Source organism: Chroicocephalus ridibundus, chromosome 1, assembly GCF_963924245.1.
Source record: "Chroicocephalus ridibundus chromosome 1, bChrRid1.1, whole genome shotgun sequence".
In the NCBI taxonomy this organism is placed as follows: domain Eukaryota; kingdom Metazoa; phylum Chordata; class Aves; order Charadriiformes; family Laridae; genus Chroicocephalus; species Chroicocephalus ridibundus.
In genome coordinates this window covers 34,597,876-34,708,881 of record NC_086284.1, presented here as the reverse complement: position 1 = coordinate 34,708,881, position 111,006 = coordinate 34,597,876, and the positions used below count along the sequence as shown (strand labels likewise).

General features: G+C 42.0%; 2 protein-coding genes across 6 annotated transcripts; both read right to left on the bottom strand.

Moving 5' to 3' along the window:
* Positions 1 to 29,576: 29,576 nt before the first annotated feature.
* Positions 29,577 to 78,882, bottom strand: ZC3H13 (zinc finger CCCH-type containing 13). Of its 5 annotated transcripts, none has more exons than XM_063334645.1 (20): positions 78,619 to 78,882; positions 72,416 to 72,541; positions 71,873 to 71,982; positions 66,508 to 66,619; positions 59,547 to 59,655; positions 56,952 to 57,091; positions 56,048 to 56,208; positions 54,520 to 54,717; positions 53,515 to 53,688; positions 49,538 to 49,848; positions 48,002 to 48,466; positions 46,850 to 47,032; positions 43,196 to 43,739; positions 42,017 to 42,120; positions 40,581 to 41,600; positions 39,000 to 39,509; positions 35,567 to 35,719; positions 34,478 to 34,678; positions 30,694 to 30,857; positions 29,577 to 30,060 (listed from the first exon to the last, which is right to left on the bottom strand). In XM_063334645.1, the coding sequence occupies exons 2-20, from the start codon at positions 72,530 to 72,532 to the stop codon at positions 29,890 to 29,892; spliced, it is 4,947 nt and encodes a 1,648-aa protein (XP_063190715.1). In that variant the 5' UTR covers positions 72,533 to 72,541; positions 78,619 to 78,882; the 3' UTR covers positions 29,577 to 29,889. The 5 variants fall into 5 exon arrangements, with proteins under 5 accessions (XP_063190715.1, XP_063190730.1, XP_063190737.1 ...); XM_063334660.1 differs by having other exon boundaries at positions 35,573 to 35,719; XM_063334667.1 differs by having other exon boundaries at positions 48,023 to 48,466.
* A 4,121-nt stretch (positions 78,883 to 83,003) lies between these two features.
* On the bottom strand, positions 83,004 to 101,238 carry CPB2 (carboxypeptidase B2). The gene is made up of 11 exons (XM_063334633.1): positions 101,089 to 101,238; positions 97,024 to 97,099; positions 94,270 to 94,394; positions 94,067 to 94,175; positions 93,431 to 93,532; positions 92,751 to 92,855; positions 90,064 to 90,180; positions 88,983 to 89,073; positions 85,271 to 85,473; positions 83,392 to 83,476; positions 83,004 to 83,264 (listed from the first exon to the last, which is right to left on the bottom strand). The coding sequence occupies exons 1-11, from the start codon at positions 101,157 to 101,159 to the stop codon at positions 83,080 to 83,082; spliced, it is 1,269 nt and encodes a 422-aa protein (XP_063190703.1). The 5' UTR covers positions 101,160 to 101,238; the 3' UTR covers positions 83,004 to 83,079.
* Positions 101,239 to 111,006: the final 9,768 nt, after the last annotated feature.

The following is a 111,006-nucleotide window of genomic DNA, read 5'->3' as shown; positions in this document are numbered from 1 at the left end:
GGCAGTGCCGTGGTCCAGGCCCCCTGAGACCCCACTGCCTTCCCAGGGGGACAGGAGAGCTGTCCTTGATCCCACAGCTGCAAGGGGATGTCTTCAACCTAAATATACATCCTGGACGCTGGGACAGTATACAAAAAGGGTGGTTGTTCTTACAAAGAAAAGATCACATTCAAGGATGGGCGAGGGACATTTCTAGTGCTCAAATCCCCGTATGCATCTGTGCCCGTCTTGCTTTTTACAAGTGACCTTCTGAGGAGCAGCTTCCCACCAGCAATATTTGTGGAAAAGAACAAAAACCAGTGCTCAATGCATCCGAAGGTAACTCCTGCCCAGACCATGAGTTCACATTAATGGCAATGCTTTGGCAAAATTTTTAATTGCCCGTATTCTTTGTGTCCTGAGACCCACACGCAGCACCTGCTTACTACACTTCAACACAGGACTTAGCCCTGGCTCGCCATGGGACCCTACATCCTCTGAGCTGCGGCAGCCGGCCTTGTGCGCAGCTTTGCTTGCAAGCAAAAACTCAGCAGCCTGGTCTGGTGTGTGGGTGAGAATTCAGTTCTTTCTTCTGCTATTGCACATGGGGGTTCTTGACCAGCATTAATTTGAGTTCGTGGTGGTCTTATCAAAGCTTGGGAATGCAAGATCTGCTGCCCTGCCCAGCCTCAAACCATGGGCGAGGTCCTCAACAGCTTTACTTAGCTGTACCGATGCAGAGAAAGGAGGAACAAGCCCACGTGCAAGGGGCGCTGGATGCATCCCATTTAACTGCTGGTTGCAAATTTCTGATAACTGTAGCCATTATTTCCAAGATAGTTAATTCTGTAACATGCAAGTAGAATGTGGCAAAAGGCCGTAGGCTAAATCATCATGAGGACCTGGATTTTGCCAAATTAGCAGCTCGAGTGGCATCACTGTAGTTCCCATGGGGTTACAATGCTCTCGCAGCTCAGCCGCTGGTGCGGCTGCATCAGGTTAGCACGATAATAGGATCAGCTAGACAAAAAAACTGGCCGCAGCAGTGCTACCTTTCTGGTTTGACCACTTTGCTTGTGGTCGGAGCTGCCAAGGTGAGAGTGAAACACTCATGGGAAACCGTGGGTGTCCAGGCACTGTGCAACTGGGCAGGACAAAAGCCTGTGAGATGCATTGCTCAGTCCGAACCCGACATTAAATTGCAGGGCTTGGGTTTCAGTTGGATTTCTGTATCTTTCTGACCAGGCACATTTGGGGGTGACCTTCCTACATGCTGCTCTCTCTCCCTTCCTCCCCCGTCAGACACTGCAGGTTTCTTCTCACTCCCACCTGTACATCTTGATGACATCCACAAGATGATTCCCATGCAGATGGCATCAGGCTGCCCTCCATTACCGACAGCCATAGGGGAAACCTAACCTGCCTTGGACAACACCAGCAGTAGTCTATCCCAAGGACAGGAGAGGCAGATGCCGTTCAGGGCATCATGAGTATCCATGCAGGCAGCTTACCAGCCTGCCTGTTCAGACATGTTTCTGACTGCTGGTAGGATTTCTGGCAGGGCTGGCTGGCATGGGACGTACTCCGGTTCTACTGTTTATATTTCCTTGGGGAAGGAGCCAGGCCAAGCTAACCTGCAGCTGCCCTCCAGCAGGGACAGCCCACATGGGCGCCTTGAGGCAGGGAAGGACCCTGCCTTTTAGGGGTGGTAGCTGGCTATTTAAGCAGGTCACTGCCCCCGTCTAGCTAAGGTTCAAGTCCATTTTCTACCTGGCCAGGGGCTGGAGGAGCAGGATCCATGCCAACTCGGCACCTCTCCTGTGAGTGTCTACCTCTGAGTGCATCAGCCGAGCTTCCTTTGTAGTTGTGGGGGGAATGGGGTGTGCTAAGGATGTGTTTCCCCTGACCTGGCTAGGACGTCAGGCAGCTTTCTGCATCCTTTAGATGCAAGCTTAATGTATGAAGCTTCATCTGCTCTCCTGGGTCTTGCGGCAGGTTCTGGCCTCTGGAGAGAGGTGTTTGCACTGTAAGTTCGCATTTTCCTTTGTTGTCCACCAGACCTGAGAAATGTCCCACTAGATCAGGGCGCTTGTCCTTCCAACCCCACAGTGACTACAGGAGCTGGTATTTCAAATTGGCTCATAGGCAGGGGCTACCACCTGCTGTCCGTTCTCCTGGTATTCCCTCAGCACCTGGAGCTGTCATATTGGGGCACTGGAGGGCACATCCCTAGGGAAGCAGAGCCAGCAATTTTTAAAACTGAGAGGAGAGTTGTAGCCCTGCAACCTGCCCCCTGTAAAGCATGTATCACTTCATACCGACTGCTTTGTGCTTTGGTTGGAGCCCATCCTTTCCAAAAAGCCTGGGTTTGAGCTTTCCCATGAAGGACACCAACGGGACCACCTGGTAAGTTCTTCAAAAGGTTATTTATCTTCACTGCTAGCATTTTTTATTTTACCTCCACTCTGAGTTATTTTCCTGCAGAATCTTCTGTCTGCAGAAAGTCATTGTGCTTTCCCTTGCTGGGGAAGCCTCTGCCATCACAGACCTTCTCCACTTGAAGACACGGTTTTTGCCTAAAATCTCCTTCAGTGAACTTAATAGACAGACAATGTTTCCCTTGCAAAGCACCTTTCTTCCCCAAGATCAGGTCACTCTTGCAGCTTCTCTATGCATTTTCTTTACCTCCTCGTCATCTCTTCTTGAGCCTGACCTGGTCCTCACCACTGATGAGTACAGAAGCAGAAGGACCCATTTGGCTCACAGCTTCATGGTGCATTGCTTACAGGCGCGACACCTCCACTCCTTGGGAACTGCAAACCTCCCTGGAAAATGCTTGGAGGTACTCCCTCCTCACGTCTTCTCTGGTGTCTACAGTGATAAGAGGCGAGAGCATCAGCAAATCTTTCCCCCTCTTTTAAAAAAATGATCTGTTCTTTCAAAAGCCAAGTTAAAAGTTCTTGGCTTTACCAAAGGATTTTATTAGTGGTGAATTATTTTGACAAATACATTTTCAAAAATCCATTTTGACTCCACGCAAAGATATAAGCAGCAGCTGCACTATAATTGTATGCATGCTGTAAGCAGAATCTAATCTTAAATGTCTCAACAGTTTTCATTTTCTCAAAAGGACAGCTTTTATCGGGCAAAAACTATCAAAAGCAGTCTTTAAAGCAGTTAAATAACATGCCAATTAAGATATCGGTGATAAATGCCACAAGATAATCTTGCAAAACTATGAAGAAAATGGAATTTGCTGAACTGGAACCAATTCACAGTTCTGAGGTTCTTCCCGACATTTCCTCAGTCCTGCCTTCCTCCTCCCTGGGGCCGGCTCGCACTCATGCTCATCGCCCTCAGAGCTCCTTTGCAATGCTGCACATCCAACACCACCGCCGGAATAACCGGGGATGCATGTGGCCGTCGTTTGCACGCTTGGGCCACGTCTACACCATCTGTCACAGGTCAAAAGCCATTTCTGCACCCCATGGCCACCTGCAGAGCATCGTCAATGCGCAGCTGCTGAGCTTGGCTTTTCCTGCTAATCTCCCTTCGGCAGAAACTTACATTTCCCTCTGGTATTGAAGGACACTAGTATGGCAAGAGGTGTTTTTCTTTTATTCCTTTCAAAGCCATACTTCCTACATTATTATTAGCAGTACATGAGTTTTCTAGTCGCTGGGTCAAGAGGGGAACTCTTCATTTCTCCCTGGGGGACATTTGCTGCCTAGGGAAAAAGGTTGCTGTCTCCACCTTCTTAATTTTGTCCCTTCACACGGCTGCGTTTGGTATGCTCTCCCTTCCTCCGCTCGCTTATTAATGGGAGAGTTTATGGCAATATCTCATGCCACTTCTCTCTGCAAATGTTATACCCGAGAGAGCATCTCCTTTAACTCTCACCAGCAAGCCAGCAGCTCAATAAAGACACTTTACATTTTCATGCTGTTATTAGATAAAGTAACTGCCATCATTTCCTATTCATAGTGGCTGCCTGGTGCCCACATTACCATAAGGACATACTGCTTTCTGTTGCGAGCCTCACGCAATGCCCAGGAGAGAGTCCTGCTGCCCCGGGCCATATCGGCATGAGGCTGGGGGTGGATGAACCGTAGCTACCTCGGTTGCCTTGTGTCGGAGAGAAAAAGCACCAGGAGCCAGTAGTGATCGATGGTGGAAGCTCCTTTTCCTGCTGACAGCCCGGAAGTGGCTTATTCAAAGGAGGTCTCTAAGTATAAGCAGGTTTTAAGGGCTGGAGGGTTTCTCATTTGCTGGGGAGCCCGTCGGAGAGGCTGTCTCTGGTCACGCTCTGCAGGCTGGCGTTTCACTCCCGGAGCTGCTCCCCGCCGGGGGAAGTGTCAGTCAGCAACGCAGACCGGCGGCAGTGCCGGTGTCACCCTCTAATCTCCTTAGTGTGCTCTCAGCTCTAGCACTGGATCGCAATCAGGATGCTGGGGGCCTCCCAAGGACCATGCCAGAGTCACAACAGGCTTTATTTTAGTCCGGCTGCTTTAAAACAGACAGAGAGATGCATGCACCGAGGCGTGCGAAGGAGAGACGGGTAACAGGAATGAGACAGACTTGCTGCGCTCACATCAAAGTGTGAGCAGCATCCGGGCCTGCAGACGAGCCTTGCGGAACCAGGTCATGCTGCTCCTGCGTCCCCCGCAGAGGAGGAGGATCTGGGCAATGAAGAGGAGGAGGATCTGGGCAATGAAGAGGCGGAGGACTGTATCCAAACGACCCAGCAAGACAGACTGAAGTCCCTGCTCTTCTGGGTCACGAGAATGATAAATAATTCAGTCTTGCTTCAGAGCTTTGCATCCTACATCCACGTTTTCCTGGTCTTGAACTTTTCTGTCTTCAATATCTGGTGGAGGAAGATTTAGAAGACATTCATCAAGGATATTACAGCTTTTGGAGGTGGCACGCCTCTTCCTCTAGTGGATGCCTATGCCTGAGTTAGCCAGCCGTGCCTCCTGAGACAGTGGGAAGAAGCAGGTCTGGGGCATCTTAGGTTAAAAGAGGTACCTAAAATGGGTTAGATGACTCACCACCTGAAAATACCAAATCGCCTCCACTGATTGTACACCTACATCTCTCACAGATGTAGCACCATGCTCCTCCGTAACCAGGTGAGATGAATCCCAAGCCCAGCAAGCTGGGCATTGCTGCATAAGCAGCAGCTCCAGCACGTGTCATCCTGCAGCCCCACAGGACACCTGGACAGTGGGTGTCACGGCAGGGGCTGCTTCAGTGAGGACCTGCTTGTCACCGACACTGCTTGGCCAGCACTGCAGGAAGGCCAGCCCTGGGCATGACCAGGCAAGTAGTCTCTGCAAGGGGTCCTGCCTGCTGCAGGGGTACGTGCACAGCCCATGCTGCTCTCCCTGGCCACAGCATCCCCCTGGCCTGGCCCTAGTGAAGGTCCCAGAGCTCAGGTGACCCCAAATTAGTCTGGATACAACACAACACAAAAGCATCTGTGTCCCCTCTGCTCCTCATCCTGCTTTGGGTAATGGAGCTCCCCATTGCCAGCCATACCCCTTGCCAACACGGATCAGGGCTGGGGATGACTGGACAAGCACCAACCAAAGTCTAAATTTCTAAACCCTTTTAGTGAGAGCCTCTGGGAGAACCTCTGGGAGAGGGCCCAGCAGTGGCATCCCATGTGGTCCTGGTGAGCTCAGGGGCCACCACCACTATCTGAAGTTCTCACCATCTCCTGCCATCTAAAGGCTCGCAGATCCCACTGATGACCACCAGCCAGGTGGACACGTAGCTGTCGTGGTTTAGCCTCAGATGGCAACAAAGAACCACGTGCCGCTCGCACGTGCCTTCCTAATAGAGGAAGGATCGTAAGAAAAGGCAAGACTCTTGGGTTGGGACAAAGGCAGTTTAACAGAACAGCAAAGGGAACAGGCAAACAACAACAACAACAACACGGGTAGGGGAATACACAAACGCGATTACGGAACCGCCGCTCCCCGCCGCTCCGCTCGCCGACCGGCCGGCCCCGGGACGCCCCAGCCCGCTTTTAAGCAGCAACTTCCTGTCCCCTCCCCCGGCAGCTCAGGGTGGGCGTGGCTCACATGGCATGGAATACCAGGGAAAATTAACCCTATCCCCACCGGAACCAGGACAGTAGCCTTTCTAAATCTGTATTTGCTCATTTGAAAAACGTGCCTGCCAACGCTAGTGTTGCTGAGGTATTGCTGCAAAGCTCAATTAGCTAATGGCACAGAGATTCAGAAAGCGACATGGATGGGAGGCAGTACTCAGTGCCAAGTGCTGTTAAGACGATTACCATGTCCCAGAGTACCACCAGAGGCATGCATCCCTCATGACCTGCACCCTGTAACAGCTTGCCTGGACCTTGTCCTTTCACATCTGTACATGCACCAAAGGCATCCTGGCAGCCGGTGGCATTTTGTGAGACCAAAAATAGCTAAGGTTGAGCCCACCTAAGTCAAAGACGGTGCAGGAACTCATCTGCCCAGAAAGGATGCTGAACAAGAAGGGCCTCACCTGGAGCACTAAGTCCTCTTCCCATGTTCACATGTGGTGCTCCCCTGACACCGACGGCACTTGTAGACAGGTATCTGATGGCAGAATTTCACTCTTAGACCATTTATTTCACCTTCAGGATCTTCTCAGGAGGAAAAAACAGAGGTGGCTAGTCCTCCCTGAATTGAATTAAACTGTCCTTCAGCTTAATATACCCTTGCAATTATGCTGGTGTCAGCAGAGATGAAGCAGACCAATGCCTGCCATCACTAGCTGGTCATAGCGGTGAAAGCCACCCAGCTCCCTCCGGGCTACATCGTGCAGCGACCGTTTCTTTCTCTGCATCTGGACTAGCATCTCATGAGCTGGAGACAGGCTGTGGTGTCCAGGACCCACATCACATCTGTCTTGCCCTGACTGACATGGCAAATAACAAGTTAAGAAACGCTGGGGAAGGTTGTCAAAGTATGACATTTTTTTACCCCCTTCTTGCATGGCAGGTGGAAAAGTGATGCTGTGCCCTGCTTCAGATGTGGCCGGAGTCAGGGATGGGGCAGAGGACGTTGGTAGAGCAGTGGAGAGGGGCAGGAGGTGAGAGTTAGGGGGCCGGAACATGTGCCTATAAATAATCCCTAAAACTATAAATAATGATAGAAGGAGATACAGCTGGAGTTATTAACCCTGGTTATAAAAGCTTAACTCACTATTTCCTTGGAGCAAGACGGCACAACTCCCCTTCATGCTGGTGGGCATATCACCCCACCGGGTCCCTCCGGGCAGGTGGTTTCTCACCCGGATTGGTTTTCAACAGTGCTTGAAATAAATTTAAGATATGTAGCATTGGAAATGACAACAACCAAATAAATACTTGCAGGGACATAGCACTCTTGGTTTCCCTGGGGAACGCAGTTTTAATACTGGCAGTGTTGCCTCTGTTTTGGGGCACAGCCACAGGACAGGCCTTATTGCTTTTCTTCCTGCCTTTGTAAATTTAACTAAATTAATTTGATTTATATAGCCAATAAGCAGGCGCTTCTGTCCCCTGCTCTCAGACTCAACTGTCAAATGCACTGTTCCTGCAGCCACGTCTCCCCCAACAGGAACAACATCTTTCAGTCAAAAATAATCATTTAAAGGGGCACCTGTCCTAATTGCCTAACGTCTTAATTTCGTGTCTGTTTTCCAGCGAATAACTAATGCTTTTCGTAACAAGATCAGTTGTCACCTCTGGGGATACAACCGCCTTCTTCCTGGAATGCTTTTCACACCGGAGGAACGCGCATGGAAACTGAGAGCAATATTGTCGGGGAAAATCCCAGCTGACGCTACGTGTCTCTGGCTGTGATAGAGCCGAGTCCCGAGAGGGGAGCAGAGCCTGACCTCCGCGCAGCCAGCGGGGATCGAGGCTGCGAGGTCCCAGCCTGGGCTTTAGCTCTGCTACTTTACGCTGAAGGGAAAACTCCCGGAGCCTGCTCACCAAGAAGATTTTTCCAGCAAAAAGTGACTATTTTGAGTTAAACGTCTCCGTGTGAATACGTCCCTCTGCTGGCAGTAACAGCAGAGGGAGAGTTCCCAGTGTGATTTGTGTGTAATAGCGCCGGGACTAAAACTGCACGCGTTGCTAATCATGGCACATCAAAGAGTCTGGCAGTAATTTAAGGCTTGATTTCTTTTTTTTTTTTTGGGGGGGGGATGCGGGGGGTGGCGCGGCTCAGCGTTTCAATTTCTATTTGGCATTTCTTACGAAAAAAAATCTGAGCCTTCAGCAAAACCTAAAAGCAGGTCAGCAAGACCATCCTGACTATATCTTGACTCATTATTAGAAAATAAACAACTCCTGAGGACCTTTTGCCGGCAATTAGCTAGCGGGCAGCACATGGCTCCTCCCCAAGCCCTTCCACCACTGCCACTGACCCACCGAGCTACTGCCCTCAATCAAGGAAAGCCCCACAGAGCAGATGAGTCCTGACCCGTGGTCCTGAGGCCATCGTGCTCCGGCTTGGGGAGGTCTCGAGAGGCTTCCTTCCAGAACACGTGCTGGTTTACATTTTAAATGGCAATTTATAAAACCGTGATACAACTAACCCTGAAAATCCAACTTGTTTGAAAGCAATCCCTGTCACGCAGCGTGACAATGGCATGCCTCAGGGTTTGCCTTTTCTTTTTTTTAATGTAAAGATATCAGATGATCAGCTGACTATGCCGGTGTTATTTCACCTCTCTGTATGAAGCAAGACTATCAGAGGCACTTTTCTTAATTACTCAGCAATCCCACCGAGATTCATTTATCTCCAGGATTAAACTATGCCAGGCATTTAAAGTGCAAACCAAATGATTGTATTAAAAGTTTGCCAGAAGGACTATCAGCATTTTATGTGTGTAACATGCCTGTTCGAATGATTTGGAAAGGTGGCTGTGATATATTCCATTTAATTATTTCTTTCGATGGTTTTATAAATGTGCTCTCTGCTATCTACAAGCAGTGTACATCTCGGTTATATATGACATGTTTGTTTTTAACTAAAAGCAAATCAATAAAGAGACTCCACTTTTTATTTAATGTTGCTATTGGATGGCTGCTCACAGTGAAAAACCCACAAATATTAGTTGAATCGTAAAAATCCAAACAGGTTACTTAACAAAGCATAAAGAATAGATGCCAGCCTTTGTTTTGGAATTAGATTATAAACCATGTCCCTGCATCTGAAATGCAAAGCAGCAGAGACGGAGCTTAAGGCATGAAGCAGCATCTTCGCCCCTCTGCCTGCCAGCAGAGCGAATCAGAGGAGCCGTCCTGCCCCAGAGAGCACCTACCGCCCGCCCTGGCCCCACAGCCCGGCACAAGAATGGAGGAGCTGTGACAAACGGCAGTCTCAAAGTCCAGACTTGGAGTTTTCTTGCATTTTTCTGGATGCAACGTGCCTGCCCCTGATCGGACCGTGGTCTGGTGTGCAGCCCAGGCGTTGACACCTCGCCTGCGTTTCTGCCGTGCCTGCTGAGGGTGAGATGCTCCAAAGCACAAGAACAACTGGGATATAGTCATGATGGAGGACCTGTCCCCTCTGGTGATCTTGGGTGACAAACTAATTTCCCTCTAATAAGAAAAAAAAGAAAAGCATATTTTTGTTCCTCTGAAACACTGCTGGAGGAGGCTTGGGCACCCTGTGTCTCTTGGCCCTTTGCTCCCTGGCTGACCTGGAGCCCCTCAGTAGGAGGACAAAGGTGTGGACCTGGGGACAGCAGCAACCAGGACACAAAGGGATCAGGCACAGAGAAGGTCTGGGCATTCCAGGGTGCAGGGCGCCCATGACACCCGAAGCTCAGCTGTAGGGGCACGCACAGCCCGCATGGGTGTCCTCAAACTCCTTGGGAAGTACAGCCTTTCCTAGTCCATGAATTTTCCTGACTTGGTTTTCACTCTTGCAACCCCACTCACCTTCCACCGACAGTCCTGGAGCGGTGATCTCTTGCCCTCTGTGGTGTGTCTGGAAATGGCCACATCAATAGATGAGATGGACTTCTCCACCTTGAAGGTCAGGGGAAGGAGAGTGGTGGAAGAGGAAAACAGCACCCAGATGAATTCACACTTAGCAGTTATTGCTAATATCACTGGTTTTCATCATGAGAAAGCCTGAGCAAAGGAGAGGACTTAAATAGCTTTTGCTTCTTGTACATCTGCCTTTTCCACCATTTGCAGATCCCTTCAATTGACTTCTCCTGGAAAAGAGAAAGCCCTTCTAGATCATTTTCCAAGGCTTTGTAAATAATGTAAGTGGAGCCCTGAGGGGTGTTCGATTTGTGTTAGAGTGTCAGTCTCATTTACGGTTAATTTGGGATGGAACCACTCCACTTTGCTTTGCTGGACCCTAGCATGGAGTCAGATCTGTTTATGAGATGCACTTTATTACCAGCAGAGGTACCCTCAGGGCACTACATCAATTTACAAGTACTTAGTCGCTGCTTTCTCTTAACCCTCTGACTGCCAGCATATTTGCATTTGGTAAGTTAAATAAACAGTAGTCCCTGGCTGACTGGGGTAAATGGCAATTTCTTTAGCTAGTGGTTCCTGACTAGAAAGGAGCAAGGCATCCATCCATATCCTACTAATACTGTCGTTGCAACATGATATTTCAGCTGGGGATCCCTGGGATCTTTATGTCACAGGGCAAGGGACAGAAAGGGCATGGGGGTGGGTCAATAGTAAGTACCTGAGCCTCCCTCTGCAGATGGACATGGGGGTTGAGTGACCCATCACTGCCTGCACAAAAGGTCTGGGCAGTGGCTGGAAGAGCACCTGGAAGAAAGCCCACACGTCCCAAATTTCAGAGCTCTGCTCCCCTCTCCAGCTCCGGCCTCCTCCTGCTTCCTGAAATCAGAAGTCAATGGGGAATCATCCGAGTGGTTTCACTCCAACCCAAAACCACCATGAAATCTCACTGGTCTCCTGGACATTTAAAGGATGCTGTGAGCCCTCCGTGGGGGCTGAGCTGGGGACAGCTAACCCTTCCACCATGGCACCATCCCCACCGGTAGCAGAGAGGGAGAGGGGTGTTTGGGGGGAAGAAGGCAAAGTAAATAGAAATGAAACAGTGTAAAAAAGGAGCTCAGGCTCAGGTGTGACTCGATCTGCTAGAGTGGAGAAAATTGTCCCTGATGTTTTCCAGTGAAAAACAGCTTTTTCACTCAATAAACATTTTCAAGAACAAGATACTTTCAATGATTTTTCATGATCTGAAAAGTTCTCATTGCCGAGAAACTCACAAATATTTCCATTTCTCAAGCTCTGGGTTTCTGATGGAGAAAGCTGAAAAAACACCAGCAGGGACAAAAAAAGTCCCTAAATCCGTGGGGGAAAAAAAAAAAAATCCCTATCAGCTCTGGCTGCAGTATAGAAACAACCTTGCAGATAGGACCCAGGAACAATTTCCATCCTATTTGCTCACTTCATGGGCAAGGAAAACTTTCCCTTTTGTTAGGTCTGCAGAGCAGGCTTCCTCCGACAGCCTCATGAGAGGCAGTAATGGTTACACCTCATAGCGCAAGGCAGAGGTGGTCACTCTGTGTCCTACGTCAAGAACAGCCTTCTTCTAGACTCTTAACAGAAAATAATGTGAGAGGAGAGAAATGGACCCCTGCTGTACCAGCTTTTGGGCCATTTTTCTGCTCCAGTCAGACTTCGATGAAAGTTGGGGCAGAAGAGAGGGGCAGTAAAAACAGGGATCTGTAGGAAATGATAACAGAGAGTGTGTCAAGAGGGTTTAAATGAACAGCTTACATCGGATGGAGAAGTAAACGTGGTTAACACAAAGCATTTTAAAGCCAATGGTAAATGACAACTATGTTCCTTTGCTCCTTATTATTAAATCGTGTTGGATTAATCTGGCTTTAAGTGGTATTTCTGTCTCTCTCCTCTGTCACACAGATGCATCATTCCTGTGAAGAGCTGGCTGTGATACCTTTCACGTGAGCTTCAACCAGCAGCGTGGGATCAGCCTCTGTTTGCAGAGGTTTCTCTACCCTACTGCTCTCACAGATTGTGTTTCTAGATATTACATGGGAAAAAGACATTTGCGAAACTGGGGCATTGACTGTTCAGATTCAGCTTGGCTGATTCTGTTCCTCCTAATCAAAATCTGACTACCTTGGAGAAATGTTCTCCTGGTGAAAATTGCAGCGTACCATCACCAGGCAAAATTGTGTTGGTCGACCTTGGAGAAGACAGTAACGAAGAGGTGACTTTAAGAAAGTCCACTTTTATTATGGCCACCCTGAAGAATGAAAGGAACAGCCCAGAGACCTGTATTGCTTTTGTGGAAGTCGCTCTAAAACTGTAAATGAGAAGTCATTTTCCACCAATCTCTCAGGTCATTTGGACAACTTTCAGTTATTCTCTTCTGGACCTCAAAGATGAACTAAAAAAAAAAAGAAGGACGTTAAAATAGCAGCAATTCCTGGAAATTCTCCTGAGCTTTCTGGCATGGTCCTAGTAACAGAAGCAGAATGCCTGCATTCAGCATTTGGCATCGATTGAATATATGGATTGGTGATGTCTCAGCTTCTGTTTTAATCTTTCCATTACCTATGGTATTTTTTACAGGGAAAGCCTTATTATTTAGAAAACAATTTCTATCAGCCTTCAAACAGAGGAGAAGCTGCAGCGTCTTAATGGAAGGTAAATTACTGGTGCTTTCACAGCCAGAGCCTCTCCCTGGTCGGATGGAAAGGTTAACCATTTAGCACCTCCCCAGCCTGAACACCGTTTTCCAAGTCAATGAGGATTTGTCAAAATTTGTCACCGTAGATTCAACAGTGGGACAAGCTTCTCCACGTCTGCTGTGAGGGATGGTTACTCCAGGCCAAAGGGAGCTAAATTTTTAGCAGTGGGGAAATCCCGTATGGAGAGAGCACCTGGCAGGGGAATGACTTGCAGGGACACATGTGTTGGCCCGCCAACTTATCTACCAGCACCAATGGCCCCAGTCCTGGTGACGGCCACCCCTTGGCTACCAGATGGGGGCTGTTGGCCACGAGGGTAACTCGAGTGATCTGTCTCCATTTCCCTCCCCCAGAGCAAATGAACAATTTCACTTGAGCACTGAAATCAGATTCCAGCCGAGGTGTCTAGGTGGGGAAGGCAATTGCTTTAATCCATTAAGCTACTTTAGCTCCCCGCCTTTATCTGAAACTCACAGACAGAAAGTGTCACTGGGAACTTGACGGACTTAACCGCTTAGTGCAATCAGCGTTCCCATGTGCAAATTGGGGTTTCTTGGTTACATTGCCTAAAAGGGAAAACGGGCAAAAAGAAAAGGCTATATTACAACCTTGGATGCACCATTTTGGAACCAAATCCTCATCAGAAAACCTGTGCCAGCCAAAAAGCGTCTCAAAAGATGATGGGGACAGGAGTGGTGTGGAGTGTTTGATCTGAAAATGGCTGCAAGCCTGAGAGCCTGTCTGTTTTTAAAAGCCAAGAAAATCCACCACAAATGCTAAAAAGCGTGGAGTCAGTTAAATCAGTGGGAGTGCCAGCAGACGCTGGGGTGACATGTTGATTTTCCTGTCTCTCCCTGTTATTTGGTAAACCAGAGGCATCCCACACCTCCAGCTGTCACAGATCCATAATTTAAGGTGTGCATTGGCATCGCAGCATTTGGATGACTGCGAATGGTGCATAATGAAAGTCACTTTTGGCATCAGGCTTTTGAAGCCCCCCCGCCCCCCGCCACCCCCAGCTATTATTGTGCTTAGATTTTTGACAAGAGGGAAGGATAAAACCCACCTCCAGCTCTGCCTGTGGGTGGGCAGCAGACACGAGGCTCAGACAACCCCTCTCCATCCTGCATCCTTGTACTGCCTCAGCCCCAAATTTCCACACAAAAGCCACAGAGGGACAGGGAAGAATTTGGGAAAGGACACAGAGCTGGCACCGAAGGTGGTGGCAGCTCCCCAGGCTCTCAGGTGAAACTGCTCCAGCAGCGGGACCCCCTCCCCAAGGGCTGAGCCTTGGGATGCCTTATCCCCACCCCAGGCCCCTTCTCAAAAGCATCTTGAAACCTTGGCCAGACGTCCCAAAGCCCTCATGTCCCACCCCCACCACACCAGCCAGGTTGACACAAAACCTAAAATGCTTCGTTACCCTTCAAGAGGTTATTAAAGGCAATGAAGTGGGGGACTCTGGGGGCATGAAGGCTACGTCCAGTGTCACTAAATCAGGGAGTGGTGTAACATCTCAACAACATGCCTCCTTAAACATGCCTCCTTACAAGGCCTTGAAAGTCAAAGGCAGAGGCGCCGGGAAGATTTCTTGTTGTACTGACCTTTATAATCCACTTAGGCATTTTCTTCCATAAGGAGTCCCTTCTACGTTTTGCTCTGACGCCCTGACTAGCTGCCAGGGTGCCCAGTTTGCTCCCTTCATTCCCTGGATGAGGAGATGACTGATCTTTGGTAGCTTCACCCTCGCCTGTGTTTTACTGGGGAACAGTGTTCTGCCCCTGTGGCCACCGAGACTATCTCAAAACAGTGGTCATTACCCAGAGTTTCCCTTCATCCATCCCTCCTGACTTCTTTTTCCTTACACACTCAATCCTAGGGCTCTTTTTTGTTACTTTTTTTTTCCCTTCTCATTCTTTTTCCCCTGCAAGTTGCCAAAGGCTGGCATTTCTGGCCCTTCTCTCACTTTAGAGTCAGGGCTTTGTTCTTTCCTTGGGTGACAGTCACCAGCCTAGGACTTAGCAGGCTGGCAGAAGAGACAGAGAAGCAGTGCCCTGGGGGAGAGACCACAGCCACTTTGCAGAACAATGGATTACTGGCGCTGGAGTACTGTGCCCAGCTCTGGAGCCCTCAGCACAAGAAGGACATGGACCTGTTGGAGCGGGTCCAGAGGAGGGCCACAAAGATGACATGAGGGCTGCAGCACCTCTCTTATGAGGACAGGCTGAGAGAGTTGGGGTTGTTCAGCCTGGAGAAGAGAAGGCTCCAGGGAGACCTTATAGCAGCCTTCCAGTACCTGAAGGGGGCCTACAGGAAAGCTGGGGAGGGGCTGTTTGCAACAGCATGTAGCCATAGGACGAGGGCCAATGGTTTTAAACTAGAGCAGGGCAGGTTTAGGTTAGACATTAGAAGTTCTTTACAATGAGGGTGGTGAGACACTGGCACAGGTTGCCCAGAGAGGTGGTGGAGGCCCCATCCCTGGAGACATTCAAGGCCAGGCTTGATGAGGCTCTGAGCAACCTGATCTAGTTGAAGATGTCCCTACTTACTGCAGGGGGGTTGGCCTAGATGACCTTTAAAAGTCCCTTCCAACCCAACACATTCTATGATTCTATGATTCTAATTTCCTCGTTTATATAGCCCTGAGTCCAGCTCCAGGCCTGAGGACAGCACAGCTTTCCTTGTGTTTCTCTCATCACCCGCAAAGAAAGTCTCCAACTGTTTCCTAACCCCATGACTGTTACAATTGTCACCCCAAAACTGAGATGTACCATGATTTGTAGGGTTTTTATTCCACAACACAGCCTCTGTTCCCCAGACCCAGGGCACTGCTGGCTGATGGTTAATGGTAATAGCCGCGTGGATGAGAACCAGGAGTAAATTGAAGGCCCCCTTGAAAACAGGGGAAACAGATGTTCGGAAGGCTCACACTCCTCATCGTTAACTTCAGAATGTAAATGCCTGTTAATTCCTCGTTTTATTGCCCAGCCTTACGCTCAATGTCAGAGAGAACAATCCTGCAGGGATGCTCCATACATCAGCTCTGAAGGTCACAGCAGTGGTGGAAACGTACCTAAAGAAGAGAGGGGAAAAGGGGTGGGGGGGCAGCTGTTGCAGCCAGTGGCCTGTGGTTGGAAACAAACGGGTCTCCAGAGGAATTTTGAGACAAAATGAAGGATCAGGGTCTGACAGCAGAGAGGGGAACGGGGAGCCCTGACCTGGACAAACAGAATTACTCGAGTTGAAGGTTATCATTAGCTGGATTCCTGACTGCTTTTGGCATCCAGATTTTTCTCGGAAAAAAGCCAGGATAATTTTTTGCTTGGGATGAACTTGTAAAAGACAGCTCCCTGAATCCAGCATGACTTTGTTGGGAGCTGGGTGTGTCCTGGAGAGCAAAGGATTTTTCTCTGTGTAGAGTGGAGTTTTACTACCTGATGAACAGAGATTTAACAATATCTGTTCTGTCATTTTCTCACTCTCTTGCTTCTTTTTTCAGACTTCTATTCCAACTCTTTCCCCCTGCTTTTCCATTTCAGCTTTCCTTCCCTCTCTTCCCAAGCACGGTCACTGTTCAGTGCCAGCTGACAGTGCTCAGGACCACAGACGTGGTGGTGAGCAGGGTGGGGATGGAGTTGTCACTTGGACCTCCGTACTGAAGCTCACGCTCCCTCGGGATCCAACTCCTTCTGCACAGAAAGGATCCTACAAGAAGAGCACTCATAAGGAGATTTTCTTATGAGTGAATGAGATGACCAGAGGGCTGGAGCACCTATGCTATGAGGACAGGCTGAGAGAGTTGGGGTTGTTCAGCCTGGAGAGGAGAAGGCTCCGGGGAGACCTTATAGCAGCCTTCCAGTACCTAAAGGGGGCCTACAGGAAGGATGGGGAGGGACTCTTTATCAGGGAGTGTAATGATAGGACAAGGCGTAACTGCTTCAAACTGAAAAAGGGGAGATTTAGACTGGATATTAGGAAGAAATTCTTTACTGTGAAGGTGGTGAGACACTGGAACAGGTTGCCCAGGGAAGCTGTGGATGCCCCATCCCTGGAAGTGTTCGAGGCCAGGCTGGATGGGGCTTTGAGCAGCCTGGTCTAGTGGGAGGTGTCCCTGCCCATGGCAGGGGGTTGGAACTAGATGATCTTTAAGGTCCCTTCCAACCCAAACCATTCTATGATTCTGTGATTTTACTCAGGACAACACATGAACAAGTTAGTGGTGTTGCGCCTAGGAGGTCCCTGCACTTACTGCAGCAGCTCAGCTGGTCCCTGCTGTGGCAAGAGGGACCTGGCGTTGCTCGTGGAAGAAGGTGTAATGGAAAGCAAGAGCCTAAAAGACACAGGACGTGTAATGGGTCCCCTAACCCCCAGCACGGAGGAGTGGTTTACTGGACCTGGATGTACAGCAGGGAGCACTGCTGATAATATTAAAGCCAGATTTACAATGCAAAGGCTTAACTAGTGAGCTGTATTTCCATGCAAATGGATTTCTGTGAATGCATGTATGGAAAAACAGCAGCATGGATGAGTGGAGCAGAGCTGAGGCGGGCAGGTGCATCCAGCGTGAGCAATTTACTGTGTTGTGAGATCAGTGGAAACTCTCTTATGAGGACAGACTGAGAGAGTTGGGGTTGTTCAGTCTGGAGAAAAGAAGGCTCCGAGGAGACCTTATAGTGGCCTACCAGTATCTTAAGGGGGCCTACGAGAAAGCTGGTGAGGGACTTTTTAGGATGTCAGGTAATGGTAGGACTAGAGGGAATGGATTAAAACTAGAGATGGGTTGATTTAGATTGGACGTTAGGAAGAAGATCTTCACTGTGAGGGTGGTGAGACCCTGGAACAGGTTGCCCGGAGAGGTGGTGGAAGCCCCATCCCTGGAAGTGTTCAAGGCCAGGCTGGATGGGCTCTGAGCAACCTGATCTAGTGGGAGGTGTCCCTGCCCATGGCAGGGGGTTGGAACTAGATGATCTTTAAGGTCCCTTCCAACCCGAACCATTCTATGACTCTATGATTCTATGTTCTCTTGATGTCTAGAGTTTCGCTTAATAAGCAGAGAAAACATGCATATTTATCCTAACCCTTAACTGCACGTATGAAGTATAGGCCAAACATATATTTGATGACAGCATGACCACAGCGGTATTCCTTGGGGATCTGAGTAATAAAAAGGCACCTAGAAGTTTTCCACTTAACAGGCCTCTGTATATCATCATGGACACTTGTCCGCACTTGAAATGTGACAGTTAATAACTATGAAGCAACTGGAAATAATAATTGAGGAGATGGTTGACTAGAGCAGTATTAATTATCTGTAACAAATACATCGAGCCAATATGCTGTTGTACACATAAGATTAGCTTTGGCTAGTACATTAAAAGGTCAGCATGAAACGAGGGGTGGGAAAACAGCATCTCTGATTTGTGGACATACGCTGTAGACAGTCAGGAGTGAGGTATTCCAGCCCTCATCCTGGTGTTTATAAAAGCACAGGGGTATGTTGTCCTAATCAATCACTTCCCATTTATGAATTCCAGCTCATACTTGCCAAACACAAATCGCATGCATGCGTACAAAGATTATTTTTGATTAGCAGCTAAGACCCGTTCCTGAAAAGGCCACAGGCGCAGAGGGACTCCGCAGCTGTGCCTACAACCACCATAACATCTTGGCTGGGAACAAACGTCCATTATCCTTGAGGAATAAAAAATGCACAGTAATCAGGCAAGGGAGATGTCCAAAGTACAGTTAATTTTGGTGAGGCATATTGATCATTTTGCAGTAGCAATGAAGTGAGGCAATATTTAGAGGTCTCCGAGGGTATGCTAAGCAAGAAGGTTTTGCCTTGGGGCTTCAATGTGATGCATTAGAGACAACGCGGACAACATAGAGAAACCGGTCAACAGACCACTCAGCGACGATCTGGAGTATGACCACATCCCCTAAGTGCAAGACTCTTATCAATATTCAAGTGTGCGTAGCAAAAGACCATAAAATAAACCTGTAAGATGTCAAAGGCTGGTCACAGAGGAGTCAGGCAAACAAGGACTTCACCTCGCCTAGGCACGCCCAAGCTTTTGGTGAGACAGGGGGTGGGGGTGTGCAGTATATTAAGCCTGAAGCCAGCAAGAATTCAAACAAGATAAAATCCTGACATCAAAAATATGGGTATGCATGAATGCATTTTTGTCATATTGCTACTTTCATGTCATAAATACTTTGCTTAGTCTTTTTTGAGATCATTTCGTACAAAATAAATGTAATCTGCATTGCGTATAATATTCGGATCATGGGATGCAGGCATACATCGAGTCAACACCTCCGAGCTGGGTGTAAGGATGGAATTTGGTCTCATGAGGGACAAGGACTGGCGTGGAAGTGACTGTAGTGACAGACTAATATCCCTTCTGAATTACTAACACAAGACATTCAAGGGCAAATTATTCCTTTCCAACCTTTCTATCTATGGAATCTTTCTCTTCTCCCAAAAGATGTAACATGTATGTTAAAAGGGAGTTGAAGACAGTAGGCAACTTCTCGTGCAGGGAATTATAATGCCTTTCAAAACGAAGATTTATGTTAAGTATAGGCACCTTGCTTCATGGCTAAGACCTGAGCGCTCACTACTAAAAATGCCGTGAAGCACAAGGGCAATCTGGTCACTGCCTTTTACTGATGGCATCAAATTGTATCAAGCAGAAGGTTTATTCAACTCATTAATATGAAGAGACTTTTGATCTTGTTTGTCTTTTTAGGGTAAGCAGATGACATTAGAGTTTGCTTCAGATTCTGCCTTCCCGATCAGCGTAACCTGCTTACTACAGATAAGTGTGACAAGTTTAATTTATGCCGCAACAGAACAGTGATGAAAACCGCTGAATCTAAATAAGATTTTTGATATAGCTTTCTTACCAGAAGAGGAAAGAGCACAGTAATTCATACACGCACATACACTCACTCATACACACACAGCCACTGAATCTTATGACATTATTAATGAAGAGGTTTGGCTTTGTTATTTTTAATGCCTAAAATATCTCCTTTGTTGGATGGCTAACTTTAATGTCATATTGGTCTCAGATTTCTCCCTGAGGGAACTTGCAATCCGTATTAACAACCCAATTCAACAGAGAGGCCCATTTAACACTCTTATTAGCTCAGTACAAAGATTAATTAAGCAATAACCTCTTCCAAACAGCTCCTCATCAGTGGTTAATAACATGTTTGTTAGTTAACTTCCTAAGGCTAGATCTGCGATGGGGAATGTTCTAGTGAGCTGGTTAACTGTTTTAGCAATTGTTAAAGGTTTTATCACCGGTATAAATTGTACTTCATGATTTGTAACAGGGGCAGCGTTCATACAGAGTTATCTGCAGAAAAGCAGATTTAACCATGTAGATAGGAATCCAGTCACGTAACCAGTGGGGGTCTAAGACTCAATTAGAGAGAAGGCCATGCTGAAGATAACTGTATCTCTACAATGGTCTTTACAATATTCTTTACAATGTATTTTTAAATAAACCTCAGACTCCTGTTGGCTTTTTGGATGTTTTTATTTACAACATTTTTCTATTGCCATGTAATAACCCTCCCATGATTCCTCTTCCAGCAAGCCCACATGGATCTGCCAGCCCACAAGCAGCAACACACGCCAGCAGTGGAGGGACGGAGCGGGCTGTGGGCCACAGCGAAGAAATAATTGGCATCTGGCTACGTATTGCCCTGCCCACCAATAATCCAGGCCAAAAGCTGCGTAAAATTTAATTTTTGTAAGGCCGGAAAGAAATTTTCCCAGCTCTTGATCAGTAGTGTGTGATGAATCGCAAAGTTACCGAAGTCTTGCAGAAGGCAGAGGAAAAAAACCCAACAATTCAATTTAATTTAGGGTTACATTGATTTCTCCTCCATCCCTTTATGGGACAGTGTCAGCATTTATCAGATTAAAGCAGGCTACAATGTCTGCAGATAAAATATTTCTTTTGGAGCTGTGGACCTTGTGCTTTTACGCCCTGCTTAAAAACAGTGACATCATGTAAATCCTCCTAAAGACGCAGACTGCAAACATCTAGAACACGCCTGCCCATGGGCTGGGAACAGCTCGCCGAGCCCACGGGCCCCTCCGTGGCACCGAGGCCACCAAAGAGGCACCCGACACACTTCTGCATGACGTTAATGCAAGCCTAAGGCAGGTGGTTGCCCACATTCTGCTCTGTCCTGTGGCCAGACCAGACAAATCACCCCCTGGAAACTGTAGCGAAAACATATATATGTATTTCAGTAACAATCAGGGCCAAAAGCCAGGGAAACTCCTGCTCTTTACCTAATATTCCTTTCTGTTGTTACACAGATCAATACAACAGTGATTAGGTACTTTTAGAGCAACATAAAATATTTCTAAAGAAAAAAAAAAACAAACAACCACCTGATAAATCCTCCTCTGCTGTTCTCGTGTGAAGAGCTGAAAACCAATTTCTACGGTTCAGAAGCAAGGAGGGAAGGAAAACATCTTTCCAGATATTGGATTTATCACTCTGGTAGTGTATCAATTTAATCATGTCATTCTCTTCACAGTTCACATTGGTTTATACAGGTGAAAATTAGAGTTGAATCTCCCATACATAAACGCAATCTTTCCTTTCTACCCAGATGTGCTCGGCTGAGCTGAGGCTGGAACTGATAGATGCCTGTTGCCAGGAAAAAAAAAAAGTCTGACTCTAAAATTCTCTACCCGCTTGCCTTATTTATTAACTACCCAGTACATTTTATTACAGGCTCCAGCAATTTAATGCAAAATCAGGCCATTTTATGCTCCTATGGCATTTGAGCAGTATTAAATTGCTTTTCCTAAAACAGTGCTGAAGTGGGACCCTAAATTGAGCATTTCGCTATGAACGAACCTTGTGGTTATGCAGCACTCCTCTGATGACATTTCCGCATCGATGGCGATGCCATCGGTCCTGCGTTCCAGGAAACGGCTCATGTGCCCATTCAAACACCTACAACGAACGCAGCGGTTCTGTTTTTCACAGGTTTAGAAACGCTCTAAAAGCAGTGTTTATCAGTCTTTTTTTTTTTTTTTTTTTAAGCTTCAGATCTGCTAAGATTCCTTGCTTCCACCTGGGTCAGAGGATGTCGTGATTTACGCTACGCTGTCATCAGACAGCACTCCCCATTTTTTATGTATCGTTATGAATGCGGCGTTAACTAGATCAAACAACAAGATAGAATCGTGCATCACACACCGCACGCGCTTTAGAGTCTCCTGATGAATAGGCGAGGCCATCTTTATAATTTGTGCACCAAGAAAGGCAAAAAAAAAAAAAAAAAAGTGGTTTAGATTATAGCAATAAAAATGGAAATTAAAGGGATGAATACAGCAAATAGATTATGCTATCATTCCAGAGCAGACAGCGGAGAAGTCACAGTTGCCCATTTGTGTTTTGACAGTTCATGCATCAGATGAGATTTGCGAAGAGGGGTACCACGGCTTACGGAAAGTGGAGAGCAGAATAGTTGCTGCTAAGTGTGAATTTTACAGCGCATTTATTATTTGGGCAACTTGCTGTTGGATACGCTGGCAAGAAAGTCTTTTGCATGAAGAAAAAATATTTTAAAAATTCAGATCCTGCAGGAAAAATGCCGCAGTCAGGCGTGTTATCTGTCAATTTATCTCTCTCTTACAGTGGTCCTAACCAGAATCCTCAAAGGATAAATCAAGAGCCATCAAATAGGGTCTCCTAATTTCTACCAGAGTTAGATGCAGGCTGATGTAGCCTTCTCAGCCAGTCTTACTGTCCCCAAGAGGTGAGCAGTTTAAGCCCGCACATACAACACCCTGCAAGATTCAAACATGCCCAGGATGATTCCTGAGCACAGGGACGTGATTGTCTGAGTCTGAACAATTGGGTGACTGATCCTGGCCCGTCCCAACCCGAATTCTCTCCACACAAATCCCCCACATGATTTGGCAGCTGGGTCAGGGGCTTTTCCCACCTGGCAGCCATCCCATTTCAGCAGCCAGGACAGCTTGCTCACACAGAAACAAGCCGCTGGGTACCACGCGCTCACGATGCCTGAGAGCTTTCCCCATTGTCTATAAATTTATATAATATAAGCTGTTATAGACGCAGTCTTGGTTTACCTCCCAGGAACAACTGTATATGCTCATAGCATGCTCAATCCTTTCGGAAATCTTGCTAAGTTTCAACTTCTGCAATGTCCTACAGCTTGAAGTCTAAGCCTAATTAGGCACTGCGAGTAAAACGAGAATTTCACTTTTATTATTCAATTTTGCCACTCTTTAATTTTACTGAATTACGACTGAGCTCTGTCATAAGGAGCAGGAAAAAAGTGTCTTCAGTCCTCCTTTCTCTGGACCACTGTTTCATATATGTTAATCATAACTACTATTACTCCTTTCCTTTCTAAGGACACAGTCCCAAAAATATTAATGACTTTGATATGAGATCTTACGTGCCTTATCACAGAATCATAGAATGGTTTGGGTTGGCAGGGACCTTAAAGATCATCTAGTTCCAACCCCCCTGCCATGGGCAGGGACACCTCCCACTGGACCAGGCTGCTCAAAGCCCCATCCAGCCTGGCCTTGAACACTTCCAGGGATGGGGCATCCACAGCTTCTCTGGGCAACCTGTTCCAGTGCCTCACCACCCTCATAGTGAAGAATTTCTTCCTAATATCTAGCCTAAATCTCCCCTCTTTCAGTCTAAAACTGTTACCCCTCATCCTCTCGCTCCACTCCCTGATTAAGGTTCCCTCCCCATCTCTCCTGTAGGTGTCCCTTAGATACTGGAAGGCTCCTATAAGGTCTCCCAGGAGGGAAACCCAAGTTCTCACTTGCTTGGGAATAAGCTTTCTTGCATTAGGAGCCTACGCATAGCGCAGTATCTACCTTTGCATACATCATCTTTTCTATATATATTCTTCTATTTTTGGCTTTATGCACATCTCTTTACATCAGATGTAAAGTTTTCCGTGAACTTCTGGCACTGATATTGCTAACCTATAAGGTGTAGAAGTTGATTAAATTTCCCCCTTCAGTGATGTGTCAATTTGCACATCTTGATGCTAACTCACAGGAGGACTTGAAATGAGCTAAATGAATGGGCCACAGGGCAGCAAACACATCTCTGTGGGCTTTTTTTCAGTTTTAACTGTGATTTGCAAATTTTCCCATCCTCCTTCTCAGTCAACTCCTTTCCAAATCACAAACGTAGAGGGAGGTCACCCACTGTGAGCTGCTTGTGATGAGACGTGATCATTCAATCCTCTGTTTCGCCTTCTGTTTCCCAGCTAATTTTTAATTCACGCCACTTCTTCATCCTTCACTTGCTACAGCTTAATTTTTTCTAGTAACCTTGTGCGAGACATTTCAGAAGTCCTGTGAAAGCTCTCGCTAACACGTTTTCTGGGAGCATGCAAGAGACAGACACAGGAATGATGTTTGAGACAGAGGCAACCACAGGTTTCATGCTGACACAAAGCACCTTGGCAACTCGGAGAGAAGGTAAATCTCATGTGCACCTATTCAGGTCCCTAGGGCGTTTCAGTATCCATCTTAAAGGTAAGATGAAGCTTGGGCTCACCTGTTCTTTTGCTGACCTTCAGGTTTTTTTGACACTTTTCTCATTTTCCCAGTTTTTTTTCAGGAGACAGCACTCGTACTCCATGCTTCTCTTCACTTTCAGGGCTCCCCGTGCCTGTAGGTTGAATCCAACTTCCACAAGCGTAAGGAAGCAGCCTGGGACAGACCAGGTGAGAATTCACAGGTACTAGAAAGAGTAGTAAATCCTCTCCCTGCTGGAAACACCCGCCTGGAGCCACATTAGGGCTTCACTCCCTGTTTCCAGAGCTCTTCCCCTCTTCCAGTGCATCATGTGCTCACTTAGCACACCTAAGACCTTTCTGTCTCCATCATTCTGATGAGCGAGCTCCTGGCTCATAGACGTCTGAAGTCTCACTCCCAGGCTGACAACTACAACTTAAACTACTCCATTCTGTCCCATTTCTACTACTCGCTTCCCCAAGAACTTTCCACACAGTGCCCCAAGCACCCCTCACACGCATAATATATTCAAACAGAAAATTTAATCATGAAGTGGATGGAAAAGAGCATTTTCTGTTGCACCCGAAAGCTGCAAGCTTTCTTCAAATCCCCATCCACTACCTGTTACTGGAATCATCCCTCTTGTTTAGGAACCGCGCGTTTGCAACCAACACCAACCCTTTCAAACGTGAACACGCACTTCGAGTCTGGCAGCCCATTGCTTTGTAACTCAGCAGTTTGTTCTAGCTCATCTTCTGACACTTCAGTCTTTAACGATAATACCTCGACTTCATTACTAAGGAAAAAGCAAGCCGGTGGTAGGTGCATCGCTGACAGTGAAAGCTGATATCAAGAAATTAAACTTCCCCAGAACGCACAAATCTTCCCTCTTTCACCTATTGATCCCTATGGATGGGCCAGAGGCGATGAAACTGGCTGTTCGTTATAGAATGACTGTCTTCTTCCAAAAAAACTTAAAACTATTTGGTTTTTTTAAAGCTATTTTAGCATTTCTTTCCCTGCACATTTGGACTCCTTTATTGATTATGACGGGACAAAATTCCAAATCCTCAGAAGATCAGCTTGGTTTAAGAAACCCCTCGCATCTTGATGCTTGGTCACATTGTTTTACTTCTGGGTTCAGGGCTTTGTTTAGAGCTTTTTTATTATTATTTTAACAGCACATTTACCATTCTCAATCTGCCTCCTGAGATTGCATCCAAAAAACATTGGATGCCCACAAAACCTTACCTACTATACAATGTGAGTACCAAGACCAAGCATTTGCTACCATCTTCTTGGGTTTTCCCTTAGCATTAAGGTGCAGACCTGTACAGTAGAAACAGCCGTTTTGTACAAAGACCCTTTGAAAAGCAGACTTTCATAGAATTGCCTAGGTTGGAAGGGACCTTTCAGATTGTCTAGTCTCCAACTATCAACCTAACGCTGACAAAACCCATCACTAAACCATATCTCTAAGCACCACGTCTACCCGTCTTTTAAATACCTCCAGGGATGGTGACTCAACCATTCCCCTGGGCAGCCTGTGCCCATGCTTGATAACCCTTTCAGTGTAAAAATGTTTCCTAATATCCAATCTAAACCTCACCTGGTGCAACTTGAGGCCGTTTCCTGTTGTCCTATTGCCTGTTACTTGGGAGAAGAGACCGACCCCCACCTCTCTACACCCTCCTTTCAGGTAGTTGCAGAGAGCGATAAGGTCTCCCCTCAGCCTCCTTTTCTCCAGGCTGAACAACCCCAGTTCCCTCAGCTGCTCCTCTTAAGACTTGTGCTCCAGCACCAGCTTCATTGCCTTTGGCCATTACTGCAAAACAAAGGAGGTTCCTGAACTCCTTAAGCTGGTAGCAACCATCCAAATTGAACACACGACCCCTGCCCTGCCTCATACAGGCAGAGCAGCTCCATGCAGCCTGCTCTCTGCTGAAGAGCATCCCTACAACGGAAAAGAGAGAACACAACTGCCTCACGACAATCCAAACAAAAGCCTTAATTTAGTAAAATTGTCTAAACTCTGTCTTTTGAGTACAGAGTGCAGATGGCCCACCGTCAAAATCTGTATCTCTCTCCGCTAGCTGAAGCGGTAATAGCCTGAAAGTACTGTTTGAGATAATGAACGTGACAATATCCCAAGACACAGGTCGTAACCCCATTTGTGTCTCGAGGCTCTAAAAATCTGCTCTGCCCGTGAATTCGTTACGGCTGCAAGAGCTGGGCACAGTGTTTTACCTGCGTGAAAACCTGCCTCATCCCACCAGCACAGGCGGCAGCTTGTTCTCCTGCAGCTCCACGTTCCATACTGCACCCCGGGGATGCTTAAAACTAATTTATCATCCAAGTAGGCACAGCGTGGGACAGCAGCAGAAGGGGCTGACATCTCTGCTTTGGTGCAGGGACTGCTTTAAAGGAGAAACTGAGCAGCGAGAGAGGCTTCCCCACATTTTCAAACTTGGAGCTGGAGCGCACAAGGGCATCTGAGGCACACATTCAGCTCTGAAAGATTACAGGCTCCCACATACCATTGCTGGAGACTTGCAAGACGAGAACTGGACCAAAATTCTTCCATCTACTCTTTTCTTCCACACAAAAACAAGCTAAGGAGAGAAACGGAGAGGAACGGGTCCAGCAGAGGGCCACGAAGATGATCAGAGGGCTGGAGCACCTCTGCTATGAGGACAGGCTGAGAGAGTTGGGGTTGGTCAGCCTGGAAAGGAGAAGGCTCCAGGGAGACCTTATAGCAGCTTTCCAGTACCTAAAGGGGGCCTGCAGGAAGGATGGGGAGGGACTCTTTTATCAGGGAGTGTAGTGATAGGACGAGGGGTAATGGCTTCAAACTGAAAGAGGGTAGATTTAGATTAGGTACTAGGAAAAAATTCTTCACCATGAGGGTGGTGAGACACTGGAACAGGTTGCCCAGAGAAGCTGTGGACGCCCCATCCCTGGAAGTGTTCAAGGCCAGGCTGGATGGGGCTTTGAGCAGCCTGGTCTAGTGGGAGGTGTCCCTGCCCATGGCAGGGGGGTTGGAACTAGGTGATCTTTAAGGTCCCTTCCAACCCAAACCATTCTGTGATTCTGCATAAGGAACAGGTAGGTTAAAGGAGCTGGCAGACCACATCAGAAGAAGTGATGATCAACACAGGGAAGGGGGTGGAAGGTCCTAAAGCAAGCTCTCCGATTCAGAGAAGTTTCATGTCTTTTTTTGAAATCAGTATGTAGGCAGATCTCCTTTTCCTGAAGTTATTGTAAAATTACCTGTCAGAGAGAACACCTGCGAACTAAACGCTATTTGATGTTGAAGTGATGGAGACCAAAAATATTCATACGCAGCAACTTCACGCTTGCTGGGCTCTACCTGCGCAGTAACTCCTGCCAGGCAAGAGAAGAATTGCTCGAAAAAATCTCAGTGCTTCCCTCAGAAAGAGACATGTTTTCTGCCAGTACCACAAAGTACTTCTGCGCTCATAAGCGCTGCAAATCAAATCAAACCAAATGACGGTGCAGGTCAACACTGGCTTTGACCTTCAATGGGACACTAGCACTTCAACAAGGTACTCACAGTAGCCCATCAAGCCTATTTTATTTGGCATTTTCTAGGGTAACATGAAATATTCTTCTGCAAACTAAGTGCATATATACACCTTGACTGTTTTACAGGAAGAATGTTTAAAGTAAGCACAGTGTAATTAAACGCCACACAGTGAATCTATTTTGTGTACTGCCGTCTTAGACAAGGCTGTTCCCAGCTATCAAACATTTTTATGTCTTTTAGAGACGGACATTAAAATAGGTTTTAACATAATTGGAAGCAATGATCTAATACTTTCAGCTTAAAGGCAGCATTATTGGAGCTATAAAATAGGTGAGAACGCATTTAAATGCTGAATAGAACAGGTTTGTTAACTCATGCTCAGGTTAAAGTACTAGTGTGTTTAAAACACTTTTTTTGTTTTTATAAGTCCATATAAAATCACCAATGACGTTAAAAATAATAGTCACCAATTGCCTTAAAAATGTTCAACAGTGAAAAACTTCGCAAGATAAAGTTTTACCTATGTTGGGCGAGTTTAGTAAGAATCCAACAACTGGTAGAAATTTCTCATGTATTTATACTTGATACAAGTACATATATACTAGCGGGTGGGCACTTACAAAAATATAAATAAAATTTCCTCACGTTGTCTTTAAACGTAGTATAAGGACATCTTACCGAATGCTTAGGTCCTAGGCATTACAGGAAAGCATTACAGTAAGGAAAGCTTTGTATTTTAATTGAATTGCTATTCATGTTTAGGCCTTTGCTTGAAGCCAATACAACTGTCAGTAACCACAAGAGGTGTGAGACAGGCTTGTTGTCAAAGTGCACAGTCAACATCCCACCTCCCGCGTGCCCGTTCCAAGCAGAAAAAACAGGTAAAAAATTAATACAAACCAACTGTTAAAAGATTCAGAGGTTCATAACTCGTTTTCGAGCTGAATGAGACCAGTGAAAACAAGCTGCTTTGCAGCAACCCAGTGTCGAGGTTAAACTATGGATTTCTTTCCCACCCTCTATGAGAAGAATTCAAAGGAACAGTTCAGGTTTAAACCCAGGGGAAGAAGAGAGGTGTACACAGAGACTTAGTCTGGAGTTTTGGAAGTCTCAGTTTCACATGGAAGCCCTCTACAGACAACCTAAACACACCTGACTGGTATAATCCAAAACCACAAGCTATTGACTTCTCAAACTGAAAACAATTCTTACAGAATTGAGCCCAGGCTTGACAAGTTTCTACTCCAGCCCCTGAAATCCCTAACACCCAGCAAAACATCATTGCTCACTGCTTTACTGCTAACATCCGAAAACTCCTGAAACTCATCATGTGTGAAATACCCTCAGGTTGCTGCGTGGGATTGATCTGCCCTGATAGTTAACAGAATGTAAAAGTATACGCACTAGTCCTCACTTGTAAGCAGCAGGCATTTCCAAAATGCTGTTTGTCTCGTGAATATAGGCATCTAAAATTGGTCATAAATCACCTCCTGGTTTTCCATCAACAAGAAGGGGAGCCTTAAGTGACTAGACTAGATTTTTGTGTCCAGAAATTACCAGCTAAAACCTACGCTAAAGATGGAAAAGACCTACAGTTTTGTTCAGATCCAGATCCACACCAGAGGCTGCTGTGATAAGAAAGGGATTTGGAAAGTGAGGTAGACAGACTCCCAGGAAACAAACTATTTAAGAATTTCCAGACACGTATTGAGGGATGAGGGTGGTGGTGGGGAAAAAACCCATTCATAATGAGGAAAAAGATACATAGACTTTTTTCTAAAGTTTAATATCAGATGATATTATAAACCGCTAAAACCAGACATCTTCACATTATTACACTTGATGCACCATAAAACAGGTTTATGTTACAGTGTAAGATTCAATATTATAAAACTTGCAGAGAACTTCACACAAAAGACTTTATTTTTTACCCCTTTTATTCACATCCAAACCCAATAATTCTTATCTGTGTACAAATGGAGTATTTTCTTCCATCTTCCACAGAACCAACCAGTTCTAAACATCAATACCAACGTTGGTAGTGGGAAATCAACTAGAAAGTGCCGTTGCCGTCATTCACTCAAGACACACACACTTCTTGCTGGAGAGCTGGTTGTGGAATTTTATTATCCTCTGTCTTTTCCTGCCCAGGAACTTGGCACACAGTCTTTCGTTTGAATAACCGTAGACTCAACCGTAACAAGTCACTGTCCATTGCTGCAGAATTTGTGTAAGTTTGTTTTGTTGCACCCTGTTGAAATTAAAAATTAAAAAAAAAAGTTAACACAGTGGCTTTTAACATGCAAGCTAAGAAATTAACCTCAAGCATTCTCAATAATTAGAGGTTTAGTCATACGCACTCACTGGAAAAGACTCTGAGAATTAATGATTTTTCTATTAGCATGCAAGATCATAAAATCCTAAAACCTACTGTAGTGCAAGAAATGGCAAAAGTATTTTTCCTTTTAATTTTGAAAAGAAAATTATCTAGATACTTTTAACTTGGAAGAACAGAATTTTATAATTCTTATAAAAGTACACGAAATCTCAAGCAAGAGAATTATTCAACAATTGTCTTTGAAATTGTACTTTAATCAATTCTTTTTATCACGTATTCTCTAAATGTAGAGTGTACCTCCAGAATTTAAACCCCCAAAAGAGAAACAACACCTACGTCCAGTATCAATCTTTAATTAATCGCTCATCTTAAGTAAAAAAATAAACAACCCACAACCTCTTTAACTTAAAGTCTGTTCTCCATTATTTAAAGGACTAGGTGTACTCCAGACCAACAAACACAAAAATTATCTCCCTAGAGAAATGCTTTGCATAGTGGAATCTGCGCTTCCACATTTTGACCAAGCACTGTAAATGAACCACTTGCCTTTTCATTCTTCATTAGCTGCTTACGAATTGCAGAATCCCTTCGAAAGCACAGCGCTTTACAGCAAGGACCCAGATCGCTGAGAAGACCTGCTCTTTCTTCTTTTCGTAGAAGTGCAGCCATGTTCAAGGCCCCCAGTTCATGTTCAAAAAGGTTTTCTGCATCTAGAACGAATTGGAGTTTGCAGAGATCAACATATACATGGTATTTTTGAACCGCGATGTAGAGCAATATGAAATTCCTTAAGGTTTTACTATTTGTATTTCTGCCTTCTAAACAATATCAAGGTTTGGAAAAGAAGGATATTGCAGTTTATAAAAAAACCCAAAAAAACAAACCACTCCCCACAAACAAATCCTTCACCATTTAAAGGGAAGGACACATATCCTCGTACGTAGCTTCAGCACCGGAAAGCAATATTGAGACAGCAATCACTGAGAGGCCTAAAAATCAAGTGACAGCTCTAGGACAGAGGGGATATCATTGATGGTCAGACATGGGTGATGAAAGATGTTCACTACTAGCGTTAATTAGAAAGCGGTCTAAGTTTCACTTCTCTGCAAGACATCACATAACTGTTGCATTGTCAACACTGGGTTTATCTGGTTTATGCGGAAGTGAGATACGACTATGCGGACTCATTCTTTTATCCAAGGTGGATGAAACTGGAGAACAAGTCAACAGATGGCAATGAACTACTCCCCTCCTACCAGCTCATCTAAAGCATTTGATAATAGTACTTAAAGCGGTAGGACTAGTCCTTTAATAGATTTATCGGAAGAAAGAGTGTGCAGCTAGCACAGTCTAACCACTTTAACAAAGGACGGGTCCTGATGTGAGTCTTGTTCTGCGAAAAGTCTGTTCCTATGAAATGCAGACAAAGACAAAAAGAGTGCACAGGTTTGGACCACAGCTCAATGATTTATAACCCTTTTACAATAAATAGGAAGATTATGATATAATTGTGGGGGGGGGGAGGTAAGGTCCAATCCAACCACCTCTTTATAGAAAATCATTTGATGTTTAGCAGAGACTCTACTAGAGACACCAGGAAACCCGGAGAAAATTTAGCAGCTAAAAGCAAAGACTGCCACAGCAGTTCTCTCACAGAAGAGAACAAAGATGCATTTTTAAACCACTCGGAAAACTCGGATGAAGACGAGTAAGACTAGTTTTTAAACAAGGTGAAAAGAAACAAAAAAAATTACATTAAATCAAGAGCACGTTAAATATAACTGCATTGAAGTCAAAACAATCTCAGTGAACAATCAACACCACAAATAAGCGACAAGACACAAAAAGCGCACATCAAAGGCAACACTGGTAGCTTGTGCCAGATGCCGTGCACATCTGGTGATGTCCATATCCTTAGAGCAAACAATTGCATATAATAGATAGAGAGTAAGTCATCCACAAATCTCATTTACATCACATGCTACAGAATTTTGTTTCCAAAGAAAATGATGTTTTTTTAAAAAAATCCCTGAAACAAGATATCATTTCCTTTTTTTCCTGCATTTCAGTGTATTAGCAGGAACTTTTCATCCACAATGAGAACATAGGGAACACCGAACTCAGGAATAAAGCAGGGAAACAAATTATATCACCATTAAGAAGTCGAAAGCGAAAACACTAAGTTTTCACTGTAACACACACTGAATACCTAGCTCAAATTCATTCACTTTTCAGGGCACGACATCCCTGCCTTAGTTTAGAATACACGTGCTGTGGCTGTGGAATCGCAATACGAGGAACCTTCACCTGGCGGATTACAGAGGAAACGCATACACTCGAAAGCCTACTGGCAGTTCCACACGTAGCACCTTTGAAGTGTGAGAGACTGCACACACCAAAGGGAAATCAGTGGAGGATCTTTGATCCCGCAACCTCTCCAGAGCAAAGTTCTGCTGAATCCGAGTGCACTTAAGACAGTCCAGAGGCAGTGCTGGAGAGCCTCCTATTATCACTATGGACTTTCTGCTTATTTCTAGAGAAGCACACAAGGGCTGCTGAGGTTATCTCGGGTATCGTTTTAAATAGCCAGTTGGAGCGATTCTGCACAGCAGTTCCTGTTGCAAGGAATCCCTGGTAAGAGGCGTTGAAGTATACAGCAAAATTAAAGCTTACAGGGAGAGAGACACAGTTCATATCTTTACTGTATCAGACAGTTTGCAAACTCAGGAAGACTCGATATTATATCAATTAAGTCAGTTATATGCATTCTTAAGCATAAGAGCTAAGATTCGTTTTTTTTTTTTTTAAACTAGAAGAAAGCTAATACTGCATAGAAAGCTGCAAATATTGCAGTGGAACATTTACAGTACTTATTACTACCAAGTACACACCTCAAATTATACTATCTATGATGCATCAAAAATGTTAGCATTTAATTTGACTTTAAAAAAATAAGTAGAAGCAGTAGCAACAGCCCATGATTAACAGTTACACAATTTAAATGGCTCAAGCAAGCAGTGACATTCATAGAGATTAACAAGGCAACTGCGTATAGAATAACATTGCAAAGAATTAAGAAGTATTGTTTAAAATTAAGAACTATAATTTACAGAGTAAAAAAAAAAAATCAGAAAAATCTGCTATTCCCTAAAAACAGAGGCTCCACAGATACTGTTATTTATAAACAATAATCTTCTCAGATTTAGATCCTGGAATAATTTCCATACAGATTTTACAGAAAGCAAATGTTTCATAGTCCTAAAACACCAATTCTACTATGTAAGTTGTTACAAGCAGCACAACTGGTTCCTGGGATGCCAAAGAGAAAAATCAGTATTCTCTCTCACGCAAAAAGCCCTGCTTACACTACAGAATTCTAGTAAACAGCGCTGGTATAAATTCATGCCCATCCCATCTATTATGCATCTCTTATGCCACATACTTCATCCAAATCCTAGACCTGTGTATTATTTAATTTCCCACTTCTAGCAGAGACATAATATACAAATTTCACTTAGCTCCTTCACTTGACCGAAAAACTCCTATTTACACTCAGGGGTAAAACTACTCTCCAGGGAGACCTTATAGTGGCCTTCCAGTACCTAAAAGGGGCCTACAGGAAAGATGGGGAGGGACTCTTTATCAGGGAGTGTAATGATAGGATGAGGGGTAACAGTTTTAAACTGAAAGAGGGGAGATTCAGATTGGATATCAGGAAGAAATGCTTTACTGTGAGGGTGGTGAGGCAGTGGAACAGGCTGCTCAGAGAAGCTGTGGATGCCCCATCCCTGGAAGTGTTCAAGGCCAGGCTGGATGGGGCTTTGAGCAGCCTGGTCTAGTGGGAGGTGTCCCTGCCCATGGCAGGGGGGTTGGAACTACATGATCTTTAAGGTCCCTTCCACCCGAACCATTCTGTGATCTATATATTCTTAAGATGATCCTCGGAAGAAAAGTAAGAGGACCTTCAAAGAAAATAAGAAAACTTATTTCTCTCTTGCAATATTACTAGTAATTCATTGCAGAAGATATATAGCTCCCCAAAAAACTGCTGACGCACTTTAGGTCAGGAAAGTATGAATGGTCTCACAAACAAAATACTCCACTAGGATGAAAAATTTTGTTTAGGCTATTATTCAAGACCTCCTCACCACTGCCAGAATTAAAACACTAATTTGACTAACATGCAACTGTATTACATTCCTGAAATTTTCCCACAATACTCACTGTATACTTTCTATGGCCTTGAAATCTAAAATAATGAACTAATGCGCATTTCATAAGGATTTTCATAAAGTACAGAAGACAGTTTAGTGCCTGCAGAAACAATTACCTTTTGGTTTTTCTAACACTCTCTGGCAAGTCTCTTTAATTTTGGTGAAGAGTTCCGGTCCTGCCAATCGCTTGGAAATGCCAACTCTCAACATAACGGCACCTGGCGTGAATTTTAAGAGCGCAGCCCCAGGCTCCCGTGGCTCTTTTGGCTGCTTTGGCATAAGACTGGACCAATCCACATCTATAACATCCACAGGATCTGCAAAAAACATTGACAGAGAATGAGTTATCACATCATCATCCCTTACCACAGTTGATTAATTTCACATGCTGTGTACATCCCTGTCTCCTAAAAGCAATATCTATTAGATGAATAGTGTTCTGCAGTTCTCAAAGCCAGATCCTTGGATGCTTCAGGTAAGAACATCAAAACTCACTTAGATTGGTGGAAAAAAGGAGCATACAAACATAGAGCTTCTTGCATTAAAAAAACAAAACAAAACAAAACAGTATTCCTCTTCATTTTTATTGCAACCCCTTTGTGAAAGGCTGCATTCACAAAAGTCACAGTACAACTAAACATGTTATGACAGATCCAAATGAAATACTTAAAATGCTAGTATTTCAGCTCTGGATACTGATTTATTTGGGGTTTTTCCCCCCAAAGGACAGATATGCTATTTATTGAATAACCATACAACTGTGTTTGTCTAGTATGTTTAGCACAGAAAATACAAACACTGATCATATAGCCCTAATGACCCAACAGAACTTATGACAAGTAGAAGGTTCCATGCTTCCCAGTGCATTTGGGAAGCGTTCAAGCACGGATCAAATCTGTTCATAAAAATATCAGTTCCAAATAATGACCAAAACCAAATGGGATAAATGAAAATACGTTTCTAAAACCAAAAAGCTTACCCCTCTAGCCATATAAAACAAGGTAAATATTACTTCAAGATACAGCTCACAGCTCTCTACTTACCTCTATATTTCTCAGGCTTACCTATTACAGAACAAACGAGAAATACCTAAGAGCATACAAACTGCATTCCTAATTCAGAAATACTGTCAACATCACAACAGCATTATATGCAAAATGATCCAGCCTTTATAGTTAAATAATTATAAAGGGGTTTTGCTATACTTTTACCAGGCATCTTCTCATCCTCCTGTTGATCCTCCCGCTTTTCAGCATCACCTGCCAGAATTTCATCCAGTTCATCATCACTGATTGGCTCGTATTCTCCAGCACCAGACCCCAGTGACTGTACATCGTCAATCTTTGCTTCATCTTCTCCTACAGAGACAGATACATACTGTAGCTTTAAAGCAACCATTCTTGTTTTCTAAACATGCTTTAAGCAGCCTGAAAACAGGAAGGTTCAGAAACTAAACTGTTAGTTTTTGGGGACAAGTATATTCAACATGAAAACAGGTATTAACTCAGAAAGAGATGTTTTTTCTCCCATACACAATGCAGCAGTTTGAATCTTACATATATCGGTCATTTTTTTTGGTGCAGTATTAGTCAGACTGCACATAGAAGGCCATATTCAGAAGAAACATATGCCGATTATCTGGTATATAGTTAATATTACACATCTAAGTTGGCACCACAAAGTCTTTCAGATGCTTTTGCACATGAATCCAAACTCAGGATTCAGTCCAAAAGCTTTAAAAGGGAAAGAAGTAACAAAACTCAAAAAACCAAGATGCAAGATATTCTGAATGAGGCAATTACTTGCAGAGTTTTAGACTCCCTGTGGAAGTCACAAGAAGAGCTTTTAGAAAGCCATGCCAATCTTCTTTAGTTGTTGTTAAGACTCCTATCCATCCACCTACCATACGCATATACAAATACCTATGCTCTGTGTGTAAACGTGTTCCTTAAAATCTGTAAACAAAGACACTCAAAAGTTGCATTTTACAGCTCATGAAAGCAACATCTGAAGGTATTCTCACCCCTCCAAGACTGAAAGATCTGATTCAAGCATTCAGAAAACCCACTGCTCAAAACTCAGGCTTTCTTAGGGTTGTCTGACACAGTACTTGCAATGACTTATGCCAGGCAAACTAGACAGAATTTACAGGGGTCCTCCCCTGGGGCTGACTATTCTAGTATCTTCCATCTCCCTTATCCAGAAGGGAAATTGCCTCCCTTTTAAGGTGTCCCCAATTTTTTTTTTTTTTTTGCTTGCCTTTGTAAAAGCTACAGACAGGGAAGAAAAAAAGTAAATCACCTCAACTAACTTAAAAATCAGCATGGAAAAAGCAAGTAAGAGACATGCCAGCAGAGCATAAATTAACTACTCAACTAAATCAACTAAATTAACTACTACACGGACCACCTGGCCGTGCTTTGGAGGAAGCATATAGCAACTTTGGCATTATTTGAGCCTGCTCCTAGAGCAAACACATTAAGGTTCAAGACATCATAATAATTTAGTAATTATATCCTTACACATTTTATTAGACAATATACTACAGTAATTTGTCTGACTAAATAGCAGATACCTCCTTAACATCATCAGATTCGGAAACTGTATTTAGTTTTCAAAAAAGTTTTTCCTTTTTAAAAGGAAAATAAGGCAATCTGTACTAGATTTCCTTTTGTCTTATGATTTTAACTATTCACTGCCTGTATGATCCATCTTCTGCCTCCACACTCATCTACCAGATACACTAGCTCACCATAACTACGTGCTTGGACAGTGCAAATGAACCATTAAAAAAATTACAGTATGAAGCAATTAAAAATAACAGTCCATAGTTCTGAATACATGATTAAAAAAAAGATTACTTAATGTTGAATTTTAAATCAAAGTTTGATAATTTCTAGATTATAATCCTATCACTACCTTTACTGCTTTTCTGAAGAAATACACTTTTATATTAATTCTGAATTAAAAACACAACACACTAAGCAGCTAAAAAGAGGCAATGTAAACAGGACTAATAAAATAATGAAAGACAATAAAGTACACTAAACCTCAGAAAATCATAAACATGCCGTATATAGTATGCTTTAATCAAATGGAATGCATTTTACAAAAGACATTTCTTTTTGTAAAAAAACAATCCTAAATATACAGTAACCTTCCTACAGACGATAATTTTCAGAGAATTTAGAACACAACCTTTGAAAAATGCACAAAAGAATACACATTAAAACACTTACAAGAAGTCTGCTGAAAGGCTAGACCTAAGAACACATTTAACATCTACAGTCTGTTTAGTTATAGGTGCCCTCTTGGAAACAGATAACGTACCTAGGAAGAGGCTTTCACCACTCTTTCCTGAAGTCACCACACTGTACTGTCAGTTTTATTCCACCATTCCCTCCTCTAGCTTAAAAATGACTGAATTCTGTCCATTGCAGGCAAGACAGACTTCCCCATGCTCACTCCAAACACTATCTTTGACAAGGGCTTCCACTCCAGATAACCTCCGTAAACATAATTTTCTCGTTCGTACCAGTCAACCTTAATGACCACTTTGTAAGGAATGAGGTAGGAGATATAGTAAGTAATAAATATTCCTCATCGTCCTCTCCAGACAACATTCGATTTAACTGCTCAAATTAACAATGTAACATCTACTGATGTTCTTATTAAGCATACAAATATGATAAGACAATGCCCTGTTATCTTGTGTAAAACTACAAGACCTTAATTAATTTGTTTCTCTTTCTGAAGACTACGGAATTCAGGCCTTACCGTCCCAAACATACAAAAATTCCAAATCTTACAATGCCTTTTTTTCCCTCTCAACAGATTTTAGAGACGACAACTCCTGCAATCACCAAAAAAAGCCAACTTACTGAGCATAACCATAACGTACACCAATTACTCTGAATTTACTCTTGCTTCTTGTACCTTGTTGATATAGGTTAAAAAGTACTTTGCAAATTCCCCATCCATGCAAAGCTCAAGCTATCTAATCCACGTGACAAATTCTTAAGAGTTTGTCAGTTTTTGCCCTTTCCTTACTTTATTTATTAATCCTAAGTACGTTTTCCCAGGTACCATAAAGGCCAGCAAATTAAAGCCACATTTAATAAGATTACCTCAGAAAAGCCGTTTTTGGACTGTTGTGCCAAACCATACGTATGTTTCACCTAGTAATCAGACAATCATTTCTGTGGTAATTGGGTTCTGCAGGAAAAACCCCAAAGAACAGTTCCAAATCAACAGTATTCCCCCCAGCCCCTCCCACTCATTACCTGTCACTTCCAAACTAAGAAATAGAACTTACAACAAAGCAATCAAATGTTGGTGCTATTCCTTAGCAATCTGCCTATTCAGAAATGTTACACCTTGGTGAAACTGTACCTTAAATCATTTACATTTCTTTGCCTCAAGAGTTCTTTAGAAATTAACAAATAACACTAACACAATTAACACTAAAGAAGATGCTCAGCAGATTTCTCTTTTACTGTGTCTGCTTCCGCAGTAGAGAAGCTGGAGCAAATAAGCTTTTCAGTAGAAAATTATTCGAATACAGCTCAGTTTAGGACTATGCTAAAAGGGAAAGAATAAAACACCTGTCAGACCAGGTTCTTTCACAGAATATCTCACCTTCTAAACTCTCTACCTTTTCGGCCTCATTTCCATCTTCAAAACCTTGTGAAGGTCCTAAATCTTTGTCTGTTCTTTCCTTCTCTGAAGCTGCTGAATCCCGGCAAACACCATCAAATTCCTTTTCGTGATCTCTGTCCAGTTTCGTTTCACTGTGTTTCGCTGATTCTTTTTGAGAGGAGATGTCAAGAGTTCTGTCTCTCTCTCTTTCAGCAGTATCGGGTAGTTGTCTGTCTCTCTCTCTGTCCAGCTCCCGTCTTTTTTCCCTCTCCCTCTCTCGTTCTCTGAGTCTCTCCCGTTCCCTGCTCCTCGGCCAGTCTTTGTCAACATCTCGGTCCCAGTCTCTCTGTCTTCCCTCTCTCCTCTCTCTCTCTCGTTCTCGATCATGTTCGTGTCGATCTCGCTCCTGAAGCCTTTCCCTGCTATCAAAGGACCCAGATCTGGAATGGACCTGACGATCTGATTCAGGAGAACTTCTTCTTGAACTGTGGCTTCTCGAATCTTGACGATCTGAATAAAATATTTTAAATATAAACGTGACTGCAGCACTTAAATGTAATACCATTTTACTAGACCAAAGTATTTTAAAGATTCAAGTATGAAAATGTACTTCTCAAAAGCATCACCTCCAAATTAATGCCTTCAGATTGCCTACTGATTTAACCATACTCAAGAACATAAGGCATGTCTCCCACTCCCAAAAATGATTTTTAGTGGCTACTTCCTACAATGACAGAAGCTAAACTGAAGGTCCATCATTTTAACTCAGAAATTTAGGGAATCATTTAGAAGTTCAAAATTTTCAAACGATGTCTTCTAAAATCTAGGAATGCCTTGGCTAGCAAATGATATATTCAGGAAAAAACAATTTCAGGTATGTAACCGCAAGGAGAACAGAGACAAAGCGCTTTAGGAGGAAGATATTTTCCTATTGATGCTGTTTAAATTTTAAAACATTTTAACTTTTTTTTTTTTTTTTTACAGGAACTACACAAACAAGTAAACTATGATTATTTTGATTTGCAACAAAGATGATCTCCATATGCGTTAAAAGTTTGCCTAACAGGAACCACGACAGATTTACCTCAGTGAAAACAGCCCCTGAGATGACAATGGATCTCTCTCTGAGAGCAAAACGACATTTTCATTTTGCACAGATTTCAGAATTTCCATATCAAAATACGGGAAATATCAACAAACGTTAATAATGAATTTAAGAACAATATTTGGTGATAAAACTACCTCAGTGTTCTGTTAGCACAAACATTTTCTCTTTCTACAATTTTTTTTTTGTCCTACAAATTACTGTATTCCCCAGACAGCATGAACGGAATCTGACTGCATGTTTTGGAGCAAACAAATGGTAATCCTGCCCACTGAGGATCAGCTTTTCAAATACAGTAATAGCTGCAGGAATCTTAACTCACTCTGGTTTTATGAATATTAGAGAGTACCTCCCTCTCCCTTCACATTAATTACAAATGAAAAGAGTATAGAGCCACACAAGAATGATTTAGGATTCATACCTTCACACTTTCATACAGAACGATAGGCCAGTCTCACTAAAACGTGTCTTATTACCTGAAGATGTGCTGCGACTGGGTTCGCCTCGTTTCAACTGATCAATTCTGGACTTCCGTTCCCCAGTGATTTCTAGGCTTTTCTTCTCTCTGTCCCTGTCCCTATCCCTGTCTCTAGAGCTACTGTGCAGGATCCTCTTCCGTGCAGTCTGGTCATCTCCACTGCGATGAGCTGACTCATTGGAAGGGGATCTAAGCCTGCTGGAGGCATGGCTCCGATTGCTACCAAGGCTGCTGCTGCGTTTCTGATCCACAGGTTTACGGTGTGGTCCATCGTCTATAGTAACATGAGGGGCTTCCACCTTTTCACCCCTCGTCCTGTGACTTTTTCTATGGGAGTCCTCAGTGCTTCTTTCTGGAACAACAATGTCGCCACGTTCGGGAACATCTTCATCTGACCAGTCACTAAATGTTGTATCTTCTCTTTTTTGGGTAACTTCTGCTACAGCTTTCTCAGGTGGTGCTTCAACCAATTCTTCTTTTGTTACAGGGGGAGTTCTTGGTCCCTTCTTCTTTTTATGATGCGGAACAATTTCTTCATCAGAAACTTCAGAATCACCCTTGGATCTCTTCCTCTTTTTCTCTACATTTTTCTTTTTTTGACCTTTCTTGGGTGAAAAGACCTGGCTTTCCTCAGTCGTTGATTCATTAGCGTACCGTTCCACCCCACTGTCATCATCTTTCTTCTTCTTTGTGGCCTTTTTCTGTATCTTAGACTTCCTCTTGCTGTCATCATGCATTCTATCAGAAGCATCTCTTTCTTCAGAGGGACGGTGTCCAAGATTTTCCTGAACCCTGGACCGGGAGCCTTCTGAAGCATCTGGTTGCTCTCTCTGCTTATCTGCTGAAGAAACTCTCTCTTTAAACTCTGGTTCTTCGTAACGCCGGGAACTTTCCTTTCTGTCCGATTTTCGCTCTTCTTCTTTCCAGCGACTCTGCCGCTCTTCTGCAACATGAGAGGGGCTCAGTGACCGGGATTCCTGTGGCCGCACAACCTGGCTCAGAAGTCTGTGCTTTTCATCTACAAAATGGGAAAAAGGATGTACTTCTATTGTTTAGGAAGGAGAACAGGTGAACATTTGGTATCTTGTGCATGCCAAAAAGTGTCAATCAAAACAAATAATCCATTATTTCCGTTACATTTCTTAAGTTTTCCTACTGCTGCAGCAGCAACAGGCTATTTTCATTTTTGTAAACACACATCTTAAACAACAGATGTGGAAGGCACTGTCACTTGGCAGATGTAACGTATAGTGACAAAATGAAGACAAAAAGACAAACATAGATTAAGAAAAATGGTGTTGCTCATAAAAATAAGGGGAGGAGGACACTTATAAAAGGTTGCCGCATGTTTTTTTCTATTTAAGATTGCAAGTTATTTTCCACAGGCACATGGTAAGCTGGATCCTGCTACAGAGAGAGCCAACTCTTACTCACTTTTATCATCTCCACTGTTGTAAGCATCACTATCAGGAGAGTGCTCACGGCGACGTTTGGGTGACTGACGAGGACTTGGACTGCTTTCATTTCTGTGACGCTTCCTGCAGAACAAACACGTACAGTCAAATTTCTTCATGAGTCTTTAAAGAACACATTCAATAATTGAGTTTATGACCAACACAATCCCTGAAGTCTGAGCACTTCATAGAGAAGACAACACATCTAAGGATACCAGGAAATTCTGTAGTTTTCTAAGTTGTTATTCCAAAACTGATCATACTGTAAAATACCATAAACTAAAACTCTAACACTCAAGACAACTATCTTTTTAGCAAGAAGTTATGAAAGACTATTAAGATAATTTTTTTCCTGTGGCAATGATCCTTGCAGTGGGCTGACCCCAGCTGGCAGCTAAGCCCCCACCTAGACGCTTGCTCACTTCTCCTCCAGTGGGATGGGTAGAGCCCGTACTAGATGATTTACAGGAATCCACAATACTCTCATACACAAGATACTAATTACTTCCAAGCAAAGAAACCATTCAGGGCGACACTGGTTTGCTTATTATTGATGGAATAATGAGAATTTTTTCATACTAAATGAAAAAAAAGACAATCAGTGCTACATGCTTAAAGGAAGCACCACACACTTACTCGGGATACTGTTCACATCTTCACTGGTAGTCTTCCACTATTGAAAATTTAGTAGTGCAAAGGGTAATTTACGTACCACAGAAGTTTAACAAACAAAGCCATGAACCCTGACCTAGTTAGCTGCTATCTGACCTGCCAGGCTTCAAAAGTTACCACAGTCTGCTATCATGCTTCCAAGAACACCTGCGTTATTAAAGACAAGGCCATGCAAGGATACTTAAGAGGGAAAATTACATGGTCCGACTCAATTGTTAGTTCCTGAGTAGTTCCACGATTCTGCACTAACAAAGCATCAGATTAACTTCACTACCATAGTGCTGATTTTGGGGCCACCCATACGTGCCACACAGATGCAGGGGAGATATGGCTCAAGACCAGGCGGCCTCTGCATAAACGGGATATCTTCTTCCTTATGATACTCCCCGGCTTACTAACTTACTGAAATCAACAGTAAAAGAATGCTTTTGGGTTTTTTTGTTCATTGTTTGTTTTTTTGACTGAAGTAACATTCAGATCCACTCACTTGGATTTTCTTTCCTCATGGACATCTCTTGAACTTCTTTCTTCTCGGATATCTTCTCTCTTATCCCTGCGGTCTTCCCTTCCTTTTTCTTTGTCATCCCAGTCTCTCTGACGATCTCTTTCTTTATCCCTGTCCCGACCTCTCTCCCTTTCTCGTTCCCGCTCTCGATCTCTTTCGCGCTCTCGCTCCCTTTCTCGTTCCTCCCGCTCTCGCTCTCGTTCCTTCTCCCTCTCCCTTTCTCGTTCCCTTTCCCTGTCATGGTCCCTGTCTCGGTCACGCTCGCGGTCCCTGTCTTTGTCCCGCTCTCTCTCCCTCTCCCGTTCCCGAGCACGATCTCGTTCCAACTCTCTTTCCTTCTCCCTTTCTCTTTCCCGGTCTCTTTCTCTTTCCCTCTCTCGGTCTCTCTCCCTTTCGCGCTCTCTCTCCCGGGCCCTTTCATCTCTCCTGTCATCAGACCGATCTACCCTTCGGTCTTCTCTTCTTTCATCCCGCTCGAGGTCATCACTTCGTCCTTGATGCCGTACCGGTGAGCTTGCTCTCTGATCTGTGAAGAGAGGCAGGTTTGATTACCAAGCGCTGAAGGGACACACATCGCTTCCACTACACTGATAAAACCCAAGAGCTCTTGTTTTGACAATCTAGATATTGGTTTGCATTAAATGAAAAGTGACTCCCCACAGGAATCTGGGGATTCCTTCTGGGGATGAAAAAGACAAAAAACAGTACTATTTTTGACAGACTTTTTCAATATTCAGGGATTGAACGTTCCTTATTTTAGCCAAAAGCTATTAGAAAAAATTTATTTTCTACCAGATTTTTCTGAATGGCTTCAAAAGGGAATTATACACCTCACAGCCCAGCTATTATTATTGCATTACTCAGTGATCCAAAATGTGGTGTAAAATTTTGAAAAGGTCTGAATGACATACACATGAAGTGTTAAGAGTTCTGTATGAAAATTTTACTTCCAAAAACCATTAAGAGTCACAGGCTTTACAAGAACTCACGCTATTTAGATAAACATACTAATAGTTACTGCAAAATAAGAAATACTAGCCTGTTTTGTCACAGAAAAAGAGATCCCTGCACAGAAATACACAACCAAATCCATGAGAAAGGGAGAGGGAAGGATGCAATACAGGAAGCAGAACTGCTGGCAGTTTCCATATGTATTCACTGCAGAGCCTTACAGTTCTAGAAGCTGAGTTTTTCAGTATTTGGACAGTGGATTAGAGTCACAGAGCAAACTAAATTTATGTAGAAAATGACTGATCCAGAAGGGCAGTGAAACTGGATTTATCTAATGGTATGTACTCTCCACAGACTTAGCTGCATTTCATTAGTTAAATTTTTAATATTTTAAAAAATATTTCTATAAATTTTGACCACTTCATAACAACTGCTATGCTGATGTTAGCAGTGTTTGAATCATAAAAAAGCCCAATAAAACTATTTTTCCACAATATATATTAAAAGCACTACACAAAAGAGCAAAAACTGGCATGAGCGGAGGTTGGTATTTTTCAGTCCATTACTCTGAGGCTGAGAGTGCATTTCACTGTAAATTGAGACAATGTCCACCAGGGGCAAGCAGGTAGGGTTTGAACAGGACTAAATCAATAAAACATGCATTTCCATCAGTTTAATCAATTTTCATCTCCGAGTGAATTAACAATGACTTAATGCTCCCCTGTTACCAGGTAAAATTAAAAGCAAACTTGAGTGACATTTCTGCCACGGATATAACACTTCTTTCTTCAAAGAAGCAAATCATCAGTCCATGCAATTGGTTCCATGAAAAGGTTTCACGTTCTTTTAATGGTGTCTATAACATTACAATATGATTTATTGTGTATACTAAATATTAGATTTTATACACAAGTTCTGTAACTCCTGCTTGTTACGTCAGTGTTGGTGATAAAACTTCTACATGAAACTCCTACATAAATCAAGATACTGGAAGTCTATTAGACAATTAAACCTGGAGAGTCAGCCCTTCTTACGCGATTTCATTACTTGAAGCGTTGTTACAGTGGCTGTTCGGAAAACCTACATATTTGCCTCATCTGAACAAAGACAGACCAAATTTGGAAGCTTACATCTTAAAATCATACTAAAAAGATTCCTTACGTACCATAGAACTAAGTACCAACCAAAATTTATCTCCATTTTCTCTAAACAACAAATTTTAAAACGGTGGTCTAATTACGGAAGCTACGTCTTAAATTGTAACTCTGAGGAGGATTTACTATTACAAAAAGCGATCTAAATTTTTAAGGAAGAATACAAGAAATCTTGTTTCCATTCAAGTTCTTAAAATTTTTCCCCACCAAAGCAAAACATAACCCATTCAAAGCGACTTCCCTTCTAGAAACCTATTTTGTTATGATGACACATTTTTACTTCTAAGGGCTTTTTCCCCGTTTTTTTTCAAATGTTTTTCATATTAAATTAAGAACTCCGTATGATATGAAAAGCACTAATTACGTTATAATATATCTAGGACTTATTGGGAGTGGGGAGGTGGAAGAGATGAAAGCCAACCCCTAGGACACATTCATACTGAAGGATTTTTCAGCTGACAAGAAAAAGGAAGCCTGGAGATTAGGCTTGTTGAAATCCTGCCTTGAAGATGAGACAGAATCTAAAGCAGAACCCATCACAAGAACAAGCAATAATAGATACATTTCAGTGGACGAAAAATCCCCTTCGCAAAGTAACATACAAACCATCTCTTTGAAAAACTGAAGTTAAACAACACTTAGAACACATACGTCGCTTCCAAATACAAACTCAAGATAGAGAAAAAAAACCACCGTAATTTTATATTTATTCTTCACAGCTCTTCATTTCATTTCCATGCTATTTTCCTTTGCCTGACTCCTCCTGATCTCTTAATTGGTGAGCAATACAAATATTTTCCAAAGTTAAGGTTGGTACTAAGTTGCTTAGAGACAACACAGTACTCTTTCAGGTGCAGAAGCGTGACATCTTGCATACTGTGTCTAAAAGAACAGTCTTGCACACTCTTTCTATAATCACTGGTATCTGTACTAACACTTACTAGCCAATTATTATTGACCACAACAAAGCATTCATCAATACTGAAAATTCCCCAGTCAATTGAATTAATCATAAATTTAAACTGTCACTGATTTTAGTAGTAAGTCAGTCAGCCAGTCTAGTAGTCAGGCTGTCCCCGAAACACACACAAATAATTCACAGTGCAAAAGTACTGTTTCTATACAGACAAACAGAAACAGTAACGAAACGGGGCCATAACTGCGAGCTTACATGAAGTGGAGGAGAAGGCGAAGAGAAGGAAAAAACATTTTACATTGAAGCTGTACAATGAAATCTCTTGAAGAAGTTTAGTTTGTTTAAAGACTTCTTAGATGAATAAAACCAGAGGGTGCAAAAATCTAGCCACAGGAAAGGAGAAAGGGCATAGCATTCATGCATACACTGCCAATGAGAGATCTTACTACAGAAGTCAACTTACATCAAGGATAGGATTAGTGTCAGTGTGCAACACCAAATGAGTTGCTTATCAATTAGCGTTATGAGGGCAGAACAAGTTAAAAAATAGAAGGGAGAAACATCCACACACACATTTAACACATACGTATATAGTGAAAATATACATTAAAATACCTCTTTCTCTGTTATCACGCCTGTCCCGTTCACCATGTCTTCTTTCAAAGGAGGAATCCCTTGCTTGTTCTCGACTGTCATAGCGATCCCGATCAGGGTAGCTACTCCTTGATTCCCAGCTGTCATGGTAGTTTCCACTACTGCTGTGACCATCAACCTGGGATCCTCTAGTCCCCCGACTTCCTGATAGAGATATACCAATATAAAAGATGAGTTTCCACATGTAAGGAAATCCAATGATATTTTATACCAAAGTAATAATTTTTAGTAAACTTGAATTAACTGTTCACGGGAATAGAAATTGTAGCATCAAGCTCTACTTAACCACCAACTCTCAAACTTCACCTTTTAATTGTAAAGTTATTATTTTCAAACTGCAAACTCAAGACTTTCTAGATCACCATCCCCTGGTCAGAGCATGAGGTCTCTTGACTATAATATAACAGTCCAAAAGTCAGTTCCCATCTATTCTGAGGAGGATGTAAACCTACACACTGTGCAGCAGGAATAAGCAGAGAAAGCAGAGGTAATTTTTCCTGTAAAAAATGTATGTCATTTTCCTAATGAAAACATCACAATAAGCCTGAGAAAGCTAAAATATATTTACTGTAAGTGATTTAAAGGTGGTAAGTGAAGCTGTTCTACAAAGTGCATCAGACTTTCAAAAATACTGCCAAAGGTTAAAAATCTCATTTTTCTTGGTCAATCAAGAAGAGTGGGGTGGGGAGGTGAAAGACAGTTTTCAGGCAGTAAGACATGCAGTTGCTTTTGAGAGAAAACAAAAAAACCTGGTGCCCAGTACTTTAAGACACACTGCCCCATACGAATCTTCCATTATGCGTCAGCCTCTTACTTGTGTTTGTAGCCCATGGGAGAACCTAGGGCTGCAGAAACATTAGAGTGGTGCAAGGGTTAGGGTTTGTTTTAAAATGGTATGGCAGAATACCAATGTTCTGCCACTTTAACGAATGGGGAACACGGAAGTGCCATAAATTTAAGCGACTGTTCTAATTTAATGACAATAGAATTGAAAATAGCTTTAAAAGCATGAACTATTTGGCAGCACTTCCATATCAAATATCATGATAATATGAACATCAATATTCAATCTCCAACGATAGGGACACATTATTTTTTTAAATCATGCAATACCCTTGTCAGACAACTCTGGACCTCTGCCTCGACTTCTGCCAGTTCTGTCACTTCTGCTCTCATTTCTGGAGTCACTTCTGGAGTCATTCCTTGTTTCAGCACGAGAACTCTCCTCTCTGCCATGGGATCTTCCATAGCTGCGCGAGTCATCCTGGTACTGGTCATCCTTTTTATGGGCATCACGACTGTCTCTGTCTCTGTAGTCATGGGAATCCCGTGTGGAACGCGAGTCTCTCTGATCACGACTATCTTTGGTATCTCGGCTATAATCCCTCGTATCTCTGGAGTCTCGAGCGTCTCTGGATTCCCTTGGCTCCCTCCGATCTCTGTTGTCTCTTGCGTCCCTCCGATCTCGTCCATCACGAGATTCTCTGTCATCTCTATGATCCCTGGAAGTACTCTGCTCCTGGTCATAATCACGATCATCTCTCGTTTCTCTTTCTTTTTCTCTTTTCCCTCTAGTTTCTGTAAAATGTTTAGAAGAATGTTATATACCTAGCTTATCAGAGCAAGCAAAAATTTAGAAGACAAATAACATTAAAATAACACAGTTAAAATATTATTGACATTGACACAGAAAATCAAAATTAATACGTAGGTAGAAGATTGTGTTGGGTATCTGCCAGTAAGCTTTAGTAAGCTTTAAAGATATTTTTGCGAATTTGAATCTGTACTTTGCAAATATTTACCTGTTCAAAAGAGAATAAGTATAATAAAAATAAATTTCAAATCTATTAGAAAGCAAGTACACTGCAATAATTTTAAGGTAGGATCATTTGTCCTCCAATCAGATTCTTTTTTTTCTTTTTTTTCTCTCCACACATATATTTTCAGGAAATTTGTGCTATATTTAGACCACTTGCTTTTAAGACCTCAATGCCCTGCTAAAATAATTTTCATTTTGGTTTGAGTTTTTTTTTTTACCTTTTTTTTTTTTTTTAAAAAGGTTACATTTACAGCCAGTCTAAAAAAAAAGCTGACATATGAAATCTTTGTAATCTCTCTCAAGAGAAATGACATGTTTGCCCATCACAAGCTGCTCAGCCAGCTTTACAGATTTCCAGAGGGAATGACTGTTTCTTTCCACATACCTACTTAATGTCAATTAAAAAGACAATGGACAGAGCAATCAGTGAGGACTGGATTAGCATTTGGGCACCTCGCAGAAAAGAGTAATAAGTCTACACGTATCCTCCTGTTACTCAGCTGTTCCACTCGTATATGCCTGATACCAAGAGAAGATCACTTACCTACTGATGCCACCACTGCATTACACAAGAAACACCTGACAGATGCCTACAGGATCTCTACAGTCAGCTGAGCCTACATAAGCAGTCAGATCAGGAATACACCATTGCATAGTCCCTGAAAACAGCTCCACCAACACAGGAACGATAATACAGATGTCTGTCAATATTTTCTTCACCCCATAGCCATTGGGATAGGTGCAGACAATGCCACAATTTGAAAATCAAGTTTCAAAATGCAATTTGCAAACAAATAAAAATTAATCTTAAGTGCTATTTTTATTCATACCATCCCGCCTCTCATGGCGTCTATCATGAGACTGTGAAGTCCGATCACGATCATGTCTTCCCTTTTCTCTTCCCGGAGATCGGTGTCTTGAAGGGCTTCGCTTCCTCTGAGGAGAGGAGGAAGAGTGTGGGGGATAGGGAGAAGACGATCGCCTTGCAGGTGGGGAAGCTGTCCTTTGATAGGATGGAGAAGGAGTTCTTTTCCGGTGTGGGGAAGGAGAATGTCTTTGAACAGAGGAGCCTGACTGTGATGAAGAGGAGTGATGTCTGGAGGATATGGGAGAATGATGCTGACCTGATGGGGAAGCAGACCTGCGAGGAAGAGTCAGAATAGGCACACATGTAATAACTTTATTTGAAAGGTTGTTACCATATCCAAAAAAACCCAATTAAAATAATTTGTGCATTCTCTACCCTCTGTCTGCCAAAAATAAATGTTGTTTCTATGAAACATCAAACTAATCCTCACTCAAGGGTACCAAGGATAACCTTTCAAAGCACACTTATCTTTAAACTGTTACAGTTTATTTAGTATCCAACAAGTTGTCCAATCAAAACTATATTATACAGCTAACAGAATGCTTTCCTGGATGAAGGGAGGGAGGAGCAGAAAAAAAACCCATGACCATCTTCCCCACCTCCACACCGAGAACAATTGTTTTCTTCAATTAAGATGTTTTTTGGAGTTCATGGTAAAATCAGGCAGATAACTTTTACACAGTGTAACTCAAGGGAATTTTTATTTTCTTTTGTTTCCAACAGCATTCATTTTTTTAGAAAATAACAGTGTCTCCTTCTTTTACATTTTTAACTTCTTTCTTTTATTATAAGCATTAAGCATTGATCTGTAAACAGTTTAGGCCTGGATGCCCAAAACCCATATGGCTATCTACTTAAAAGTTTAGCAAACATGAACGTTTACATAAGGAGGGAAAACTCGTATCTAATAGAATAAGAAAAAAGTATAGAAAGTGTCTCTCATCTTGGAAGTCCCATCACTTAACCAAAGATCATTTATACAACAGTAAACAAATTTCCTCATGAAGTTATCTCATGTACAATCTAACACTTAAAATCTTTAAGTTTCGTAGTGGTTTTTTTTTCCCTTTATCAGCATCAAAGCAACTTGGAAGTATCTTTTTACAGGAAACGTGCTTGGAGGAAACGTGCATTGCCCTTAACTCCCAACTCCTTTCCACTTCACAAAACTCCAGAGACTCCAAAGAAAAGAGCAGGAGTCAGGAAAACCACACGTGGACAATAAATTTTAAAAAGAAAAAAATCCCACTTGGTTTTAAGTAATTTAGTTCATGCTTTTGAATCTTCATATACATCGTTGGTGACTTAAAAAAACCCTGATTTCAAGATCATACAGATGAATCTGTAACACAGCTTTTGCTGAGTATTTTGCAAAGATCACAAGAAATTCTTCTCAGTGACATGGTTGATGTTAGTTGGGCTCTGAAGAGAATGAGCTCTGGACTAATTCCGGTTAGCAGGCTTACAGCACGTCATTACTACATCTAAGAGGCAAATGTTGCCCAGCCAATGCTACTCAGCAGTAGACCTCCTGGCTAAGGCTTCTTAAAGTCCCAGACTCTACAGATAAAAATATTCTCCTTATGTCAAGAAATTAAAGCAATGATTCATCTTTCAGGGAGCAAAGCTTTGTGAATGGAATGCTAAGTGAAATCTCTGGCAACCTGAGGTAGGAACTCAAGTCTGTTAAGGAAGTCCTTTTTGGGTAAAAGACAACATGGTGGAAATCTATTAATATCAACATTTCATCCTTTCTTCCAGCCAATGTCAGTGACTCAAGATAACTGCCTTCAGAGCCCCATGAAGTAGTGTGCTGATTAACAGAGGCCCAATCTCACAAAGACTGTGGTTTTACAGACAGATTCCGTTACAGAACCAGAAATATTCACTAAAGAAAGGATCTGGACTTGGTTGTTGAGGCACTTCAGAATTGTCAATTGAGAGGAGTCAAATAAAATTTTTGCAGGACAGGCTGAAACAATACTTGAACGGAATCATTTAATCTCTCCTAGAAAATATACCACGAAAAATAGCAGAAAGAAAGGGGTGAGAGAAAAATAAACAAAACGAGCCTTTGGAACATGCTTAAGTGGGACACTCTGAAGAAAAGGCTGCATCTGGTTTTTTGATCTAATTCATACTGTGTCTGTAAGCTCGTAAGCTCAGATATTGCCAGGCCTGGAGACTGTATCACTGAGATGTGTTTATGACGGTCAGGGCCAGAGAATATTTGGACACCTCAACAACAGGCTAATATTCTGCATCTCCTTGTCTGAAGACCTAAAACTGCGTGGGATCCAGCTGATGCACTCCTGATGTGCCTTAGGGATGCCTGGAACTTTTACACACAGTCTGACCTCCAGGATGCTTATGCATAGCTTCTTTTGTCTGGAAAATTAAAAAGCCTCAAGGTGCTCTTGTGCATGCTCCCAGTAAACAATCTTCAGGAATGGCAGGAAAGAGGAAACTCAGTTTCTCCATGGATATATACTCGTGTTGGCTGCAGCTCTCCATCACAAGAGGGAAGGTCTGACCAATGACTATTCCTGAGGAAACAAGTAGCCTGCATGCCTCTAAAATGACAATTTGTACACATTGTCACATACTAATGAAACAGATAGCCTCGAATTAGTAGTAAAATTTCCAAACCACTCAAAAATCTGTCAGAATCAGAAATAACTGATAATCTAATATAATTTCATGACTTACTGTCATGGCTAAGACTACATTTACTTTTCACCTTTAAACCCTTATTAGGAAACACAGGGTTACCAAAACTGGCTCACATGGAAGGCTATCAATGGTCTGGAGACAAACAAAACATTTCAAATCTGCTTCCCTGCTTCTAGCAGAAGGCCCATTTATCTTCCCTGCTTAACATTCCCTTGCACAACGCTTGATACGTCTGCATAGAACCCCCAGGCAGGTAGTGACAAGCAAAATACTGGAGTAGGTTAGAAAAAAAAAAATAATGGGGAAAACAGTACTGCAAAGGTATTTTTCAGTCTCCTTATTTGTGCCAGCTGCAGGGGGAACGGGCTGCTCTACTCCCTTCCGTATAAAAAAAAAAAAAATCTGATCTAGAGCAAATATCCATCACTGACATCTAGCTTAATAAAATACAATGTTGTTCCAGCTGAACTGAGTGACCACAGTACCAAAAGAACCTGTTTATGACAGGATTGCTGAATGGATGGGCTTTTCTTGTTTTATCATCATGCAGACATATGTGACACCTGCTGTCTTCTCCCCACCCTTCAACAGAGGTACAGAAAATAAGTGTGCCTCCCTCTCCATCATACAAACATAGGACTGCGGTAGTATTTAGCACTGCCATTCTAAACCTAAGCTTACAGACTCCTTCAGACCAAAGTAAGAAGCCTCCTCCTTTCTTTTTAATGGGTAGTAACAGATTTTTTTCCTAAGGCCTCTAGAACTAGCAGGATGATATCTTCCCTGAAACTTACTGCAAGAAGGGTCTCTGAAATTGTCCTTGTATCGTACTATTTAGCCAGTTGTGCTTGCTTTTCAGGAAAGATACAGGACCTGTGTATCACCTTACCTATTTTAGAACAAAAAACTCAGCTCCTTCCCCATCTCCCGAGATAGAAGACTTCTCACTTTTTTTACTTTTTAAGAAGGGGAAGGTGAGGAAAAACAAAAGTTCCCAAAGAATCACAGACTATGTCTCATAACAGAGTTCTGAAGTTTCACCTGAAGCCAGAACATTTGAGAGGAACTGATAAATGTAAGCCTGCATCATAACTTGTGTTCCTCGCATGACAGGTACTCTTAATGTAGTAACCTGGCAGAAAACCCAAAAGTCTCAGAGCTCAACTGTTTGGGGCACACACATACCCACAAGTAGTCAAACCAACAGAGGAAGTTGATAAACTGGAACTATTCATGGAAATAAAATCCATGCAATTGACGTCCCACCTGCGAGACGGTGAGAAGTTATGTTTGTGACTGGTTGACTTGGCTGGAACTCGGGAGGTTTGTCTTCGCCTTGCAGCAGGTGGTGAATACTCCCTGGAAGGGGAAGAATTACTGCCAGAATGATCTGCAGGACTAGGAGAACGCTTCTGTCTATGGGAGCTTTCAGAAGTATCCCTGGGAAACATAAACAGCAGCTTATTTAACAGGTGTAATATGGCATTAGTACATTTCTAAAAAATTACAAACAACTCCAAGACAGAACTTGTGCTTACAAGATCAAGAAATATCTTATAGAATCATCTGTTCCATCTATAATTTCATATATGAAATTACCTTAAGCTAGCAAAACTCAAGAATGCAATATATGCACTAAATTTCTTGCTAATCACTGGACTGTAAAATTCAAAACTAAGAAGGGAATTTTCATCAAGGGAATACAGGACTTAAAAAATGCAGATGATGTATTTTTCAACTTAAATGGACACCTATGCTTCAGAAAATAATGGGACTAGTCGTATTAGTCCACCGTTTGAGAGAGCTATATAAGCAAAAGTGAAGAAATTCTAAAATTGCAGTGGGCTTTATCTACTTCAGAAGTACTTTAACCTGCTGAAAATTACGGAGAGTTTAAATGTGCCACTGCCAATTTAGAAAGATATTAGTCCTCTAAGATTTCAGGAGAGTAGGCAAGCGGACAAGTGAATGGCTTTGATAAAGATTTTGGCAAATTAATTGCTCCACTGGTGAAGGTCCAACTTCCTGAAAAGTAATGAATCTTTCAAAAGGGCATCTTACAAACTTACTAAGTTATGTAATTAAAACCTACCAATCTGCTAGTTATAGTCTATCAATCCATCTATATAACGCACTTAAAGTATTTCATGATCGCTGAAAAGGTTGTTGGCAAAGGAGGTATAAATCCTTTATTATTCAGTGTTCTATAAAATATAACTTTAAAAGCAAGGTTACATTAATGTTAAGAGCTAATAATGCAACGTAACTTACCTCTGCTTCTCTTTTTTCTCCTTGTGCCTTTCAAAATCACGCCCTCTCTCTTTCACCTCCCTTGTCTTTTCTTCTGAACGTTCTTTTGCTTTATGTTTTTCTTTGTGTTTTTTCCCCAGGGGAGTTTCCTCTTGTACTGGAGGAGGAGGACTAGGGGTACGAGGACCTTTCTTTTTACTCTGGTTACTTTTAGAACTCCTAGAGATAAATTAATAGGAGGGAGGGAGGAAAATGAAGAACTACCAACTATTTCAAACAATGATTTCTCAGATGTTGGCAAGAAAGTTATAATGTAAAGGGCCTTGAAGCTTTTAGGATAGGATTCACCACTCCATTAGCAAGCAGTGTTCAACAGCTGGTACTTGACTGAAGGGCGAATGCAGATGGTAAAAACTCACATTGAGCTCTTCCATTTATAAACTTTATTTCTGAAGCAAGCAAACAAAAATAGGAATTGTTCCCGTTCAAACAGAACCAGTTTTCAAAGTTAAAATGCCCTTGCATGAACTGCACACATCAGAGGACCAGAACTCTATAGAGTATCTTGTCTGTTTAGATTCCCATTTCTGCAATGCAATACCCCAATCACATACATAAAATTACTTGAGCAACTCATGTCTTTGATTTAATGTTAACTACCTGACACAGGACAAAGCACCCAAATATTTCTGAATACGCATCTCACAATATGAAACAGTACATGTTTTTCCATATAAACTACTACTAACATAAACACTATAAACTAAATACACCTGCATACTGAATGTCAGCAGCATACTAGCCCATGCTGTACATTCTCATAGCAGAAACAACATTGTTTCGTCCCTATTTTAAAAGGGATTTTTGCTTAGCAAATACAGATGTATCTATTTACACGGATGCAGCAATTTCTTTCCCATCTAAAAGTTGCAAACAGTGATTCAAAACGAATCAGCCAGTAAGACCTTAGAAACAGGTTTTGAACATTGACTTTTTGTGGCAAGGTATCTAGTTTGAACTCCTGTGATTTTCACATACCTTGTCCTTACTTTTTTCCCTACTCCCCACCCCCCACTTCTTTTCCCCTCATGAATTCTGAGAAATTCCCTGCCTTGAAAGTCATTATTCCCTGAACAGCAATATGCAATACCAACAGAACGTGTAGCTCGTCAAATTTCTAAACATTTCACTTCAGTCTAGAGGAGCTACTTCACAGACCACAGTACCCCAAATAAAACTGCTTCTCACTTTTTAATGGTTTGTATTTCCTCATCACCTCCCAGAGACCCTGGACATTCAAAGAGAAAAGACCTGCTTGTATACCATGAAATTAATCAACTGACAACTACATGCATAGAACAATTTTCTGCAGAAGATGATTCACAATACACAATTTAGAGACCTTCCCCTAAAGTTATATCATCAAAAGTCCTGAAAGCAATGAAAATAAGGAAAATGAAAACCCATTATTAATTATGAAAACGCCAGTAATAAAAATCAGCATGGTTCTCTGTTCTCACTTTCTCACAACACGCATCTACATACTGACCTCTGCTGATCCAAAAGTGGGGAAGATACAGTAGATGTTTTCTTCTCTTTCTTACTAGCCGAAGAAGATGATTTGGGACTGGATCTTCGTTTTGGAGATTTGCTAGACTTCCTTGGTGATGGCGATGGTGATAATTTAGACCTAACCACCTCTGGAGAAATCTTGAGGAAAAGAATATATTAACCAATAAGATATTGATGCTCAAAAGCTTACCTGTATGCTGATATATGTACCAAATACGTAAATTCAGTAACAGCATACATCTGAGATCTTAGCCATGTACACAGCTACCTCAAATAAACTAACCATATCATTAAATAGGAAGAAGACAGGGAAAGGGTGGGGGAAGAGAAGATGATGCACTCTGTAACACATTACAAAAACTGAAACTTAAAGTTTAAAATCAGTACATTCCCAGTTAGCACTCGTTTGTCTGAAATAGACCAACCTCCTTTCAGGCTTTTTTTGTTTGTTTGTTTTTAAATCTTCCCCAAAATTTTAGGTTTTCTAACACTTACAGCTTTGCCTCTGTCACTCTTCTTTACTCTGTTACTACAAGACATGTTGGAAAGGAGCTTGGCAAATGACTTGTGTTTTCTTCTACATGTCTTCTCTGTTAAAGATCTCATTAGTTTTATATCATTAAAATGCACTAAATCCTACTCATTTAATAGCTGACTTCACAAAGCGGAAAACTTGAGGTTAGAGTGCTGGATGATTGACCCGATACTCACAACCAATATCCAAGTCACACACAAAGTTATACACATACCAATTATTTACTGCTATGTAAAAAGACAGTGCAGTTGTAGCCCAGGAAGCTCAAGTCTTCCAGGACACAATTAGGAGACTATGAAGTGGCCAATAACTTATTTTTTTAATTTCACATTTATGTAATACAAACCTCTTTTTTAATGACTATTTCCTCTCGTTTCTCCATGTTTTCCTGTTCCAACTTCATGAGTTCTCTCTGAATCTTTTGGCGCTTCATTTCCAAAGACAGCTCATGATCGTAATCATAATTAACATCTCCATTATCAGAGTCTTTGTTTTAAAAAAAGTAAATAGATTAGTAAACAATTACATATGAAATAAGTAATAATATTTAGCATACTGGATGCCAAGCATAAATATTTCCCTGACTTTTAAGCACTCATGAATGGATCAACAAAACTAAGCCAAATCTCTTCTCCAATTACGCGTGTGAACCTGAAATAACTCCAGTTAGTTCTATAAAATCTGCAGTTTAATTCTTAAACTTCATTAAAAAAACCCAACACCTTAACTTCTTTCAGAGACTTACATCAATTATTAAGCTGAGGTAGCAAGGGAAACCCAGTAAATCACTTATTTATGGTTAAATAACAACAAAAAAATAAGAGCGTGTCTTCACAAAAACCAAAAATACGTAGAGTACTACTAAATTGGGAAGTCTCACAAGAAATGGATTTAAATAGTGATGCATGATACTAGAGGATTTTTAACAGAGTATCCTACAAATCAATTGATACACTTATTACATCTACAAATTGATATTAAAAGAGGCCTGTATGACCTCTTTCACTGGATAAATGCACACTTCAAGAGTTTACTTCTGTTTTAAAAACACTATTACTGTTTGGTTTTCACATCAGAAAAGGTGCTATTTGTGTCACTTTTTCATTAAGTCATGGTTACTTAATATTATATGCTTCAAGTCTTGCAACTGAAATCTTACTGAAAATTAAAGCAGTTTTACTCACTCTGTTTACATTTGTTTTGTTTATGGCTATTTAAGACTAATGCTCAAAAAGCACTTTGGCAAAATAACTGTCAGAGAAAAGATGACTTCATTAAAAAGTCGTTAGCTTTCACTCCCCTTCCTACACACAGGAACTATATAAAAGGTTTTGCAATAACTAAACTCAGCCTACAAATTCCCTTCATGTGTCATGAATGCATGGGAATAGCTTATAAAGAGGTGCAGCTCCTAACAGCACAGGTTCTTTCCCAGTCTGCCTGCTTATACAGCACTCACTAGAACCTAACAGACAATAATTCTACTTCATCCACATTAACTATGATCAACGCTATTTTGAAAAAATCATAATTCTCAAGCTGAAAGCCTCAGTGTCTAAGACTTCAGACATTCACGCTATATATTTATATAGAATCACAGAATAGTTTGGGTTGGAAAGGACCTTTAAAGGTCATCTAGTCCAACACCTCCTGCAATGAGAAGGACTGTATTTATATAGAACTTGAGGTTTTTATGTTCCAAAGTTTTTTGACTTAGATTCTATTTCCATGCATACATGTCATAGGTCAATGTTTCTTAAATCACACCAAAACCAAAATTTAGGAAGGAGTGAAAATACATTATGGCTACTTTGCTATTTGTATATTGTGCTTAAGATACAGCAATACAATATTTGCAACACTTATACCACATATTATAGAAAAGCTACCTACTGAATGAAATTTACAGAGGAGCTCCATCCCACAAACAACTTGTAGTATACTTTATTAAAAATACATTCATTGTATCTGAATTCGCTCAGAATGGATCACGATTCCCAGACTCTCTTGCAATACTGTAACTACTTCTGAAACACTGACACAAAACTACATAAACAGTTCATTAGGAGCTGCCATCATTTCACTGTCAGGTGAACTTGGTCTCTAACAAAAGTGAAACTCGGGAGACAGAGGAAAGAATGCAGACAGTCTTCTCCTCAACTGTCTGCGTATTAAATCATAGAATCACAGAATGGTTTGGGTTGGAAGGGACCTTCAAGATCACCTAGTTCCAACCCCCTGCCATGGGCAGGGACACCTCCCACTAGACCAGGCTGCTCAAAGCCCCATCCAGCCTGGCCTTGAACACTTCCAGGGATGGGGCATCCACAGCTTCTCTGGGCAACTTGTTCCAGTACCTTACTAGTGGACAAGTATTATCTGCAAGGACAGTGAAATCACCTTTTAACCATTAAACAAACAACTAAAAACAACTACAGACTCTTACCACTCTTTGAGTGTTTTCAGATTGTAACTAGTTCACCAACTGCTACCTTCAGCTATTTTTATACTCATTTTAATGGAGCCCTTGTTAATGAGACAGTTCACACCAGTACAAATTATGCAACAAAAACCTGCTGACTTTTGAATTCAAAGGAGTTATGGTCTCTCCTCAAACCAACCAGTTTCAAAATTGCTTTCGATGTAACTTGGATTCAACTAGTGACCTAAATATGAAAAGTTCAGCCATGGAGTAGCCTATGGCAAGTTCCTTGTTGTCTGAGGAGTCAAAAAAAAAAAAAACAAGCAAAAAAAACACGCATGTGTTTTTAAGGTGGTTTTACCATTGTAGGTTCCTTCTTTGCTCTCCTCCAAAAATAAACATTAATGGCTACTGCATACTCCTTAGAGACCAAATCTTTAACCATTCTGCTTTACATACAGCCCAGTAATCTCGCAATTCTTTGAGCTGTAGGGGGACCGTTAGTTTAATTATACTTACCTTCTCTATTTGTTTCCCAATCCCCATTTTCCTCTTCACTTTCCGGTGTTCTCTCCTTTGTAATTTTGATATCCTCCTTTTCTCTATGTCTTCCTCGTGAAGACTCTTTCTATAAAGTGAAAAATGCTGCATTAGAGTAAACAACTTTATTTTAAAAGAAGCCTGAAGAAGCAGGTATATTTTACACGGTATTTTGGTTGTTTCTTTTTTATAGTACAAAAAGCATTTCCCCCTTTAGCCTGTTGAACAAATACCTTCTTAAATAAGCAGACTCCCCAGGCAACATGTTCTAATGCAATTTCATATAATCAGTATGCAAATAGCAGATGGGGAAAAAGAGAAGAAAGAATTCATAAAATAAGAAGGTTTAACGGCAAGGCAAGAATCGAGCACATATCAGAGAATAAAATTTAAAACAGGAACCAAAAGAACAGATCAGGTTCTTAAGGCCAGAAGTTTAATGAACATTTAAAAGAGTATAATTTTAACAGCTTGAGTAAGAGTTCTCAGCTGTAAATAAGAATATTTATATGCAAGGCAGATGAGCCTCAGTAGCTGAGCCATTTAACTGTCCAGAGGATAAAGAACGGAGGGGGATAATAAAATAAAAAAGAAGAGACCCTTGGCTGGCAGAAGGAAGGAAAAATAGTCTAAAGCACAGTGGAGTCAAGTTTTGTTGATAGCTTTATATTTGAACTTTCCCTGGCCCCAAGTTATTAGACAAGTCTAACTATTGCAGTAGCACCCATTTTGAATGTGGCAGATGGTCCTGTGGATACCTAAGGAAGCCAAAGACTATTCTTCAGGAAAGAAGATAATTTCAAAAGGCCACCGAACCTGTGCCGCTCTTCTTGCCCTGCTAAGTTCCAGTAGTGAAGCTGCATAGTTGCATCATTGCCTCTGCTGATTGACATTCTCTAAATAATCTACCTGGGCTCGAGTGGAGTACAGGACAAAATTTTTTCACTATTTGCCAAAAAAAACCATTCAAGCTTAGAAGTATCTCAGGTTAATCTATTTAGTAGGAAACCAGAAAGAGCAAATAATGAAAGTCTGTCCCATATCCCTTTTGTTCTCACCTCCCATAATGCCTTCTTTTGTCTTTTGGGGATTCTTCAGTGTTGGTATGTAGGAACCTTTGTTCATATGGCAAGAAAAGGATATGCCTGAGAATTTCACTAGCTATTGCTTATTGGGACTTAGACCTTGACCTAATTTAAATCCTTAACATCACTTTAGAAACACAGTACGGAAATAACATAACATTGTGGGTAGTCACTCCCAAGTGAGTAAAATTCAACTATTCCTTTTTATTCACTAACAATGTTAAAAACTTTTCTCTAGTTTAATGACGTAAACCATGACAGAACAAGTACTGCATTTATTTTACCTAGTGAACTAAAACAGATGCTTCAATGCACAGTTATCTTCAAGCCTCTCACCTCGACGCATTCAGCATATCATATTCAAAGCCTTAGAAGGTTTGGAAAAAACTGACCGGTTGCTACATAACACAAAGGAACTTCACATTAAAGAACTAATTTGTATCATGTTTAACTTAAAGCAGCTTGTAGAATAAGGAAAACAACTATTTTTTCTCCATTTCATGACAAGATCTCTAAAATGATGCACAAGATCCTCACCTATCAAGTCGTGTTTTTACCTGCATCAACTGCAGACAAATCAACATCAACTAAATCACCATCACAACATGCACTAAAGGCATTTCAATCTAAGAGCAAGAACTGTACTACGCTCCAAAGCAAGTTACTTTAAAAGAAAATTACACTGATGAGATCCGCAAATCTGTAACTTTATCAACAAGCCTCTCCTGCAAACATTCTTTTCTTTCTTAAGAGTATCTTAATTTTTCTAGACTGCCCTCCTTGAAGGCTGCACTTGTTCTATTAAACTGTGTACTTCTGCTATATTCGCCAACTAATCCCTACAACAAAAACAAACAAGAAACAAAATTTCTTAAATACAAATACTAGTTTCTATTAATTCAACACTATTTGTTACTAGCAAGCTGAAATACGCATATTAGGATATCCTCTATATAGTGACTAAACTGTGTACTTCTGCTACATACTCCAACTAATTTCTACAATACAAACAAACAAGAAAAAATTTCTTACATACAAATACTAGCTTCTATTAATTCAACACTATTTGTTACTAGCAAACTGAAATACGCATGTTAGGACATCCTCTAAATACTGATTTCAAAAAACTTCTCAAAGCAAATTCCACAAATAATTTGTCAGCAGACAATGTGCAGGTAACTCAGAATGCTTCAAGGCCAACTTAATATCCCATGTTAAAAATACTACACAACTTGTATGTATCTCGCCTACATCTCCAAACTTGCAACCAAACACAAGCATCTTGAAACAGCCTGTATTTTCTCCTTGCAGTGGGGAGATTCAGTAGCAGCACAATCACACTTCTACAGAAGAACTGAGAACAAGAACTTCTATGAAAGGAATTTTATTGAATTACTGAATATAGGGGAAGGGAAGAGACAACTTTTATGCAAGCATGCTATTGTACAGGTCAGAACAAGTTGATCCGACTCCGTTCATACACTAAATGACTTCAGCTTAGTTGTCAGGCAAAAAGGTTCTGGTAACATTGCATCTTAAAAAAAAAACAAATCTCAATTAAGAAATTGAGTATATTTTCCTGGGGCACACAAATCAAGAATTTAAGTTATGATCGTGTAGAACACATACTTGAATTTTCTCATGGAAAAGTCTTCAATAAATTCCTTTTATTGTACTTGTTTCACTTACAATATATTTAATTCTCTCATACTACGGGGAATAAATATTTCCTTCATATCTTTATAGACCTTCTTGTACTTCACACAGATTTTTTTTCATCTTAATAAGTCAAGAATAAAATAAGTCAATCTCCTAAAGGCCAATAGCATGTCTTTTACTTGTACTTGAAGATGCCGTATCCACTTCAGCCACGCTTGTAAACTATTTCTCTGCAGACTCTGAAAAAATGCCATTTACTAGATGAGAAACAATAAACTTTCATAATAACATAACTCTTTACTAAAAAAATACTGTAGATTGTCCTACGAGTAAACAACAACTTAGTAGACTTTGTTTATGCTGTTCCCAGGTATGTGCTCACAGTTAAAACTATTTACATGTGTTGGGTAGATGATTATAGTTTAATGTTGATGTTCAGGAGAAATGCTACTTAAGAAAGGAAAAACAAATACAACATTACGGTTGAATTCTATGAGATCTTATTTAATTTAATGTCTACTTAAGTTGAAGTGCCACACCCCATAAGATACGATCAACACTCTACAGCATAAGACTTGATGTCTACTTGAATGAATTTCCCACTACAGCCCCAAGGTTTGGCCAAACACAAAAGGACTCATCCAGTTTGCAAAATATGCTTCTAGCCAAGAACTGTTGTTATTTTGCCAACACCAATGAAGAGAATACTTATAAACTCTTACAACCTACAATTCTTACAGGCTGAAGCTTCAGTTTCAGCCTCATGAGCACACGTACATCCAGCAACAATATAAACTAATTCAAAAGCACAGACACCTTTAAATCTAAAATAAGCTATCATGTATTGCAGCTAGAATCTTTTGGACAAGCACAGTACTATTTTCTCTATGTCTAATACCTTTATAGTGTAAACTACTACCACACTACACCAACATACAAGAAAATGAATCTGAAGTTTCCCTGAAATGAACAGGTATTGTTTCCATTTCAGAGATGGAAGACAATGCTGTCTTCCATTTCCAGTGGAGATATTCAAAAGCCACAGCAACAAAAAGCACAGATATGAAACAAGAGATACACATTCTGTACAAAAACCTTTCCTAAATGTACATTCAGTTCTTCCCACTATTTCTCCCAGATCACACACCTCCCAGGTAATATTTTAGGTAATACTTCACATACTGCAATGTAACTGCCTTATAGTATGGAGAAAAATTCAACATAAAAATTTCCAACTAAATACAGTAACAGCAGAAATCTTATCTAATTATTTGTATAATAATTGATACACTAACATACAGTGCTGGAATAATTCCGAACACAAATCTGAGAAACACAGAAACAACTGAGTTCAATGTAGTTGTCCACGTAACGCAGCATATTTTCTCTGAAAATAATAGCACACGATATGAAGAAATAATAAGGGATATATTCTATAAGTTATCCATATAGGAATTTTCTTCCTAAATACATACAGATTGTACTAGTTATCTTATGTCTCCAAAGAACACGAAATCTCTTCTAAAAAAATTCTATACTGCCTCAATTTTTTGTGGAACCTATTCAGGTTTTTGACTGTATCTTCTGGCAATCAGGTAGAATTGTCACATGTAATGTAAACAGCATTTCCCCTTGTCATTTTTGAATTCGCCACTCTTTCTACTGGGATAAAGCATAAGTATGACGCATCTAATTTACATTCTCTCAACATACATCATATGCATTCACCACGTGTCCTTTCTTCCCTCCAGTCTTTCTCCCCCCTTGCCCACTTCAAAAAGACCTTTGACTGTATTTTCTTGCATACAGGTGATGACAACCAAACAGCATTTCAAATACAACTGGACCATGAATTTCTACAGCATAATATTGATCATTTTCTATTCCATTTTTATATACCTGAGTGTTTGCTTCTGCAACTGTGACTGCACTTTGATCGGATGATTTCATTGAGCTGTCCACAATAACTTCTTTTTCTACGGGATGGTTTCAGTTACTTTTAAAATATTCATTCATGATTTTTTGTTTTAAATAGTTCTTCATTGTGCATTACCTTGCACTTGCCAACACCAAGTTTCATCTGCCATTGTACTGCCAAAAACTATCTTCCCCGATTCCCGTAGCATTCCTCAGACTTTAGTCATCTCAACTACCGTTTTCGTATCTTCTGCAAAGTTTGACATTTGGAATGTCCAACATTTTTTCCACTTCCTTAAAAAGTTATAGTTCTTTGTATGAAGCACCGCAGCATTCTCTGTAACTTCATCATTTGAAATTAATCTAAAATTCTGCCCTTAGCTGGCTTCCAAACCTGATAATATTATACCTGCTATTCTTTGACTATCTCTACGCCTCAAAAGCCTTGTTTCAAAAGAAGCTATTTAAGGGTTAACCTGTATCAGACAATTCTCTCTCAGTCACTACTCTCTGTTAAAGTTGCAGGCTAGTAGACTGGTGAAGCACAAATTTTGTCTGTAAGAACAGTGCTGCTCTTTTTTTAAAAAAAAAAAAACAAACAAACAACCAAAAAAACCCAAAAAACACACTTAGAAACTTTTAATGGAACAAGCTACTTCTTGTTATTTCAAAACAAAGTTAAGACTTCTTATCCAGCTCTTCTGTTATTCCAAAAGCTTTAATAAGAGATGGAAACATCAGATATTAGAGCTCCACCGTAACAGTAGCTCTAATGGTGGAGCAAGATTTTTGTTAGCAGTTCAGTCACTTCAGTCTTCTGTTCTTTTAGATATCCCGGTTCTTTGCAATGCAACTCTTGATGACTGTCTGTTCCAGAATATTTTCTTTGGATAGCCCATATTTTGAGAGTTGCCTCCAAGCAACTAACATAAAAGCTCAGTGGTTTCCTCAGCCTTCTGTTTTATGAGACTGAAGCAGAATATTTTTTTCTCTGCAGCATGCTTATCCTGTAAATACTTCTTTGGTACTTTAACAGATCCACTAATTCTCCGATACCTTCTTCCAGTTCACCTTTATCTTGGGGTTTAGTTGTTTAAGAGTATCTTATTATTACATTAATAGAACACTATAAAAAATAATGTTAACTAACCAAAAGAATTACATCAAAATTAGAGTTGTACCAGGAGAGAAGTTACAGTAAAATTTTTGATAGCGGTTGGAAAAAAAACTTTTCTCACCAACCATGTACTCAATAACTGAACAGTTTATTCAAACTATTAGAAAATAAAAGTAACACATTCAAGTAAAAGTAAAAAGATTGAAAGTTTACGCAAATTTAACAGCAACTGAAAACATGATTGAAAGGTAAGCCAAGGTTAATTTAATGATAGCAGCTGCTGTTGATTTCTTTACACCTGACATAAAAATTCATTTTACACAGCAAGCAGGAACAGACCGAGAGGAAAAAAAAAAAAAAGAATGCTGTTAATACCTGCAGAAGCAAAACTGATTTTTTTTTTTTTTTTTTTTTTTTTACAAATAAAAGTTTTTTCTCATTATTCACATGAAGATGGTCTTAAAAAACATGACGAAGGAATACACTGGTGTTATTGTTACATAGTTGCGGGGTCACACTACCAACTTTGCCCCTGTTTGTTTTTCACAACAGTGCAGGAACAGATAACACAAATTAAAATTAAGTAAATTCTGATATTTGAGGGGTATAGGGTTGCAGAAAGATGATTAGAAAATGAGAACAATAATGAACGAATTTTTTGCAAAACCCAAATGTGAGCAGTTGGGATGGCTGATGAGTATGTAAGGAGGAAAGCAAAATCAACCAGCACAGCAGTAACTGCATGGCCTCATCAAAAGCAAAGTCGGGATGAGCAACTGGAGTCAGGATGCATGTAAACAATGGATATGAGTAAGTGTTGGGGGAAAAATAGTGGATGACTGGAACAACAGTTAATACACTTTCTTGGTGATAATCAAAGAATCTGCACTGTTATTAAATACCTGTTTATCAGTATTTATAACATATTTTAGTTTGTGGGATTTATAAAAACTTTGGGAACCAAAAGACCAGAAAATACTATAAAATTGCAAAATAATACAACTTTTAAGACACTTCATAATAAAATATGCCATATGCTATGTACAAAATGATCAGTCCATTAAAACATTTTAAATATTACAAGTCAACATGATCAGGTTTCTAGGACACACGGCCCAATTGCTACTGAGGGATTCTGGAGTTCTACAAACTCCATTCTTACCCTAACAGGAGAGGATGATTCCTCTGTACTTCGTTTCTGTGGCTCTGCCTCAACGTCTTGACGTTTGTTCTTCATTCTTTCCCGAAGATCTCCAGTGGGTCTTTCTGGTGACCTGTATAATACAGAAACATAATATAACCAGTTCTATGGCATTATTTAAAGGAATACAAACTGTCTTTTAACTATTTTTATTAGTATATACAGAAAGATCTAAACCTCCCACCCAGAAGCAAAGTGGATGAATAAAAAAATATTCAGTTCTAATAAGGTTACGCATTCTAAACAAAAACAGAACATCAAGGAAGACGTGACTCTAAGAAGAAAAATTACTTGTATGTATATATGGCATGACTTCGTTACTGCTCTAGATTAGCTTTAGGTGATACTATCCAGATCAAATCTTTTTTGGACCATGATGCACATCTGTTTCACCATCACTCCTACCAAGTCATTCAAGATATCTTTAGCTTTCTCCATATTCTAAGCTGTACTGATTTTAATATATTATACATATAATTGTACGTATACTTTTAAAAAAAAATTAATGGAGAGTCAAACTACTGTCAACTGGCAATGACAGTCACATTGAAGGAGATCTGGATATGGGTGAAGTCTGCAAGTGGAGACGGCCTGACCTAGGTGCTGTCCTCCATGACCTTGGTGAGACTGCCACACAAAAAAACCGCTGTTACAAGACCATGCACCAGAAATTCGCTCTTGGAGGCCTCCTCCATTTTCGATTTTGCAGTAACATAATTATTTAATTACAAAATATTGTATGAACTCCACTAGTCATGCAAACGTAAGGTATATTTTCTGTAAAAGGTATTACTGTGATGTGAAAAGGGAGGGGGAACATCCTACACAACTACGAGACATCTATATAATTTTCTCACCTCTTAGTATGGATTCAAAAGTTCATTTATCCCTTACGGGTTAAAAGAGAACAACCCTTGCATTTAAAGAAGTTCTTAAGCAAAGGGGATGTAGGAGCTGCTTCAAATGATCTTTCAGCTCAAGAAAACAAATTTTCTCTTCATATAAATCTGGCCTGATACTGAGTTTGGTCATTTTGTGATGGCTGTTAGCTGTAATTACAGATTCTTCTGTGAAATAGTTGTATGAAAGTACTGGATCTGTACCTATCTGTTTACACTAAAGAATCATAAGGAGATACTGATGCTGCCTTAGCTGATTAGATGAGTTTTATATAATATTTGAATAATGAAATTTGCATTTGCTTTGTTTTTCAGTCTGAATTAGGGTTTCCATTTAGAAAGTACTGTTTCTCCCATCCTTCCTCTGTCACGTAATACACAAAGGCTAAACAAATTATGCATATAAAAATCTAAATTGATATGATTTCATTTTCAACCTGTGCATACTTGAAAAACAGTAATTGGTTTCCACTTCCTCTTTTGCAATGTTATATATATTTAATTCTTTAAACTGCATCATAAGGTTAAGTGTCTTACGATCTAAGAATAAAAAGACCAATGACTGCTCTCATTTTTAAATGCATTTAATTATTCATGAAGTTGTAAATACAGGTCACACTAGATCAGAGGAAAGGTACAAAACAGTAGCATGCTGCTTCTTTTAGCACTAAGAAGGACCAAATAACACCCAGCATACAAACATAAACAAGTTATCTCTTCTACATGCATTATTATACCATCTTTAAAGTGTCTGGCTTTAGCAAAGTTTATGATTCAAGGTATCTTTTTCTTTTCCCTCCCCTCAACTTAGAAAGATAATTCCTTTGCATTACCAAAACACTCTGAAGCATTCCAACCATCATCTACCTCAATAAACTGTCTTTCAACATTAAAGGGGCAATTCAATGCCTTAATTTTTAATACATCAGCCATGGTACAAAGGATTTGGATTTGTGAAACTGAAAATTAATTTAAAAGGCAAAAAGGTTGTAGATAACTTACTAGCAACATTGTTTCTCAAGAGAAGTAATTTAAAAAAAACCCTGGTAGTTGGAGAGAGCAAGAGAACTTGCACTGAATGCAGCTCATGTACTTTCTAGAGACACATTTGATATTTTAACACTTTTTTTTTTTTTCTTAAGTTATATGCTGGAGTGAAAAAAAAAAAATATCCGAACCATTTCACCCTCAACAGGTGCCTTTTTCAGTATGGGAGGGAAGAAAAAAAACTTACTTTGTTAAAAGATTATTCAAATCTACTTAAAAGATTACAAAATTTATCAAGAAACCACAGGAATGAAAAAAGCTATAGCTCCAGGGTTGGGGCTTGTTGGTGGGTTTTTGTTTGGTTTGGCGTTTGTTTTTTTCAGCTTTAGGAGAACACTGGAGCGAAGTCATGGTAACCATCCAACCCCTCCCCAAAAAACACCGTAACCATCCAAAAAATCTAATAAAAATCAGGTTGAAAAATCTGTCAAATTTTAAGAAATAACAACTCAGGAAGCTGTGACTGTTTTCAGATACTTTGGCTTAATGCACAGAAAAACAAGCTGGCATCCTAGCTGATTTATCTTGCAGGTGTACCACAATTTTCGTTTTTATACAACGGTTTCTTTTCTACCTAACTTTTTTTTTCCCCTACCCCTCCTCCAAAAGGGACCTTTGGTTATTCCAGGTAATGCACACTGCTGAATTGTAACAGATATAATTTTACCTCTACAGTTTAAGATGATGCGGCTAGACTGTAACTTTCACCCAAAAGGCTCCACAGCATTATCCCTGTACACTGAAAGAAGAAAACTACCCAATGAAAAATTTCTCTTTAATGACTTAATATTTTGTGCTAGGCCCATCTTTTAAATAAGGCCTAAAATTCAGAATTTCATCATTTCAAATTTTAAGCAGTGCAGTTAAGTGATTTTAAACAGCATTACTTCCTGCAACAGTTCAGTTCTCCATATTCAGCGGCTTGGTTAGGAAATCCATGTTCATAACAGTGCCTCCATTTGCTTCCATACCTCCTACAGTGTCAGGAACACCTCCCACAGGCACACATTACAACACATCTGAGAATACCTGTGTGTCTATGTATGTGTGCATGTGTATAGGCAGATGACAACTATTAGTGTATAATGTACATATTATAATTGAAGTTTCCCATACAACAACATTTGAACCCTGCAAAATCCGTAGGTTCTTACCTAGTATTACTGCTGGTTTGGTTTGGTTTTTATATCCAGAATGAAGAGGATCAGACAAGCTAGAAGGACGCCACAATGGCACAGATCCTGACAATAGTTTAAGAGAACCAGCAGGCAGCTGCCAGGCAACTAATCAACAATCTGTAGGCGGAGCAAGAGAGCAAAATTCCTTGTGGGACAGCGTGTTTACACACAGTTCTTTCCTTGTTAGCTTCTCCTTACTTCAGACGCCTGGAAGACTGGCAGGTCCACAACTGAATTCTTAATATCCTCATCAGGAAAGCTTTATATGTAAAAACATGCTAGGTTTTCTTTTTATAACAGCAAAATTAAAATTTGTGCTGCGAGAGGCAACATTAATGATGGAGTTCTAACAAAACTAGACTTTAGAGTCTTTTCCACACCTTACAGTCACATTTTCCTACTGTCTGGTGATGTGCTGAACAATGGGAAGCAGTACGGTCAGATAAAACCATTAATAATGAGATTTATTTAAGACAGGTATGAAATTGGAGGGCGAGACAGAAAGGCAGTAGGACATGCTTTGTCCTACCAAACTGCTTGCAAAGCAGACAAAAGACTTCTCCAGCAGGCCTGGCCCAACACACGTAGACATGCCGCCATTACATTATCCTAGACACTTTAGCAAAAGTACTGCTTGAACTGAACTGATGTGGAAGCAATATAAGCTTGGCTTGCAAGAAGCCAATAAAATTGCACCCGAAACACCTGGATAACATTTGTAAAAATGTCTGTAATGATATATGGCATGAAAATGCCAACATTTTACTATGTACACAAACCAGTTTTTTCTGTGCCTGGCCAAGAGCAATCAGTAGAAAGTTCTGAAAACAGGAATGCTTTTTTCATTTGTCTGTTTTGGTGTATGTGTGTGGGTGGATAAGAAGGGGCTTCCACCCCCATTTTATGTTTAAGAACACCTTTATTAAATGTTGAATTTATCAAACAAATAAACAGTAAGATCTGTCCTTTGACTTTTTCATATAGTCTTAGTAAAAAGAAAAAAGTTAGCAATAAGTAAATCAACATTATTCTTAAGTGTCAGGGGTGACAGTGAAGCAGAAACAAAGTTTTAATCATTAAAAGAAATGTGGCTTTTCTTCAAATCACCAGGCAGAACTACATACTGAGTGTTCCAAACACTGAAGTCAAGGAGAAAATGACATGCTAACAGTTTTTAAATTTAACTTCTACCAGTAAATCACTCCTTTTTCCCCATTTGGAACATTCAGTACAGAACAGAGTGAAGTCTTTTACACACTGAAAGAAACATTAAACTCAGTGATATAATTTGTATCCCAGCTGCTACCACCTTAGAAGCAATGGAAGATCAAACAAGCAAAGTCAAGATCATCCTGAGAGTATGCCACAGGAACAGGAAAACAGAACCCTAAACTCATGCCAACCTTCCTGTTGTTGTTTTACATGTTGATGCTTCAGTGTGCCCATCCGTAATCTAGAGGTAATATTGACATTACTGCAGCACTATGAAGCACGGTTGTTTGCAAAAAACTTACTGCCACATTCACTTTCAGTTCAGTAAGATGTTATGCCACACAAAGGACAGTTGAAAAAAAATTTTAAATTACAGTAACATATGAAGAGGCAGATAATAAAAAATATTCTCTTCTGAAAATTGAAGTAACTTTTTGGATCTCTTCCTACGACACAGGATATTTGTTCTATATCTGACAAATAAAGTCACAAAACTACATTTTGAAGAGAAATGTTTTCTCCCAACAGGAGAGAAAGGACAGACACTTTATTCATGAAACAACATAATGAAGGCAGGAGAGATGCAAATATGTGAGTACTGCTATAAGTAGTTGCAAAACGGCATTTTAGTAAAGGAGAGAAAGGCATATGAGAAGCTGCAGTGACACTACGCCCAAAAAAAAGAAGTATTAAGGTACTTGAACTTCCCATTTCAAGTAATAAAAGAAGTTAATCTGCATCCAGTGGACTCCATTCATTTTTTAAAGCTACATACACACAAAAAAAAAGGGAAAACCCACTGTAAGTTGCCAAATTAATTGTTTTGAGCAGCTTTACAATGCAATTGGTTATCAATAAAACATACCATTAGGCACACCACAGCATTTCACTTTTTAAAAAAAAAAAAAAAACAACAAAAAACAGAAGACATAGTTGCAAAAGCTATTTTCCTACAGCATGTGAAGAATTCAAAGTGAGTTCTTGATTTACCTTCTATAACTGCTGCTATAGCCTTTACCTCGTGGTGAAGGGCCATGTACGAATCTACATGTGTTCCCATAGAGGCAGTTGCCAGTCTTCAGCCAGTTACGGCACTGTGTCTAAGAGACAGACATTACTGGGTGAATTTCACACTCATTTCTGGAAATACCATTGGTGTGAGTGTGGCAGAACAAACAAATGACTCCACATTAACTCCCATTTATCTGTAATTTCTGTCCACCAGTAATATAAGTAACTAAAAAAAATAAACAATGAGCATCAGGTCTGGCAGAGAAAAATTTAAGTTGGTGGAAATACTATTAATATGTACAGAACTACTGCTCTTCTCCAGAAGCTGGGACAACACACGTTATTTGAAAATTCTAGTAATAGTATGTTCAACATCCAAGCGTTAAGGAGTTCTTTTCTCCTTTACTAACATCAGTGACATATGAGTATTTGGTACTTGTGAGCTACTCTTTCCCACCACCTAAATCCTGAAAAAGAAGATGCTGGGGTGGGGAGGAAAAGAAGAACACTTTTACAACTCACCTCTGCAGTACTTCCAGTGCTGGGTCCAAGCCTTTCAAACACACTGGGTCTTCGGGATGTGCTATCGGATATGGTCTTGGTATTTTCCACTGTGACCTTCCTTCTAATTTTTGACATTTTGTACTACTTCAACCAAAAAAAAAAGCAAAACTGTAAAATCCTTCAGTTTGGGGCTATTGACACTGAACTCATATGAATAAAATAGTATGATACACGTTGTAAGAGTTGCTGCAGAGGTGATGAAGAAAGAAAAAGAAGTCATAAATGAGTGAAATGTATCTAATAACGAGGAATGCCTCTGATTTGAACTAGTCAGCTGAACACCAGTAATGATAATTGTTCATTTTATTTTATGGCCTGCTTTGGATTCTTCAGCTTCCCTTTGGGAAAGATCATATGATATGTTATTCATCTAGGTAGCAAACACCACACAGAACAGATGCTTTCCTTTGTCATGTATTTTTTTGTTCATCAACTCAAGTGACTTCAAGTGAAAAGAACTTTTAATGTTACTTCACCAATCTCTCAGAAACAGGTTCTGACCATTAAAAACGGCTCCCATTTTCAGAAACAAATCTCAAAAAATGAGCGCTCCATTTTTCCCCCCCCATTTGTTGTGACAACCTACTGAAAACCACCTTGATATCATCCACAGTCTGTGTTTGTTACTAGTTTGTATTCTACAACTATTTGGAATCACCTAAGATTAGGGGGAAAAAAAGCACACACCCCAACAGTCATACGCTTCTTAAGCTTCTCAAGTAACTTTCTTTCATTAGGAAAAACAGATTTTTGAAGCAAATACCGCAGAAGTTTGCTAAATAAGAAGTCATAATTTATCTTACCTGAGAAAGGAAGGAGTTATGGAATACAGAAAGAAAAACCTTTTTTTTTTTTTAAAAAAAAAAAAGGAGGATAATATTGAGCACTAGAGACAGGTTGTAGAAAAAGGGTAAAATAGGCTCCAAAAACCATTGTCCATTCTGTAAGTGCTACTTGATCTACACAGAAATAAAATCAATTTGGGAAAATCTGCCAGTTGTTGGACGATTTATATATAGCTCAAAAAAAAACACCTCTCTGTTGTATTGCAAAGTGTCATCATTCTAGAGCTTGTTAACCAGTACAAAATGGTTGGTTGAACACTAATCTCCTAACCTTCTGCTCCTATCCACGTGTCACTGCTTTTAGAACACAAATACTTAGGCTAATTTCTCAAACACAAACAAGTTAGAAATGACAAAAAGCTCATCCATACAGTCAGGACAATACAAATTAAAACTAACACCCACCAAACTGGATTAATACAAATTTTCACTGATCTGATCAGCAATATTCAGATTGTAAGGTTCCACTCTACAGCAAAAAAAATTTATAATGTATAAAAGTGGACAAGTGTACATAAAACGTAGTACTGCTGCAACCTGTATTTTTCACTTGGCACTGATAATACTTGGGTTTCTTCCCTTGTACCCTGGTGAAGCTCCGTTATCTGAATCCTATGGTTACTTCAATGACACAAGATGTCCCTAGAAGTCTGACACCTGTGCACTTTCTACAAACAAAACTGTGCAGAAGTTCTTGCTAAGCACTTTAGCTCCTTTATAAACAAGCTTATGCTATGTACTCAAGAGATTTCTCAGCTCAGCTCTAGTGGCTACTTCTCCAAGCCTTTGATTATCTGAAGAATTTTATCTCACAAGTAAGGTTCAGGTAACTGAGACATTAGCCAAGATGCTCAGAGAGGGTAGAAGTTAACCATGTGGTGTATACCAGACATTAAAAACAATGGTTAACACCAATTAGTGGAAGCAGACAGTGAGATAGTAGAATTTGCCAGTAGTAGGAAATTATTTGTGTTAGTAAAAACTGTGGAGAACATAGATTTCCAGAAAGATCTAATTGAGTTAGAAAATTGAGTAATACAACAGCAGATGAAATGCAAATAAATATAATGTAATGCACACAAGGAGAAATGGTTTTATTTAAATACTTGATGAGTTCAAATTAGTCCAGTCTTCTGAGAAAAATAATTAGGAGTCATTGTGGACAGCTCAATGTGCAGCAGTAGTTATAAAGTCTGACAGGATAAACCATTAAAGTTAGAAAGCAAAACAATACCACATATCTCACCTAGCTGAGCACCCTTCCATTTCAGGATTGTTTCCCACTGTATTTCAGCAAAAAACCCACTGAATTTGTAAGGTTTCATGCAGCTACACCCTTTAATAGAGGATATAAAAATCAACTGACGTATGTAAAAGCATTTTTAATAAGATGATCACATACCAAATACTGAATTTGGTTTAAATATTTACAGTAAAAAGAGTCATATCTGAAATTAAAAGGGTTAGAAGAACGGCACTGTCAATGGCGTAGGGAGAGGGTTCAACACATGAAGGACAGATAAAATGAGTGCATCTAATACATAACTACAGTACATATTGACATGATAGGAGTATATAAATACCAAAAATTTACATTAATTTTGCCTCCCAATTTGAATGTCCTTTTATTTTCAAAGAAACAGAGGCAAAACATCTTTTTTTTTTAAACGTTACTTTTTACCCAGCAAATAGTACCTGGTTGGAATTAGCTTCTATAGGAAGTTATGATGATGACTAAGCTTAAAAGGACAGTTATAAACTTGGAGAGGATGAAGGAGGTAACATTATCATAACTGAACTGGAATTTCATTCCAACTACCTACTTCACTATTTTTGGCTGATAATTTCCCACAAGGAAATTAAAAGAACGCCATCCAACCCTGAATCTTCTTAAGTTTGTAAAACCCCCTATTTTTAAATAAAACAAAAACTTGTAAGGTGAGAAGAAAAACCTTATTATTATTTCAGGTAGTATTCTGTCAATTCTATCTTTACGTTCTGGCCTGTACCCACTGGATTGCAATCAAAAACAGATAGCTTATTAACAGAAGAGATATTTCATAAGAAATTATTCTAAGCAAACAAAACCAGCATGCTGTGACTGCACAGCATACTATTTTCTGTATGCATGTATTATCACATGAGGGTCTCACTCCTGCAATCAGAATTGCATGAGATTTCACTGTTAAGTGAATATAGCTATTATACAGGCTGCAGGATTACAGTCCAGACACATTATCCAGAAGCAAACTGAGGAATTTCCACTACGTCAAACAGTACATTTCAGAGACTGTATCTGAAAATGCAGTCACTCCCATTTTCATTCTTCAAAGACCAAGCAAGTTGGAAAAGTGAAGAGACTATTAAAACAATATTGTAGTTGAAATCTCAGATGCATAGCGGCAGTTTTATATTAATGACAAGGTTCCTTGCTTATAAACAAGTACTGTGAGGGGAAAAGAAATAAAATATCTAAGTGAAATGTTTCATTTCCAAATTTTTCAGACTACACATTTATGGATAATCAAGAACAATTTAAAAGGAAAATCCCATAAAAATTCCCATAACTTGCTCAACTCTCCCACATCTTCATCTTACATTGCTTTACCCTTGATGATCACAGTCCTGCTATCAATCCCAAAATGATGCACAGTGCTTTCCATCAAACTCCTGCGTCTCTGAATTACCTTCTCCTTATCAAACACTCGCGTGGACTAGACAGCACTGAGTACCAGTGTGGACTGAGCCTTAAGCATTCATATTTTGACATTTCAAATAATTACAATGATTATTTTTTTTTAAAAAAAAGTTTCTAAGTAGAAAATTATGTACTTCTCTATTTGAGGTACAGTACATTGCATGGCTAAATCTACTTAGAGGCACTGTAAGCGTCTGCAACTTCTGAAACACCTTACTACAACTAGGTGAAATTAACTTTATGCTCCTAAAGTAAATTCTATAGCTAAGGTTTTACATATAAAGTACCATTTTCCCATATATAACTAAGATCCATAGGAATCTTTAATAATAAATTAGAAATATTTTAACACTATGATAACTTACTCACAGATGCATCTATGTTCTTCTTTAAATAAAGTAACTTTTCCAGGGCGAAAGACAATCTGTTAATGACATTAATTATACTACCATTTGAAGTAAAATATATCTCAGAGTGTTACTTCATGAATAAATCTAAAACATAGACAGACTTGAGAGAAACAAGTATACCTAGTGGGCACTAACCAAAGAACTGAAATCAATGAAGCATGATATGATTGACACAATATTCAGTAGTTCTGTAGTTTTATCATCAGTGCTCCTACATTTTGATGTCAGGCATGCTAACATTTTTCTTCAATAGAAGTATGATATTACATAAGATACGATCAAAAGAAACACATCTGAAACACCTGCTTTTCTGTAAGAAAAGTCTAATTCAGTCCCCTGCAAAAATTAATCCTGCTTCTACAGGAAAACTAGAAACTGAGATGTAACAGAACAAAAGCAAAGTTCACAAAAAAACTGTAAGGCGATAAAATCTCTTTAAGAAATCCAAGCCATCACTAACAAGCATGTATATGTCTGTGCATGCATACGTGCACACCACACACAAGCTAAATATTACATCACTTAAGAAAATCCTACCTGTGAAGTGATAAATGATATGCCATTTAAAATAACGAACAAAATTTTCATTTTAAAATCCTACAGAAGTTCAGATACAAACTGATTATAACACTCTAGGATAAACTAAATACCTGTTGACAGCTAAATAACAGCTTAGAAAGAAGAAAACATCAGTGCTCCCCTTCACTTTTACAAATGAAAAGCTTTTACCTGAAACAGTTTTGTTTCTGATTACAATGTTAATGGTTCCATGTCACAATACTAACAGAATAGCAATATCTGAAGGAGTTCCGCAGGTTTACTACCTAAATATAATGCTAAAAATAGTAAAACTTGTTAACCAACTTTCAAAATAATAGTCAAATACTAGTTGCACATTTATGCGATGTCAGTCTAGCACTCTTCAACTCACACAAAGAAGCCTGTTTGACAGAATACTAAAAATTATTCCAAACTTACTTTAGCAACTCCATGCTGTTAACCCATCACCATGTTAACTTGAACCTATCCCTCTAATTTAACATACAGTATTTCCGCATTAGTAGTGATACGCGACTGCTAATTACGTTTTCAAAAGTATAAAGTCATGGTTGGTTTTCTACGTGTAAATTAGTAAATTTAAAAAATCAGGCCCTAGTATCACTGAAGAAAGTACACAGTATTCCACTTCTTGTCTAATAAAGTCCTTATACTCAAAGAAGATGTTTTACCAGACTATGGGACAGTCTATGCAGAGTGGTGCAAACAGATCCAAGCTCGCTCAGCTTTCATATCAAGTTTGTTGGATACCTGCTATCTCCAATCTGTAAATTGGATCATCACATTAGCATGCTGTCACACTCTGGCAAACATGCTGAGAAGTGGGGTGTACTATCTTGAGCACGGCCACGTACAGCCACATTTCTATAGTTTTCAGGTACATTCAGTTCATGGGCTGAGTCTGTCCACTCCCGTCTGCACAGAGGCACCCCAAGGGTTTCACCACCAGATCAAGACCCCACAAGGTGCTGGTCGCTAACCCACTATGTCACAACCTGTTTGTCAAACAGTCTTGTAGAAGGTCAACAAGAAATCAATGGCGGAGGGAGAATCCATTAGAGGAGTCAAAGGTGAGGACCTAAGCAGACCATTGATAACGCTAACTCAACAGGCCTGGCCTACAAGTTCTGGAAGGGAAGGGAGTTAGCTGTAGCCGCTATCTAAAGAAACGTGATGAGTGAATTTATAGGAGCGAAATTAGTAGTCCCTCCAAGCGCATAAAGCAGAAACTGTTTCACTGCCAGAAAGTGGGAAAAGAGCCCCATTGCAAAGGAAAAAACACGCCCCACGAACAGGGGAGATCCAGCCAGGGGGGAGGCGGGCTCCAGCACGCTCCCTGACTGACGGAACCGCTTCCCGACCGAGCAGCCGACAGCCGCCACCGCCAGGCACGAACCCGCGGCCCCCAGGCCTCAACTCCCTCTCGGGGAGCGCCTCCCTGGCCTCGCACCGGCCCGGGCCGCCCACGCGGGTGCGATCGCGGCCCTTTCCCGCGGCGCAGCTCCGAAGGCCGCGGAGCTCCGTCACCCCCGGTACTCCGAGACAGGGTGAGGCGGGGAGGGGGAAGGAGGGGGCCGAGGGCCCTCCCCGCCTCCTCCCCTCACACCCTCCCCCCACCCTCCGCACCCCCGGCCGCTCCGCCGCACTCACCTGCTCCTTCCGCTGCCGCGCCGCTCCCCGCCGCCTCCTCCGCCGCCGCCCGGGGCGGAGAGGGTGGGAGGGGGCGAGGGGGGAGTCCGTCCTCCCGGGCCTGAGCGCGGAGCGACACGGAGAGGAAGACGAGGAGCGCCGACCGCTCCCCCCGCCCGGCGCCGCCGCCGCCCGCCGCTCCCGCCCTGCCCCCGCGCGCCGGGGCCGCTGGGTAACGGCCGCCACTGCCGCCGCCGCGCGCGCCCCTTCCCGGCGGCCCCTCGCGCCGCCCGCCGCGCCGCGCCGCGCCGCGCCGGTGATGACGTAGGGGGCGGGCCGAGCGGAAGCGGCAGCGCCGCCATGTTGGGGAGGGCTTGCGCCGCGGGCGGAAGGAGGTTGGCTTTCCTCCGCCTCCCCAGCGCCGCCGCAGGGGGCCTCGGCCTGGCCGGCTCCTGGCGGAGGAGGCGTCTCCCCGCAGCTTTGGGCTTTTCCCCGGAGTCCGTGGGTGTTTCGGTACGGTTTCTCGGCCCGGGCTGATCGGGGTTGTGGGGATGATGAACAGCGTGGTCCAAAAAAAGAATCACGGCATTTGGCCTCGTGGGGGATCTTCTTGGCAGGGGTGCCATGGGATAAAGCACTGGAGGGGAGAGGGGTGCAAGCAGTCATAGAATCATAGAATGTGTTAGGTTGGGAGGGACCCTTAAAGGTCATCTAGTCCAACCCCCCTGCAGTAAGCAGGGACATCTTCAACTAGATCAGGTTGCTCAGAGCCCCATCCAGCCTGGCCTTGAATGTCTCCAGGGGTGGGGCCTCCACCACCTCTCTGGGCAACCTGTTCCAGTGTCTCACCACCCTCATTGTAAAGAACTTCTTCTAATGTCTAATCTAAACCTGCCCTGCTCTAGTTTAAAACCATTGCCCCTCGTCCTATCGCTACATGCCCTTGCAAACAGCCCCTCCCCAGCTTTCTTATAGGCCCCCTTCAGGTACTGGAAGGCTGCTATAAGGTCTCCGTGGAGCCTTCTCTTCTCCAGGCTGAACAACCCCAATTTTCTCAGCCTGTCCTCATAGGAGAGGTGCTCCAGCCCTCGGATCACCTTCGTGGCCCTCCTCTGGACCTGCTCCAACAGGTCCATGTCCTTCTTGTGCTGAGGGCTCCAGAGCTGGACGCAGTACTCCAGGTGGGGTCCCACGAGAGCAGAGTAGAGGGGGAGAATCACCTCTCTGGATCTGCTGGCCACGGTTCTTTTGATGCAGCCCAGGATGCGATTGGCCTTCTGGGCTGCAAGCACGCATTGTTGTCTCATGCCCAGCTTTTCATCCATGAGTACCCCCAAGGCCGTTTCCGCAGGGCTGCTCTCTATCACATCATCCCCCAGCCTGTATTGATAACGAGGGTTGTCCTGACCCAAGTGTAGGACCTTGCACTTGGCCTTGTTGAACTTTATAAGGTTTGCTTGGGCCCACCTCTCTAGCTTGTCCAGGTCCCTCTGGATGACATCCCATCCCTCTGGCATGTCGACCGCACCACTCAGCTTAGTGTCGTCGGCAGACTTGCTGAGGGTGCACTTGATCCCACTGTCTATGTCATGGATGAAGATGTTGAACAGCACTGAAGCTGGTTAGCATTCAAGTATTGCCTCCTCTAAGCTCAGGAGCGGTGTATCCTAACAGAGGAGTCAGGCAAAAACGCCAGGAGGCTTCCATGTATGAACAAGGAGCTCTTGGACCAGCTCAAAAGCAAAATGGAGGCCTACAGAGGGTGGAAACAAGGACAGGTAGCCGGGAAGGAATACAGAAAAACTGTCTGAGCAGCCAGGCAAGGTAAAGCCCAGATAGAATTAAATCTGGCCAGGGACATCAAGGGCAACAAGAAAAACTTCTATGGCAGTGACAAAGGGAAGACAAGGGAAGAAGTGGGCCCTCTCCGGAAGGAAAGAGGAGACCTGGTCACCCAGGATATGGAGAAGGCTGAGGTACTGGGTGACTTTTTCGCCTCAGTCTTCCCTGTCAAGGACTCTAACCACACCACGCAAGTCGCAGAAGGCAAAGGCAGGGACTGTGAAAATGAAGAACCAACAACTGTAGGAGAACCATTCTATGTTTCAAGAACGGTTTGGGTTGGAAGAGGCCTTCAAAGGCCATCTAGTCCAGTTACCCTGCAGTGAGCAGGGACATCTTCAACTAGATCAAGTTGCTTAGAACCCTGTCCGACCTGACCTTGAACACTTCCAGGGATGGCACATCTACCACCTCTCTGGGCAACATTTGCCAGTGTCTCACCACCCTCATTGTAAAAAATGTCTTCCTTATATCTAGTCTAAATCTACCCTCTTTTGGTTTAAAACCGTTACACCTTGTCCTGTCACTGCAGGCCTTGGTATAAAATCTCTCTCTATCTTTCTTATAAGCCTCCCTTACGTACTGAAAAGCTGCAATTAAGGTCTCCCTGGAGCCTTCTCTTCTCCAGGCTGAACAACCCCAGCTCTCTCAACTTGTCCTCGTAGCGTAGGTGCTCCAGCCTTCTGATCATTTTCGTGGCCCTCCTCTGGACCCGCTCCAACAGGTCCATGTCTTTCCTGTGCCGAGGACTCCAAAGCTGGACACAGTACCCCAGGTGGGGTCTCATGAGAGTGGAGTAGAAGGGGAGAATCACCTCCCTCGACCTGCTGGCCATGCTTCTTTTGATGTAGCCCAGGGTATGATTGGCTTTCTGGGCTGTGAGTGCACGTTGTCGGCTCATGTCCAGCTTTTCATCCAGCAGTACCCCCAGGTCCTTCTCAGCAGGGCTGCTTTCAATCCCTTTATCCCCCAGCCTGTATTAATACTGAGGGTTGCCCTGACGCAGGTGCAGGACCTTGCACTTGGTCTTCTTGAACTTCATTAGTTTCATAAGGGCCCACCCCTCAAGCCTGTCCAGGTCCCTCTGGATGGCATCCCGTCCCTCTAGCAAGTGTCTTTGGGTCACATCTTCAGTGCCATTCTCGCATTTAACCAGCATGTTGACAGCTTTTCTTTGGAGTTGTATTGGTCCTGGACAGGAGACAACTGTACATGGAGGAGCTGGTGATACAGGTGAACCTGAATAGATCCAGGCTGTTCCTGCGCTGCTCTGCATGGGCAGCCTGGCCTTCAGGCCTATGTTGTGCTGCACAAACCCTTGGCCGCAGGATGAATAAACTTAGCCAGCTAATTACCAAGCACTGATATAGGCTGGGCAGTGACTGGCTTGAAAGCAGCCCTGAAGAAAAGGACTTGGGGGTGCTGGTGGAAGAGAGGCTCAACATGAGCCATCAGCGTGCACTAGCAGCCCAGAAAGCCAATCGTATCCTGGGCTGCATCAGGAGAAGTGTGGCCAGCAGGTCAAGGGAGGTGATTCTCCCCCTCTATTCCACTCTCGTGAGACCCCACCTGGAGTACTGCGTCCAATTCTGGAGCTCCTACTACAAAAAAGATATGGATGTGCCGGAACGTGTCCAGAGAAGGGCCACGAGGATGATCAGAGGGCTGGAGCACCTCTCCTATGAGGACAGACAGAGAGTTGGGGTTGTTCAGTCTGGAGAAAAGAAGGCTCCGAGGAGACCTTAGAGTGGCCTACCAGTATCTTAAGTGGGCCTACAAGAAAGCTGTTGAGGGACTTTTTAGGATGTCAGGTAATGGCAGGACTAGAGGGAATGGATTAAAACTAGAGATGGGTCGATTCAGACTGGACGTTAGGAAGAAGTTCTTCACCGTGAGGGTGGTGAGATGCTGGAACAGGTTGCCCAGAGAGGTGGTGGAAGCCCCATCCCTGGAATTGTTCAAGGCCAGGCTGGATGGGGCTCTGAGCAACCTGATCTAGTGGGAGAAGTCCCTGCCCACGGCAGGGGGGTTGGAACTAGATGATCTTTAAGGCCCCTTCCAACCCTAACAATTCTATGATTCTATGATTCTAGCAAAAGAGCTTGTGGGCAGTTCCCACTTGGTATCAGTGATTTGGCCACCTCTCTGTCCTTTCCTTTATCTAAGTGTGCAGCAAGAAGTTCTCATGTGAACATCCTTTCTGTTTGATAGTGGAAACAATGAATAAGGTTGCTCTCCTGTAAGAAAATCCTTTAGTAGCTCAGATGACAAAAATGAGGGGATCTTTCCGGTCTACCCAACTTGCTGCATGTCAATCAGAGGCCTGTTTGATGCTACATCACCTGAAGTTCCCACCATCTACAGGGACATAAGATTATCTATGCTATTTTCCCCCTTAAAATGTGCATTTTATATATATATACACATATATATATATGTACTGCACTGAACTACCATTGTAGGTATGGGTGTATAAGTATGGTTGAAAAAACCCCTGTGTCTTCTAAAATGAAGTGAAGGGGGTGCAGTCATTCTTTTTTTTTTTGCCTATATGTAAATAATTTTAACAAAGCCGCACGCTTCTTTATTATTATTTGAGCTAAGTAAATACAGTCATGCTGGAATAAGTTATATTCAATATCACAAATTTTGAAGAACGTGTTGAGCTATCTCTTTGACAGCAGAAAGTGCTTCTAAGCAAGTTGGTTTAATTTCTTGAGGAGGAAGCAAAAATCCATAAGTTCCTGTGTCCCGAAGCTCAATGGTAAAAGAATATTTAATGCCAAGATCGTAAGCCCAGTCGTCTGACCCTCCAGGAGCTAAATCTATGTGAAGAAGGGAAAATAGATAACAGTTACCTGAAACCAGAGCTTCAGTTTTCCATTCAAAAGCTGTCTTCTGATGCTAGCAAAGTTATGCTATCATGGCTGTTATAGTAGAATTCATACTTACAAATTGTTTTTGCACCAGGACCAGGTCTATAGATCTTCTTTGTTGTCCTCTTTATAGCTCTAGCTGCTTTCTGTGCCAGACTTTCCTGAAATTAAATAAAACATTATTATCTTTATAGCCTTATGGTAATAGTTAATATTTATGCAGTTAGGATTTTTTTACACTGTGCTCTGGTTCTCGCATTAGTTAAATACTGTTCTAAAAGGCTCTAAAAAACGCACAGAATGTGGTTGAAATTTTCAGCTTATCCTCATGCTACAGATTGCATTTCTGCTGTAGGTAGGTAAAAAATGTAGACAGGACCTTACTACCCACTTCAGGCAGTGAACTGTCATCAAAACCATTTGTTCCCATTTTTCCTTTTTTGCCACAATATTTAAGCCACTCTTGATTCATTTTCATTGAGAAAATTCAACTCTTAAGCCATGAAGAAGATTTAAATGCCCAGAATTAGCGCATGTCTTTCTGCTTTACAAGGAAGGGGTCACATATGCATTGTTACTGTTCACTCACAAATGCAGTGTTTTTAATGCAGTTTCATGAAATTAAACAGCAACTAAAACAGAATAAGGATATACATTGTTTGGGTTTAGTTAGTTCCTTATTAACATTACTGGATTTTTTTAATGTCTTCTGAACCCACTGGCACTAGTTACCATTGGAAATATATTGAACTGTCTGGGATTTTGGCTATGCACTAGAATGCTTCCAATGCATTAATAGTGTACTTTTTGCAGTCCTCTTATCTAGACAGCATTTATTTTTTAAAATAAAATGCTTTTTTAAAATATGGTTTTTAAGAAGGAAATATGTTAAGTGACATGGGAGATGCGTGAGGTTGAAAAGCAGAAAAAATGACAGCAGTGTGTGCAAATGTCAATCTTGTATCTTTATAAACTCTCTTACTGCCTGGCTTTATGTCATGTAACATATGAAATGACTTGTCCACCTCAAGACATGCGCCACGGTCCCATATGGCAAATCCCAAAGCCTGCAAACCCGCTCTCTGGTCCCCTTCACATCATTTCTGCTCCTTTCTTACTGCTACGCAGGAGCCCTTGCTGCAAATAAAATAATTCGTTGCCTCAGCACTTGGAGCTTAGGAAATGCCAAAAATGGGCTGGGAAGTGCAGGGAAGGGAATTCCTTGCTCTAGGGGACTTCATGTCTTTACGTAAGAAGCTAAGCTGTCCACATACTCTTATGGCTTAATTACTCCGTGTTAGCAAATTCCATTTTAGCCTGGATATCCTTTCCTTATCCAAACAAACCCAGAGTTTTCTGGTCAGTGGGAAAAAGCAGCAGCTAGTTTTTCTGTTTTGAACACTGCCTGTCTTCTAGGAGAGTTTTTACCATATGATTTGGTGGCTCAAGAATGTAAAATTCTACGTAAGTAGGATATGTTTTCCATCCTACCATTAGGATCATTTTAAATAGCATCCCTAGCAAAACACTTTAATAAAAACAGCAAGTGTCCACCAGAATACCACGTTGTTTAGGTATGTGGAGGGTATTTTTCAGTTACACACCCAAGTAATTTCAGAGTCTGTATAAACCATACAACATAATCATCAGTTTGCACAAATATCTTTTCACGGTGTCCAAAAAACCAAGACACTGCTCTTTTAGCAGCAGCTTCAACGTATAAGAGGTTGATGATGTGCTGTCAGTCCTAGAATAACTATTTTCATTTTTCCATAGTCTTCAGAGGACACTTGCTGTCCTAGAACAGCCTGGACTTCTTTAAGTCCTTAAGAACATCAAGAGAAATCTTGTTTCCTAATTCTTGATCTTCAGAGCACCGTGACTCCATCATTGCAAGCCAAACCAAGCAGGGTTCTGAAAATAAATGTGAAACTTAAAGAGATGGGAAGACTTACCAGCTCATCATGGTCTTTGCTTTTGTCCCTAGTGTAAGAGTATGGAAACAATACCATCTGGGAGTAAGAGTGCATGGTTATGTAGGCTTTAATGATGTCTTTGTGATCTCTGATAAAGCGAGCCACTGCTTTCACCTCAGGCTCAGACTCTGGGTAGGGTCCACAGTATGTCTCCTGACATTCAGAGGGAGATGCTCCTTCCTCTGTAACAAAAGAGCGCACAGTGTTACTCCTTAACTTCTTCCCTTCTGCATTTCTGGAAGAGCGGCGTGTGATGCTAATACACAAGAAATCGTGGACTCAGCCATGCTATGGAAAGAACTGTCATGCTTGCAGAAACCAGTGTGAGCCTTCTAGGATTTCTCATCTACTATACTCCTGAAAAAAGTTGGAGAATGTGAAGAAAAAAATATTCAATAAAAAGAATTAAAAAAATTAAAAATTGTTAATGAATAAAAAATCGTAGAGGAGGGGATGAATATGCTCTATTTAAATTCATCAAGAAAAAGACTGTGAGAACCCTTCTTAAAATCTGAAAGTACTACAGGAAAAAGGCAGTTCTAAGTGATTAATTTCAGGGGATAGCAAACTGCCAATAGTAAGTTGAAGAAACACAAACCAAAATGAAGGTTTCTAAGAATGAGGAAAACTAGGCACTGGAACAAGTTACCAAGAAGACAACCAGGATTCAGCATTTTTGCTCTCGTCAGAATAAGACTAAATAACTTTCTGGAAGCAGCCAGGATATCTTCAGTGTTAAATGTCAGCTCTTTATGTTGTAATAATTTTTGTAAATTTTCCTCTATGCTACTATTGATAGTTTAAATGGACATTTTATCCTTAAATTTTATGCAGGAATAAAGCCCACTGAGTACTTTAAAACCCAGAAGACTTTCTTCCTCCCCGGGCACTGGGGCACTTTAACAGGTGTCCTTCTTCCAAACATCAATAATACCAATTACATCTGCAGAACAGCAGCCCTGATGAAACAACTCAAGCTCTTATCATGTGCTACAGGAGAGAAGGAAACATCTTCTGGTGCCAGTGGTATCTAGGGAAGATCTATAGCATGCCACAAAGCAATGGGGAGCATTATCTGGACCCCCAAAACACTCAACAATATACATATATATGGTTTAGTTAATTGAAACTTGCAAGGCTCCATTTAGTTGTGATAAACAGAAAGGCTAGGTGATACGGTGGAACCTGCCTGTCGATGTTGAGAATAAACCTGTATTTTCATGAATGCAACTGTTCCACAGATACTGCAAGCCCCTTTCTAATATCAATGGCTGAAAAGAAATCCTCAGGTTACCTACACCCTTGTATAACACAGCAGAAGAAGCAGAAATATTATAGTGAAGAGAGCAGGCTGTGAGGGAGGAGTGCCGACACTGAGCCTGGGAGATGAGGGCTGGGAGGTCAGGAACAAGGGTACCGGGGCAGAGAGGGCTGTGATAAGTTTTGTATTCTGTGATGTATGTATAATTCTTAATATTACCGAATTAAGGGGGGGTTTCAAAGATTTCGGAGACAGTCCATGAAAATTCATGTACGTGAAAATACAAACAATTCCTGGCATCAATGCAAAATCGTGCTAAAGTGGCAAAATGAGGGTGTTAAGTTTTGCACCGTTCTGTTTTGCACAGAAGTGAGTAACTGTCCAAGGAACAAGGCAATGAAGAATCTTTGCTGGCAGTCTTCGATTAATGTTCTGTCTGCTTTCCTAAATCCTTGGTCATACTGAGAACAGCCAGTTAAGGAAATGGTATGAAAAGCATGGGTAAAACTGGGCTCCAGTCAGATTTAGTTCCACAAAGTGAGTGCATTGGTTTTAGTGGAGTAATTTTGCTTTTTATTAGTATAAGAAAGTGTAATGGATCAGTGCATTTAGTATGTTTTGCTCTTCATAAAACCATGAGGGCTTTGTACCTCTGTTATCTGAGCAGCTGAAGAGGAAGAACAGAAAATGCAGCAGGACAGCTCTGATTAAATGCATAGATATAAACCCTGGAGTTTTGCGGTGGCACAAAATGTATTCACAAGCAAATCTGAAGCCAGTGAAAGTCTGAGCATTTGGTACCCCTGACAAGAACTCTTCTGTGTTTAAAAGTAGGTGAGTAAAGTTTAAATTGTAGGTTCCCATGAATTTGTGGTAATTTCCCATAAACACAATTCTGTTATTGTATTAAACTGACGCAGCTAATAATATTACAACATTATTACAAGGTGATAAAACTCCAGCTTGGTTCTTCTGAGCATCCTGTTGAACTCCTGGTGTTTTGCACAGCTAATGGAGATTCTACAGTTGATGTGTTCTGGATCAAATATGTTCAACCATTGCTATCAGTTGCTAATCTGATTCAGTAGAAGCAACATTTTTATGGTAATTAAGAAAACCAGAATTTTGTTTTTCAGCATTTTACTGACTGTATAACTAAAAGGAGTAGAAACTTAGGGAGATCCTTACAGACGCCTGCTTAAGTTATTGTAAGCACCTGACTTCATTGCGCAGATTTATCCATACAAATAGGTTTTTTTCTCTCCAATGACCCTGCAAGGTGAAGGTTCTCTCTGGGTGAGAACCTCAGGGTGCTGAGGCTTCTCTCTTCTATGTTTTCAAACATGTCTAAGAGAGGAGCATAGCATGGCTGAAAACAGCATGAATATTTCCCTAGTTAATAAAGTAAGATGTTCTGCTTTTGCCCTGTAAAAAAGGTGTACATTTTGTCCAAAGAATTCTTTAGAGAAGAAACAGTTTCTAATCTCCCTGTGTTCTTTTGCTCTTTGTAAAGATGAATCATTTCTCCACTTCAGAAGTTGTTCACCACCAAAAGTGCTTGACAAGTTAAATGCAGTACTTTACACCTTGCCCTGAAACTGGTATCTGTATAACATAGGGTTTTTGCTGTTATTTCTTCAGGCTTCTCCAAGTTCTGTTTTTATTACATATTTTTACTGAATATCACATTTAAATTGATGTATTTGTTCCCCATCTTCATGATTTTTTACCTGAAAAAATGTGTTTTTCTCCACATAATCGCCATGGATGGTAAAAAAACGTCTTTATTCCCAGTTTAGCAATGGACTAAAATGACTAAAAGTCATACTGGACATTAGTGTCAGTACTGAGTGAAGCCAGGTCTGATCTATAGGGTAAATTTTAAGACAGCTATTCTGCAGACTATTAAAAAACTGTCAAGTACTAAAGTGCCCGTGGGTAAGTAAATGTGATATAGCTTTGACAACAAACACTGAAGGCGAAGAAATCTTGGTCAGCCAGGCATTACTGAAGGATGACTGAGGTGATCAGTTCATACAACACAGTGAAGCATGTACTCAATTGGGTTGTACAGCATGGCAAGGGCCACCTCTTCCCTCTTTTCCCTCTTTCCTCCTTCCCCCCTCAGCCCGCACCCAGTGTGTTACAGTGTGATGCAAGGGAGAGGATCCAGGGTCCTGGTCCCCCTGTCTCTTGTCATCATGCTGGGAAAAGGTTAGTCCCTGGCGTGGTATCTGGGGAAGAAAAATCCTAGGTCCCAACAAAAAGTGTCTCAAGTTGGGGAACTGTTCACTGATTCATAAAAGTTATTCAGCTGCATTTGTCTTTATATCAACTTTATGAAATGGTAAATGAAAATGTTTTCAAAATTAAGAATTTTAAAGGCTAAAATTGATGCAGGAGTACAATGAGAAGGAAAGGATGTCATACCACACCAGTGTGCATCAAAATTCCTGTTCATGTCAGTACCAATGCACTTGCTGTTACCATGCGATGAGCGGCTCTTTCTCCACAGACGATTCTGTGGAGAGAGACACACAAGCCATATTCAGGGAAAACGCTGAGAAAAACAGTGGCACCATTTCACTTGTTAGTTAAATGTGACTTCCAGCTTTTGCCTCTACAGGTCATGTGCCAACTAAGAGGGAAAAGATCAAGAAAGATTATAAAATCACAATCTGATTGCCAGCAAGGATGGATGACGGAAGGAAGTGTTGTATAGGATAAGAGGTGGTCACATCTGGTTTAATTTCAAGGGATTTGGACCGTGGAAGGAGAGGAGCAGACATACTGTTTGGCCAGGTATGTGAGATTTAGGAGTTTAAGTCCAACCTTTCTGTAGGCATTGCTGACAGCACGTGGAAAGTTGGAAATTTGGTGTGCAGCTTTGCTGAGATGTGGATGCGTAACAGTCCCAATGTGAGCCAAGCTGCATTGAAGATCAAATGAATAAAAGAGTGGAGAATTTAATTTTTTTTTAACTTGAATGAAGGATCTAAAAATCAAAGAACCATCTCAGAATTTCCAACCAGTAAATAAAATCCTGGACAAAAGATAACTGTTGTACCTTCATTTATCTGAAACAAGAAGTATGCAGAGAATGGGGCTACCTTGCAGGAGGAAGAAGTGAATTATTGGCTGTGCTCTATCTGATGCAGCACGCTATTCAGCTTGTGCTGGGTTGTGCCAGTGTTTGTAACTTTCCTGCTGAAGGCAAACACAGGCATTCCCTGACATCTGGAAGTATTACTACCCCAGGATGAGATTCTGTCATTTCCAAATGCATTTTCCAGCGTCTTGGAAGACAGAAAGGTACAGTGAATCAAATGCCAGTTACTTGGAGTATTTGCTCTGGTTTAAATAGGGCAGAGACGCAGAAATTCCAAGCAGAGATCAAGAGTTTAGGGCGTGCAGTTCCAGGATGGAAATTACACCCTAAGCATGCACACTGATAGTTCCCATTAACAGCACATCGGTACGGTGCACAGTCTGTCAAAAAAACTCTACGTACAGAGGGATGGCTCCACGTGTACTCATAGCCATCCACATTAATCACAGGCATGACGTAGAAATCAAAGTGCTCCAGAAGCGTTGTCATGGTCTGATCTCTCTCACGCGCATAGACTGCCTGTAAAGCACATGGGAAACTTATTAAAAGCATTCGTAGTAGTTGTTTTTTTACCTTCCTAAAAAGGCATCTGATGGCATATGTAATATAATTGTGCACTTATCAGACCAGTGTACCTCCTGATAGAGGTGCATCACATCACAGAAACTGCTAAATAGGAAAGTAGCTCTTTGGTTAGAAGTGCCGGGGAGAGGGTAGGAATCGAACTGATACAGTCAATCAGGTATACTGCAGTCCTTTAATGTTAACGAGTGGTCATGAGAGAGAGTTGAAGCCTATTTATAGAAAGGTTTGGGCTTTTGCTGCTCGTATAAATGATAGGGACCCTCCCTCTCACCCAAAATACCACAAAAGTAGTGGTAAAATAAAGTAAGCACAAAACAACAAGAAAGGTTTCAAATGGTAGCTGTACATGACATTATTCCTCCTGGTTGCATTATGAGTTCAGTGCATTTGTATGCAAAGAGACAGTAAGAGCTACATGCTAATTGTGCCTCGCAGCCTATTTTGAAGGCTTTAGTGATACCTAACCTGGTTGTTGGTCCACCACACAGGGATAAATTTTAACCTAGATAAATGTTTTTTTTACTATTAGAATAGACACGTCCTTAATCATATCATATTTTTTTTCATTATACCTTACTTAAAGCACCTTCATTCGTTTTAAATCCATACTAGTTTTCCTCAGGCAATGAACTTTCTCTGACTTAAATGAGAAATGTCAATCTTATTACAATCTAACAACAAAATTAAATGATAGAGTGGAAACATAAAGAATGCCTAGGATTTGCAAGAGAGAGCTACTGATTTTGATGTGTGTGCAGATGTGTATTAATGTCAAATTTTAAAATGCTACTTCATGAAGTGATAGAGAAATAAAATTTGAATTTAAAACACGTAAATTAGATCAAGAGGATGGAGAATCTAAATGTTCAGCTTGTTAGTTCTGAAAAATGCTGCAAGGATATGTCACGGGCAAAGTGACAGCGTAGCTGGTAATTATCTGGAGCAGCATGAAAGGGCAAATGCATTTCTCTCCACGGGAACCTTGGAGGCTGGGATTTTCTGTGGGTCACAAGGTACATTCAGCTGTATCTGTCCCTAACTCCTGCAGTCTCCTTTCAAATGTTATAGTCATTGAGGTCTTATAGTTGTGACTGAGGACAGAAATAAACACATCATCATCATCATTATTATTATTATTATTACCACCACCATCATTATTTAGGTCCATCACAACCAAACCGTAATTCATGTTTCAAGGACTCGTCCATGTTGTTGCTGTGGCTACAGTACTGGTGATTGTGAAGTCTCTATCTCATTTAGTTTATTTTTACCATGAACTTTGCTTTTGTGAAAAGGTAACAATAAATAATATCTCAGGGCATTAACTGAACAAACTGGGCAGCCTTGTCTGGGCCAGAAGGGCCTTAGGAGCCTTTTCCTGATCCATACTAAGAATTGGGACAGCAGCTCAGCACGATGAGTTGAGCAGAGATGCCTTAAATTTAAAAAGACCAAGGCGATATATGGGTGCAAACCACAGAAGAGGTATCTTTTGGCATGCCTTTATTCGTTATCCTGAGCAGTGCAGATATTAAAAACATTAAAGATCACATGTGACCATCAGTCGGTGGCTGCACATCAAGGCTGGTCAGGCTAAGCCCATCATACCATCTCATCCCATCAGTGATTTACTAGTTTCCATGAACTGGTACTACAAGTGTGGCTGGTAGTTGTTGGTCATGTTCTGGAGTCTGAAATGCTGGTGTCTCTAGCAGGGATGGTATCTTTAAAAGAAGGTGTCTGGTGTGGCCTCATTCTCTGGATGAGGCAGATCCAGAAAAAAGCATGAGTACAAGTAGAAAATGCAGAGGCAGGAGGTGGAGGAGCAGTAGCAGCAGGCACAGCAGCAGGTGACCCATTACAGCAAATGCTAAGTAGAGATTGCTGGTGTGCATGCTGGTGTGGAGCTATGTCATGCCCAGCACAGGCAAGTGTGGGGTACCTGTCACTCTAGGAAGGCCCGTAGGGAAGAACCAAGGGTTGTAGGACAGCTTGAGCTCACTCTGGATCCTCTCTATCTACTCCAGGCAGTGCCAGCTGGAGTAATATAGGCATGAATTACCATGCGCTATGTGACCAAGAGCCAGGATCATTCCTTGGATCGATGTGGTAGTATAGACATACCCTAGTAGATCACCAAATACTTGCTTTTCCTGGCTTGCCCTCTCCCTCCCTGACCATTCATAATTGTAAACTTCTCTGTTGAATTTGCTGCACACATACTTTGAAAAGTTTCTTTCATACTTGAGAATACATCTGAGCATTTGATCCATATGACTTTCTCTCTCTCACACACACGTACCTCCATCTACTGACACACACGAACACACACACACTCACTCCTACATGTAAATCTTAGACACAAATCCCCTGTGTTGGTTTTCTGGAAGTAAATAGATTAAAACTTTACGGACCTTAGAGCACAGTTGGATAGAGAAGGTAAATGGCATCAAGACTTTTTGCTTTGCTTTGAAAATGGTAATCAGAAGTGATTATCTACTCACATGGCCTATGAACCACAGGCAAAAAGCGGGAGAAATCCATTCTCTAGCGTGGATACCGCAGTCAATCCATATGGCACTTTTGGAGCTTTCATGGCTTTTAGAAAGCTGACAAAAGAGAAATTGTATTAAAATGTTGCCATTGTAAAGTGTGCCACGTGAAAGTGGAAGGTGAAAAGGGTAACCAGGACAGAAGCAGACGCATCTGTCTTGTAGGGAGAGCTTAGACTGATCCTGGGCCAGGATACTGCTCCCAGTGATGTTCCCATACAGTCAGAGCGCCGTATGCAGCCTGCTTGCAGCAAGCTCCTAACGCAGGCACCAAGACTGCAGCAAGGCCTCAGGCCAAGAAAGGAGATCACCAACTATGCAGGGCAGCAAACTAGATTGGTTTCACAGTCAACAGAGGAGGGTATCCACCATGCCAGTGTTTGATGCTTTTGGATGAAGGCCTAGATGTGATAACTTCTTTGTGACACAGCAAGGAACCTAACATGGTTAAACACCTTTGTCAAAGGTAATGCACTCTATTAGAAGAACTTAGGAAACTTCTAAGAAAGACAAAAATTTCCATTTTATTAAAATATGCCTATAAGTATAGGTTTAAGAAAGTGTTCTGACCAAACCCCATCACTTGCTTACATTAGTACTTGGAAAGATTTTGTAGTAGGTCACAGTCATACCTTCAGAACATAAAGTGGTCGTTTTTCATATGATGACCCAATGTATATTTTCTGGAGAAGGTCAGAATGGACTTTCACCACTTCTTCTATCCAATAATATATCTGCAAGGATGAGGTTAGTAAATATATCTTCTCCCTATTGTTTTCCTTCATCCCCGAAAAAGGTCTAGACTTAAATTCATTCTTCCTCCCGTAATACTTCCTCTTTAGCTCATGGGAAAGAAAAAATAGCAATTCAGAACACTTACCACTTGCCTGACTCTAATTTCTTTTAAAAAAACCCATTAAGATACAGTCACAACACAGTCCAAGTATAACCCTGAAATTCCTCTTTAGTTTTATTTGGTTAAATTATTATCCATTTGATGGTTTAAATATTTATGTGGTGTTTTGCGACTTCATTTCACTTCTGTATTGGCTGCATTTAAATGGCAGTTTGAGGCAAGACATGGATGAGAGATTTTGTCTGGTGCTTCATTCCTTCTCTATGAAGGCATTACAGCAATTACAACTCTCAATGGTTGAGCAATACGGTGGTATTTACCTGTTGATGATTTCTTTCTCTATCTCCATTCTCAACCATGAGACACACTTCACCCCTTGAATCTACAGCGGATTACAGCAAAAATATCTTACTTCTTTCATTGAGTGGTAGTTTTCATAATATGATGATGATGTGCGTGGGTTGACTGTGTCATTTATAGTCTGTTTTTCAATAAGTCCTTGAGCATCTTCCAGTGAGACTCTGAATAACAAAGAGAGAGGACACAAGCTCTTGTTACATAAGTGACAAACAACTTCACAGAAACATTCGTGACAACAAATATAAAAATACGTACTTGTGTTGGATGGTCAGTTGCCTTAACTGAGCTTTTATGCTATTGACGCTGGATGCCCTGACATAGAAATGGACTTCTCTGCCCTTCTGGATGTTTTCAACCACAACGGGTTGCCAGAGAATGACCTGCAAAGTTTCCAAAAAACATCCTATTTTTTTTACTGAGGAAAGAAAAAATATTCTTACTAAAATTTGATAAGTATTTTGAAAATAATCAAATATATGTTTTCAATATGAGACACCACTTGTAATAAGCAGTTTAATGTTCCCTTTTTATTTGTTGTTGTGTTATAGCATTCTGCTACTGCTGGAAATGAAACGTGTGTATTTAAGAAATGTTTATAATGACTTCTGCACATAAATTCATAAATCAAGAACAAAGACAGGACCATAACCTTTTCTGAGATAGTATTTCTAGTATAATAGATATGTTTAGCTGGTTATTATGTTACATGTTTTCAAGTCTGCTGAGAGTTATTTTCCCTGAGGGTATTTGGAGAATTAATGAAGATCAGACCAGTCTTTTTAGTTATTGTATTCACTGATGACTTTGATCAGGGAGGAAATAAATGCCAGAAGGGGTTTGAATATAAGTCAAGTTGAAGCAGCAATAAAGAGATTAGAAATGGGAGGGAAATAAGAAAATGAGATTCTTCTTGGTAAAATTAAATCTTTTACAATAATAAAATTAGAAGCCAACATATTCAATAAAAGACTGAAACTTTAGAAACAATAATACCAAAAGATCTAGGGGTGGACAGTAAGCAGAAAATTAGGCATGAATCTACAATGTGAAAAAGGTCAACATAATTCTGGGATGCATTTTGGAAGACATACAGCATGGAGTCGACAGACAATAGGGTTTATTTTTTTCCTTTCTGGTGCAGTTGCACCGGGAATATTATATTCAACTTAGGGCACCATGTTTCCAGGCATGTATCAGCTGTCAACTGTTTACCTCACTCTTTTCTCAGAGAGAACGTGTCTGCAAAATCATACAGAAAACTCAACTATGATTTTAATCAAGACTTTGGAACAATAAACGGTAAAACATTTGGCCCCTGTATATATTGCTGCAATGTGCTGTACAAGTGGCTGAGCTAGTCTCAATGTAACCATCTCAGACATTATTGGCAAGGTAGCAACAACATCACATGGCTCAGCATTGTTTGGAAAACCCATCCAAGAAACAAGCTGGATGCCTTGCTCCCCAGCACAGGTTTCCCTGTTGCCCTGGCTAGCCTGCTGTCTGCACTGACACACACCAGTTCAAATTTACATTCTCTTTGGTGTAGGCATTCTTTGAATTGAGAGCAAGGAAAACTAAGGAACTCTGGATTGACACAGCTGAGATGGCAGAGGAGCAATGAATGGGGGTACATGAGAAACTTTGATAATAGATGTGATTGTTGGTCTCTTTACCCATCATCAGCAATGGTCAATACTGCCCTAGGGGCAGCTACAAAAGACTCTGTTTAGGTGTTCCTGCCTCTGGGTTCTTTCTGATGGATGCTACATGCAATGCGTGTGCTGTAAGAACAACTCACTTCCTTTGTTTTAGGTTTTTGCACTGAAAGAGTTGCAGTCAATGGCTCAATGTCCCAGTGGCAAGCAGTGACGAGTTGTGTTCATCAGGGGTCGGCACTAGGACTGGTACTATTTAACATCTTTGTTGGTGACATGGATGCTGGGATTGCAGGTGTTGGTGGATGAGAAGCTCAACATGAGATGGCAATGTGCACTTGCAGGCCAGAAAGTCAACTGTATCCTGCACTGCATTAAAAGAAGCGTGGCCAGCAGGACAAGGGAGGTGATTCTCCCCCTCTACTCTGCTCCTGTGAGACCCCACATGCAGTACTGTGTCCTGCTCTGGAGCCCCCAATAAAAGAAGGACATGGACCTGTTGGAGCAAGTCCAGAGGAGGGCCACGAAGATGATCAAAGGGTTAGAGCACCTATGCTATGAAGACAGGCTGAGAGAGTTGGGGTTGCAGCCTGGAGAAGAAAAGTCTCCAGGGAGACTTTATAGCAGCTTTCCAGTGCTTATAGGGGGCTTATAAGAAAGCTGGAGAGGGACTTTTTACAAGGGCATGTAATGATAGGACAAGGGGTAATGGCTTCAAACCGGAAGAGGGTAGATTTCAATTAGATATTAGGAAGAAATTTTTCACTATGAGAGTGGTGAGGCACTGGAACAGGTTGCCCAGAGAAGTTGTGGATGCCCCATCTCTGGAAGTGTGCAAGGCCAGGCTGGATGGGGCTTTGAGCAACCTGGTCTAGTGGGAGGTGTCCCTGCCCATGGCAGCGGGGGGTGGAACTGGATGATCTTTAAGGTCGCTTCCTAACAATTCTACGATTCTATGAAAAATACCATAAAAATCCAGTCCTGATCTTCAAAGCTGTGCAAGTCATATAGGTCAAGATTGCATTGGTCTAAAGGGCTGAAGTACCCTAGCAAAAGTGTTTCTACTTACTGTGTGTTGGTGCTTTGCCAATTTTACAGTGTCTTAGTACGCAAAATCAATTGCAGGAATCTGAGCTCCGATACAATGCACTACTATAACATTATGAAGCAGATGTGTCCTCATGTAAATTAGAAGTTAGTAGAGCAATGAAAACCATGTATTTGATGAGTTGCTGTATTAGAACAAACGGATGAAAATGGGCTAAATCTTTCTCTGGTGGGGGAAACAGTATTAGTGCACTTTGGGGAAGAATTTGGCATAGAGACCAGAGAGACAGAGGGATGTGTTTACCTCGGTTGTGTTCAGTAAATCCTGAAGGGCTTCAACCTGTTTGTCTGTTTGTGGGAGAGCCCGCAAAACTTCGTCCCTGAAAAACAAGGGTATTTAGGTAAAGCACAGTACGTGTAACTGCTCTCTGCAAAAGTAGAGAAGCAGGGTTAGCCTTTCTCGTCTTCCCTGGCTTGGCTGCCAAGAACTCAAAGAAGATTCAGTAGTGAAGATGCTGAGCCCCGTTCCAGCCTCTGCTTTTGCCAATCAGTAAAATCCATGAAAGAGGTGGTGCAGGGCTTTGGTAGCCAGTATCTACTGATGGACTCCGAGATCGCTCCTGGGAGCTGGCACCAGGACAAGAGCTGCCAGCCCCAGCTAATCCATTGTGCAGCAGCACCAGTGGAAAACTAGCCTGGACATGGAAAACAGCTCCCCTGTTCTCCCATGAGTTTCTCAGTCTCAGTCACGGTTCAGCAGAGGCACGAGCCCTCCCAGTCTCCTGCAAAAGCCACGCATGATGTTTTGTAGATGTGTGGAGGCTACTACTGTCATCATTTCTACTCCAGTCCAGTTTTCTGATCTCATAATTTCTGTCCCTCTCCCAGGTATGGTTTCAGTTGGTCTATACCACCGTCCTCCCCGTCTTTCCCTGGTAACTTATATTCCCCTTCTACATGGAAACCCATGGTCCAGACATGCTGTATATGAGATGGCCCTTCCTAGCTACTCCATGCCTGACCCAACCATCAGTAACAGCGTGAAATTCACTTTCTGGGAAGAAAAAATACCACATTGCATTGTAAAGCCAGGCCCGATCTTCGGTGCCCTGCAAGCCATGTAGTTCAAAATTGCATTGGGTAGATAATTAAAATATTTTGTGTGTGTAGAAGGAGGAGACTCAGGGGAATGTTGGATCCCTATTTCCATTTTGTGGGCTAGGGTGGCTTGCAACCCTCTAATCATGTGGAGTTGGTGGTGGTGCATAAACCAGGCACTGTGGAAGTCCCAGCCAGCCCCGTGTGCAAAGAGCGTTGAAAAGAAATCAGCCAGGGCTCTCAAAAGTAGTGTTTTCAAGCTGCATAACAAGATTGTCATAACTCGTCGTTGTGACTGATTTCAAGCAGAGACCTGACAGCACCTGGCAACCAGGTGATTCATCTTTTCTACTTTTAGCCAGGCTCCAAGCAATCCTGTTGTTTCTCATGAAGAACCAATAAGATGCCAGCCCTGGTTTTGCCCCCACCATCATTTGACAGAGCATCAAAAAGCAATCATGGATAGGCAGGGTTATCAGTTTACCTATTTCTTCAGGCAAGTGCTCTCCAAAGCATATGTTTGGGGCTACTTTAAAAATGAATTTGTTGTCGCATATGTGGGGAATCAGAGGGGAGACAAGAAAAGGGCTGCTGCATCTGGTTTCATCCTATGATTCCCACAGCCTGAGAGCACCATGGTATTTACTTGTACCCCACCATTTGTTGCGCAAATATTTCAGCTGAGTGTGGTAAGGCCTGGACAGGTGGTAGCTAGGAGCGATTCCTCTCATTGGTAGGACCTGAATGCACTGAACAAGCTGATCCAAGTTCTACACTTGCTCTCATAGCCATGTTTAACATGGGGAGTATTAACAGCCAAAATTGTAGTTGTTGGGCTTCTCAGTTCCTCTGCTTTGATTTGGCATTATACCCTCTTTCATCTGTCTTCTGCCCCACTCCTGTTAGAAAACACCCAGACAAATTGCCTTTATACCAATCTCAGAAATGACCTTCCACCCCCAGCTTCCTTGCCCTGCCTGCTGCCCTGGTACAGTTGAACATGTTCATCGAGCACACCTCTTTTCTTTCACTTTCTGTCCTCATGCCCAGCTTCCCTGGTTGCTCTTTGAGTTTGTCCTTAAGAGGATTCTTCTCATTCCCCTCCTCCAACTTTCTGCCAAGGCCCCACTGTACTCTGTCACTGTTCCCCATCTCTTCTTCTTCTCTGTTTTACATCTGGGTAAATAGAAGTTCAGCTGCCATCACCACCCTACAATTCTCAGGTCTGTACCTGTAGGTATGACAGAGTGAGTGGAATGCATTGCAGTTCATTTTAGATGGTTTTGATGTCTTCCTCTCAGCTAGTCACTCTCTTAATGAAGAAACAGGCACTTTCAGGGTCCAGTTTACCTGAGCTAATTCAGATGTGTGTGCTAAATTGGAATGAACTATAACCTGAATGCACACATTTTCCTCCACTACAGGAGGTGTACAGGAAGGTGACGGGGACTTGCTCCCATGCAGACCTGTGTAGAGATCCCATATAGTCAGGTGAATCTCATCCAGGGCCTACCATCTCACAGATTGATGTAAAGCAGTGCCAGTTCTCTTGAAGCATCTCAGTCTCTTCATCCCTCCTCTCCATTTCATTTCTCGGTTACTAGGAAGGCCATCAGCAGCACATATCACAGAGGTCCACAAAAACAAGGCATCAGCGTGGATGTGTCTCTCTGTTCTCATAGCCTGGCTTCATTTAAACCTTGCACGTTCTTTCTGACTAACATCTCCAGAAGAGAGGCCTCCCTACTTGCCTCCAGCTGAATGTCTTACCCTGGCTCTAGCAGGCAGCGTCACTAGAGGAGTGCTGCCAGCATCTTTTCCTGTTCTCCTGGACCATGTACACTGTTCGTCTGCCTGGAGCACAGATGTCTGCCTGTGGGATCCCTGTTCTCCCACCTTGCTGGCTCTCCAACAGCCTCCAGCCTTACCCTTTCCCTACAAGGGAGCCAGGTGTCTCCCCAGTGTTATCAGCTCTTTCACAAGCCTCACAATGTTTGGTATTTTTCTTAGAAGTCCAGGTGCAGTCATCACACTATAACCTTGCAAAGGGAAGCTTTAATACATGACCATTAAATCCTCCAGCACTAGCACTCAAATAAAAGTAAAAAGTCAGATATATCACCTTTAAAATCTCATTATTTTAGCCATTTTCATAACCGGGATTGGGAGGGTTAGACTCATGCTTTCCAGTGGGAAATAACATATTCTGCTGTAAGGGTCAGATTTTCAGTGTTTTATTTAAACATGAAATAAATGAACCTTGAAGTAGCATAGAGCAATGTTGTTCCACTGAATTCACCTAAAAACATGTTTAACTGTCCCCCTACTGTAACCCTCACACCTCCGTAGCAATCCACAACAAAACATGATGGCAAGACAAACAGAGGTGAAAGATCCTCTTTTTAAGGCATGAACTGAAGAGGGGTTCACCTGTCACAGGTCTGCCCACTGGCTCGCGGTGCAGAGTCGCAGAAGGGCTGTAAGACATAATTCACTATTATTTGTGTAGGTATTTCAGTCCTGGGAAGAGGCTGTGTTTAATCGTGATTCCTATAGGTTGTTCATCTTGCTTAATATCACCAGGAGGGGCTTATCCTTTTAGTTCCTATTAAAGCTATTAAAACATTTCAGGTTTTTAAATCGGCTGTACATGTAGGAAATAAAAGCACTTTGGCTGTCTTCATCTCTGACATATGTCCTTATGTTTTAGCAAAGCATTTGGTTTCAGGGCATTTCTGAAGTTTATCGATAGGTAACAATAAAGCCGCTTCTGAAACATTGTACAAATACCAAATGGTTATTCAAAAATGATTTATGACTGGAAAAACAATCATAAAAGCTGCTTTAGAAAGAAAACAGATTGTTAGCGCTTTCTGAAATGGTTTCTCTCTCTACCTCAAGAAGTAATTCATTTAAGGTCTTGTTTTAAGGCAAATGAAGCAAATTATTTTTTCCCATTAAGTTTCAGAATGCCCTTTATTGGCATTCAAAAGCACTGAATGAACAGAATTGATTTGCACTTAGACCAAAAAGAATAGTTTTAACATGATTAAAAACATAGGATTTATGGATGCAAAGAAGACTTAGAATAATTTCATTTCCTCCACCATCTATATGTTAAATTGAACCACATATCCAATTACAGGACCAATAAATAAATGTCAACCTTTGCCAAATGTTTTCTTATGCAACTTGGAGTTATTTTACTTCAGTACTTTCCTTGTCCTACTCACCACACACTAAAAGCCCGGTAGCACCATCAGATATTTACCTTGGAAGAGTGAAGACATGCTTCTCTTGAATCCACATAAATAGGGTAAAAAAGAGCAGGTAAAACTTCATCTTCACAGCATCCACAATGAACCCAAATGCAATTGGAAAGCCAAGGGTTCAGGACCCATGTTATTGATTTCAAAAATGTTATTTAAAGAATGGTTAAAATTTAATACTGTCTCTCACCTCAACCCCAAGCTCCTGGTGGCTAAGTCAATATGACAGAACTCCCTGGGGAGGTCCTACTCGTATTGATGCCGCCCATCCATGAAAGGATAAGGTACATTTTGGACATTTTCATATTGACAAGTCACTTTGTCATCTCAGCCTTCGTGTCATTTCATTATGGATACGAACCACAGACATAAGAAATAACACCAAGCACAAAGTTTCTGTGATCCTTTAATATTTATGGAGGTCCAGCAGCATGCTCTGCATTCAGCAGTCCTATAGCATGTCACAGCCTGGGTGAAGCTGGGTGAGAGGAGTGCGAATGAGGTTATTAAGTCCAAATGAAAAAAATCCTGACCAGGAAAGCTTCTTTCACCGGCATTTGCTAGCAGAGAAAACAAGGAGCAAGTGGTATGCGATACTTTTGCTACTGAAGGCCATTCTTCTAGTTCAGAATGGAGCACGTCGACTGGGTCTCCATCTTCTGCAGCTGGCCTCTGCCTCTTTGGTTAACACCCAATCCATCCAAGGATTTCAGATTGCTTTTGTTACTCCATGCTTTCTGTTCTGTGATGTTCTGACATCCATGTATTTTCCACATGTCACGCTGGGTTAGCTTTTCAAGAAAAAGTACCAGTGACTCTTCACCTCATTATTATTAATTTTTGTATTCCCCAAGATTTGCCTTCTGTGTTTCTATCCATGGTTGTCCAGACAGGACATGTGGAAAAGCTGAATGAATTTGACATGTCCAGAATAGATGATTTCTGACTATGTTGTATGCTTGAACAGTAAATCCAACTTGGCTAGGACACACGAGGCTTAGTACATGGTCCAAGTCCTCTTCTTCCATGCACCAACATAGCAGTTCAAGGCATGGCATTTGTTAGAGAACACCCCAATGTCAGCCTTATGTGGAGCAGAACTGCTCCTTTACATTTCCAGCATTAGACCCACCCTAATGTTGGCCCTCAGCTGAGCATGTCATATAGGGGCAGAATGAGGGAGTCAAACCTGGGACAGTTTCGTCTGTGCAGTCTGATACAAAAGGTTTTTCAGATGAGTGGTCCCCAAAAACACAATATGGTTTTGTTCCAGGGGGAATTCATTCCAGAAGAGGACTGAGGAGGGAATCAACATATGTGCAATGAGGACACCAGGGAGCCAAGACCTGGGACTGTTTGGGGGAACTAAATTATTTGATGCTGTAGGTGTAGCTTAGGACTATAGCTATACAACTGTGTGAAGAATGCCTGGGATCAAGCCCTGGAGCTAAGCTTAGGTAACCTGGACTCAGTTGCATCCACCAATAGCTCTGGAGTGGTCTGGATCAGAGCCACTGCTCCAGTTAGGCAGGCAATCAGGGCTTCAGAGCTCAAATTCAGTCCTGACTTTTTTATTTAGGAGGGCAGACCTGCTCTAAGAAACCAGACAACTACGTTTCAGATGGGTGAAGTCAGCAGAGGTGAATCACGCTCCCCAGCGAGTACCCTGCTGTTAATGTCTCTGTGGAAATACACAAACACTTAAAATCCCCAAACTATAGTTAAGCACAAACTGTACACAAGAGGGAAAGAAAAAAAAGAGTCTCACAGGAAGCTAAATCACTGACATCTTCCCTAGATTTTGTAGTTCCTATTTTATCTTTTCTAGGCGTTCAAACAAATAGGAAGTTCTGGTAAGGTACCAGGCCGTTCCCAGAAAGGGTGGTGGGGAGGTCTCTGCCACAGGGGTTGATTTTTAAACTGATAGTTCAGATGCTCTTCCCTCACGTAGGCAAAGGAAGCTGCCAACAGACAATAAAATACAGGAGATGAAACTGGGTCATCCAGGCACGCTTTCATCTGGAACTCTTATGCACAGATGGAATTTAAAGAAAAATTGGATCTACTGAGGTAGGTGTAACAGAGGAGATTGAAAAGCCAACGGAGTGGGATTGCTGATAACAAAGGAAAGAAAAGGATCATATTTCTCCATGTCTTAAAGTGTTAATTAAGTGGGAAAAGGGAACAGTTTCTGCTATCTACCTGAGAAGAAATTTTTGGACACATGGTAGGTGTCAGACATTTGTGTATGGTGGTTGCTTTTCCTGTGGGTTCTCTGGCTTGTCTGCAAAGAGATCGTTCGCACGGTGTTTGAAAGCGGCTGATTTCCTACTTGCTTTTTGGTTTCTGGTATGCACTGGAAATATTTCACACTAAAAAAAGCAAAAAATGGGTGTTTGAGGAAACTAAAGGCACTGGAGGAAATTCTGAGAGCAGTACAAACCAGAGTCTTGTGGTGGTTAAGGCACTGCACAGGTTAAAACACAATAAATGAAAAAGTAAATGTAGGATGAAAGATGAAAATATAAACAACAAAAAAAGATGGAAGGTGTGACTGACCGGGAGGCAAAAATGTATATCCCCGTGCCTCTTGCGTGTCTCATGACTCAAGGTAGGACACAAACCCATTGCCTCTCAAGCATGTGCTGGATATTGCTGTGGTGGGTTGACCCTGGCTGGACAACAGGTGCCTACCAAAAGCCGCTCTATCACTCCCTTCCTCAGCTGGACAGAAAATATAATGAAAGGCTCATAGGCTGAGATCAGGATGGGCAGAGATTACTCAGCAATTACCATCACAGGCAAAACAGACTCGATTCAGCTTGGGGAAATTAGATTAATTTATGGCCAATTAGAAGCCAGAGTAGAGTAACGACAAATAAAACCGAATCTTAAAACACCTTCCCCCCACCTCTCCTTTCTTTTGGGGCTCAACTTCACTCCCAATTTCTCTGCCTCCCCCCCCGTGAGCGGCGCAGGGGGATGGGGAATGGGGGTTGTGGTCAGTTCATCACACGTTGTCTCTGCAGCTCCTTCCTCCTCAGGGGGAGGACTCCTCACGCTCTTCCTCTGCTCCAGCCTGGGGTCCCTCCCACAGGAGACAGTCCTCCACAACCTTCTCCAACGTGGGTCCTTCCCATGGGTTGCAATTCTTCATGAACTGCTCCAGCGTTGAGTCCCTTCAACGGGGTGCAGTCCTTCAGGAACAGACTGCTCCAGCATGGGTCCCCCACAGGGTCACAAGTCCTGCTTCAGCGTGGGCTCCTCTCTCCACGGGTCACAGGTCCTGCCAGGAGCCTGCCCCAGCGTGGTCTTCCCATGGGGTCACAGCCTCCTTCAGGCATCTACCTGCTCTGACGTGGCGTCCTCCCCAGACTGCAGGTGGATATCTGCTCCAGCGTTAACCTCCATGGGCTGCAGGGGGACAGCCTGCCTCACCATGTTCTTCACCATGGGCTGCAGGGGAATCTCTGCTCTGGTGCCTGGAGCACCTCCTCCCCCTCCTTCTTCACTGACCTTGGTGTCCGCAGAGTTGGTGCTCTCACATGTTCTCACTCCTCTCTTCTGGCTGCTGCCATGCAGTTGGGTTTTTTTTTTCCACTTCTTAAGTATATTATCCCAGAGGTGCTACCACCATTGCTGACAGGCTCAGCCTTCACCAGTGGCAGGTCCATCTTGGAGCCAGCTGGCATTGACTCTATCAGACATGGGGGAAGTTTCTAGCAGCTTCTCACAGAAGCCACCCCTGTAGCTACCGTGCTACCAAAAGCTTGCCATGCAAACCCAATGCAATTGCTCATTTGGATCAATTGTCTTTCTGCTTTTTTTCCCCTCCCATTGGTATTTAAACAATGCAGGCAACATCCTCCTCGCCATCTTTGGTCACTGTCCTTGGGTAACTAAATGGCAGCTCCACACCCACTACAGCCCCTAGCTCCATCCCAGCACCACCACCCCCCCAGCAGCAGCCAAGCTGTTTGCATCTGGGTGCCTAAGATGAGGTTCCTGGTCAGTAAGCACCTCCATAAAGCGGGCTGATTTTCAAACGCATGGAGGTTCCCATTGCAAAGATACTTGTGCTGTGACGCATGTCACATGCAAAGACAATTTCTGTGACAGTTCAGTCTCCGAGCAGGTCAGATTTCCTTTCCTGATAAGATCTATTTCTACTGTGTTGCTGCTGTTTGCTCTAATGAGCAACCAGCTATATATTGATTAACCCCAAAGCCTTGGGAGCTGCTGAGGAGCACTCTAGCTGTGCCAAGGCAAAGCATCAGTAAAAAAAAGCTACTGACATAATAGACAGGAATGGGAATGTATTTAGACACCAAACTTAAGCATTAACTTCCTTGCTTCCACTGAGCTGTTAGGGGTTATCATTTGTCTTTTGACTTATGTTGACATTCCCCCTATCCGCTTGTCTCATACACTTAGGAAGAAGGAATCGTCTCCTCTAACATTAGCCCTTCCCAGTGCCAACCGTGATACCTGAGCGAACCATCTCATGCCGCTTGCATAGGCACTGCAAAGAAATGGGCACTTGTCGGGAGCAATTCATCTGTGACCTCCTGTGGACATCTCAGAGGGTAATCATAGAATCATAGAATCTTCATGGTTGGAAGGGACCTTTGAGATCATTGAGTCCAACCATACACACACAAAAAAACCCCCTACAGTCTCTGCCACTGGAGCATGCCCTGAAGTGCCACATCTGGATGTTTCTTAAACACCTCTAGGGATGGTGACTCAACCACCGCCCTGGGCAGGCTGTTCCAGTGCCTGACCACTCTTTCAGTAAAGCAATTCTTCGTAACATCTAACCTAAACCTCCCCTGCCGCAGCTTCAGACCATTTCCTCTGGTCCTGTCATCATTCACTTATTCCTGTCATAATGAAATGCCTGGTCCTATTCATGGCCACTGGACCTGGATGACTCGCTCAGAGGTAGGAGGCTGTGTTTGTTCCAGTAAATCCTATGGATTCTGCCTGCCTCCCTCGGCTTGGACACTTCAGGTGCTTGTTATGGTCAGTAGCAGTTTGCTGTGTTCTGGTCTCCGAAAGTCATAAATTAAGATACGCTTGCTCTACCTACAACAGCAAATTGTCTCTTAACCTTCAAGAATTTCTGAGAACCTGGGAAGTATTTCCCAGCTAAGCTGGGAAGAAAAATGCGGTCTTAAAAAACACGGGGAAGAGTAACTATAAAAACAATTGGGTTAATCAGAACATTTCATTTTGATAATTTCAACTGTAGTTTGATTTTTACGTAATTTAAACGCTTTTTCGTAATTTTATTGAAAATTAACTCCCATTTCTATGCAATTTTTCAAAGACCTGGAGGAAATACGATTGCATTTAGGGTCTGTTGCAAGGGGAGATTTCAGCCCTTTGAAAGCTTCCTTTGTCGAACAAAGATATTTTTCTCTAATTGGGAAATTCTTCAAAACTAAGCCTTTTCAGCAACCCTTTCTGTTTCTGGTGATTCAGCATTCCCTGATTAAGAGCTACTTGGTGGAAAATTCTGCCTGAGTTCAAAGGTTTTGCTGCACCTGGATTAATTATTACTTCTACACTGGGTAGACTGGGCTATGCTGAACTGCAGGTGTTACCATAGCAGAGGTGACCAGCAGCCTGGCAGGAATGGGGGACAGTTTGATCTGTGTTGGTTTCTGTTAACTTTTAGAGTAGCTCTGGGACATGCACGGGCTTTTATTTAAAAAGGGATGATCAGCTCCTAGTTTTTAGAGCAGATAATTAACAAAGTAGTCTCCTTATTTCTTTGTTGAAAACTACGCATGTGGGAATTAGGGCTGGCAGTTTATAAAGCCTCCTGGTGCCATTACTATATTGCTTTTTAAAGTATAATCACACTTCAAAGGCAATTCTAAAGAGGTATTTCCAGTCTTTTGGCTGAAGCTGCTGTCTCTCCCCTCCCTCTCCACGTTGACATGTAGTAATGCCCATGTCCTCTGGCACAGGTTGCCCAGAGAGGTGTTGGAGGCCCCGTCCCTGGAGACATTCAAGGCCAGGCTTGATGAGGCTCTGAGCAACCTGATCTAGTTGAAGATGTCCCTGCTTACTGCAGGGGGGTTGGACTAGATGACCCTTAATGGTCCCTTCCAACCCAACACATTCTGTGATTCAATGTGGCATAGGTGTTGTACCTCACCTAGACCAGGCTCTGGCGTATCTTTACGTGGTGGTTTAAGATGTCAGTGCCCAAAAAGGTGGCAGCAGAAGAGGCCAGGCACCTGTGTCACAGCTAACAATGATACCCATTGCTCAAGCACCCCCTGCACCAGCATAGGCTGAGATGCTGGGCTGTGCCTGGCCGTCGTGCTGGGCTCCTGCAGCTGCTCCTGCTGGTGAAGGAGAGCTAGACCCCAGAAAGTGGTCAGATAAAACATGCCAAAGGAGGAACTGCTTGAACTGTTGCAGCCAGAGGGTCTCGAGCAGTTGCAGCAGTGCCGCTGGGTAATCTCTAGTGACCCCCATGCCTGGCACCCTTGACTTAGAGCAACCAAGTTGCATGAGATTTCCTCTAAGCTCAGCCAGGGCCTGAGTGTGGCTGTCCTCTTTGATCCTGGGGCTTGCCGACTACCCAGCAGCAAGATTTTAAATAACAAGCCTCATTCTGCATCGAGATTCTCAGATCTGAGTCTGTATTTCAGCATGTGCCAGATCTCATGCTAGGTTGGTACTGTCTGTCGGTAACAGTAAACCTGTTAACAAGCACACAGAAGGGGCAGGAGGAGGGGAGGTCACTGTTATCAGCAGCCACATCCCTCAGATCCTTTTCCCTGTTTGGGATTAGCATATTCTGTTATTGTTTGGATCCTCCAGAATCCTCTTGTTTCCAGTTAATCAGAAAAGAGTCCCTCCAGGGATGGGTAATCGCTCTGATGGATCCATGTGACTGAAGCAGAACACAAAAGCCAAGTGAGTCTGTGCTCTCCTTCTTGGTTCTTTAAGTTCAGACTCAAATGCAAAATTAATCTCCTGAAACATATTTACAGGCTCTTGCCCTTTTTTTTTTTGGTGCGTTATCGCTACTGATGAGGCCAAAGGTAACTGGTTAACCTCCTTCCTACGTGAGGCAAAGGACGACTGAAATCTAACTAAACTCTGATCTCCGTTGCTTGCTGTGCGATGCAGCTGAGTGCCGGTGCTCATGAACCACACAAGGATGCAATTAGTTTAACAGCTCTTTATTATGAACGCGGCAGAACAGAATTAGAACTCAATTTACAAGTCTCCCTTGCAAACCCATTCAGCCGTTAAGGCCGCATCATCTTTCAGTTTTCCAAGGCATATAATTGATAAGTGATTTCTCCCTGCACACCTCAGCTCCTCATCTTTATTCATGAACCAATTAATCTCCGTAGGACACTGTGATCATTTACATACATGGCCAATGTCACCGACCTCTGTCATTTCGTTCTCGAAACAATTTTGCAGCCCATGAAACCACCAGGAGGGGAAAATCTGGGCTATGTCTAGATTTCTGTGGTTCTGGCATTTCTCCCTCGTGTCATTCCCAAATACAGAAATCAGATGTTACCTGTGCTAGAAAATGATGGGTTAAGCTGGGAGAAACAGACCTCTCGTCCCCGGGTGAGTGCTGTTCAGGTGGTATGTTTCAATCGTGGCTGATAGGCATGAGCAGAGGCTGAAAATACATTGTTCGCTTTGCAGTTTTGAGTACTCAGTTATGCCAACCCACTTTATTCATTTCTTTATTCTACTCTCCTTGCTGTTTAGCTTTCCGGGGTCAGCAGAGAGAAAGATGCTGTAGCGTATGTGCTGTTTTGGGGAGGTGAGGAGGCATCCGCACTGGTTAAACACTTTCCTCATGAGCTCTGTTTCCTGAAGGTCTGTTATCAGCTCCCACCCAAACAACACGTTGTCCAAGTGACTCATGTTTTCTTATTGCCAGGAGATACTGATTTATTTGCCAGTATCTTAACAAGGAGCACTTGCAAAACAAGTTTAACTTTTGTTAAACAAGGGATATCAAAGGGAGCCGCAGGAGCACTCCAGGCAGAGCTACCGAGCACTTGAGAAAGGTGCTCCAAGCACGACGTACAAAGAGCACACTTCGGCTAAGATGCAAGCGAATGGATGCACAGCTGTGCCCCTCTCTATGTATGTAGGTATGATTGTACATATCAGGAATGCAATTAGCCCTGGAGTAGTGATGCGTTCTGCCTGTCTCTGAGTGCATCAACAGCATTTGCCACTCTTCTCTGCGCTGCTTGCGCTTGCTCACATCGCTTGCACGGCATCAGGCAGAGGTTAGAAAAGTGGGCTCTTCCTTTGGGCTTTTGGAGGATTCTGGGACCTGTTTGAGGGTGCTGGTGAAGAGATGCTCCATGGAGCAAAGCTCCTGCCCCGTTTCGTTCACCCCTCATGGCTGGTGTGGTCCCCACCTCGGAGAGGCACGTCTCACTCCCAGCCCATGCTGACCACCAGTCTCCACAAGTAGATCCACACTGCAGAGAGACTCATCTCTGTCCCAGCAGAACCGCTCTTGGACAAATTGTCCTGGTTTGAGCAACAGAGGACTAATTTCTTTTCTAATGCTTGGGAAAACTGCACTTTTAGAAGACTCTAGTGTCTGAATTTGTGAAAATATTTACTTTATAACCAGCTAGGCTATGTGGGTTTCAAGGTCTCGGTGTTTTCAAGACTTGCCAGGTGCAGGGATGAGGAGGAGCGAGACCCGGGCATTTGACCCAAGCTGGCCAACAGGATTATTTCATACCATGAACGTCACCTTCCATATCAATTAGAAAGTTTGCTGCATAGTGCTCTCTCTCCTTTGATGGCGATGGTCCAGAGAATGTCTTGCCCCGGTGCCGGACCCCTGAGCCGTTCCCTTCCTCCCGAAGCCGCAGCGCTCGCGGTGTCCCACATTTGCTGTCCCCTGCTGGGAGTGCGCAGCTTCTGCTGATAGGATGGGGTGAGTATCATCCTTCTGTATTTTATATTGGTATTGGGATCGATATTGGTGCTTTGGTGTTATTAATGTTAATTATCTAGTCTCATCCTATTAAATCTGTTTAAATTTCAACTGTCGGGTTTCCTTGTTTTTTCTCGTTTCCCCTTCCTCGTTGGGGAGGAGTCATGGAGTGATAGAATAATTGTCTAAATGACAATAAATTTTTGTGGGTTTCTCAAACCATAACACAAATGCATCCAAATAGGCACTTGACTTTTCTTCTATCCATGCGGGGATGGGGAAGGGGAGAGGTGAGCTTTCCTGCAGTGCACTCTCAGTGTTGCGGTTGCAGACCCCCAGCAAAGCAGTGACACCGGTGTGTGGCTCCAGCACGGCGTGGTGCAACTGCTCCGGCAGCTGAGGGCACCTGTGCTGAAACCTTCTGCCATCTGCAGCCAAGGACCATGCTCTGAGAGCCCCGTGATTCCTGTTTAGTGTATCATTTCCTAACCTTTAGGAGATCACTGTAGGCGAGGGAGGTATTTCTGTCACAGTGCTGGGTGTCCCCCTGCCCAGAGCTCATGTGAGAAGTGTGGAGTGAAATGACCTTGTGAGAATTTGTTCCTCTACTAAACTCAGAGCCTCTGGGTGCTTCCAAATGGATGCCACCAGGTCACCAGAGGCTGAACCTCTGTTAGTAGGTCATTCCTGCATGTTGTAAAGCTTGGCAAGCCAAGGAGGTTACTGACAGTATGGGTCCCGTTAGCACAGTACACAACCTTTATGATTAGCAGAACCTATATTCCTAGAATTTGGCTCCAGCAGCAAATCTGGGAAGTTTCTAGATGCATATGACTGTTCTTCAAGGTCTGAACACCACATGGGCAGCATCATTCCATGTCGGTCGGAGAAGCATTGTGACTGGAGCATTATGGGGTGCTGCAGCCACATTTCCCTAATGCGAAATGTAATTTGACAG

Coding starts and splice junctions, on each gene's coding strand:
- CPB2 (XM_063334633.1), bottom strand. CDS start 101,159: ATGAAGTTTTACCTGCTCTTTTTTACCCTATTTATGTGGATTCAAGAG. Junction 97,100..101,088: donor CATGTCTTCACTCTTCCAAG/GTAAATATCTGA, acceptor CTTGTTTTTCAG/GGACGAAGTTTTGCGGGCTC. Junction 85,474..88,982: donor TTTTGATGCACACTGGTGTG/GTATGACATCCT, acceptor CTTTTGTTACAG/AGGAAGGAGCATCTCCCTCT.
- ZC3H13 (XM_063334645.1), bottom strand. CDS start 72,532: ATGTCAAAAATTAGAAGGAAGGTCACAGTGGAAAATACCAAGACCATA. Junction 71,983..72,415: donor GCACTGGAAGTACTGCAGAG/GTGAGTTGTAAA, acceptor TCTGTCTCTTAG/ACACAGTGCCGTAACTGGCT. Junction 34,679..35,566: donor TGAGAAGATGCCTGGTAAAA/GTATAGCAAAAC, acceptor TGTTTTTTGCAG/ATCCTGTGGATGTTATAGAT.